The sequence below is a fragment of the Nerophis ophidion genome, linkage group LG11 (genome assembly GCF_033978795.1).
Source record: "Nerophis ophidion isolate RoL-2023_Sa linkage group LG11, RoL_Noph_v1.0, whole genome shotgun sequence".
Classification (NCBI taxonomy): Eukaryota; Metazoa; Chordata; class Actinopteri; order Syngnathiformes; family Syngnathidae; genus Nerophis; species Nerophis ophidion.
Window position 1 is genome coordinate 61,761,198 of NC_084621.1, and position 144,179 is coordinate 61,905,376.

At 41.2% G+C, this 144,179-nt stretch overlaps 5 protein-coding genes and 3 long non-coding RNA genes across 8 annotated transcripts in view; 3 read left to right on the forward strand and 5 right to left on the reverse strand.

The window, feature by feature from the left end:
- Window positions 1-7,434, reverse strand: part of tent5aa (terminal nucleotidyltransferase 5Aa) — a 7,600-nt gene extending 166 nt beyond the window's left edge. The window contains exons 1-2 of the mRNA XM_061916412.1: window positions 6,491-7,434; window positions 1-6,161 (exon numbers count right to left, since the gene is read on the reverse strand). The exon at window positions 1-6,161 is cut by the window's left edge and continues 166 nt beyond it. Coding sequence (XP_061772396.1) covers window positions 5,382-6,161; window positions 6,491-6,916 — 1,206 coding nt within the window. The 5' untranslated portion in view covers window positions 6,917-7,434 and the 3' untranslated portion in view covers window positions 1-5,381. The remainder of the gene's footprint in view (window positions 6,162-6,490) is intronic.
- Window positions 7,435-16,577: 9,143 nt separating this feature from the next.
- Window positions 16,578-25,207, reverse strand: LOC133562328 (uncharacterized). The gene is made up of 3 exons (XR_009808881.1): window positions 20,819-25,207; window positions 20,533-20,736; window positions 16,578-20,365 (listed from the first exon to the last, which is right to left on the reverse strand). It is a non-coding gene; the product is annotated as an uncharacterized LOC133562328 (long non-coding RNA).
- A 1,596-nt stretch (window positions 25,208-26,803) lies between these two features.
- Window positions 26,804-55,346, reverse strand: ibtk (inhibitor of Bruton agammaglobulinemia tyrosine kinase). Its single transcript, XM_061916413.1, has 28 exons — window positions 55,190-55,346; window positions 52,536-53,346; window positions 52,282-52,378; window positions 52,039-52,163; window positions 49,228-49,338; window positions 48,882-49,052; window positions 48,417-48,534; window positions 46,997-47,177; window positions 46,343-46,466; window positions 45,644-45,821; window positions 43,196-43,349; window positions 42,536-42,914; window positions 42,146-42,396; window positions 41,978-42,064; window positions 41,809-41,891; window positions 41,660-41,697; window positions 41,468-41,564; window positions 41,282-41,383; window positions 37,761-37,878; window positions 37,530-37,590; window positions 36,308-36,435; window positions 36,018-36,130; window positions 35,625-35,874; window positions 33,356-33,454; window positions 33,086-33,244; window positions 31,584-31,784; window positions 28,007-28,148; window positions 26,804-27,638 (listed from the first exon to the last, which is right to left on the reverse strand). The coding sequence occupies exons 2-28, from the start codon at window positions 52,857-52,859 to the stop codon at window positions 27,513-27,515; spliced, it is 4,017 nt and encodes a 1,338-aa protein (XP_061772397.1). The 5' UTR covers window positions 52,860-53,346; window positions 55,190-55,346; the 3' UTR covers window positions 26,804-27,512.
- A 6,650-nt stretch (window positions 55,347-61,996) lies between these two features.
- LOC133562330 (uncharacterized) lies at window positions 61,997-64,023 on the forward strand. The gene is made up of 2 exons (XR_009808882.1): window positions 61,997-62,327; window positions 63,631-64,023. It is a non-coding gene; the product is annotated as an uncharacterized LOC133562330 (long non-coding RNA).
- Window positions 62,322-64,023, forward strand: tpbgb (trophoblast glycoprotein b). Its single transcript, XM_061916415.1, has one exon. The coding sequence runs from the start codon at window positions 62,372-62,374 to the stop codon at window positions 63,512-63,514; it is 1,143 nt and encodes a 380-aa protein (XP_061772399.1). The 5' UTR covers window positions 62,322-62,371; the 3' UTR covers window positions 63,515-64,023.
- Window positions 64,024-110,631: 46,608 nt separating this feature from the next.
- LOC133561480 (uncharacterized) lies at window positions 110,632-114,043 on the reverse strand. Its single transcript, XM_061914768.1, has 7 exons — window positions 113,709-114,043; window positions 113,530-113,615; window positions 113,187-113,314; window positions 112,321-112,559; window positions 112,055-112,202; window positions 111,657-111,766; window positions 110,632-111,381 (listed from the first exon to the last, which is right to left on the reverse strand). The coding sequence occupies exons 1-7, from the start codon at window positions 113,889-113,891 to the stop codon at window positions 111,070-111,072; spliced, it is 1,206 nt and encodes a 401-aa protein (XP_061770752.1). The 5' UTR covers window positions 113,892-114,043; the 3' UTR covers window positions 110,632-111,069.
- A 156-nt stretch (window positions 114,044-114,199) lies between these two features.
- Window positions 114,200-115,161, reverse strand: LOC133561456 (uncharacterized). The gene is made up of 3 exons (XR_009808705.1): window positions 115,100-115,161; window positions 114,903-115,001; window positions 114,200-114,354 (listed from the first exon to the last, which is right to left on the reverse strand). It is a non-coding gene; the product is annotated as an uncharacterized LOC133561456 (long non-coding RNA).
- Window positions 115,162-115,277: 116 nt separating this feature from the next.
- LOC133561481 (uncharacterized) lies at window positions 115,278-119,955 on the forward strand. Its single transcript, XM_061914769.1, has 4 exons — window positions 115,278-115,675; window positions 116,035-116,136; window positions 116,291-116,692; window positions 119,827-119,955. The coding sequence occupies exons 1-4, from the start codon at window positions 115,352-115,354 to the stop codon at window positions 119,953-119,955; spliced, it is 957 nt and encodes a 318-aa protein (XP_061770753.1). The 5' UTR covers window positions 115,278-115,351.
- Window positions 119,956-144,179: the final 24,224 nt, after the last annotated feature.

The following is a 144,179-nucleotide window of genomic DNA, read 5'->3' on the forward strand; positions in this document are numbered from 1 at the left end:
AAATACATAACACTCATAAAAATAGACATATAAGACAGGGATCTTCATTTTTCTTTTCCCTGTGTGTTTTGTAAAAGACTGCACCATGAGGAACATGAAGTGTAGGACACAATCCACCATCTCTAATTGATAGGCACAATCACTAACAGACTTCCGCAAAAAAAACAACAACAACAACAAAAAAAAAAAGCAATACGACGCCCGCACAATCCAACGGTTTCCATCAACAAAGACAATCACGGAGAAGAAGTATGTGGGCTAAAAAAAAAAAAGGAAATATTGCAGTTTAGGCTTGGTTCTGCTCTTCAATAGTCGTGACTCACTTTGTTTACATACCAGCAGGAGAGGCTGCAGCATGAAGTGGAATTGGCAAAGCTGAAGCATGTATTCATATATGTACAAAGAATGGAGCTTTTTCCAACAAGTCACAGCAACGACTGTTTTTAGATGATCTAAAAAAAAAAATTTTTTAAAAAGAGAAAAAAAAACAAGTCCTTAAGATGTGAAATCCGAATCAAGCTTGGTAGCCCTGGAGAGATCAACCCCATCACCAGCTGCACCTATCTCTCCCATTTCCTTCCTTCTGCCTCTTTTTACTTATTTTTATTTTTATTTAGTTTTTTAATGTCTGCTTCTGTCTGTTTCTTGCACCTCTAAGTACATGAAAGAACACACGGTAGATGTTTCACCGCCACAAATATCCGGCCAATCAACATAAAGGCTACCCAAAAAAAAAAAAAAAAACTTTTGGTGTTCTCAGAGAGGCAAGCCTAAACTAGGAGCTCTTGAGCAGCGGCTGAGGAATTCCCGGTCAGGGTGCTACAGCAAATAAGTCTCGTCATCTTGAGGTGTCACGGCAAATATTCTTCAAGCGGGAAACGTAGAAGAGCGCGCACACTCGTCGTCTACCATCCCCGATTACTACAGTATGGTGTTTGGAGTGTGGATTTGCATACTGACATGTGGGAACCATACCAACGTGCATGCATTCATCCATTTTCTACCGCTTGTCCCTTTCTTGGGGGGCGGGGGGGTGCTGGAGCCTATCTCCGCTGCATTCAAGCAGAAGGCAAAGTACACCCTGGACAAGTCGCTACCTCATCGCAGGGCCAACACAGATAGACAGACAATATTCACACTCACATTCACACTCTAGGGTCAATTTAATCCATCCATCCATGCATTTTCTACCGCTTGTCCCTTTCGGGGGAGCAAGGGAGTGCTGGGGCCTATCACAGCTGCATTTGGACGGTATAGGCAGGGTACACCCTGGACAAGTCACCACCTCAACACAGGGCCAACACAGTTAGACAGACAATATTCACACTCACATTCACACACTAGGGTCATTTTAGTCCATCCATCCATGCATTTTCTACCACTTGTCCCTTTCGGGGGAGCTGGGGGGTGCTGGGGCCTATCTCAGCTGCATTCGGGCGGTATAGGCGGGGTACAACCTGGACAAGTCACCACCTCATCGCAGGGCCGACACAGATAGACAGACAATATTCACACTCACATTCACACATTAGGGCCAATTTAGTCCATCCATCCATGCATTTTCTACCGCTTGTCCCTTTTGGGGGAGTGGGGGGTGCTGGAGCTTATCTCCACTGCATTCGAGCGGAAGGCAGCGTACACCCTGGATAAGTCGCCACCTCATCACAGGGCCAACACAGATAGACAGACATTATTCACACTCACATCACACACTAGGGTCAATTTAGTCCATCCATCCATGCATTTTCTACCGCTTGTCCCTTTCGGAGGAGCGGGTGGGGGGGTAGCGGGTGGGGGGGTGGGAGATTGCTGAGGCCTATCTCAGCAGCATTTGGGCAGCATACGCGGGGTACACCCTGGACAAGTCTCCACCTCATCGTAGGGCCGACACGGATAGACAGACAATATTCACACTCACATTCACACATTAGGGCCAATTTAGTCCATCCATCCATGCATTTTCAACCGCTTGTCCCTTTCGGGGGAGCAGGGGAGTGCTGGGGCCTATCACAGCTGCATTTGGACGGTATAGGCAGGGTACACCCTGGACAAGTCACCACCTCAACACAGGGCCAACACAGATAGACAGACAATATTCACACTCACATTCACACACTAGGTTCAATTTAGTCCATCCATCCATGCATTTTCTACCGCTTGTCCCTTTCGGGGGAGCAGGGGAGTGCTGGGGCCTATCACAGCTGCATTTGGACGGTATAGGCAGGGTACACCCTGGACAAGTCACCACCTCAACACAGGGCCAACACAGATAGACAGACAATATTCACACTCACATTCACACACTAGGGTCAATTTAGTCCATCCATCCATGCATTTTCTACCGCTTGTCCCTTTTGGGGGAGTGGGGGTGCTGGAGCCTATCTCCGCTGCATTCGAGCGGAAGGCAGCGTACACCCTGGACAAGTCGCCACCTCATCACAGGGCCAACACAGATAGACAGACAGTATTCACACTCATATTCACACACTAGGGCCAATTTAGTCCATCCATCCATGCATTTTCTACCGCTTGTCCCTTTCGGGGACACGGGGGGGTGCTGGAGCCTATCTCCGCTGCATTCAAGCAGAAGGCAGTGTACACCCTGGACAAGTCGCCACCTCATCGTAGGGCCAACACAGATAGACAGACAATATTCACACTCACATTCACACACTAGGGCCAAATTAGTCCATCCATCCATGCATTTTCTACCGCTCGTCCCTTTTGGGGGAGCGGGTGCTGGAGCCTATCTCAGCTGCATTTGGGCAGCATAGGCGGGGTACAACCTGGACAAGTCGCCACCTCATCGTAGGGCCAACACAGATAGACAGACAATATTCACACTCATATTCACACACTAGGGCCAAATTAGTCCATCCATCCATGCATTTTCTACCGCTTGTCCCTTTCCGGGGAGCAGGGGAGTGTTGGGGCCTATCTCAGCTGCATTCGGGCGGTATAGACGGGGTTCACCCTGGACAAGTCACCACCTCAACACAGGGCCAACACAGATAGACAGACAGTATTCACACTCATATTCACACACTAGGGCCAATTTAGTCCATCCATCCATGCATTTTCTACCGCGTGTCCCTTTCGGGGACACGGGGGGGTGCTGGAGCCTATCTCCGCTGCATTCAAGCAGAAGGCAGTGTACACCCTGGACAAGTCGCCACCTCATCGTAGGGCCAACACAGATAGACAGACAATATTCACACTCACATTCACACACTAGGGCCAAATTAGTCCATCCATCCATGCATTTTCTACCGCTCGTCCCTTTTGGGGGAGCGGGTGCTGGAGCCTATCTCAGCTGCATTTGGGCAGCATAGGCGGGGTACAACCTGGACAAGTCGCCACCTCATCGTAGGGCCAACACAGATAGACAGACAATATTCACACTCACATTCACACACTCGGGCCAATTTAGTCCATCCATCCATGCATTTTCTACCGCTTGTCCCTTTCCGGGGAGCAGGGGAGTGTTGGGGCCTATCACAGCTGCATTCGGGCGGTATAGGCAGGGTACACCCTGGACAAGTCGCCACCTCATCGCAGGGCCAACACAGATAGACAGACAATATTCACACTCACATTCACACACTAGGGTCAATTTAGTCCATCCATCCATGCATTTCCTACCGCTTGTCCCTTTTGGGGTAGTGGGGGGTGCTGGAGCCTATCTCCACTGCATTCGAGCGGAAGGCAGCGTACACCCTGGACAAGTCGCCACCTCATCGTAGGGCCAACACAGATAGACAGACAATATTCACACTCACATTCACACACTCGGGCCAATTTAGTCCATCCATCCATGCATTTTCTACCGCTTGTCCCTTTCGGGGGAGCGGGGGAGTGTTGGGGCCTATCACAGCTGCATTCGGGCGGTATAGGGTGGGTACACCCTGGACAAGTCGCCACCTCATCGCAGGGCCAACACAGATAGACAGACAATATTCACACTCACATTCACACAATAGAGCCAATTCAATCCATCCATCCATGCATTTTCTACCGCTTGTCCCTTTCGTGGGAGCGGGGGGGTTCTGGAGCCTATCTCAGCTGCATTTGGGCGGTATAGGCGGGGCACACCCTGGACAAGTCGCCACCTCAACAAAGGGCAAACACAGATAGACAGACAATATTCACACTCACATTTACACACTTGGGCCAAATTAGTCCATCCATCCATGCATTTACTACCGCTTGTCCCTTTCGGGGGAGCGGGGGAGTGCTGGGGCCTATCACAGCAGCATTTGGGCGGCATAGGCGGGGTACAACCTGGACAAGTCGCCACCTCAACACAGATAGACAAACAACATTCACAGACTAGGGACCATTTAGTGTTGCCAATCAACCTATCCCCAGGTGCATGTCTTTGGAGGTGGGAGGAAGCCGGAGTACCCGGAGGGAACCAACGCAGTCCCGGGTCGAACATGCAAACTCCACACAGTTCCTCGAACCCAGGACCTTTGTATGTGTGAGGCACACGCACTAACCCCTGTTCCTAATCTGCTCAGTGGCCTTGTGGTTAGAATGTCCACCCTGAGATCATACCAAAGACTCTAAAAACGGGATTCCATTACCTTCCTGCTTGGCACTCAGCATCAAGGGTTGGAATTGGGGGTTAAATCACCAAGAATGATTCCCGGGCGCTGCCAATGCTGCTGCTCACTGCTCCCCTCACCTGCCAGGGGGCGAACAAGGGGATAGGTCGAACGCAGAGGACCAATTTCACTACACCTAGTGTGTGTGTGACAATCATTGGTACTTTAACTTAACTTTTACACCATGCAGACATACCAACGTGCAGACAAATCCAAACATTTTCTACCCCTTGCCCCCTCCTGCATTTATGTTTTTGTCAGTTCCACAAAAAAACGTCTGCAAAATACACCAACCCGTGCACCATCGCTCTCAGACGCACTGTAAAGAAAAGTGGTGCCAATTCACATGAAAAGTGACCCCTATGGCCTGCTCAGTCTGAAGGGTAATAGGCACTTAAACACACACATAGATAGTATAGAGCTTTGCACTTAATTCCCCCCTTAAAAATAGGGTTTTATTGTAAATAATCTAAAATCTTTGGTCTGTAACAACCATGTGTATACCCAAAATGCAAAAGTAGATGCGAGTTCAGAGTGCCCGTGCACTAATGGGCTCCTGATTGCCGGGGGCCGTCGCACAAGTCCCACACGTGCGCTTCGAAGGCCCTTTTGAGAATTTTTTTTTTTTCTTTTTATTCACATTGAATGATGTGCTTGAACCGCATGCCTTCATACTCGGCGTATGAACACAAACCCAAGCTCGGATGCTAAAAAACATTTGTGGAAAAATGCCGAGTTCTTCCCCCTTCTGCCCGCCCCGGGCTCCGTGCTGGCTCAGTTACAGGGCAGCCAGGTGGAGTAGGCCGGCTGCTGGCAGGCGAACATGGGCTGCACCTGCGCTATGTAGTAGTTGCTGAAGTTGCCGTCCGCCACGTAGGGCGCGGGCTGGTAGTAACACGTGACGTTGGCCACGTTGGGGATGACGTTCTGCTCGGCCAGGACCCGCACGGCCAGCATGGCTATGAGCCCCAAGGTCTGCCGCCGCTCGTGTCCCATGAGGCACACCGTGCTCTCGTTGACCACGCCGTGGAGCGTCATCAGGTAGTCGTACTTGCGGTCCTCCAGGCCCACGAAGTGGTTTTGAAGGTAGGACTCCAGCTTGCGCTGCTGCTCGCCGATGTCGGGGAAGTCGATGAAGAAGCGCGAGCACATGTAACGCTGGAGCGACTTCATCTCCGACTCCGAGGCGGCCTGGAAGCCCCGCACCAGCAGGTGGCAGTACTTGAGGAGGCCGCCGCCGCGGATCTCCTCCGGGTTGCGGGTGCAGATGACCTTGTGGCGCAGGTGGTCCAGGGCCTGGGCGAAGTCGCCGAACACGCTCTCGCCCATGATGGTGGGGTGAAACGTGGCGGTCATGGCGTTCTCCGAGCACTCGTAGAAGAGCAGCAGGGAGTCCAGCTTGATCTGGAAGGAGTCCACGCTGAACTCGAACTGACGGCGCAGCGAGTCCACAAACTTCAGCTCCACGTTCTTGCCCCGGTTGTTGGAGAGGGAGATGAGGCTCCAGCGGTCCGAGTCATTGCACACCTTCACCATCTTCTGCACGTAGGCTTCCTGCAGGGGTGGGGGTGGAATGGAGACAGGTTATTTGAACGCACCCGTCCTGACCCCTCGTAATTAAAAGCAAAGAATGTGCTGGGATACGAGATCTAGCAGGCTGAGCTCGGGTTACCTTCATAATTGGTTTACCCCAATCCTCTTAGGCACTTTTTACTACCACCAAAGTAATCTAATTGCACATTAAGCTCGCTCGCAATGACCGTTAACCCAAATACAATTAAATCTTACCACCCTTCAATTCAACATTTAAAATTAATAAGTGTGTGAACCAAAGACGTCCATAGAAATCATAGAAATGTGCAAAAAAAAAACCTGAATCCTACCTTTAAAGTCAATGGAGTAATCTTCTCTTTATTTACGCAGTCAGGTAAAAAGTCCAAGAGACAGTCCAGAACAATGTCCTTCACTATCTGGAAGTCGCTTTCTCCTTTCATGTCCGCGCAGAATATGAGGTCGAGGTCTTTGAAGCCCAGTCCGCTGTCTCCGTGCAGGATGTGGCTGGCCGCGGACCCGTTTAACCGGACGTCCCGGACGCGGATCTGCCTCTCTTCCATCCTGCTGCGCACCACTTTGACAATCTGCCGGGGTTGCATCTGCAGCGTGGGGAAGTTCCCCCGTCCGTGGATGGGGATGGTGTCCGTCAGTATGGCGTCCAGGCGCTGCACTTGCTCCCAGCTTAGGACGCTGACGCTGCCGCCTTCCGAAGCGGGAAGACGGCTGCCGTTTGAGCCGCTGCCGCCCTCGGACATGGTGACGCTGCGAAAAGCCGTGTAGGAAACGGATAGGAAACGGGATCGGGTTGCGTATTTACGCACGAAGTCAGGTCCGTGGAGTGGCTGGAAGCGCGTCGATTGTCTGCATTTTTACAACAAAAACGGCCCGGGTGGGTGTTAAACACGGATAGTCGTTCGCGGGTCCGCAAGTTGCGCGCTTGGAGTGAAGAAGACGATCCACGGACGTGGAGTCAGTGCGCATCACACGCGTTGAAGGTGCGTTATGGTCCAGCAGCTGCTTGGCTTTTCCGGCTCCATCGCTCAAAGGCACGCCTATGATTTGATCAATTTGCATGAATAGAAGCTGCGTCCTCCCACCCCGCCGCATCAGCGCCGTGCAGGGAGAAAGTGTGTGCGTCCTCCAAAAGGGACAGCCTTTTTACGCATTGGATGGTTTCTTCTCCCGCTGCCAACGAATGTTCCGCTTAAAGCGACATGTGCGCGGATGAGGTCCAATTGTCGCTCCTGGAGTTCATTTAACGCCAGATACTCCCCTGCTGGTGGGGAGGTGAACTGCTGCTACCCGCACAATCCAACTGTCGACCACGTCGATACCAAGGGTGGTGTCCGTATCGGATCGATATCAGCATGATGAAATTGATAATTTTTCCAGTTCCATTCAATTTTTGTTTTTTTTACCTTCTAATCCAGGGGTCGGGAACCTTTTTGGCTGAGAGAGCCCAATCCAATATCCATCCAATATCTACCGCTTATTCCCTTTTGGGGTCGCTGGCGCCTATCTCAGCTACAATCGGGCAGAAGGCGGGGTACACCCTGGACAAGTCGCCACCTCATCGCAGGGCCAACACAGATAGACAGACAACATTCACACTCACATTCACACACTAGGGACCATTTAGTGTTGCCAATCAACCTATCCCCAGGTGCATGTTTTTGGAAGTGGGAGGAAGCCAGAGTACCCGGAGGGAACCCACGCATTCACGGGGAAAACATGCAAACTCCACACAGAAAGATCCCGAGCCTGGATTTGAACCCAGGACTGCAGGAACTTTGTATTGTGAGGCAGACGCACTAACCCCTCTGCCACCGTGAAGCCCGGCTGAGAGAGCCATGAAAGCCAAATATTTAAAAATGTATTTCCGTGAGAGCCATATCATATTTTTTAACACTGAATACAACTAAATGCGTGCATTTTTAAGTAAGACTAACATTTTAGAGTATAATAAGTCTCTTATTCTTTTTAATAACATTGTTATTCTGAAGCTAACCAATAATAAATAAAATGTCATGTCTGTTGATCATGTTTTTGTTTGGCCATGTGCTGTTTGTCCTTTGGACTCTTGAGTTCCTGTTTTTTTCCACTCCCTTGTCTGGTTTCCTTCGTTATTCATTTTGTCCACCGGTCTCTGGTGGACAAAATGCTCGCTCACCTGCTTCCCGAGCACTAATCGGAGGCAGTATTTAAGCTCGTATTTGCCAGTCAGTCGCCCTGTGCTGACTTGTTTCATGCCTTGCCATAGTTTTGTGCTTCATGCCATGCCAAGTAAGTTTTGTTTGATTTATGTTCTTAGTCTGTGATTACCAGCGAAATTATTCATAATTATCGCGTTAAGCAATGTCAGCTAAGATTTATCTGAGAGCCAGATGCAGTCATCAAAAGAGCGACATCTGGCTCTAGAGCCATAGGTTCCCTACCCCTGTTCTAATCCATGGGTGTCAAACTCTGGCCCGTGGGCCAAATTTGGCCCGCCGTGTAATTTCACTTAGCCCAGGGGTCGGGAACCTTTTTGGCTGAAAGAGCTATGAAAGACAAATATTAAAAAATGTATTTCCGTGACAGCCATATCATATTTTTTAACACTGAATACAACTAAATGCGTGCATTTTTAAGTAAGACCAACATTTTAGACTATAATAAGTCTCTTATTCTTTTTGATAACATTGTTATTCTGAAGCTAACCAATAATAAATAAAATGTCATGTCTGTTGATCATGTTTTTGTTTGGCCATGTGCTGTTTGTCCTTTGGACTCTTTAAGTTCCTGTTTTTTTGTCTGGTTTCCTTGGTTACTCATTTTGTCCACTGGTCTCTGGTGGACAAAATGCTCGCTCACCTGCTTCCCGAGCACTAATCAGAGGCAGTATTTAAGCTCGTCTTTGCCAGTCAGTCGCCCTGTGCTGACTTGTTTCATGCCTTGCCATAGTTTTGTGCTTCATGCCATGCCAAGGAAGTTTTGTTTGATTTATGTTCTTAGTCTGTTTATGTGTTAGCTTTTTTCTTTAGCCCAAGTTGTGCCTCCACTGTGAGCGATTTTTGTTTGTATACTTTTTTAGTTAAAATTAAATCATGTTTTTACCTAAATGCCATGTCCCGAGTAGTCCGTCTGCCTTCCTGGGAGAACGACCCTGCAGCAAGCTGTAACCCCCCCCCTATCGTGACATAAAATACTTCTTACCATTAGTGCGACTTCTTGAGCAGGTGCGGTAGAAAACGGATGGATGGATATAAATGCATGAGAATGTTTTATATTTTGCATGTTATTTTTAGCACTGTGATTACCAGCGAAATTATTCATAATTATCGCGTTAAGCAATGTCAGCTAAGATTTATCTGAGAGCCGGATGCAGTCATCAAAAGAGCCACATCTGGCTCTAGAGCCATAGGTTCCCTACCCCTGTTCTAATCCATGGGTGTCAAACTCTGGCCCGCGGGCCAAATTTGGCCCGCCGTGTAATTTCACTTAGCCCAGGGGTCGGGAACCTTTTTGGCTGAAAGAGCCATGAAAGACAAATATTTAAAAATGTATTTCCGTGAGAGCCATATCATATTTTTTATCAGTGAATACAACTAAATGCGTACATTTTTTTAAGTAAGACCAACATTTTTAGAGTACAATAAGTCTCTAATTCTTTTTAATAACATTGTTATTTCTAGAACAGGTGCGGTAGGAAACAGATGGATGGATTAAAATGCATGAGAATGTTTTATATTTCGAACGTTATTTTTAACATCGTGATTACCAGCGGAATTATTCATTACTCATCGTGTTAAGCAATGTCAGATAAGATTTATCTGAGAGCCAGATGCAGTCATCAAAAGAGCCACATCTGGCTCTAGAGCCATAGGTTCCCTACCCCTGACTTAGCCCTTGAGGCAATATCAAATTAACATTAGAGCTGGCCCGGCGCTGTAACACCGCATTCACAGCTAACTCTCTTACTTGCCAACCCTCTCGATTTTCCCGGGAGACTCCCGAAGTTCAGTCCCCCTCCCGAAATTCATCCCGGACAACAATATTTTGGGTGGGCTTTAAAGGCACTGCTTTTGGCGTTCTCTACAACCTGTCTCCACGTCGGCTTTTCCTCTATACAAACAGCGTGCCGGCCCAGTCACATAATATATGCGGCTTATACACACACAAAAGTGAATGCAAGGCATACTTGGTCAACAGCCATACAGGTCACACTGAGGGTGGCCGTATAAATAACTTTAACACTGTTACAACTATGCGCCACACTGTGAACCCACACCAAACAAGAATGACACATTTCGGGAGAACATCCGCACCGTAACACAACATAAACACAACAGAACAAATACCCAGAACGCCTTGCAGCACTAACTCTTCCAAGACGCTACAATATACATCCCCCGCTATCACCAAGCCCCGTCCACCTCAACCCCACCGCCGAAAAGAGGCATTCAATTTTTATTTAAATTTTATTTGATATGCCATTTATATTTTTTTTATTATTATTATTATTTGAAACTCAATTTTGCATGTCACTATAAAGTTATATAAGCCTTGCTTGTTCAATATTCAATGCAAAACTTGTTTGGGTCCCTATTAAAAGGTTAATTCGTTCAACCTCGGCCCGCGGCTTTGTTCGGTTTTAAATTTTGGCCCACTCTGTATTTGAGTTTGACACCCCTGCTCTAATCCAAATAAGGAGAGCAAATATTAATGAAATGTATAAATTATATGATTTCTGTCTGTAATCCCCAGAACAGGTTGGTGTACACTGCATTCTAATATTAACATTGTGAATAAAAACATATTGGGCAGCACGGTGGAAGAGGGGTTGCCTTACAAAAGGGTTCAATCCCAGGCTCGGGATCTTTCTGTGTGGAGTTTGCATGTTCTCTCCGTGACTGCGTGGGTTCCCTCCGGGTACTCCGGCTTCCTCCCACTTCCAAAGACATGCACCTGGGGATAGGTTGATTGGCAACACTAAATTGGCCCTAGTGTGTGAATGTGAGTGTGAATGTTGTCTGTCTATCTGTGTTGGCCCTGCGATGAGGTGGTGACTTGTCCAGGGTGTACCCTGCCTTCCGCCCGATTGTAGCTGAGATAGGCACCAGCGCCCCTCGCGATCCCAAAGGGAATAATCAGTAGAAAATGGATGGATGGATAAAAACATACGCCTTGTGACAACTATTAAGTGTTCCCGTTCTGTAACCATGTACACCGTTTGTTTTTGTCTAATCTGAACGGGTTTGTGCTGAAAACCAAGTTTTGTTGTACTTGTGCAATGACAATAAAGACCTATCTGTATATATTGGACACAGGGGGACTTTGAATAATATAATTTAAAAGGGTGCTGTCAACTATACAGTATTAAAATATTATTAATCACACTTTTGAATTTGGACTGCACTAAATTGGCCCTAGTGTGTGAATGTTGTCTGTCTATCTGTGTTGGCCCTGCGATGAGGTGGCGACTTGTCCAGGGTGTACCCCGCCTTCCGCCCGATTGCATTTAAGAAAGGCACCAGTGCCCCTCGCGATCCCAAAGGGAATAAGCAGTAGAAAATGGATGGATGGATAAAAACATATTGTTGTACCGTATTTCTTTGAATTGCCGCAGGGCATATAGTATGCGCCTGCCTTGAATTACTACCGGGTCAAACCCGCTTCCCAAAAGAATTAGCGCATGCTTAGTATTACCGCCGGGTCAAACTCGTGACGTCACGAGTGACACTTCCCCTGTCATCATTTTTTAAATGGAGGAGGTTGATTTCAATACCGGTAATTTGAAATCGCATAAAGGCAAGAAGATTAAGAGCTATTCAGTAGGATTTAAGGTCCAAGCTTACATCACACTCAAATTTTTACTGCATACCTTTGGTAAGTGCCGGAGTGAGAACAGGTTTTAAAATAATTAGCGCATGCTTACTTTTACCTTTGGTAAGAGGTTTGAAATTAATTAGCGCCCCGGCAGCAATTCAAGGAAATAAGGTATGTGCATATTGGACACAGGAGGACTTTGAATGATATAATTTAAAGAGTGTTGTCAACTATACAGAATTAAAATCATATTTATCCATCCATCCATCTATTTTCTACCGCTTATTCCCTTTTGGGGTTGCGGGGGGCGCTGGCGCCTATCTCAGCTACAATTGGGCGGAAAGCGGGGTACACCCTGGACAAGTCGCCACCTCATCGCAGGGCCAACACAGATAGACAGACAACATTCACACTCACATTCACACACTAGGGCCAATTTAGTGTTGCCAATCAACCTATCCCCAGGTGCATGTCTTTGGAAGTGGGAGGAAGCCGGAGTACCCGGAGGGAACCCACGCATTCACGGGGAGAACATGCAAACTCCACACAGAAAGATCCCGAGCCTGGGGTTGAACCCAGGACTGCAGGACCTTCGTATTGTGAGGCAGACGCACTAACCCCTCTGCCAGCGTGAAGCCCATCATATTTATCACAATTTTGAATTTGGACTAATCAGGATTAGTCACAGTAATTAGAGTAGATTAGTTTATTTCAGGGGGACAATGCACTTTCATAAAACACATGACTACACATGGTTAAAAAAAAGCCAGATTTAGCCATCTGTAGTCCCCTGGCCACGATGTAAAAAAAGTCAGTAATATTACAATTTAAAAGAAAAGAACGAGAGGGATACTGTATGATAAAAAATTAAATACAACATCACAACATGAGGCTTCACGGTGGAAGAGGGGTTAGTGCGTCTGCCTCACAATATGAAGGTCCTGAGTAGTCAGGGTTCAATCCCAAGCTCGGGATCTTTCTGTGTGGAGTTTGCATGTTCTCCCCGGGACTGCGTGGGTTCCCTCCGGCTTCCTCCCACTTCAAAATCATGCACCTGGAGATAGGTTGATTGGCAACTCTAGATGGTCCTAGTGTGTGAATGTGAGTGTGAATGTTGTCTGTCTATCTGTGTTGGCCCTGTGATGGGCTGGCGACTTGTCCAGGGTGTACAATGCCTTCCGTCCAAATGCAGCTGAGCTAGGTTTAACCATCCCCCCTACAGCCCCAAGAGGGACAAGCGGTAAAAAATGGATGGATGGATGGACAACAAAACATTTATCTTAGCACCAAAACAAGCTCATCTTTTAGTGCTGGCAGCTGTAGGCGTTGATAAGACACATTTTTAATTGGTTTGTGGAGGCCTTGTAAGTTGTGAGCAGTTTAACCTCCTCGAGTACTGAGTTCCACACGTTTGCAATCCTTACTGACCAGGGCGACTTACTGACATTGCTTCTGCGCAGAGGAATATAACTGTCACCTCTGACAAGAGCCTCGAGTGACACGTTCACGGCTGTTGATTTGGCTGATGAACTCTGCCAGAAGATCTGGAGCCGATTCATGCAATTCTTTATAGGTCACTTTTAAGTCTGCAAATATGTGAAAACTGCCCCAGTTTAAAATACTCTATAGTAAAATACTCATTGCATGTTTAAAAATACCCCAACTTTTAGACACTAATGTATTATTGTAAGAATGTCAAACAGGAATATTGTTATAATGTTTGACTTGAATGCACCTTGTTAATTTGTTCACAGTTTTTATATATTTTTTAAGTACTTTCTCACTCATCTTTGCACTTACGTATATGACAGAGGTGTCGAACTAATTTTAGTTCGGGGGCCACATGGAGAAAAATCTACAAATGGGCCGGACAGGTAAAATCACGGCACGATAACTTAAAAATACAGACAACTTGAGATTGTTTTTATGGTTTAAAAATAGAACAAGCACATTCTGAAATTGCACACATTTTTAGACTTACATGTTGCGGTTAAAAGTAGTGAGTGAATTATATTTATATAGCGCTTTTTCTCTATTGACTCAAAGCGCTTTACATAGTGAAACCCAATATCTAAGTTGCATTCAAACCAGTGTGGGTGGCACTGGGAGCAGGTGGGTAAAGTGTCTTGCCCAAGGACACAACGGCAGTGACTAGGATGGCGGAAGCGGGAATCGAACCTGCAACCCTCCAGTTGCTGGCACGGCCGCTCTACCAACCGAGCTAAACCGCCCCACTAGTCCGTCTTTATTTCTCAATATTTATATTTTCTGAAAAAATTATTAACTCATTGATGTTCATTTTCAATTTATCAAGATAAAAAAATATGTCAAAATCAAATTAAAATGTGTAATTTATGTAGTTTGATCATTTTACTCGACTGATGTACTAACATCGCGTGGTTTATTTTGTACATATGTAGCATCATCTACAAAGATACAAATAATTGCTATTGCGACATCCTGTGGACACTTTTGGAACAGCGGTTTATTTCATTCAAAAATTTCAGATACATTTTTATACTCAGCAAACTCATCTCGCAGCCTGAATAAAACCTCTTCGCAGGCCTGATCCGGCCATAAGGCCGTTTGTTTGACACCCTTGAGTTAAGACTATGGTTAAGGTAAAGGACCATGCTCGCTCAAATAAATCACGTGATTAATCTGTGTTTATAAATGCAATATTTTTGTGATCAATCGTGAACTTAAATTTCAAACATCCCTAATTAAAAAAAAAAAAATCTTGATTAATCCAAAATATCCCATATTAAATCTGTGATTAATCTGATTTTAAAACAATAGTTTAACAGCTGTTAGTATAAATTTAATTCAACCAACTTCCCCAAACTTGTTTGATTCAAATTATAATCATACTCAACTTATTGAAGGCAAAAATCATTCTAAAATCTTTGAACATTCTCAAGTACTGTAAAAAAGGATCTCCATATACAACACTGGCCCAGTATTTACTTGGCATCAGATCAATGTAAAATATTTCTACTTAACATTAGAGGTCATGGTCGACCAAAATGTGGATACCAAGTGAACAACTGTGTTTATATTATCTACAAAAACATACAATGGTATGATTGATAGGTGAGTTTGCAGTATCACTGAAAGCTACTTAACATACTGGATCACTCCTGATAGAACCAGATCTGGATTCTGAAGCTCAACATAATTCACATCACTATCACACAATTTCCTAATTGTCTTTACACCATATATCAAACCTAACTTTATGACATTTTGCTCATCACTCACTCACTTCTCAGCAAGTAAACCTAAAGATGGTTTGTTTCATAATTGTGGTGGAGGCTCATAGGAGCGTGTTTTTAGTGGCCCAACAATGTATCAAGAACACCCTACGCCTCTAAAGGCATATTAGCCAACCCTACCGGATTTTCCGGAAGATTACCGAAATTCAGCGCCTCTCCCGAGACAAATTTTCTCCCGAAATTCTCCGGAAATTCAGGCGGAGCTGGAGGCCACGCCCCCTCCATCTCCATGCGGACCCAAGTGACGTGTCGACAGCCTGTTTTCACGTCCACTTTCCCACAATATAAACAAAGTGCCTGCCCAAAGACGTTATAACCGTAGAATGATCAAGGGCGAGTTCTTGGTTTCTTATGTGGGTTTATTGTTAGGCAGTCTCATTAACGTCCTACCAGCACGGCAACAACACACAACAACAGCAGTCACGTCTTCGTCTACCGTAAATCAGTTTGTCTGCCGTAAACAGCAATGTTGTGACACTCTTAAACATGACAATACTGCCATCTTCTGTGCATGCATATGTGACAATAACATCTACGGCTTTTAGAGCAGTGGTTCTCAACCTTTTTTCAGAGATTTAACCCCTGTGAACACTTTTTTTTAATTCAAGTACCCCCTAATCAGAGCAAAGCATTTTTTGGTTTAAAAGAAAAAAATATAAAGTAAAATACAGCACTATGTCATCAGTTTCTGATTTATTAAATTGTATAACAGTGCAAAATATTGCTCATTTGTAGTGGTCTATCTTGAACTATTTGGAAAAAAAGATGTAAAAATAACTAACAACTTGTTGAAAAATACAGTGAAGTGAAGTGAATTATATTTGTATAGCGCTTTTTCCTCAAGTGATTCAAAGCGCTTTACATAGTGAAACCCAATATCTAAGTTACAATTAAACCAGTGTGGGTGGCACTGGGAGCAGGTGGGTAAAGTGTCTTGCCCAAGGACACAACGGCATTGACTAGGATGGCGAAAGTGATTCAATTATAAAGATTTCTACACATACTGCGATGAGGTGGCGACTTGTCCAGGGTGTAACTCGCCTTCCGCCCGATTGTATCTGAGATAGGCACCAGCGCCCCCCGCAACCCCAAAGGGAATAAGCGGTAGAAAATAGATGGATGGATAGCTGTAAGTATACTCCTCCCCTCTTAACCACACCCTTAGCTTCAAACCCCCGACTGCGACCCCCATCTCCCGAAATCAGAGGTCTCAAGGTTGGCAAGTATGCCTAAAGTAAATCTGAAAGTGAAGTGTGAAGTGAATTATATTTATATAGCGCTTTTCTCTAGTGACTCAAAGCGGTTTACATAGTGAAACCCAATATCTAAGTTACATTTAAACCAGTGTGGGGGGCACTGGGAGCAGGTGGGTAAAGTGTCTTGCCCAAAGACACAACGGCAGTGACTAGGATGGCGGAAGCGGGAATCGAACCTGCAACCCTCAAGTTGCTGGCACGGCCACTCTACCAACCGAGCTATGCCGCCCCGAAAATTGGTAAACTCTTAAAAATGGTTAATACGCACTGTCACCTATACATAACGTTTTGTTTTTATCCTTTTTTGCAACAGTAAAGTTGATTTTAGTAGACAGACCTCAATGGAAACCCATGAAAAAAACATTGCACACATATTGCAACATCGCCTCCTATTGGCCATGTTGGGCCTAGACACACTGTCTCTGTCATGCAATTAGGTTACCAGCAGGTTTTCTTCCTTACAGACACCTGTGGCCTGTTGTTCCAAGGTGTGCCGCAGCCATGCTGCATTTGGCAGCGTAAAGCTCTGCGTCACTAACAAGCACTCGGCTCTCTAAAGCCTGATTATCCCATTTGCTTAACGCCCAGGCCCAAACAGGAGCTCCGCTGATGCACCGTCACACACGTCCTGCTCTGTGGTTTGTAGAAACCCTGCAGTTTAAGTAGCCAAATAGAAAAATGAGCACAAAGCGTGAGTGTTTACCCCTTACGGACTCATCACCTGTCACCACAATTCTTTGCTTGGTTCTACTCGCACTTTGCTTTCATGTGAGACAGTCAGGAGCATCACAAAAAAATTGATATCGATATTTCACATCTGGGAATGCACACAAAACCATTAATCAGCGATACAAGCGAGCGGAATGCAACTTATTCAATATGTTTTCCAGGTGTGGCGTGATGATGCTTGCTCCAAATCGAAGCCACTCCCGTGATTTCTAAGAGCAGTACATGTCAAATGGAAGTACTCATCCAAATCACAGATTAATACATTTGCTTTAGGTAGGCACCGACTGAAATGTATAAATGTAGTTTTGTCACCAACAGACAGGAAGTATTAGCAGGATATACAACGTTTCCCTATTGGGACATGCTGATGTCTTTCCCTGACATTTGACGGGATTGTAGCCGAAACTACACAGCTGCCGGTAGTATGGAATGTGGACAATATTTCCAAATACGATATGACGGTTTCCGGAGCGCACGGTGGCTTAGTGCTTAGCGTGTTAGCCTCAAAACACAGGTTCCAATGTCTGTTTGAACATCTTTTTTCCAAAGTACTCATACAAAACTCAAAACCAGTGAAGTTGGCGCGTTGTGTCAATGACAAAAACAGTATACATCCATCCATCCATTTTCTACCGTTTATTCCCTTTGGAGTGGCGCTGGTGCCTATCTCAGCTACAATCGGGCGGAAGGCATTGTACACCGTGGACAAGTCTCCACCTCACCGCAGGGCCAACACAGAAAGACAGACAACATTCACACACTCGGGCCAATTTAGTGTTGCCAATTAACCTATCCCCAGGTGCGTGTCTTTGGATGTGGGAGGAAGCCAGAGTACCCGAAAGGAACCAACGCATTCACTCAGAGGACATGCGAACTCCACACAGAAAGATCCCCAGCCCGGGATTGAACTCAGGACTGCTCAGGACTTTTGTATTGTGAGGCAGACGCACTAACCTCTCTTCCACCGGGAAGCCCACACAGAATACAATGATTTGCTAATCCTTTTCAACTTACATTCAATTGAATAGACTGCAAAGACAAGATATTTCATGTTTGAACTGAGAAATATAGTTTTTTTGCAAATAATTATTAACTTTGAATTTAATGGCAGCAAGACGTTGCAAAAAAGTTGGCGCAGGGGGGCATTTTTACCACTATGTTGCATGGGCTTTCCTTTTAACAACACTTTGTAAATGTTTGGGAACTGAGGAGACCAATTTTGGAAGTTTTTTAGGTGGAATTTCTTCCCATTCTTGCTTGATGTACAGCTTAAGTTGTTGAACAATCTCCTGTTATTTTAGGCTTCATTATGAATCACACATTTTCAATGGGAGACAGGTCTGGACTACAGGCATGCCAGTCTAGTCTCTTTCTACGAAGCCACGCTGTTGTAACATGTGCGGAATGCGGCTTGGCATTGTCTTGCTAAAATAAGCCGGGACATCCATAAAAAGACGTTGCTTGGATGACAACATATGTTGCTTCAAAACCTGTATGTACCTTTCAGCATTGATGGTGCCTTCACAGATGTGTAAGTTACCCATACCTTGGGTACTAATACACCCCCATACCATCACAGCTGCTGGCTTTTCAACTTTCCGCCTAAAACAGTCCAGATGGTTCTTTTTCTCTTTGGTCCGGAGTCCAGAGTTTCCAAAAATGTTTTTAAATGTGGACTCTTCAGACCACAGAACACTTTTCCACTTTGCATCAGTCCATCTTATATGAGCTCGGGCCCAGCCAAGCCGGCGGCGTTTGTTGACAAATGGGTTTCGCTTTGCATGGTAGAGTTTTAACTTTCACTTGCAGATGTAGCGACGAACTGTAGTTACTGACAGTGGTTTTATGAAGTGTTCCTGAACTCATGTGGTGATACCCTTTACACACTGATGTCACTTTTTGATGCAGTACCACCTGAAGAACCGAAGGTCCGTAATATCAACCCTAACGTGCGGCGGTTTCTGCGGATTCTCTGAACCTTTTGATGATGAAACCCCTAAATTCCTCGCAATAACTTGAGAAATGTTGTTCTTTAACTGTTGGACAATTTGCTCAGACATTTGTTCACAAAGTGGTGACCCTCGCCCCACCCTTGTTTGTGAATGCCTGAGCATTTCACGGAAGCAGCTTTCATACCCAATCATGGCACCCACCTGTTCCCAATTAGCCGGTTCCAAATAAGTGTTTGATGAGCGTTCCTCAACTTTCTTTTTTTTTTTTTGCCAGTTGTGCCAGCTTTTTTGAAACATGTTGCAGGCTTTATTCTAAATTAGCTAATTATTTACAGAACATAACGTTTCTCAGTTCAGACGTTGAGTGTATTGTCCTTACAGTGCATTCAATTAAATATAGGTTAAAAGGGACTTGCAAATCATTGTATTCTGTTTTTTATTCATGATTTACCCAACGTGCTAACTTCACAGGTTTTGCAGAAAACCCACTAAAGTATGGCTTCCTCCTACATTCTAAAAAACATGCATGTTCGGTTATTTGGAAACTCTGTGTGATTACGTGTCCTGTTTATTTTCACAAGGCCAACAACTATACTGAAAAAAAAAATGAACACAGCACTTGCGTTTGCTCCTATTTTACATGAGTTGAACTGACAGATCTTAAACATTTACTTAATACACAAAATACCTATTCTTATCAAAAAATGTTCATGAATCTGTCATGAGCACTTCTTATTTGCCAAAATAATCCATCCCAACTCACAAGCGTGGCATATCAAGATGCTGTTCAAACAGCATGATTATTGCATAGGTGTGCCTTAGGCCGCCCACAATAAAAAAAAAAGGCACGCTGAAATGTGCAGTTTTGCTTCAAAAGCAGTCAGTATCTGGTGTGACCACCGTTTGCCTCATTCAGTGCAACACATCTCCTTTGCATAGAGTTGATCAGGTTGTTGATTGTGGCCTGTGGAATGTTGGTCCACTCACCTTCAATTGCCATGCAAAGTTGCTGGATATTGTCAGGAACTAAAAAAACGCCGTTGCATACGTCGATCCACAGCATCCAAATAATGCTCAATGGATGACATGTCCGGTGAGTATGCTGGCCATTCAAGAACCGGGATGTTTTCAGCCTCCAGTAATTGTTTACAGATCCTTGCAACATGGGGGTGTGCATTGTCATGCTGCAACAGAAGGTGAAGGTCTTGGGTGAATGGCACAACAATCAATCAATCAATGGGCCTCAGGATCTTGTCACGGTATCTCTGCACATTCAGAATGCCATGAATAAAATACATTTGCATTCGATGTCCTTAACATATGCCTTCCCATAGCATAACCCCAACCTCACCTTGGGGCACTAGATTCACAACGTTGCCATCTGCAAACCACTCTCCCACATGACACCACACACGCTGTCGGCCATTTGCCCGTAACAGTGAAAATTGGGATTCATCCATGAAGAACACGTTTTTTTACAATGCCAGATGCCATCGAATGTGAGCGTTCACCCACTCAAGTCGGTTAAAACAACGTACTGCAGTCCAGTCGAGGCCTTGATGAGGACGACAAGCATGCAGATGAGTTTCGCTGACAGTTTCTCACAGTTTGTGAGGAAATTATTTGGTAATGCAAACCAATTGTTGCGACAGCTGCCCGGGTGGCTGGTCTCAGAAGATCATGGAGGTGCACCTGCTGGATGATCAAGTCCTGGGCTGGTGTGGTTACACCTGGTCTGCAGTTGTGAGACAAGTTGGTTGTACTGCTGAATTTACTGAAACGCATTTGGAGACGGCTTATGGCAGAAAAGTCAATCAAAATGCCTCAACGGGCTGTATAAACCACAACATCTTTGGCTCTGATCCCACATCAGGACAAGAAAGAACTCAACACAGTGGAACCAATGTGTAAACTTGGAAGGGACCGCAGAACTTCTATCTTTAAAAATTAATGGGTCCTTTTTTATTTATATGTACAAATTTATTAATATAAAATTGGCCCGTGCCCTTTGATTTTTTTGGTATACGTCCTAAGTAGAACAAGACTGGACACCTGTGATCTATAAAGTAATTAAAAATAGGTTTACTCATACAGAATCACTACTGATAACTAATCATCTTTGTGAAAAAAAAGAAGTTTGTTTGCTTCCTTTTGACAATGCGTTTGGCAGAAGAACCTATTCTGCTATTTAGATATGGAAGAATGATCCAATGGGCAGCACTAAGACATCTGATTTTTACTGTACTCTTAAGAGATGTGACCCAAAGTAAACATCTAATAACTGCATGTCAAATTTGATCAAAAACACTCAGAAATGGTTGCAAAGCGTCAAGGGCCCTACTAGAGGTGACAACTGTATGAGAAAACATGATTGAATGCATGACTTCAAGACAAAGCTCCACTCATTTATGTCCCTCTAGTCATCTTTCACAAAGATAACAGGAATTCCAGGAGGTTGACTTTAGTTCGTCCTGGCTTTCCATGAGCTCATCTCACTGCTAACTGAAATAATGTCATTCCCTTCCTGCTTTTCAATCAAAAAGCTTCAGGAAAAAAAATGTCTGCATATTAGTCGTGTCAAGAAAATGGTCTGTGTGTGCAAGGGCGTAGGGGAGACTTTGGAGAGAATAAGCTCCAGTAATCAATTCAACACAGAGGACTCCTTTATGTCAGTTGTTTGAGCCCAGTGGGGATGGTGTGTGCTGTGTTTGGTGTCATGTTATTCTTGCAGATTAAAGCTTAAAAGGTTACTGAGAGGATCATGTTTCGCAGTGAGATAAGGAGCATATCAGCCAGTCTGCCTTATTAGAAGGTCTTTAGACGCTCCCGGGCTGCACTTCCATGTACAGTGAAGGAGTTAAATGCTGCTAAAGCACTTAAAAATACTAATAGATGTGACAGACGTGCCTTAAATTTGGTGCATCAGGTTCGAGTCTGCTGTCAGCATGCATTCGCCAAATCCAAATCCAACCTCACCTGGAAATCAACTACTGAAAATGAACAATGACACAGACACACCTTCAATTCAATTCATACAGCAGACTACAATCCTGTCCCAAGAGCTATGACTGGTAACTTAACTCACATATTCACTAAAACTATACATAGATGACATGATATCTATCCAGTTAACCACAGAGCACATACAGACAACCAGGAACACTCAAGATTCAGTGAGCACTGAACCTACACGGTCTGCATGAGTCAGGCAAGTGAACCACTACATGATCTGTGACCTGAAATCAGCATATATTACCAGTAATTACTAATTAGTCAATAAATACAACTTTTATGTCAAAATTGACATGTAGCTACTTACAGATATATATGCACACAGTATAAAGAAGTTATTTGGGCCCCAGAGGTTACCTTGACAGAAGAAACCACCTGCATTGTCGGAAAATAATACCTACTGTATATCTGTACAGTTGTAATCAAAACTACAAATTACATTTGCAAAATGTACAGATTTTCAGTAGGTTACCAATTCAAGTAAATGGTGGGTGCAAGTAGTTTGTTGGTTCATTACAAACTACTGTTAGTTCATAAACTTATTCATTTATAGCTTTAAAAATATAGATTACAACGGGGCTTGAATAATGGGAGTGAAAAAATGCTGTGTTTAAACATAAAATTAATTGTCTAACTCGGTAAAGAAAACATGTTTTTAACGACCTAGCTTGAATTATATACGTACAAATGCAAATCTGCATTAGAAGCTGCCATGGCAGTGCCTAATTAAAACCAACAGACAGCGCATCAGATTTGTTTTCGAAAATATTTTTACAAAATAAAGATTCAAATGTGAACTCAAGTTTTGACATTTTAATTAGCTCAGTCATGTCGGGGAAAAAACAGAGCGACTGAGTCAGACAACCTACCAACACCAGCTCCACACGGTTCTTAGTGCAGAACTGCCAAAACAGAATTCAAACGACATTGGAATATTCTAAAAACTGTTCAAACTTTTATCACCTGAACAAACAACATACAATGTAAGGTTAAAAGAATAAATATTCTATGCCAAGGATTGTAGGAAACTGGAGAACCTGTCGTGTTCGAAGAAGGCTCTGAGACCTAGCATTTCACTAATTTTGTAGAAACAAGCAGTTTTGTAGATGCTGTAAGAGCACTGTACGCCACTGCTTAATTCTCAAACCCTGGAAAGAAGGAACATGTTCCGCACGACTCAGGGATGCGCATCTTTAAAGGCTAGGCACAATATTGGAATAAGTGAAGCATCCCTTCTATTCACCACAAAGCAAGGGTTAGCTGTATTTTCAGTTAACATGCTAACCTCCCTGTAAGAAAGTATTTTTACCGAGTACCTGAGGATTCTGCCCTGAGGCATGACAGACATGTTTTATACTGCTTGCAAATTGGAAGAAAAATGTCAGAAAAGTCAACCACAGTACAAGGCTTTTAAAGGCCTCAACAAAGCTTTTTGACACAGGGAACCGTCAAGCCTTCGGACTAATTCTGGGAAAGCTGCCCGGGAAAGTATATTTGTGCCCTGCAACTGCTGCATGACAACATGTCTACCACAGTACTCAATAGCAGTGGAGATGAAACAGAGCCTTTCAGGGTAGACACTGGAGTCACTACACCAAGACTATACATCGAACTCCAGAAGTGGAAATTATGTTCAAAACCATCAGGCAATGTCTCCACAACAGATTTGGGCCAAAAGGTTGAATCACCACCATATTTACACAATACGACCTCTTGAAAGAAGACCTACAGTGTTGATGAAATCAGTCAAACAACTGGGTCTAACTATCAACATGGAAAAGACTGAAGTACTTCACCAAATAGTAGCACCCAGGAATTGTCCCCTATTACTCGATTGGCATATGTGGACCAATAACCACACACACACACACACACGCTTATTGGGTGCTCAAACCGGCAGTAAGAGGAAGCCAAGTGCATACGTCATTAAACTCCAGAATAAACGTTCACGTTTCACTTAACAGTAAACGCCTGTCTAAACCTTTAATTATCTCTGGCAAGCTGCCAGCAGAATGACGGCCAAGGAGAGGTCGCGTAATCTTAAGCTAACTGGCTCCATGTCCACTAAACACTTTTAGGAGGTCAAGAGGAATCTACCTACATCCGCCTAAGACAAGGAAAATGAACTAAGCAGCCAGAAGAATTGAAGTTGCAAGTCAGGATGTTAACTACAGAGTGTATGAATAACTGCTAAGTTATCTTAAAGCTATGAAAAGGAATGCAACAGCGGTCCTATTCTTGATGATTAGTGTTACCATTTCTAACTGTATTTATAATAAAACCACACTTTGAAAAATGTTTACAGTGGTGCTGCTCATTTTCTGGAGAAGTAGCTCGTACACTAATCGCTAACTAGCTTACATGCAAGATTGAATACAAAGCACATGAAAAAATAGATTCACATCTGAATAGCAATTCTTAATTATTCAGATTATAAATACATTCATAATTTTCAAGAATCTATCTTTAATAATCAATTTTTAAGATGTTTTTTGGCCATCGTCCTGCTTACGTGCTGCACGTATACATCATACATCAGCAGCCAAGGAAAGTTTTGAAAAGGTTTTATATATTCAAAAAATATTGCGAAAATCGGTTGGACTCATATCGCGTATTGAGTCAGAATTGTTAGGGTAGACTAGATTTACGGTAAGTGTTGTGTAAATACTTTTATAGCACAATGAACAATAGTGTGATAATAATTGTGATAATTTTGGTCACAATAACCATGATGGTATAAAAATGTTCCTATCGTTACATTCTAAAAAAGTGGCAATATTAATGTCAGCCTGAAGTTCATTTAAATACATAAGCATTATTCAAAACCTCTATCAAAAGTGATATACGGCAAACAATGATAAAAAGGGAACGGCTCAGTTTGGAAACCTTCGAACTTGCTTTCTCTCAAAAATTACAATGAACAAATCTAAATAAGTGTACTTTAACTTAAGGTGAAGAACACTTACATAACAATGATCACAATTACCAACAGAAAAGTCCAAATAAAAATGGGACTACACAAATTATGTATGATTATCGCCAAGATATTTTGTAATCAAACAACTACAAAAGCATTCAAGCTTTAGACACACATGGTAGATTGATTGATTATTGGAAAAATGTCTCTAAGACTTTAAAGGATCTCTTAAACCATGAATTTTATTGTAATCTCCCAGATGTAATTGGTTCTTCGTTGGCCCACGCAATGTGCAAGTGGCCCTGTTTAGCCCTGTAGCTTCTGCAGAATCCTGGCAACAGCTTTTATTATTTGAGTTAGACTCCCTTTTCCATCCACTCATTTCCATTGTGTCCCCGATTGTATGGCTTTAGCATGAACGATATTTGAATTTGAGGAATTCAAAAGAGCCAGGCTGGATGAAAAATAGTGAGTTGGAGTTCAACCTGACCTTGGCACTATTAAATGCAGCGCAGGTAGGAAGTTATTTCAGCGTGTCTGGAACATCCCTCTCTGCCCCATAAATAATAAAGACGTTATCCCCACAGTTTGGAAGATTGCTATACAACTTTCCCATCTGGCTGGCAGGAAAGATGGCCAAGGGTCTGTCCTCCCCCATATCCCAAAGGACAGATTGTGTGCCCTGTCCTCTGTTAAACTCTCTGATATAAATGTGCACACCCTAACACTATAAAAGGTTAGTTACCTTTGAAGGCTGGACACCTTCTCTACTCCAGTTTATAAATAAATCATTCCAAGTTGGAGTGTGAGAACCACAGCTTTTTTTAACGTAATGCATATCTATTAAGACAGATGTGTCCAAACATCTTCCACTGAAGGGGACATGCAGAAAAGTTTAGGGATGCACTTTGACACATTTTGTCCATTAAAGATACTAAAACCAGTAAATATTTGCAAAGCAAGTTAAAAGAAAACCTTGAAATCTTAGCATTTGTGTTAAAAGTCTATAATATTTAAAAATGTATTATTGCAACAAATGTTCAAAATACGTCGAGTGCCAGTAAAAAGAAATAACGAGCTACAAACCGGGCCTGCGATGAGATGGCGACTTGTCCAGGGTGTACCCCGCCTTCCGCTCGATTGTAGCGGAGATAGGCACCAGCGCCCCCCGTGACCCCAAAGGGAATTGGCGGTAAAAAAATGGATGGATGGAGCTGTACACCGAAAATTAGCCTTACTTTGGACACCGCTGTGTTAATATTTTCAAGAGATAAGAAAACCCATAATCCTTTCTTTTTCTTTAAGTTGGCCACTTATGGAATAAAATTAAAGTCTGTTTGGATCACATTGCCTGCATAACTTGTAAGGCTATGGTAGTGAGATGAAAAGGGGCTCCAGCTAAATAGACCCTAATGAGTGATTAGTATGTCCCTCACGAGCAGTCTCTTTCCGACTACCGATGTGATGCTCTACCTGTAATTATGTCCAATAAACCCCTTAAATTTCCACACTTTGCTTTCGATAGGGTCATCGGAGTCAATTAGAGGCTGAGTTGTGCTAACGATCTGTTGTACATGCGGGGCAGCAAACTTGTCAAGAGGTAGCCAAAGATTCTGCAACAAAAAGGAAAAGGAATGATTAAAGGATGATAAAGATGTCACTGCGCTCTCGTCACACAAGAAGAAATACTGGGTCATTGCACACTTGCAATACTTTATTGCATGCCCTTTTTCATACAATAGCCTCTTTTATAGACAGACAACACTATTATACTAACTTAATGTCATACATGGTTCAACTTAGGTACCTGCATTACCTGGAATGGATCCAGAAAATCCTAAAATAGACAAGAAATACAACTAAAAGGTGCTAAATATTTCAAATATGAGGGGTGAAACCAGCTTCACACATTTAACACTGCTAAGTAATTATGAATCACTGACACACCAAATTATGAACACACCACCACTTTAGATGTCATTGAGACCGTACAATCACTGCAACTCAACTACGTAGCTGAATTAACTACAAAAAGCAATGTGGAAACTGCCACAAGTTGGCACTTTCTCAGGATTATGGAGAACTTTTATTTTTACCTCCATCATCTCCATCCATTTTCTTTGGCAACTTTCCATTGCAATAACAATTATGAAGCTGTCAAGTCATGGAATTGAACTAACAAAAAAAGTTCACAAACAAAAGCACCTCTGCTGATCCACATTTTGCATTAAAGGGGTATATTAACTTAGTAACATACATTAACATTACAATGAGCAGCAATGGAAGAAAATTTGATGTAGCACTGTGCAGAAAAGAAGCATATATTTCTAAAGTGTGAGCGCATGAGGTCGGCAAAACCTGCCAATAATCCTCTCACATCACTGGTATGAAATAGCTAGTAATCAGTGTTTGTTCCACATCGGGGCTGCCACGGGACCAGAGGAGGCCCTCTCCACTGAAATCAGTTCGTCGGGGTTGTCGCGTGCCTCGTAATGGAACAAAAGCTCTTGGATAGCCCGCTCTTCAATCTATGAAGAGAGAAGAAAGGAACGTCAGGAAATAAGAGACATATTTGAGGGTGCTATGTGGCGAGTAAAACCATACACCCGCTGAGGGGGTAAGAAAAAATGACGACACTCATAGCATGATGATAATACATGTTTGATCATGACAAATAAAAAATTATTGGGAAAGGCACTTCAGGAAGGTGTTGAAAGAAAGTTGGAAGTAGAAGAAGTTAAGAAACTCATTCTCATTTCTAACACTGTTCAGAATGAAATGTGATAGAGAAAGAAAATGAGAATATGCATGCTGTATGGCAAGTGTGTGTGTGTTTGAATGTGAGTGCGTGTGTGTGTCAGTCAAAGCACTACGACACATAGACAAGCTGTGTTACCTGGATGAGTGCCAGCGGTTTCTCTCGGCTGCGGATTAGTGCGGCTTCCTGCTGCCGCTCCTCCTCCACAATGGAAGCAAAGGTCACCAGAGAGGGGAGGGGCGGGCTTCCCACTGCTGCTGCTGCGGCCATCACCCATGGCCTGAAGGGAAGACAAGGGTGAGGCGGCGAGAAAGAGACAGAGATAGCCAGCAAGAGGATGCAGGGTCTTGGTAGGAGTGAGATACTACTGACAAACTTCTGTGGGATTGGCTGCCTGTCCACCTGGATTAGATATGCCTTGCATGTCACTGTGGTACCAATGTCTCCTGTACTGTGCGGACAATGATTTAGACAGTGCTTAATTCAACAGTTTTGAATTTAATCATTTCACATTAGAGCTAAGACTGTAATACCACATGACTGTTTGGACTTTGTTCTTTATTTTCCTGTGTTTGGTTTTGGTATCAAATCCTGTTGTGGTGCTCTTGATTTGGTAGTATTTCCTGTTTGGTTTCTCTCTTTTGCAGCACCTTTAGCCTGTGTTGCTTGTCCTGTCAGCACACCTGTTCCTCATTGTACATTGGGGTTGTATTTAGTTCAACTGGGTTCCTTCAATGCTGGTTCATCATCTTCTGTATGCCAAAGTGTACTGTTGTTTTCTGAGTACCTACAAGACCTGTGTAACTTTTCTTCCGCATAGTACCAAATAAAGGGACCTACTGCTTGCACTTCGCCTACATTCTCTTTCTCCCAAGATCACGCCAGCAGCTGACAAATGCGGCACTGTCATAAAGACGCTGCAATACGTATTTTGTTTCATGAACATGACTATTTTGGGGGATTAGTTGTCTGCTTTATTAAAAATAAATGTATTCGTTTTGCTACTGGTTAAAATTATTAGCAGCATACAATAACACAGCCACCCACCACATTAGGTTTTTCACATGCTCAATCCACAGACGTACTAGTCACCCTTTGACTCTTTGTGTACATAATGATGAATAACGAACTTCTAGAGACATGAATGAGATGCTGTCAAGTTCGTTTGACCATTAGGTCATTTTTTTTCTTCATAGCTGCTATGAGATGTGGAAAGACATGTTTTGATTATTCCCCATGATACATATGGTGAAGTACAATACTTTTTGGAATCCAATCATTCTGTCTTCAGAAAAGAGGGAAAAATCAAATTTGGGGATCAGACGGACATGTCGATTAATTCTGACTTTAGGAAGGGAGCAGTATTGCAGAGGTTTGAAATCATTTTATCTGAATACCAGGAGAAACCCTATACACACTTCCTCTTCTGTATGACAGTGTGACATGAAAAAGGCCCTTATCAATTCCGTTTAGAATCACCAGCGTCACTACGGAAACGCACACAGCTATTTAGTTTATCCAGTTAACTCCTTGAAAAATCTACACGGTAAATATATAGAACAAGTATGATAGCAGAGATGCAGGAAGATGAACTTGCCAGATTTGTAGTAATTACGCATACAAAAAAACACTTTCACTGGGTTTCACAGATAAGTATGGTAACCAACTAAAGATTCTCTGTGTGCATGAGCGCCTGTGTAGCTGTGTGAGGTTTTAAAAAGTCAGGACGACTCTGTGTTTAGGGTCAGGTCATTTGAACTGACCAGGTCATTTTGAACGGGTCACCCTACTTACACCACAGTCTATATTAGGAAGAAACCCTTGCTTCAGTCAGTTAGACTGTCGCACTAAACAAAGTGTACTAAAATTGTTGGACCATATTTAAAGACGCTACCAGAATGAAATGCAAATAACATGTTATTATGGTACAGTATTATTAATTATGGTGAAACAGGGACAAGCAGTAGAAAATTGATGGATGGAAACAGTATATTCAAAACAGCATGTCAGATTTGTTTGTGGAGTCTTTTGCAGCAGAACTTGTGCTTTGTAAAACATTTTTTTAGTAAAAACACAGTATTAAACTTATATACAATAGTTATTTGTCCCATATTTTTTTTAATCATCAGGCATTTTAATGCATAAAAGCAGTTAAATGAACAAAAAATATAAATACTACAGTCGTGTTGTCCATTAGATGAGACCATACCAATCACAGCGTGCTGTTCAGTATCATGCTACGGATTGGCTCAGCCTCAGGCAGCATTACCATATATATTAAAGAGTGTAAAGGTGACTTAAGAGTGTTGTTTCATGTCTTTAGGGCTATCAAAATTTTGAAAAATGTATTTAGAAAGTAGTTAAAAGATTTTTCGTACACTAGCTTTGAAAATATTCGATTAGTAATTAGTGATTCCTACTTCGCAAAAATTAATTTATCGCGGTCATGCCTGGAACCAATTAATAGCGATAAACAAAGGATTATTGTGGTATGGTTGAGGAAGTTGATTTTGAAGTTATCATTGGGATATCATGACAGTATGTTACAGCTTTTAATTTGCTTTTTTGAAGTTTAATATGGGATTTTATACTCTAAAAAAATGCATCTGGTAATGTGCTGCATTAATAAAGTTTGAATGTTCAGCAGATCCACGTACGTTACGTCTCTATAACTTGCTGTTTTCAAACACACATAAAATGGAAATGCGGCTGTTAGTCATTCTATTAATTAATCATAAAACAAGCGAAAATGGATGGATGGGTGGGTGTGTTTTGAACTGGTTAGTGTCTCACTGCGTGTTGGATGAATACAGCTTCAACTAACTATGCAAAGACAATTAATTCACAATGTAGTCTTTTATAAATAGTATAAAAGATGGCAGCCTGTTTTTTCTATTTTAAGAACTGTAGCAAAAGCTGAGCAACCATAAAACGTTCCTTTTAGTCAATACATTCCACATGCTAACATGCCTATAACAATATGGGCGTGCTGTGTATTTAGACTTGTTATATTATACACCTTTCTCACAGTAGGCCAAATCTTTTTTTTTTTTTTAATTCTTACAGCTTTTGTTGCAATTACAGGAACATGGTGTGTTGGTTGTAGATTAAAACTTAATCTTTCACTTTACTGGGTTCACTGTGTCCATGGCAGCCACTCAACTGCAGTCACTCTAAGAGAAACAGCTGAGCCTCACATACTTAGCATTAATGAGACACAAAAACACTGCAGGGTTTCCATTTTTCATTGTAATTTATGTTTTGTTTTGTTTTCTGGGAAGAGGGCTGCGCATCCCTTTGAATGTACTCAATTAAAAAGTGTCATTTTTGTATTGTTTTCACCATTACAAATTAGGTAAAATTTTCAGTTTTTTGACATTACTAATGGCCAAAGTGATTTGTCAGGTAAAGGAATTAATGAATTAATTATTAATGTTTTAAGTTAAAAATTATGTAAAATTATAATGACTAATGTTACTTATTTTTAAAATTAATATTCATACGCATTGAATTTTACTGAGGCATATGTATGTTGTGCCCTGTACTGTACCACATGTACTATTGTATAATGAACGCCCGATTGTAGCTGAGATAGGCGCCAGCGCCCCCCGTGACCCCAAAAGGGAATAAGCGGTAGAAAATGGATGGATGGATGAATACACTACAACAGTGCCCCCAAGTGGTAGTAAGAAAAAAATACATGCATTTAACTCACCCTGAAGGTTTTTCCAGTTCGCTGCGCTCATCACATCTAAACGTCACCTTCCTACTGACAGGTATAACACAGACTGGGGACCCTTGAGCACCTAGAACGTTTTGATTTCCAGGCTGCCCTGCTCTGATGAGTTGGCTCTCCTCTTCTTCCAGTAGTGTCCGAAATGAGCATGAGGACGATGGGGACTGGATTGCTGTTGCCCTGATGAGGGAAAAGCTCAGACTTAGCTTTAATAATGTACTAACTGGACACATGTAGAACTAATGTACAAAACATTTGCTTTTTTTGTAATAAAACAGGCTAATACGATAATCAATTACAATGCACAATAACAACACTCTCATGGATAGGCCTGGGCTGATATTCGGTAAGTCAATTAACCGGACGATCAATCGATTGCTTGTCCCTCATTGATTCCCCGTGTGTTCCGGGATGAATTTTAAGGTTATTTTAATGGTTTATAAATGTTTTTATGGTATTTTGCCATCTTATCTGTCAAATTTGGTTTTACCCTACGAACCTTTGAGAACCGTAATATTTCAAATTTTTCCAAAAGTGAGGACACAAAGTCCCAGGATGGCATCTTCCCACTATTATGGCCCCTGTCTATGGAAGGGTTTGCCAAAGGACCTCAGGGCTGCAAAGAATGTTTATGTTTTTAAAAGCAGGCTGAAGCGCCACATTTTTGGTTTGGCTTTTACCTAATAGTTATAAAAAATATTTGAAGTCATTCTTTAATACCTATTAGTTACGCAATATTATATTTAGTTGTACTTATCATATATTTATTGTATTTTTAATCTTCATATGTCTAACTTGTATTTCAAATTTTATCACAACTCATGGTTCTTACTATTTTTAATCTTTTATTATTTTTACTTTCCAGCGTTCCTCAGAGGGAGCTCTTTGTAACAGGGGTTATCGGCCGCGCTGTGGAGGCGCTTTGTGTCAGCGTCCCGGTGGCAGTGGTTTTGTGACCTCCTGGTGCATATGGCTCCTGGAATAGTGTTTACTCACCTAGCCCCTCTGTACTCAGCCATGCGTTCATTTGTTTGTGTGTGTGTGTGTGATGTTAGTTAATCAGGGTATTGTTTTTAAGTCTGTAAAACACTATGTCTTGCATTTCTTTTATGTATAACAAGCCCCTTAAAAATAAAGTGTGACTGATTTGTAGAACAGAGACAGAACCAGTTTTACTGGTTTTGGTTGGTGATTTGTATTTAAGAGCAAAATTTTGCTTGCAGAAATGTATTTATCTTTTCTTATTCGTTGGTTGTATTTATTTTGGCATTGCAAAGTTTAAATTACAATATTAAAATAAATGAGAAATATAAGGGTATAGTTGCATTATTATTATGTATTATAATTACATCAATGGTTAATTTGGTCTCAAAAAAATAATGGCAATAATATCGTTTATCGACAATAACTTGCAGGCCAAAGTATCGTCTAAAAGTGTTCTCGGTTCAGGCCTACTCATGGACAGAACATGATACACTTACCAGGCCTTCCTACTACTGCTTTTGGATGGCGTGACTGTAGGAGTGGGTTTGGATCCTGGAGACTCCACACTGGTCTCCTTACTTGCCAATGCTAACATCTTCCTTTGCTTCTGGGACAGCTTAGTCATAGTAGAAGAATGTTTGCTGAGGGTGCTGATGCTAAAGGCAAGCAGAAAAATACATGCAGAAAGTGAGCACACCAAATAAGATGTGTGATGTAAATTGTTCTTGTAAATGTTCTTATTAGTAAGAATCATAGCATATTTTTACTTGGCAGGACTTTTGGGAACTGCTTTGGTGGTCTGCACAGAATTGGCTTCCATGTCCATGATAGCTCTAAGATCCAAGACAGGGGGTGGATTGGCAGGTCTACAAATTGAAAATACACACAGTTACTTCACAGGCCTGGAACTAAATATATTAACTATGGCAGGACATTTTCTTCAAACCACCTCCTCAAAATAAAGTGGGAGAAAATTAAGGGTTCTTAGTCAAGAGTTTCATGGGTCAACTCACCAACCTACTTTTAAAATCAAGAGCAAAACCTGCATGTGCAATCTATATCTATTTAAATTATTAAAAAACGCATTCCTCCTTTATATATCTGTTGTAGGCAGTACCATATCAAGTACCCCCCTCAATATATTATTTTCAACTAGTGATGTCCCAAACAACCTTTTTGGCCTCTGATCCCGATCTGATTTTGAGTCCTGATCCCATACTTTGACAATAGATCGTTAAACAAAAAATGCTGTATAGCAATCAACTAAAGTAAACACGATAACACATTTTTATAAAGATGATATTATCAAATTTAGAATTTGATAGTACTGTTTTATGTACATCACTTAATGTATTGAAATTGTGGTGCTTCATATGTTTTTTAGCAAAATAAAGTGGCTAATGCGCAATAACTAAGCCATAGCAAAAACTACTATCAATCAATCAATCAATGATTATTTATATAGCCCTAAATCACTAGTGTCTCAAAGGGCTGCACAAACCACAACTACATCCTCCGTAGAGCCCACATAAGGGCAAGGAAAACTCACACCCAGTGGGACGTCGGTGACAATGATGACTATGAGAAACCTTGAAGAGGACTGCATATGTGGGCAACCCCTTAAATCAGTTAGGTTTTCCCTCAAAGCTTTCCTGTATCCAGAGACTTATTCTATGAGATTGTAAACAATAACAAAGACGACCCAAAAATTATTTTGTAATAATAATAACAAAAAGAAAAATATCAATCTAGATACTTTTGTATCGTTTATACACTGATACCATACAAGGTATCGATAGTATCCAAATCTAGATCGATCACCCCTACACTTTACACTGAAGCGTTAGCAGTTAGCTTCTCATGTGTGTGTAGCATGCTTAGCCATTAATTTTCCCCTAGTCCTCTATTGACAATGCTACTTGGAAGAAACTTAGTTTATTTTCCGCCATGGTGGTGAGGATAATGGTCCTTTCCATTAACCTCGGCCGTTGGAAATCAGATGTGAGACTGACATCAGAGCCAAGCTAAGGTAAGAGAGGTCAAAAAATTAATTCACGAAAGCTATTCATGCGCTTGCCATATCTGACTAGAAACAACTTATGGAAAAATATGTGCGTAGAAAATGGATTCATGGAATTCTGCAACCTTCAAACACGATGGATGAAAAAAAAGCAAACAAAAAAGGTATTGCTAGCGATGCAGTACAAAAATAGGTAATTTGCACTACAGTAACATTACCATATACTGCATATATCCAACAATACATTGTATACGGCTGATTTAATCTGACAAAAACTGGTCAGAAGTGCTGATAATGGATATTACAGAGGCTTATATTATTTTTTTAGACCCAGAGTAGCCATTTTTGAAAGCAGAGTTGGAGGTTTTCAGGACTTTCAAAGTAGGAAATCCGACTCGGAACTCCAAAAATTTGACTTCCCAGTACGAATGGAACACACCATTAGTATATTAAAAGCAGCTTTTCATTGTGGATAAACGAGTCAACGACCGACATTCGTTGCAGCTTGCTCTGAAATTCAAGTTGGTGTTCTTGAAAGACATGACCCTACTAAATTTCATGCAACTCGTGCATGTGTGTACATGAGTACAATATATAGTAAAATCTTTAGCCATGTAAACACCTGGACACAACTGCAGTAAAGCTTGGCAGCTGGTCAGAAAAAGAAAGGTGAATTACAACCCGGTCCGATCCCATGATCGTCATCTCTATTTTGAAACAGAGCAAAGGCCAATTTTGTTTCAGCATACTTTAGCTGTGCCCCAGTGCACACAACAATAACTCCTAGTATTTTTGGAATTTTGTTGCAGAAAAACATGAGAAGTAGGCATCAGTGACCTCTGTCCTCACAAACTGTATTTTGGATGAGTGTCAAATATATTACCTAATATTTTCAGGAAAATAGGATGACAAAAGGGGAGACCAGCTTTACAGTTTATTATTAATTGGTTTAATGACTTGATGTCACAATTCTTTGTTCATAAAGAGCATTTTGGAGGACAACAAACACGATTTACCTGTGAAGGAGCTTGGGGATATTTTGTGGACCAGAGCTCGGGGGAGTTGTGAGGCCATTCCTTGAGGTTAAGGTACTGGGTGGGCTGTTCAATCCGACACTAATTTCACCTCTGTCATGAAATACTGGCGATTGCACGTCTCGAGGGCTGCCAAGTCCCATGCAGCTTCCCTCAGAGTCTGATGTGAGCAACTCCTGCAGTGACTCTGTGGAGGTGCCTTTTCCTGTCTTCACCAAGCGTGGGGAAACCACTGAGAATAGAAAGTGCAAGTCAGTTAAATTGTGACATTTTACTGCACATTAAATTAGGACGACAACTTTAAAAAGTAACTGATGCATGTGATATAGGGGGAGTAGAACATTTGAGGTAAGTGTGAGCATTTGCACATTGTACCTGCAGCAGGGGGGCTATGAATAATATCCGACAGAGTGTAGCCTCCTGAGCTGTCAGAGCGTCGCCTTGGTTTCTTTTTCACCTTAGTTTTGGCTTTCTTAAAAAGTACATCCCTATTGGGAGAGGGTTTTGGATAATCAGCAACATACATTAGAATGCCTATCATGTATTCTTTAGTTGTTGTTTTTTTAAGTTTACTGTGGTCTACCCATGGTACCAAACAGATTAGTTTGAAACATAATATATATAGTATTATTTCTGAACAGACATAAATATTCAAACCTGTGTACCTGTTCAATTGATCCAATTTTTCTTTCGGTTTGGGGCTGAATGCTGAATCCAAATCCTTGTCTTCATACATACTGAGATCGGGAGCATTGGGGTATGGCGTGACAAGCCTTCTTTGCATTGCCGGGATCTAAAATTAAAAGAAAATACAAAAAATGCTTGGTACAACTTCTGTAAAGAAATGCAAATCCTCTGAAAGTATATATTTTAATATCCATTAACTTTTTAATGAAGATACAATTAAGAAATTGATTAAAAGATTTTATGGAATAAGAAATGAACATCATACTAGAAATGCAAATGAGTTCGGAAATGGATGATTAACTTAAAAATTTTAGATGAAAGAGACATATCATGGAATGATATTTGGAAAAATGCCAATAAGCCTTTCAGAAGCATTAAAAATAAGTTGAGTCAATTTAAGATCCTGAATAGATTGTATTTTACATCTTCTAAACTGTATAAAATTGGTGCAGTAGATAGCAAGTTATGTATGAAGTGTTGGGCAGCTGATGGAACTCTTGTTCATTTATTAAATGAACCTAAAATATGACTTCTTTTATCTTTGTGGAAAATATTGTCCACGATGTTTTGTCAAAATTCTGAGATGTGATGGAAGTGTAAGCCACTGTGAAAAGTCGAACATTTGTGATAAGTGTGAGCATTTGTACATTGTACAAATTTGTTAAATTTTTCTAGGTTTTTAAAAAAAAATTGTGGCTGTGATGATCATGTAAATGAGGGATTTCTAATCACTGCTGTGTAGGAATTCTTATTGATGTTGATATTATTATTTTTTGTTTCAGTACTTTTGGATTGTTTTGTGTCATATTTGTGTGTCCTCTCAATTGTTCTGTTGATTGATAATCTGAATGTTGCTGGGCCGGGTTTGGTTTCTGAATTGGAATATTATTGTGTATTATTTTATTGGACTGATTGAGAAAAATAAATAAAATTTTAAAAAATGTAAATGCAAGAATAAAGCAACAAAAAGTCAAAAATGACAATACGTAGTAGTTTTCATCTGAGGTGAGAATCCATATATAATTACAGACAACACACACAACATTGCTAAAAATGACCTTACAGAAACAGCTGCATTACTAAGTTTCAAAGAGTAATGTGAGAATGTGAACTCTTAAAACAAAACAAAAGCGCACAAAAAGCATGCAATATATTATACTTTATACAGGACGCTAGCTACAAAGGATCAATGACTCTTACCATTTTTCTGTAGGCCACAGAAAGTTCCATAAGCACTTCATCACTAAGATTGTCCAGTGATCTGAAAGGAACACAGAGAGAGGAGAAGAGAAAGAGCATGCAAACATATACATATTATTACATTTAATTTGTCAACCAACAGTAACTTTCATTAACTCTAAATACTATTTATCAACATCAATTTACAACATATTTTAAAGACAATGCACATGTATCAATCTTGGTTCTCACTTTGACTCTAGAACTGCAGCCATGTTGAGCCCAACGAATTGAAAGCACGAGAGTCTAAGTTGATCTGCGTTGTACATTGTGGCAAACTCCAGCAGCTCTGCCGCATTTTTCAGGGTAACTGGAAAAAAACAAAATAATTAGCTGCCTATTGATTTTTAATGTACAAACCTCAGTTTTCCAAGCACTGCCTTGTATTGAAGTGAAAACGATCATTTTCAGTTACTAACTATACATGTTTAGCAACACTAACTGGTTATCAACTCGCAAAGCAATAAAAAGTGATTTGTGGGGGGGTGTCATGTGACTTCGAGGAACATGCTTTTTTTGCTGTATGGAGGAAACATATGTAGCACTTGGCTTCACTGTAACAACAGTGATAGACGAGGAAAGACGATGTCATGCAGGGGTATAGCTATATCAATTTTATAGATGTCCATCCATCCATCCATTTTCTCGCTTATTCCCCTTGGGGTCGTTGGTGCCTACCTCAGCTACAATCGGAAGGAAGGCAGGGTACACACTGGACAAGTCGCCACCTCATCGCAGGGCCAACACAGATAGACAACATTCACACTCACATTCACACACCAGGGAGAATTTAGTGTTGCCAATCAACCTATCCCCAGATGTATGTCTTTGGAAGTGGGAGGAAGCCGGAGTACCCGGAGGGAACCCACGCAGTCCCGGGGAGGACATGCAAACTCCACACAGAAAGATCTCGAGCCCGGGATTGAACCCAGGACTAATCAGGATCTTCGTATTGTGAGGCAGGCATTTTATTGACAAATTATGCTATTTATAGTCACGATGGAAAGTGGAGAGGCACAAAATACTTCTTCCTCAGGGGCATGTAACGCGGACATGTTTGTTACTGAATACTTTCTACTACGCTTCTGCCTAGGAGACTTTGTATCTGTAAGCAATACGCAACTATAGTTATTTGATACCATACCGGGTTTACCTTTTGTAAATAACTTTACAGAAATACAAGAACAGACCAACCTAGTGTTTTAATTGGAGGACATTTAGCACGTAGCTGGCTGTCGAGCTCTGCACAAGTAAAAGCGCTGCAAGACTGCCAATATTGGTGCACTTATTGGTGATTTTAGATGTGAATCGATATAATCCGATACTTATTTTTGCTAATAGCGGGCCGATGGGGAATACCCTAATATGTAGCGAGAAAATTACTTCTGGCATACATGCCAACCTTGAGACCTCTGAATTCGGGAGATCGTGGGGTGGGGGAAGGGGTATATAGTAGTGTCCCGGAAGAGTTAGTGCTGCAAAGGGTTCTGAGTATTTGTTCTGTTGTGTTTATGTTGTTGTTCTAAGTTTGGTGTGGGTTCACAGTGTGGCGCATATTTGTAACATTCTTAAAGTTGTTTATACGGCCACCCTCAGTGTGACCTATATGGCTGTTGATCAGGTATGCCTTGCAATCACTTGTGTGTGTGTAAAAGCTGCATATATTATGTGACTGGGCTGTGACGCTGTTTGTATGGAGGAAAAGCGTACGTGACGACAGGTTGTAGAGGATGCTAAAGGCACGTCCCCAATATTGTTGTCCGGATGAAAATTGGGAGAAATTCCGGAGAATGGTTGCCCCAGGAGATTTTTGGGAGGGGCTATGAAATTTGGGAGTTTCCCGGGAAAATCGTGAGGGTTGGCAAGTATGACTTCTGGATAGTCTGACATCAAGCATGTCAACAGCAAATGCTGTTGTGGTTCCCTGTCATTCCTTATGTAAAAACACTCACAGACTGCTCAATTTGGTTTGTACAATTTCAGAATATTACAAAAGGAAGCAACAGAAAAAAAAATATTCCTATTTCTAAACATTTTTACATTTAGTTCTGGGGCTGAGGTTGCCGAGGTAGTTAAAAAGCTCCTCGGTGGCAAGGCCTGAGGGGTGGATGAGATCCGCTCGGAGTTCTTTAAGGCTCTGGATGCTGTGGGGCTGTCTTGGTTGACAAGACTCTACAGCATTGCGTGGACATCGGGGGCGGTACCTCTGGATTGGCAGACCGGGGTGCTGGTCCCTCTCTTTAAGAAGGGGTACCGGAGGGTGTGTTCCAACTATCGTGGAATCACACTCCTCAGCCTCCCCGGTAAGGTTTATTCAAGTGTACTGGAGAGGAGGCTACGCCGGAGAGTCGAACCTCGGATTCAGGAGGAACAGTGTGGTTTTCGTCCTGGTCGTGGAACTGTGGACCAGCTCTAAACTCTCGGCAGGGTTCTTGAGGGTGCATGGGAGTTTGCCCAACCAGTCTACATGTGCTTTGTGGACTTGGAGAAGGCATTCGACCGTGTCCCTCGGGAAGTCCTGGAGGAGTGATCAGAGACTATGGGGTATCGGATAGTCTGATAGTGGCGGTCCGTTCCCTGTATGATCAGTGTCAGAGCTTGGTCCGCATTGCCGGCAGTAAGTCGGACACGTTTCCAGTGAGGGTTGGACTCTGCCAAGGCTGCCCTTTGTCACCGATTCTGTTCACAACTTTTATGGACAGGATTTCTAGGCGCAGTCAAGGCGATGAGGGGTTCCGATTTGGTGGCCGTGGGATTAGGGCTCTGCTTTTTGCAGATGATGTGGTCCTGATGGCTTCATCTGGCCGGGATCTTCAGCTCTCACTGGATCGGTTTGCAGCCGAGTGTGAAGCGACCGGAATAAGAATCAGCACCTCCAAGTCAGAGTCCATGGCCCTCTCCCGGAAAAGGGTGGAGTGCCATCTCCGGGTTGGGGAGGAGACCCTGCCTTAAGTGGAGGAGTTAAAGTACTTAGGAGTCTTGTTCACGAGTGGGGGAAGAGTGGATCGTGAGATCGACAGGCGGATCGGTGCGGCGTCTTCAGTAATGCGGACGTTGTACCGATCCGTTGTGGTGAAGAAGGAGCTGAGCCGGAAGGCAAAGCTCTCAATTTACCGGTCGATCTACGTTCCCATCCTCACCTATGGTCATGACCTTTGGGTTGTGACCGAAAGGATAAGATCACGGGTACAAGCGGCCAAAATTAGTTTCCTCCGCCGGGTGGCGGGGCTCTCCCTTAGAGATAGGGTGAGAAGCTCTGTCATCCGGGAGGAACTTAAAATAAAGCCGCTGCTCCTCCACAGCGAGAGGCCAGATGAAGTGGTTCGGGCATCTGGCCAAGATACCACCCGAACGCCTCCGGAGGGAGGTGTTTAGGGCACGTCCAACCGGTAGGAGGCCACGGGGAAGACCCAGGACACGTTGGGAAGACTACGTCTCCCGGCTGGCCTGGGAACGCCTCGGGATTCCCCGGGAAGAGCTAGACAAAGTGGCTGGGGAGAGGGAAGTCTGGGCTTCCCTGATTAGGCTGCTGCCCCCGCGACCCAACCTCTGATAAGCGGAAGAAGATGGATGGATGGATGGATAAACATTTTTGCTTTCAAATTTTAAACTTTTTTGCCCTATTTCACGGCCAACAACGTAAATTTAGTTAGGAGGGAGGCTATTGATGTTAGCAAAAAAAGTATGAAAGGAAAAATTCACAGGTGACATACTGTTCTCTGTGATGACGACCTCGCACATTTCCTTCAATCGTGGAATGAGCAGCTGATCAGCTGCAACAAGTACGTTGCACACAAAGGCCACATCCAAAGAGTCTGTCGTGAAAAAGTAGGACAATAGCAAGTTCTTAACTATAATAATAATTAAATAAAGTAACATAAATCAGCTATTGAAGCTACCTCGAATGGTGGGGGAGTCATCTGTGTAAATATACTCGAGAATGACCTGCAGAATCTCTGCGCTGGTGGGCATCTCAAGTGCAGTACAGGAAGTAGCCTGAGGGAGGCAAAATAGATCAAGTCTAGGACTGAGGACTACAGGATTTTCAGTACATTGACAGGGTAATTGAAAAAAGTTACAAATAAACATACCTCAATCCAGGGGTTGCCAAGCATACTGTGGAAGTACTCTGTACAAATAGACATATAAAAACAGAACATTTTAGTAATTAGTTAAATACAACTTTTTTTAAATGAATAAACACTATTAACTTCTGTTTGTCATTTAGTTGGGCTCCTACCTTGTCTTGCACAGAGGACACTTTTATGACTAGGAAACTCTTTCCCATCTTGTGACTTTAGAGTAACATCACACAGGTAGGAACTGTAATACAAATAAAAATAGGAGGATGTCCTTTTTTACATTTAGAAATGTATTGATTTTGTTACCAATTAACTTGTGTTACCTACCCCTTCTTTTGGTTGAATTTATGTATGTTGCCATTTTTCTTATGTACAACATTGATTTTCCCTCCTTCATATTTGACACCATCCAGTCTGTCAAAACAAAAAACAAAAAAATATAGCAATACAAAAACCTAACTGTTTTGTCCGCTTTAGAGTACATGTCAAACTCACCGTGCAGACAGGCTGCGCAAGCAAAGCTTCTTGGCGACACCCTGTAAAGCTTTGACTGGATCGTACGCTCCCTCATTAGCACCCTTGTCACCTTTGCCTCCTTTCACTTTCTTGCCGGGCTTGTAGCCCTTGCTTGTGGCATTATCACCATCTCCTCTAGCTGCAGGTGGAAGGGAGCGATATACTTCCAGTGCTGAGCGACCCCTAAGGCCCAATTCTTGCAGGCTGCTGATAAGCGTCTCTTCTGAATTCTAGCCAAAAAAAAAGAGTTAATAAGATAACACACACATACAAGTATACAAGAAAATTACATGTTGTAGAAATCAATCAATGGTGAACATAAGTGATAAAGATTGGAAAAATATTAATTCCATGAAGCATTTGCTATACCAGGATTTGTTCAGTCAGGGTTCCTGAGCATCTTGGTCGGGCCCCATGCACCAGTAGCTCACAGGAATCAGTGTAGATGAAGTGCAGGGCATATTCCAGCATGTCAGGTGGAATCTTTTCCAAAATCAGTAGGTCGCAGCCCACTGCATCTTCACTCTTCTTAACTTCAAGGTCTTCGTCAACCCCACAACACTCGGACATGAACAATTTCCGGAAGAACTCTGACCTCATTGACAGGATATATTTGTGAGCCGGAAATGTTCGATCACTCGCCTGGAGGGTCACATCGTGAATGCTATCCATTTCGTCCGCTTCTTCCAGAAGTCTCCGAAAGTGTGTGGTAAAGGAGGATGGAGAAATGCTAGGAATCTCATATAAACTACAACGAAAGAAGCAATTTACAGTGTCAAGATCGCTGCTTTTTAAATGGTTTAACATTTATTTCATCATAGGAACTCCAACATTCAATTTTATCCCAATCAGTAATACATTATAATAGACTATTTCACGTAGGTAGGTGGCAAGGACATGCATTTGTTTGTTTTTTTCTTTGCTAAAAACATAATGGTTCACTTTGATTAGCCCCTCCTCCAACTTTCTGTTGAACTTCTCAAACTTGGGTTGTGTATTTATCACCTTGATGCAAAAAAAACAACGCACCTTGCTTTGGGATCCACCTGGAGCAATCCAAAATTTCGGCCATTGGAGTCCATGGTGATGCTGACAGCTCTATGAATGTATGGGAGCTTTTCCAGACGAATTCGCTGAAATATTGTGCGAACATCGGAATGTCCACAAACCTCCACATTTGTCTCTGTTATAAGAATAAATGTATGTATTGTGAAAAATATCACATCTGCTGGCACTACAATACTGTATGTAGTTCAAGGGAAATTGCACTTTTTTGGAATTTTGCCTATCGTTCACAATCATGAGTGGCAAGAACACACGTTAGTTTTTAAATATTTTTTTTATTTTGAGATGATTAAAAACGCTTGGAAGATGTGGCTAATGGGAGTCACTGTTCTAGCCTTCAAAGCTATCACAACAACATCGAACCCCTCCATCAACGTTTTATATACACATTGCAAGTATATACATAATGTAGTAACAGACACGTTCATAACAATATGTAATATGTACAATATTACGTATTTTGGTCATTTTAAGCACTTATTTCTTCAGTGCATTTATTTCTGTTTTCATAGCAGCGCATTTCAGACTTCCGTCAACAAATGTGTTCCTACTGCCATGATTAGAAAACACGCGATTTACAACCTGATCTTTCTGAAACTGAAAATACGGAGGATGAACTACTCCTTTAAACGTGAAATGTTGGAGCAGACGGAAGCCGAGAGAGTAAGGTCGGCATGGCTTTGACGCTGGAAATGTGGAACTTGGAGCCAAGCTATTGCAACGTAAATGGCATGCGTACCCAAAGTCAATTTGAAAAAACGTCCCCGGCCTGCTAGACAAAACACACAACTGTCTATCAAGTGAGTCACTTTCATATTGATCATGATACATGCAGCACACCAAGCCTATTACTACAACTATAGTAAATATACTATCAAGCTGGCTGTGAAAAAAAACAAAACATGAAATGTGGGCTAATACTTCACAGATACTGTAATATGATTGTTCGTGTTTTTCAGTCAGTACAGATTGATGTCCTACAAACTCAATTGCGATTCAGCTGGTGGCGTAAAATGTAGGTTATCACTTGCCGTAGTTAGCGCATGGCTAATACCGTATCACGCCAATGTGTTAGTATGCTAGAACAGTGGTTCTGAAATGGTGGTACACGTACCCCTGGGGGTACTTGAAAGTATGCCAAGGGGTGAGTGAGATTTTTTTTTAAATATTCTAAGAATAGCTACAATTCAAAAATCCTTTATAAATATATTTATTGAATAATACTTCAACAAAGTATGAATGTAAGTTCATAAACTGTGAAAAGAAATGCAACAATGCAATATTCAGTGTTGACAGCTAGATTTTTTTGTGGACATATTCCATAAATATTGATGTTAAAGATTTATTTTTTTGTGAAGAAATGTTTACAATTAAGTTCATGAATCCAGATGGATCTCTATTACAATCCCCAAGGAGGGCACTTTAAGTTGATGATTACTACTTTGTGTAGAAATATTTATTTATAATTGAATCACTTGTTTATTTTTCAACAAGTTTTTAGTTATTTTTATATATTTTTTTCCAAATAGTTCAAGAAAGACCACTACAAATGAACAATATTTTGCACTGTTATACAATTTAATAAATCAGAAGCTGATTATATAGTGCTGTATTTGACTTCTTTATCTCTGTTTTTCAACCAAAAATGTTTTGCTCTGATTATGGGGTACTTGAATTAAAAAAATGTTCACAGGAGGTGCATCACTGAAAAAAGGTTGAGAACCATTGCGCTAGAAAAACAGAACAGTAAAGTTTGGTTATTATACAGGTTACAGAATGTAAATTAAGTATTGTTGGCGGTTTTTGAATACATTTTTTTAAAGTGATTTAGAAGTAGAAGTGATTTCTTCCATTAGCTGCATCGCTAGCCACCTAGAATGAGACGATATTTCATGTAAGAATGCAAAAAATTAAAAACCTTTTGTCTTGTCTCTCATAGCAATTGTGAATGATTGGCAAAATTGCTAAGAAGTGCAGTTCCCCCTAAATACAGGTACTGTGCATGTAAAACACAAATATGAATATAACCCATATATTTATGTAGAATCAATAAGCGGAATATTTCAAGCCCTTATTTCTTAGAATTCTGTTTATGGCTTACAGGTCCGAAATTTACTTTGTCTCAGAACATTTTAATATTGCATTAGATAATTTAAAAAATTATGTTTTAAACAGAAATTACTGTCTGCTGAAAAGTACATTTATTTCTACGCACACAATACCTTCCTTTTGCCTGAATTACTGCATTAATGTGTGGCATGGTTGTGATCAGCCTATAGCATTGATAAAAAAAATATTGATGCTTTTCTTATTCAAACTTTTTTTTAAATCTTCCCTGTATTAAAATGAGAATATTAAGCAAATGCTACTTGCTCAATAGACTTAGTCTTTATCACCAATACCACCACTTACCTTTTTTCTCTCTGTACTTCTTATATTCTCCAGCCCACACACCACTGAAACCCTCACCCTCCTGAGTCACAAACATCATGCCGTTTTTGCTGAGAGCGATGTCCGACATGAAAACCTGGCGCCCATACGCCCACCGGCACAGTCTCATCGAGCTACCTGAGGAGCGCCAGCAAAACACCTGAAAGTGATGCAAAAATAGAGGACAGACAGAATTTGAGGTGAGTTACTCAATTCATTTCCATCTGTAGGACTCCATATGACTGGTCATGATTGTATAACTGTATAGTATGCACCAAATGTTAGATAACAGCAAAAACTAACCAGTGGTAGAAAGTAATGTTCTACATTCTCTGTACACTACATATTTATGTCCAACATATTTGGCCAAACATGTCATTTCAACTTGTCAAACCTGTAATTAACAGGAGCACTTACTGCTGGATCTATATTTTGCAGCCATTATGATTAGTAGGTAGCAATATGTATATGTCCCCCTTGATATTATGGCCCCTTTATTTTCAAATCACATTTGAAATGTTTGACGTCATAATTATAAGTTCCCCATGAGCCTACATTTTCCAAATTCAGACTACATTTGTGTAAAAAACAATAATATATGATATCCAATAATACCAAGAGGGTTTGCATGTTTATTTCAGTTAATAAGCTATTTTTGCAGGGGTTTTAGGCTGCACTTACCCGACCGGCTTCATCTAAAGCCAAAATGGACACTTTCTCTCCCCCTCCCTCACTTAGAATCTGTGCATTCACACAATGGTCCAGACTGCCACCACTGACAAGGACCTTTTTGATGTTCAGCTGCCTGATTGGGACAAATGACCACGCAATCATCAAGATCTTGAAACATGGACAATTCATATTTCAATACATGTGGTTTTCACGCAAACTCAAAAATGACTCTCGGGTGTGTTATCAAAATAAACAAAGAGCAAAAAGTACGATCTGGCTTATGTATTTTAAAGTAATATCTCTACATCCATTCCATTAATTTTCTACCACTTGTCCCTTTCGGGGTGGCGGGGGGTGCAGTAGCCTATCTCAACTGCATTCATGCGGAAGGCAGCGTACACTCTGGACAAGTCACCACCTCATCACAAGGCCAACACAGATAGACAGACAACATTCACACTCACATTCACACACTAGGGCCAGTTTAGTGTTGCCAATCAACCTATCCCGAGGTGCATGTCTTTGGAGGTGGGAGGAAGCTGGAGAACCCATGCAGTCACAGGGAGAACATGCAAACTCCACACAGAAAGATCAACAAACAAAATGGTGTTTTAATCAAGACCAACCACTGACTATGTTAAGTATATTAATGTGTTTCATTACCTTGAAGCAATCTTTTTACACTGGTATTCAGCCAAGAGGTAGATATCCCCCTTTGATGTCACGATCACAGTCGCTCCATCTCCAGCGGCAGCCATAGCTATGGTAATATCCTTGTGGTGCAGAGCCGATACTTGCCGAGGAGTTGTTACATACTTCTCTCCATTAGGATCCAACAAGTAACCTGAAAACCAAGTTTTTTTACCATGCATAAATACAATCTGAATTATGATGAGAACTCTATCATACTAATATGCTCATTACACAGCATTCTAGATTATGGTGTTTTAACCAGTGATGGGCAGTAGCAAGCTACATGTTACTTAACTACATAGCTTAACTACATTTTCCAGTAGCTTAGCTACTTTTTTTAAAAAGTAGCTTTTCCTGTAGCTTAACTACTTTTAGTTCCATGTCGGGAGGTAGCTAACATCAAAGCTACAAGCTACAAAGAAAGACAATGGATTGCATCGAGGCCGAAAAAAACACTGGAGAAAACACAATGACCTGGATGAAGGAGAACATTCATACGTACAGGGAAAATCCATGATGATTGGTTGGTGTTTGTATAATGAGTGTGAGTCACATTTGGCTAAGGTTATGGCAAAACATTACTAACTGGCCAATCAGAGACAAGATAAGGCGGGTCATGGAAACCAGTTAGAAAAATCATACCAGAAACGCACCCATGTCACATGACAACAAGGGAGTCAGAGAAAAATACTTGAAAATGGCAGAGTGATTCTCTCCCGCAGATTAAACTTTTTTCTTTAGTAATGAAGACTATGTCCAGGAGACACAATAATATGTGGTTGGTCATATTCAGACTAATGTTTGTATTTAGAAAAAACAAGGCCAAAAACCTTAGTTAATAGTTGTTTACTCTATAAACCAAAAATCCTAACTGTTCTCTTTATCTAAGACATCCAACCCAAATTTAGGAACACACATTAAGATGAGTTGAGTTCATGAAAAGTGTTACTGCATATAACCATTACAAACTGTTCCTAAACAACAAACAAGTCATTGTTGTTGTTTTTTGTCAAAATATAGATAAATGCTGTTTTGTTTACTGTAGGTAGACAAAATGAATAACATAAGGGTGGGACAAAGAAAAGACAAAGTAAATAAATACATACAGTGGGCTTCACCCCAATGTATGTTACATGAACATTGATATTATACATGTAGCCTATAGATATAAATACCGTTAAATGTAGCAAGCTACTTTTGCCGTGTAGCTGACTACCGTTCTTCAGAGATAGCTTCCTCTGTAGCTTGGCTACATTTAATCAACAGTAACTTGTAGCTTAGCTTGCTATATTTTCCAAGAATCTTGCCCATCACTGGTTTTAACTGTTTAGAGACAGACAAGTAATTATGAATTAACTAATACAATTAACAGGAACTATACATGTCTTACCAAGTTGCCCTCCATTGAGTCCCACTGTATAAACCGCCTCCCTGGTCCATAGCACTGTGTGGAACCTTCCTGCTGCCACTCCAATAATTGTCCTCCCTTTCAGTGCTTTGGAAAACACCTAGAGCATGTGCAAAACATCCGGACACGTAAGATATCGTAAGGGAAATTTTTGTATAAATGCACTGATGGTATCGTTTACCCCTTTTTATAAAGAACAGTACACATTTTTTTCCATAGTTATGACAATGAAGTAATTTGCTTAGACAAACAAAATTTAGAATATAATTTTACAATCATGAACTGGACATATCCTTGTAAGGGAGTAAATTTACAAAAATCCAATCGGGACCAGATTTTTCACCACTGTTTATGCACCTTTACAGTTAAATGAACATGCATTTAATTGATATCCAAGGCATCAATTAACCACATTGCAAAAGGGTGTCTTCTTCCCATTTTTCCTACCTGTTTAGGAACATGAGCTGAGGCCGGGGGAGGAGACAAGCCGAGTTGGTGGAAAGTGTTAAGGCCAAAAGCATACACATAACCTTCTTCTGTCAACACCACAGTGTGGTCTTTTGCTGCCGCCACCTGAGAACAGTGGTGGGACATCAGACCCTCCACCATCCGAGGAACCTGAAGAATGAGGTAGGAAAAAAAAACACAGTGAAAGAGTTTAAGAGTCTAGTTATTTGCAACAAAACCCACCCTCAACTTTGTTGAAAAGTGAGAGATTTATAAGGCAATTTTAGCAGGCCTTTTTGTCTAAAGATTTTTTTTCTAGATTTACAAAAATCATGCCACATCTCACCAAATAAGTCTGTTCATCTCCATGGCCAAGTCGTCCTCCTTGTCCATGTCCACATGTGAAAACCTGACCTTTTTGAGACAGAAACACTGAATGGAACTTGCATAGCACCACCTAAAAAAAATAAAGACACCTATCAGCTATTGAATTTTACTTTTGCTGCTTGAAGGCTCTAAATAAAATGAAAACACCTTGACTGGACTGCTTAATCAGACTTAAGACTTGATATTAAGAAAATGGATGGATTATAATAATGACCCTTTTGGAAAATGGAAATGTAGCAATCTTTTTTCCATGTTCTTCTGCCAAGGCCTCTTGTCGTGATAGTAAAACACTATGCCAATAAAAAGGCAGTTGCACAAGTGGAAAAGCAAACATCATTACTAATACATGGCTCTCCTCAAACCTTGAATAGAGCGCAGGGATGTTTCCCCAAGTATCACATTAATGTGGACAGTCACACACATGCACACACCATGGTTGGTCATTTAATTAAAACTTATGCCAATGTAGAATTAATATTTAACCCGTGGCACCTGCTGTATTGACTAAAAAGACACAAGTGCCACTGTGTTACTGTGTGGTCATGAAATCAGACCTATCTGCACCCTAATGGACTTTGTAAAATGATGAAGTCCAACAAATACACCACTACATAAAATTGCAACACAAACACCAGCTTTCTGCTCTAAACAGTGCCAAAATAACATGTGTTTAAATGTTCACATCTCTTTGGCCCCAGTCAAGAAAATTGGTCGTGGATTGGTTTTATAGCATGACAATGATACAAAAGGCCATGGAAACAAATAAGTGGCTGAACACGTACATTAAGATCCTCTGCGAACCTTAATCCCACAGAAAATTTGTGGACGGAGCTGAAACTTGAAGTTACCAAGCAGCAGCCTTCAATATTTGGCATGTGACTGAAAGAAGAAGTGGACTTAAAGCCCTACTGAGCTGTGCGCAACTCCTGAAATTCAGTATAAAAAATGCTTTGAGCTAAAGATTTACTATGTTTAGATGCAAACATTAACATATAAACTTTATTTAATGTTTTTTTAATGGATTTTTTAACTTCATTTAATGGGTTTTTTTATGGATTTTTTGATTATACAATGCCTCTCTCTCTTGCTCTGTTTAACTAAAAATATCATAAAAATGATGGATCATTTATGTTTTTGTAAGGGGATAAAAAAAAAAAATCAGCAGGAACTGAAGTATTTCCCCACTGCTGGCTGTGGATTCCACAAGAAGCATGCTCGCAACTTGAAGGAAATTGCTACTTGTTTCTTCATGTCAAGTTGCATAACAAAAGAGAGTGTTTTGCTGGGGTACCAAAGTGGTGTGGCTTACTTGGCAAACCCAAAGGGAATGATGCTACCACCACCATGTTTAGGTAGGTACATTGTTTTAAGTTTTGAAACCCCCCTCCTAACCATGTCTCCTGTCGTTGTGGCTGAATAGCTCAATTTTAGTTAAGTCTGCCAATGGAAAAAATACAAGCTTGTTGGGACAGTTGGAAATGTATTTGCATTATGGACTCACCTCCAACATTAAAAACAACAAAATACACACAACAAAGCCCCCTAGTCAAAAGGGATCAAACAAGACATTGAAACGGCCACCGCATGGGACAATTATAGTTGTGGTGGATCACTGCGCTGCGAAGATGACTTCAGCGGGGTTTCAGTGTGCAGCAGGGGGAGGAAAAAAAATGTGTTGAATGACCTTTTTGGTAGGCTAATGCATGTCACGTTACAGATATGTCTTTCGTTAAATTGGAAATTTATTTGCATTACGGACTCACCTTCAACATTAAGAAAACAACAAAATACACACCACACAGCCCCAAAGTCAAAAGCGATCAAACAAGACATTGAAACAGCCGCCGCATGGGACACATATAGTGGTGGTGGATTACTGTTCTGCAAAGATGACTTCAGCAGGGTTTCAGTGTGCAGCAGGGAGAGGAGAAAAATTGTGTTGAATGACCTTTACGGTAGGCTAATGCATGTCACGTTAGAGATATGTCTTTCGTTAAATTGGAAATTTATTTGCATTATGGATTCACCTTCAACATTGAGAAAACGACAAAATACACACCATACAGCCCCAAAGTCAAAAGCGATCAAACAAGACATTGAAACAGCCGCCGCATGGGACAAATATAGTGGTGGTGGATCCCTGTGCTGCGAAGATGACTTCAGCAGGATTTCAGTGTGCAGCAGGGGGAGTATAAAATAGTCAGGAAGTGTCATGAATACGAAGGATTATGGGTATTTGTTGTGTTGCATTTACGTTGTGTTACTGTGAGGATGTTCTCCCGAAATGTGTTTGTTGTTCTTAATTGGTGTGGCTTCACAACGTGGCGCATATTACTAAGAGTGTTAAAATTGTTTATATCACAACCATTAGTGTACTCTGTGTCACCCAGTATGCCTTGCAGTCGTGTTGCCGCGGAAGCCACACACAACATGATGCTGGACTGACAATCAGATCGTACATGTTTAGGTAGGCGACAAAGCCAATGGCTTCATAGCTCGCCCTAATACTTATCTGGGCGACTGCCGGCAGTCATTCAGGAAAATAATAGCGTCTCAAATTGTCTTCTTCGCTTTATGACACGGGTCTTAAACGGCACTTTGAATTGCAAAGGATACCGATCACAGAACCATACATATGAAATATTTCCGGATGGTTCATAAGATCTATTTTTTCGTCATGTCAACCGCCGGACTCCGCGGATGAGACCGCAAACCGAGCATCTCTAGTGTGGATTAACTTGATGGTGGATGTTGACTACTGTTGTCTTACCTGCTTGATGTAAACACCAGTCCTTGCAAAGGCATCCACTAACTCAGGGTGCTGTCGACTCTCTTGATTACCATGGCCAAGGCTAAAATTAGTATTGTTTCCCCACATATAAACCTCAGTCGGGTCTGTAACGGGAAAGAGAACACGTTCACATAGCAAACAGTTATATTTGAAATTACCAGAACTTTGGAGAGGTTAACAAAATATTGCACAGTTACATTATGTTTACAAAAGGTACAATACCTGTGCTTCTAAATGTAATGTGAGCTGGTCTGTCTTTCATTGTCAAGTCCAAGACAGATAAACCTTCCTTATCCTGAGTGGAGAGGAGTCCACCATGCTGGGAATAAAGCAGGTGAAAAAATTAGAACACACCATTTGTCTTCCAAAGCATTTTGAGCCCATTCGGGGCACCACAAAAGCTAGTATAGTCATGTACCGTATTTATTAAAAAAAAAAACGTTGATCTGGCTAAACGAGAAATGTTTTACATGTACCTTGACCAGGGAAAGGAGGCAGTGAATTTGTCCATAGAAGGCGCTGCGGTGCAGGGCAGTCCAGCCCGATTCCTGATCCTTTACGGTCAAGTCAGCATTCTTACTTTCCAGCAGCCACTCCAGTAAGGCTTTCTTCCCCAGTGAGGCAGCCAGATGCAACGCTGTGCGACCAAATTCGTCCCGCAAAACTGCTGCGTTGTGGCAGTACGAGGATAAGAAAGCCCTCAGCTGCCCCTCAGTGCCACCCGTTATTGCCGCTACTGCCTCATTTGCATGCTGCAGTGAGCGGCATTTTGGGGTGCAGTCTGGCAATGCCAGACTCATCCTGCTGCCTTTCCAAAAGTCAACACACAAGTACACACACTGCCGCAATGTAAACTAAAATAAGGCTTCTCTCTTAAAGAAAAACAAAGGTTGGGACGGTTGTGGAGCGCTAGAATTGTGCCTGTGTTGAGGTTCCACCGCACCCTAGCGACCCCAGAGACTGTAAGACTTGATCAGTCTACCATTTCAAAGAAAATGGTGAATGCAAGCCAAAAAGAAGCTTGCTTCATACAACTGTGTAACAACAAAACTACCTGGTTTTTTTTTGTTTTTTTGTTTTTTACAAAACTGTACAATTCAATATTTGCAAAAAAAAAAAATATTATGTCCTTTATTATTCTAAAGTTAATTTACAAAAGGCAACACCTTTAAGACCTCCCACAATCTTCTCACCAGTCAGTCCAACCATCAACTTGAGGGGAAAGGCATCCTTTCCCCTCAAAACACACACTTGGCTTCTTTAAAACTCCATAATTGAAGTGGAAACCTTGGGGGAAAGTTGAGAAACAAATTGTGTTAGAAACAGAAACGACTACCATTATCTCACTTTAAAATATGTAGTTTCGTAATCATAAAATGTTTATGTGTGCAAATGAGATAATACCTTATAGATGGACAGCAGGAATAATATGTCGAAAACACTTATTGACAATAGTGACTAGGGCTGCGAATCTCAGGGTGTCCCACGATTCGCTTCAATATCGATTCTTGGGGTCGCGATTCGATAATATATCGATTTTTTTCGATTCAACGCGATTCTCGATTCAAAACGATTCTGTATTCATTCAATACTTAGGATTTCAGCACGATCTACCCCAGTCTGCTGACATGTTAGCAGAGTAGTAGATTTTTTTTTTAAAAAGCTTTTAAAATTATAAAGGACAATGTTTTATCAACTGATTGCAATAATGTAAATTGGTTTTAACTATTAAACGAACGAAAAATATGACTTATTTTACATTTGTGAAAACATTGGACACAGTGTGTTGTCAAGTTTATGAGATGCAATGCAAGTGTAAGCCACTGTGACATATTGTTCTTTTTTTTTATAAATGTCTAATGATAACGTAAATGAGGGATTTTTAATCACTGCTATGCTGAAATTATAACTAATATTGATACTGTTGTTGATAATATTCATTTTTGTTTCACTACTTTTGGTTTGTTCTGTGTCGTGTTTGTGTCTCCTCTCAATTGCTCTGTTTATTGCAGTTCTGAGTGTTGCTGGGTCAGGTTTGGTTTTGGAATTGGATTGCATTGTAATGGTATTGCTGTGTATTGGTTTGTTAGATTAATTTAAAAAAAATAATAATAAAATAAAAAGATTTAAAAAGAAAATAGATGTTTTTAGAAATGATAATCAATTCTGAATTGCAAAACGTATTCGAATCTATTTTTTCCCACATCTCCTAAAAGTGTCTGTGCATGTTGTAAGCAGAATACCAATGGCGCGCATTTTGCAAATTTAATGTCGAATCAAATCAAATGTTTATTGGTTTCATCACTATACAGTGTACATCCACGACAGAACTACTGACTAAACTACTACCACAACTTGGTTTACTATTTATAAGATATAATAATGTAGGGTTACCTGGAACTTGAAATAGGCCACCCAGCCTGAATCCACACTTGGTAGTAGTTTAGTCAGTAGTTTAGTCATGGATGTACTATATATAGTGATGAATTCAATAAACATTTGATTTGATTGGATTTGACATTAAATCTGCAAAATGCACGCCGTTGGTATTGTGCTTACAACATGCATAAGGTATATGTAACACAATTATAAGAAGTTCTGCAATAAGCTTACGACTTGTCCAGGGTGTACCCCGCCTTCCGCCCAATTGTAGCTGAGATAGGCACCAGCACCCCCTGCCCAAAGGGAATAAGCGGCAGACAATGGATGGAATTCTAAGCAGTTCATTTTCATTGCAGGTTGCATCGAAGTTTTTAAACAATGCAATTGGAAATAATAAATTGAGGTGCTTTTGTAACTTAATTCAACTTGCAACCAACACCAAGGTGTGATAGTTGAGGACGTAACCCACAACATTGGCTAACATGATAGCAAGCTAGGTAGCTTTGAAAGTTAGATTTAAGTGCGGCTCCAGAAAAGGCTAACGTCAAACGTTTAATACGTGTACTTTTTTGTTGTATGAACTTATTAAATAAAATGCATGAGTAACCGAGTAATGACTCGTGGAAACGCATTCGTAACCTGCGTTCGGATAATAAAGGTGAGTTAGCATTAGCCGACTGTAGCATTAGCTAGGTTGACAAGCCACATCATCGCCAGCATGCATTATCAAAGATAACTCATTTCTTACCGCTCGCTAGATGAACGAAGAACAGGTCATGATATTAATAGCGTCATCAATATTAATCCACTGTGGCATTGTTGCAAAAATATGTTTAAATATGAAGTATGAATTTGACGGGGTTCCTGCCTCCCCGTTAGGTAAAAAATAAAGCACCAAACAACGACACTTTTGATTGGTGGATGCATGTGCATTCAATGCTCCTATTGGTTGATTTGGTTGGGGGGGGTTGACCTCAGTTCAACGTGATGTAATGCTGCATTTTTTTTTTTTTTGTATTTTTTTTTTTAATGTTTATTTATAAATTTAAACATGTACAAACAGTTGATAAACAATAATCAAAATAAATCCAACAACAGTATAAAACATTACAAAACATTTTTGGGGCGGTATACCGGTTGGTAGAGTGGCCGTGCCAGCAACTTGAGGGTTGCAGGTTCGATTCCCGCTTCCGCCATCCTAGTCACTGCCGTTGTGTCCTTGGGCAAGACACTTTACCCACCTGCTCCCAGTGCCACCCACACTGGTTTGAATGTAACTTAGATATTGGGTTTCACTATGTAAAGCGCTTTGAGTCACTGGAGAAAAGCGCTATATAAATATAGTTCACTTCACAATTCCCAATTAAAAAAAAAACAGTACAAAACATCGCCAGGGGGCTGTAAATTCAAAGTAACAAAAATAGAATACAAATATATATATATATATATATATATATATATATATATATATATATATATATATATAATAGGCTCATTCAGAGTCAGTAATTAACTTAAATTTGGAACACAGCAGCATCGTTTTCACAGCTTTTGTGTTGTTGGAGGTAGAGAGCGTTTGAATGTAAAGTTCAACGTCTTTTTTAAAGGCACAAAAGACAGGTCGGGTATTGAGAAACTTACATTTATTAATATAAAACTTAGCCAATAGAATAATGAGGTTGCAAAGGTAGAATTCATTTTCAATTTTTTGTTCATACAGTGTAAAACCAAAAATCACATCTTTAAAACAAAGCACACACTGGTCATGAATATTGGCCAGGATGAAGCGACAGATGCCCTGCCATAGAGATCGAGTGTTTTCACAAGTCCAAGACAAGTGGTTAACAGTCTCTGGATGCATGTTACAAAAGGTGCAGGTAACATCAATGTCTTTCTTGTATCCAACCATCACAGTCTTTACAGGGTAATAAGGATGAATGATTTTAAAATATATCTCTTTGACTTTGTTGGTAAGTAAATACCTGTTAGGAAGGGACCAGGTTTTGACCCAACAGATGTCATTTGCAACATTATTCCAGAGGGTAATTACGTAGGAGACACAATCATTTTGGAATAAGCTGCAGATTTTTCTGTTATTTTTCTGATCATAGGAAATTTTCCCCACAGGAGTGTCAAGTGGATCATTCACTATTTTTACAGCAGAAAGAGGAGGTGTGTAAGCCCTGTACAACATAATAACACCTGTTGGAATGGCATCAAATACAATGGCAAATTGTTTGGGAGTCACAGGTATCTTAAAATGGTCGAGAAATTCTTGATAATTAAAAATTTGACCTTCCTTATTGAAAAGCTGACTTACTAAAATAATGTTATTGTTGAACCAATTGTTGAGGAAAAGAGATTTCCTTTTGTAACATGTATTTCTAATCTAGTGGATGCTTGGTATAATAAAAAATGATGTGTATTGTAAGGTTGTTTTTTTTACCGCTTGTCGCAGAGGGGTGCTGGAGCCTATCCCAACTGCATACACCCTGGACAAGTCCCACCTCATCTCAGGGCCATATCATTTTAGAATTATTTTTTTTTTTTAAATGTCAAAATGTAAAGTTGCATCTTACTTTGAGGACAAACATATTGCCAGGGCTCATCCATCCCTCCATTTTCTACCGTTTGTCCCTTTAGGGGTCGCAGGGGTACCTGGAGCCTATCCCAGCTGCATACACCCTGGATAATTCGCCACCTCATCTCAGGGCCATATATATAATTGCAGAATATATATATTTTTTTAAATGTCAAAATGTAAAGTGGCATCTTACTTTGAGGACAAACATATTGCCAGGGCCTATTCATCCACCAATTTTCTACTGCCTATCCCTCTCGGGGTTGCAGGGGGTGCTGGAGCCTATTCCAGCTGCATACACCCGAGACAAGTTGCCACCTCATCTCAGGGCCATATTATTGCAGAATTCTTTTTTTTTTTTAATGTCAAAATGGAGCCCTCAGCTGTTTTTAACCTTCCTCTTGTGTTAGCTTTCTGTTACCATCTCTTATGATAACGGGTCGGTTTTGACCCATGTTTTAAATCAGCTGTAAAATACACTAAAAACAATGATCTATCATCCAATTTGTTTCTCATCTCTTGGTTACCTCGTTAGGCTTCCTTATCCTTGAAAATGTTGGTTTTAATATTTTTGGTTTGGGCCATTGGGCCTTTTTTTGTCAGTATACACCTCGATTTCAATTTTTAAAAATGGTAAAACGGACCTCAAGAGAATCATATACATAAAAAAAGGTTGTTGTGTTACCTAACTATTACTAAGGGGTATTAGAACACATCTCTTAAATAAATGTGTTTTATTTATTTTTTCATTTTAAGAATTTTAACTATAGTAACATCTATGGTGTTACGGGTCAATTTCGACCCATACATATTTACTTCAAGAAAAAGGCTAAAAAGTATTTTTTTCAGCAACAGAAATCCAACATCAAACAAACAACAACCAATCAAGCAAATGAAATCAAGAGAAATAGATTACTAGTTCCAAAACTAATAAAAAAAACTAAATCAGAGTGGCAAAAAGTGACACTTTTAGTGTCCGTCTTTTGTTTGTTTTTGTACTGGATAACAAGGTAAAATGAGAATCCACTAAAGCTCACATGATTGGGAGAGGAGCTGGCTGTCAGTGTGTTCAGTTTTGGCTCTTATCATTGCTTTATCATCTTATTTTTATAACTGGGTCAAAACCGACCCTAACAACACCAAGGGCATAATTTCTACCAGAGCATTTTATAATTTAGTGAAAAAAATTAAAATGTTTAATTTTGTTGACAAAGAGGTTCCTGACAAAGTCAAAAAGCTTTGATGCAAAAAACTAAATGTATGTGGTGTTTTTATGCATTTAAAAACTAAAACGGGTCGGTGCCGACCCTAACACAAGACGAAGGTTAAGGACTGCCTGCAAAAAACTAAGTTACATCTCTTGGACTCAAGTGTTGTTAAGATTCTGCTGCAAAAATGTGAATTTCTCACAAGTTTTTTGAAGTAAACCCATGGTCCACCAGTTGAATAGCCCAAATCATGAAAAGGAGAGGACCTGAAGTGGAACCTTAAGGAACATCACAATTATAACTAAATAATTTGAACAAATGACTACTGCATGCATCTGAGGTAAACAAGTTACATCAACACCTTACTTACATAAATTACTCGGTTGGTAGAGTGGCCGTGCCAGCAATTTGAGGGTTGCAGGTTCGATTCCCGCTTCCGCCAACCTAGTCACTGCCGTTGTGTCCTTGGGCAAGACACTTTACCCACGTGCTCCCAGTGCCACCCACACTGGTTTAAATGTAACTTAGATATTAGGTGTCACTATGTAAAGCGCTTTGAGTCATTAGAGAAAAGCGCTATATAAATATAATTCACTTCACTTCACTTTGCAGGGAACAAAAAATGTATTTGCCAAAAAGGAGAGGACTTAAAGGGGTGCTTTGAGGAACGCCTCAGTTATGTAAATCACCAGTTTGGGCCCCAGTTTTTTTTGTTTGCTAGCAAGGTTAACATAGCAATGCAAGGATCTGCTATTGTGTTTACAGTGGTCCAAGTACAACAGGAGAACTCGGGTGTTTTTAGGAAGTTGCTGCAAGTTTTTAACTGAACTATGGTGTCATTCCTGGACCATATTTGGCCCTTGGACCCACAGTTGAGTAACATTGCCCTATTAAAAAAAAAGCAATCTTTCAAATAGGCCTCCATTTATTAATTTGTCAACTAGCAAGTTAATAAGCCCTGCACTAAATAATTCAATAACATATGGTTTTAAAACCCTGTCTATGGTAATGATTTATATGGTTTGCACATGTTTAACAAGTTATATCGAGGATTATCACGTCTTTTTCTTGCACAATACAACATGTACGGAAAGCAGGAGAAAGAAGCACAGCTCATTTACCCTTTCTCCTTTTATTACTAAATGCAAAAATAAATAATAGAGTAAACAGATGACAGAAATATTATTGAATATAAGTACAGGAATATGCGGTGACATATTAAATAATCTGTATCTGAAATTTTATGTTTGCTGTTTTTTTTTTTATGTAAACAATAGAAGGATATGCTATCCTGTATATATGTTTGAGTGGTACTAAGAGTTGTAGATAATTGCTTGTAGCCTTCATCCAGGTTCCATGGACATACTCAGATGATTGTTATGTTGACCCTGCAGGCTAAGAATAGGAGAGCAGGGGGTCTTCTAATTGGGACATATTGATGAGCACACCCTTACATCATCAAAACGAAAATGCAAACTCCTTTGTCGGTTATGGTGTTAAAAGTATACATCCCAATTTTACTGATAACTCTAGTGACTCAAATTTGCAGATTTACCCCAGATTTTCGTATTGACAAAAGATATTTAGGTCAGCATCAAAATGCCATTTATTTTTTAATGTTATGAAACTCTTATTTAAAAAACAAACAAAAAAAAAACAGGTTGTTGATTGATGTCAATATCAGCAATCATTGGTAGCAATAAGAACTATTAGAGGGGGGCCAAGCAATCGACACAGGGGTGATAGACATTACACATTAGACACATTTTATTGATCCACAAGGGAAAATGTCCCATACAGTAGCTCGGTAACATAGTGTGGAAAGGATAAGGATGGAAAGGATAATGCACACAAGCGCACAAAAACAGGGTGAAAACAAAAGGTATAAAGTAGACTAAAAATGTACAATATAAAATATAACATATATGTAATATTTACATATTATATATACAGTACATAATATATACTGACAAATTATATTTTTATACAATACATACAATATATAACAAATCCCAATTACCATGTACAATATTACAGTATATGTAACACCAAAAAAAAAAAAGGACCGAATAAAATAGAGAGTAGATCCAGCAGAAAATTTACATGATTAAAAAAAAAGAGAGGTCGCTAACATAGATACTAGTTTGATGATGTTTCTATATCTCTGACTGTTTTCTTTTATGTTTACTTTTCAAAAATGTGTGTGTGGTTTGGTTGGCAGAGGGGTTAGTGCGTCTGCCTCACAATACGAAGGTCCTGCAGTCCTGGGTTCAATCCCAGGCTCGGGATCTTTCTGTGTGGATTTTGCATGTTCTCCCCGTGACTGCGTGGGTTCCCTCCGGGTACTCCGGCTTCCTCCCACTTCCAAAGACATGCACCTGGGGATAGGTTGATTGGAAACACTAAATTGGGCCTGGTGTGTGAATGTGAGTGTGAATGTTGTCTGTCTATCTGTGTTGGCCCTGCAATGAGGTGGTGACTTGTCCAAGGTGTACACTGCCTTCCGCCCGATTGTAGCTGGGATAGGCGCCAGCGCCCCCCGCGACCCCGAAAGGGAATAAGCGGTAGAAAATGGATGGATGGATTATGCATTAATAAGTACTTAATAATGACTAGTTAAGAGCCGATATGTTATTAATTTGCATGTTAATTAGTAACTAATTATTGGTGAATATGTTCCCCATACTAAAGTGTTACCATGTTTTTTTTTTTACTGGTGCACAAAATGAACCGTGCATGAACATCACCTTGTTCAAAGAAAAAAACAAACACAGTGCATAAACTCACAACAAATTACACACCTGCAGATCAGTGTGACTTCTGCTTTTGCCGTATCCGTAATAGGCCGATAGGGAGAAGTTTTTATTTACACGGTGAATCGGGTGTGTTTTGACCTCCGCCGAACCCCTGAGGCCGACTCACCGAACCCCTAGGGTTCGATCGAACCCAGGTTAAGAACCACTGCCTTAGTATCAAATTAAGAACGAAACATATTATATTAATATTAACAGCTCTAATAATGATGTTATCATATAGTAGTTTTTGTATAGACACTGGCTGAATGACTGAAGTTACATAGGTATTATATTATTATTTTAAATGTCTCAATTGGGTATGCTAAATTATTCCTGACTTTGTAGTAACAGAACTCCTTCAGAGGTCTCAAACCCTACTAGGCTACTAGTCAGCACTATTATAACTTAAAGGGGATTTTTACAGTTACATTAAATGATTTGGATGAATATTTTTTATAGTCAAATTAGTCTTAAAAAGCCATACCAATGTCATAGTTCATGATACCATGGACAAAACTATGAGAACATATATAAAAAAGGAGTTAAATGGAGGAGTCTTGCTCTCCCCCTTTAGAGGTGTATAATGGTATGGTCCAGGCTGAGTAGTGCTGCTTTGTTTAGACGTCGCGTTGCCAGACGTACGATTGTACAATAATATTACCCTCGGTTTGATGCATAAGCAATCATTTCGAAAAAATATAATTTAACAGCTCTAATACATTGATGGTAGCAAAGAATGTATTACACCCTGTACTGTTTTGGAATATTTAACTTGACTCGTTGAAGCCAGGTGAGGGCACTGTTCTGCCAGTTAAGATTATTACATTAGTTTATTCAAACTAGTACTTTACTATATACTGTTTTTAGTATTTTTTTTTACTGTAGCAAATATTCCTGAGACACTTTAAACTCAGTTATATAGGACCAGTTTCCGTCAAATACGATCATTTGATCGATATCGTGTCTTTACCCATTTGGCAACCACGTTGGTTCCCTCTACTCGCTTTCCCAGCAGGTTGCCGAGCTGCGGACTTCCAAACGACACTTGGCTGTGACGAGGTGATAGTGTCGTACGCGTCGTTACTTTTGTCGAGTTTGATTTGGAATGTGTTTTTCGTAGTGTTTTGTAGCACGTTAACGTTCAGAGGGACGGGGGGTTAAAAAAAAAACAACAACACGGAAAATAAGTTTGTGTGTATTGCCACCTAAGCTTTCCCGCCCTTATGGAGGAAAGGAAGACTTCAGTGAAGATGGTTTGGGGATAGATTTATGGCGTTCGACTTGGACCTGGAACGGATTAAGGTGAGAAAAAAATTGACAAGGGGGCAACTTTAAGGCACAGGCAGATGGTAAAAGCCATTAAGAGCGCATCGCGCTTGTGTCAAGGTGAAGGAATGAATGCACAGATGTCTTCTGGGATCATGCACTTACTTTTCCTGTTGGCTGTCATCTTGTCCTGCCAAGGCTGTCCAGAAAAATGCACTTGCTCCTTTCAAACGGTTCAATGCCAAAACCAGGACTTGGACGTGATTCCACATCCCATACCTGTCAATACCACATTTCTGTGGATCACTGGAAACAACATTTCCAACATCAACCAGGACTCTTTTCCCGCTCGCTTGGAATTACTAACAGATCTTTACCTCAACGGCAATGACCTGGAGGCCGTGGAGGAAATGGTGTTTCAGAACTTGCCAAACCTGGAGCGCCTGGACCTGAGCAATAATAAAATCCAAACTTTCAGTGAAAACGCGTTTCCGGGTGAGACTAAATTACAAGTTTTGAACCTTAGTAGATCTTTTCACAATCGTTCCTCTGTGAGCGAGGTCCTGAGCATCATACAGAGCGGGAACCTCCTCCAGCTCACCGTCTTGGACCTGTCCGACAACGACGTTGTGCTTCTTCCAGAAGGTACCTTCACAGGCCTGTCGAATTTAATCAACCTCAACCTGCGGAACAGCTCCGTCATCTCCATCTCGAGTGGGATCCTGAAGGTGCCCCCGCTGCGTGACCTCGACCTGAGGGACAACAGTCTCAGGAATCTTCCCGGCAACACGCTGACTGAGCTCAACTTCAAGTCAGACCTTCACGTTCGCTTAGCGGGGAACCCATGGCGCTGCGATTGTTTAATCGAGGACATGCTGGTGTGGCTGAAGAACTCTACACAAGTCACCGACACAAAGAGCCTGACATGTGCGGACCCCGTGCGACTGAGCCGCCGGCCGCTGGTGCAGGTGCAGACATCCCAGCTTAAGTGTTCGGGCAACATGGAGGGCGTGCTGGAGACCTCGTACGTCTTCCTGGGCTTGGTGCTGGCACTGATTGGCGTCATATTCCTGCTGGTGCTCTACTTGAACCGGAAAGGCATCAAGCGGTGGATGTACAACATCAGGGATGCTTGTAGGGACCACATGGAGGGATATCATTACAGGTATGAGATCAACTCTGACCCACGTTTGGCCAACCTGAGCATTAATTCAGACGTGTGAGCGAGGACACAGTACTATGCGGAACATTGATATGACTTTACACTATGAAAAGTTGCATGACAGTCTTCCTGCCCTCCTGGTTCCCAATTAACCCTTTCATCACCTCTCCTTCTCAGCTGCATGTGGTGTACCTGGTGAATTTGCTCCCATGTGCATGATCATTGCATGGACAATCAATCATTATGACTGCTTGAAAAGAGTGCGATGCTCCACTGTTACCCAAAGGACAAAAATATGGAGAGCATTGACTTTTATGAAAGACATGAGAAGAATATCTGGGTAATAATAATCCACGTACTGCTGATGAATGCATTCTTCTACTTAAGCCTCTGCTGAACAGAAATGCTGTATAGCCTGTATGTGATTTTTTTTAATAAGTGAACTTGTGATAAGTACCCCGATTTATTTGTATGATTATAGTGCACATTGCATACTTTTTGGATTTATTAGACGGGTCTGTTTCCTTGTGAATATGTTCCGCTAAATAAAAAGCATCTGAATTGCTTGTATCTGCCTTAACTGAGAGTCGTTTATCAAAGGACTGAGTCACGGTCATAAAAAACTTTACCAAAAAAAGTCTGGTTTTGAATACATGTACCATTACACCATGGGGCATACCACCAAATTCTGGGCCCGGGACCCACCCTAAACCGAACGTCACCGCCACATGTTTAGTATTGCTTGAATTTGGTTGAAACCAGCTTTTTAAAACTGATAATAAGACCTTAATTGGGTTTTTGACTTTAAAAGTTGGGATCAACATGTCTGGAACATATCTAAATAAATCCCCCAAAACTATTAGTTTTAGTTTAAAGAAATATCAAAAAAAAATGCCAACAAATGTAATATATAGTGGCCAGAATATGAATTTGAATAATCATTTAATCTATCATTATTAAGTTAAATATGATTATAAATCTGTCAAGTTTCTCTTTATGTCAGAGTGTAAAGTATACATCAGTGGTTTTAAACCAATCAGAATAATACATCATCATTATTGGTGCATCTCATGGGGGTTAAACCCCCCTGTTTTTAAAAACTAGTGACGCCTCTGTGTGTAACTTCAATCAAGGGTTCTTGAATGCACCACAGTTTTGTGCAATGAGATGCAAAAGTGAAACTATGCTGTCACAGCTAAATTCCTTGTATCTTTTTTACCTTTCTTCAATCCTTGTTCCAGAATGGTGCGTGATAATGTGTCAATGTGAACTTTGATGATGTTTATGTTGAGTGAAGACTTTGAAGTTAGGTTTGCCGGCGCTCGCAATTCAGGTGAAACAAACCATTTAACGTTTTAGATTAGTGGGTGTAGGTATAGTCTTAGACATTCTTAATTTGATTCAAGCAACCTTATTATTATTCAGTAATAAGGTTATCTTATCTTAATATTTAATCTTGATATAAATGACAAAAAACAGTTCTACATGCATAGTTTACCATGACTATTTGTTTTTAAAAACATGGTTCATTTGATCGGGAACATTAGCTAGCCATAGTAACTTTATGGGGTCAGGAGGCACTTTTTATAAGAGCTTCATTGCAAAAATTTACATAGTTACAAGTTTGAGGGTTACACATAATACAATATGCAATGGCGGTTTTAGATATAGGCTACCTGTGCAATTCCCCCGTGCAACATTGCAAGGATGGCGGCGGAAATAAAAATATATATATATATATTTGTGTGCAACACTCATCAGAAGGGGGATCTCGCCCAGGGTGCCCATTTAAGCTAGAACAATCACTAACCGTGATGACTAACAATGTCTCATCCCAACATCTAAAAGTGGTATTATCATAAAATATGCATTGATTGTTTTTATTTTGTTACATACTGCAGTGGGCGACTTGATGAATCAAGCTGTATTTGGGCGGCATTTACTCTTCATTGCAGTGTAAATGTTACATACATAGCATTAACAGGACATCATACAACACTATTCCACTATTTATTGTCCTATCGGTTTAAAAAAAATATTGCACTAATAGGCTTTATTAAGGATTGTTGTTGTATTAACAAGGAAATAGTGTGTGCTGCATAAAAATATGTTTGTTCACAGGATGCTGAGTTGGGCACCTAGTATACGTACATTTTGTTCTGGAAATAAAGTAAGAATAAGAAAGTCAAACAGAGGACATGAGTTGAGCGATTCGCAGTCGGAGAAAAAAAAAAAACGCGGCCAACATTTATCTCCTGTCCAATTTGCTTTCCTGGTGTGAATCTGATAAAAATCCAAGTCTCCACTGTGAATCTCCCCAAAAATAATTTCTTTGAGCTGCAGCCAGTGGGCAGGTTTCAAACCCAGAAGCGTTCTCGCATTCAGCTGTATGAATTTCAATATACTCCGGTGGTCGATCCCGCTGCATAATAACAAAAAAGATCTAAACGGTTTCATGGCACATGCAAATGAAGGCAAACTGCTCCCAACATTCTCGCGAGGCACAGAGAGGTATTATGGAAATGAGCTCATGCAGCTTTGCTGTTTTTTTGTTTTTTTTAAACCAGAAAAAGTCTGTATCCTTTCATTTGGTATTCCCACTATTGCCAGAAATGATACTTCTAATGAGATACAGTGCACCGACTGAGAGTTTTTAGATAAAAGCTGTTTCTCGGACCTGTGTGGAGTTGGCCCCTCTGTTGAAACAGTCTCATTTGCTTGTGCTGATTCGTGCAGTTGAAATGGTTGTTTGTGCTGTTTTCGTTTCCGAGTTCCATCCCATCCATTTTCTACCGTGTGTCCCTTTCGGGGTCGTAGGGGGTGCTGGTGCTCTCAGCTGCATTCGAGTGGAAGGCAGCGTACACCCTGAACAAGTCGCCACCTCCTCGCAGTGGATCCTACAGTATTTAACTTGCCTGTTGGGATCTGTTTTGGTATTCAGAATCCCCATATGTCCCGAAAATTTGAATTCAACCATGGAGGCAAGGTGGATATATTAATAAAACAACCTTGCATTTATTAAAATGTGTTATTTTAGGATTTGTTTTTGTTTCAGATCTGTTTGACGGGTTACTTTTAAGGGGTCATAATATATTTTTATTTCTACATTTAAAACACTTCCTTGTGATCAGTAGAAGCATTTAAGTCTCACCTTAAAACTCATTTGTATACTCTAGCCTTTAAATAGACTCCCTTTTTAGACCAGTTGATCTGCCATTTCTTTTCTTTTTCTTCTATGTCCCACTCTTCCTTGTGGAGGGGGTCCGGTCCGATCCGGTGGCCATGTACTGCTTGCCTGTGTATTGGCTGGTGACATATCTGCGCTGCTGATCCGCCTCCACTTGGGATGGTTTCCTGCTGGCTCCGCTGTGAACGGGACTCTCGCTGCTGTGTTGGATCCGCTTTGGACTGGACTCTCGCGACTGTGCTGGATCCATTATGGATTGAACTTTCACAGTATCATGTTAGACCCGCTCGACTTCCATTGCTTTCCTCCTCTCCAAGGTTCTCATAGTCATCATTGTCACCGACGTCCCACTGGGTCATTATTGTCACCGATGTCCCACTGGGTGTGAGTTTTCCTTGCCCTTATGTGGGCCTACCGAGGATGCCGTTGTGGTTTGTGCAGCCCTTTCAGGCACTAGTGATTTAGGGCTATATAAGTAAACATTGATTGATTGATTGTGGTGTACAAAACATGTAACGGTGGTTCTTTGGTTGTTTCACTTGTATTAGTTTGCGCTACATGGCTGGTTTGAAGATTATTTTATAGGTCAATAAAAAGTCACCCTGCTCTCCAAATTAAGTCCAAATCAAGCCGAAATAGTCCCGTTTGTTAGTGCTTGTTTGTGGCTAATTGCTATGCTTCACTGCAAGTTGCAAGCAAAAATCTGAGTTACATGGGAAGGAACGAAGTGAAAGAAGGGAATCGTTAACAAACATTTTGAGTGTATCATTGCTAGTCTGCACCACACGGAAGCAAAATAAGTCGATAAGCCAAGGATATTAAAATAATATCCAAACGGCAGACATTTATCCCCACCTCCAAAGACATGCACCTGGGGATAGGTTGATTGGCAACACTAAATTGGCCCTAGTGTGTGAATGTGAGTGTGAATGTTGTCTGTCTGTCTGTGTTGGCCCTGCGATGAGGTGGCGACTTGTCCAGGGTGTACCCCGCCTTCCGCCCGATTGTAGCTGAGATAGGCGCCAGCGCCCCCCGCGACCCCAAAAGGGAATAAGCGGTAGAAAATAGATGGATGGATGGACATTTATCCATTAAAATATTGAAAAGCTGCTGCTGGGGTGTTTGACTCAAACTCAGCGAGGAGGGGATATATTTATAGTCAATTTCAAGGTAAATAATGTACATTATTACTAAATTATTTCATAAAACTGCAGTAGTTGTCTGTAGTACATTCAACTGTATTATTTGTACACAATGATTATCATATCAAAGTTAGTATGTCTTTTAAAAAGGCATGTTGCATGTTTAAATGTTGGTGTTTTGTGTGGGCCAAGCACCGATTAAATCGATGTCAATTCATTTGAAAGGACGACGTTGATTTGAGATACAAGTGTTTTGAGTTAAGCTTGCAAGTTGAGGTACGACTGTACTTTTCCTGTCAATACTCGTCCACAGACCCCCCTCACTCTCGTCTGTCAGGCTTGTATCATTGCTGCTGCTTACCAGCTCTCTGCACTGTCAATTTGTTATTGCACCTTCTCTTCCCGGAAACCTCTCGGGAGACATTTGTTTAAGAAACAGCAGAGAGAGTCGGTCTTGGGGGGTTGTGCCTGGCGCCGACTCACCGAACAGCTGCGACTCTAAAGGTAAATTACATCCGTCTCAAAGTTGAGTAAGAACTATTTGCAATAATTTTTTTGCTGGTTATTTTGAAACAGATGTCCTCCCTTCACACTCAATTCCCCATAGTGAGGCCTCCCTGGCGCTGTGTCCCAGGAGCAACGTACGTACATACAGGTGATTACAATGTTTCCACAGAGACCCACAGTAAGTAGTCCTCCACACACTCTCAATATTGAGCTGGGATTTTCCCCCCCACAAACCTCACCACGCCTCAAGCAATGCTTGGCAGCGCATTGTAATTGCAGTGGGGGGGTAAATATGGAGGTGGAAGAATAAAACAGACGAGCGCTGTCTGCTGCATAATCCCAGTCGACGCTGACACGGGTCCACTAAGTGGCCCTTTTGTGCTTGTTAACTGCAGTCTCCGAGCACCTTCCACATTGAAATAGCCAGTCATTGACTTGTGATGTCAGTGCCGGTCCTGGGCAAGTCCCTGGCCTCTGTCAGCTGTCAGAATGGCTGCCTTACGCTCATTTCCAGACCTTAACTGATGCTTGTTTTTGCCACTAAGTATAGGATTTGTTGCAGAGCTGCAGCCTGGGGATCAATGAAGTCAACATGGTATTGCCAATTTGATTAAGGCTGCAATAGAAGGCTAGCATATGTGTAATATTTATTTGTTTGAATTCAGAGTCTTTTAGTGTTCTGAGTATTAATTCTGACTCTTTGAACAGCTTTTGAAGTCATTTCATGTATCAGTGCTTCCAGTTTAGTACTGTGTGCATTAGGGATGAACGATATGGCCTAAAATCTACTTTGTGATACATATTGTAGCCTATATATACACACATATATGTGTGTGTGTGTGTGTGTGTGTGTGAGTGTGTGTGTGTGTGAGTGTGTGTGTGTGTGTGTGTGTGTGTGTTTGTGTGTGTGTGTGTGTGTGTGTGTGTGTGTGTGTGTGTGTGTGTGTGTGTGTGTGTGTGTATATATATATTAGGGGTGTGGGAAAAAATCGATTCGAATACGTTGTGCGATTCAGAATCGATTGTCATTTTTAAAAAATCGATTAAACATTTTTTTTTTTTTATCAATCCAACAAACCACTACACAGCAATACCATAACAATGCAATCCAATTCCAAAACCAAACCTGACCCAGCAACACTCAGAACTGCAATAAACAGAGCAATTGAGAGAAGACACAAACACGACACAGAACAAACCAAAAGTAGTGAAACAAAAATGAATATTATCAACAACAGTATCAATATTAGTTATAATTTCCGCAAAGCAGTGATTAAAATCCCTCATTGACATCATCATTAGACATTTATAAAAATGATAAAAAAGAACAATAGTGTCACAGTGGCTTACACTTGCATCGCATCTCATAAGCTGGACAACACACTGTGTCCAATATTTTCACAAAGATAAAATAAGTCATATTTTTGGTTCGTTTAATAGTTAAAACAAATTTACATTATTGCAATCAGTTGATAAAACATTGTCCTTTACAATTATAAAAGCTTTTTTTTTTAAATCTACTACTCTGCTTGCATGTCAGCAGACTGGGGTAGATCCTGCTGAAATCCTATGTATTGAATGAATACAGAATCGTTTTGAATCGGAAAAATATCATTTTTTGAATTGAGAATCGAATCGAATCAAAAATCTATACATTATCGAATCGTGACCCCAAGAATCGATATTGAATCGAATTGTGGGACACCCAAAGATCCACAGCCCTAATATATATATATATATATATATATGTATGTGTGTGTGTGTGTGTATATGTGTATACACATATAAACATATTTACTGTATGTGTTTATATATATACATATATATATATTAGGGTGTGTGAGTGTGAATGTTGTCGGTCTGTGCCAACTTGACCAGGGTGTACCCCACCTTCCACCCGATTGTAGCTGAGATAGGCACCAGCGCCCCCCAAGACCCCAAAGTGAATAAGCGGTAGGAAATGGATGGATGGAGGGTGTAACGGTACAGGTATTTTATCGAACCGTTTCGGTACGGGGTTTCTGGTTCGGTGCAGAGGTGTTCCGAACGACTTCCCACACGGACATATTAAGTAGTGTCCTGCACGTTGTGTAAACAATACTCAAAATGCCGGACATGTGAGGCATTTAAGATACTCCGCCCTGACAGCTCCGCAAAAGAGGACATGTCTGGTGAAAAGAGGACGTATGGTCAGTCTATGACCTACCATGCTAGCAACGACCGGGCTTGTTCCTGACCACACGTCCTCCTCTCACCGGACCTAAAAACCCCCACCCGCGGGGCCGCCGGGGTGGAGCCCCCCAAACACCCCAAATGTCCGGCACCTCGAGTTACGGTTGCGTTTTTTTTCAATGTACGTTCAGTGTTAAGAAAGTTAAAAACAAAACAAATTGCGCGCGCAGCAGAATTCGTGAGGGAAGGGGAGAGACAGAGAGAGCGCATGCTTCTGCTTTTCATCCATAGATTTTTCAGATTTAATTTTTGTGTCAAAAGTGTGCCCTGGAGGCCATTTGCAGCCCACAGCTAATGTTTTAAAGGCCCACGGCACATTCTAAAAATATTATTAAATTAAACAAACACATAACAAAAGTGAAATAAAAAAGCTTAAAGGTTAAATCTAATTTAGAAAAACTTGCCATGTAGACTAATAAAACAAAATTGTTTTTTTTTCTTTCAAACTGTCATTGCTCAAAACATAAACATATGTAGAGTATACGGTATGTAGTATATGTAGAATATATGTATATCATTTATATATTATATATATAATGTATTATATATATATATATATATATATATATATATATATATATATATATATATATATATATATATTATTTATTATTATTCTTGTCTATTGTGAGCAACCTGTGGTGCTGAATTTCCCCCAGGGATCAATAAAGTACTTTCTATTCCATTCTATTATATAATATTCTATAGTATTGAATCAAAATCAATGTTATTATGATTTATTGACCTATCCAAGGTTCTCATTTCTTCACTTCAAATATTCCACTAAGAAAAATATTTTTGGTGGAAGATTTTGCAAATTTGGTAAATAAATAACCAAAAAATTTATATTTTGTTGTTTTCTTACTGTACCAAAAATGAACTGAACCGTGACCTCCAAACCGAGGTACGTATCGAACCCAAACGTTTGTGTACCGTAACACCCCTAATATATATATATATATATATATATATATATATATGTATGCATGCAAATTAATGCGTTAATTACGAGTTAACTCATCAATCTATTAATGCCGACAATTATTTTACCGCACATTTGCGTATGTTGTTTACATGCTTTTATTTTGTTAACGCCTTTTCTTAACAAGATGGCGTCGCCCGGATTGGCTTCGGCGTCGAGGGGCTCTTGGTAAAGATGGAACATTTGGCAAAAATATCGGACAATTCTGCAAATTTCATGGCTGGCTTGCAGCGTGGTCACTCCGGGATCACTTACGACCGCCAGACAATTCTGGATGTGGATAGATCGGACCGTTTTGGACTGAATGACGCGTGCTTGCTAGACCGGCTAGCTAGCATGGGAATACTTTGCCGGCTACATCCAGCGGCCTGTGAAGCAGCAGACTATATGTGTTGTCTTTCTATTTATGAATAATGCAGACGAGGAGTGTTAGCTGAGTTCTTAACGTTTGCTTTCGGAGCGTGCATATCACAACGTACAAGATGCCGTCATCTATACCTGGCTACCGCGCATGTTCGTCACTCCTGTTGCATGCTGGGTAGGGTAGTTCTTTTTTTCCCTGGCTCATAACATCACAATATAGTACCATGTATATGCGTTCAGTTTATCAAAGCACCAAGCAAACAATCGGAAAATTCCCATCATATCAATTCCTAGATATGGTCATAATTATTTTAAGTGCACTACGCAGAATAAACACATTATTAATATTGCTAGTAAGGATAATTTGATCAAAAATTCCCTAAAACAGCCCACTACCTATCATATAGGTTTTTTTAAACATAAGATCCCTCATAAAAAAAATGTTTCTGCTGTTACCTCAGAAATTGCCTGTTCAGATGTTATGATTGTGGCTCAGAGATTTGTATGTAGATTATATTTATTTTCCATAACAAACAGGATAACTTAAATACCCTGGCAGTGGCAATAAGCTTAAATGTTTGTATTTACATTTTTTGAGTTGATTTTCATAAAATATGGTATTTAACTGCTACTGTTTAACAAGGACTGATTTAAATTGTGTTTGCACAACAAATGTTTTGGCGCTTTTGTTCATGTGGGAGAATATTCCACTAAAGGTGCACAACACACTACTTTTGAATTCATTATTGGGCTTTACATATACAATGCAGTTAATCGCGATTAATCTGAGAAATAGTGCGATTAACTTCGATTAAAATGTTTAATCGTTGCCCAGCCAGGTTTTCATGCACTTGTAAAGAACATAATGTCATGGCTGTCTTGAGTTTCCAATAATTTCTACAACTCTTATTTTTTTGTGATAGAGTAGTTTGAGCACATACTTGTTGTTCACAAAAAAAAAAGTTTGGTTCTTTTATGAATTTATTATAGGTCTCCTAAACATGTGACCAAATCTGCTGGGTCAAAAGTAAACATACAGCCATGTTGATATTTGGTTACATGTCCTTTGGCAAGTTTCACAGCAATAAGGCGCTTTTGGTAGCTATCCACAAGCTTCTGGTTTAATTTTTGACCACTCCTCTTCACAAAATTGGTGCAGTTCAGCTAAATTTGTTGGTTTTCTGAAATGGACTTGTTTCTTCAGCTTTGGGAAGGCCATTCGAAAACCTTAATTCTAGCCTGATTTAGTCATTCCTATACCACTTTTGACGTGTGTTTGGGGTCGCAGCAAATCAGGCCCAGATCATAATACTACCACCACCATGCTTGACGGTAGGGTAGGATGGGTGTTCCTGGGATTGAAGGCCTCACCTTTCCTCCTCCAACCATATGGATGGGTATTGTGGCCAAGAAGAAACAAGTCCATGTCAGAAAACCAACAACATTTAGTTGAACTGCGCCAATTTTGTCAAGAGGAGTAGTCAAAAATTCAACCAAAAGCTTGCCAGAAGCTTGTGGATGGCTACCAAAAGCACCTTATTGCAGTGAAACTTACCAAGGGATATGCAACCAAATATCAACATTGGTGTATGTATACTTTTGACCCAGCAGATTTGGTCACATTTTCAGTAGACCCATAATAAAAATTCATAGGAGAACCAAACTTCATGAATGTTTTTTGTGACAAACAAGTATGTGCTCCAATCACTCTATCGCAAAAAAATAAGAGTTGTAGAAATGATTGGAAACTCAACACAGCCATGACATTATGTTCTTCACAAGTGTAGGTAAACTTTTGATCGCGGACAATTTGACAGATTTAAAACCATATTCAAGGGAATAGTGGCAGGTTATATGAATATTTAAAATCTCATTATGGCCACTTCATATTAAATTTATTGGCACCAAAAAATTATGTAAAAAAAAAAAATAATGAAGGGGGTTTATCTACACACATTGTAGTAGCAATCATATCTTTAAAAAGTCCAAAAGTTATTTAAGGTGTTTACATGTTTTAAAAATCTGGTTACAACCAAATCCATGAAAAATTATTTTTTAGTGCATGTAAACATACGGGCAGCACGGTGGGGAGGGGTTAGTGCGTCTGCCTCACAATACAAAAGTCATGAGTTCAATCTTCGATCTTTCTGTGAGGAGTTTGCATGTTCTCCCCGTGACTGCGTGGGTTCCCTCCGGGTACTCCGGCTTCCTCCCACCTCCAAAGACACGCACCTGGGGATAGGCTGATTGGCAACACTAAATTGGCCCTAATGTCTGAACGGGAGTGTGAATGTTGTCTGTCTATCTGTGTTGGCCCTGCGATGAGGTGGCGACTTGTCCAGGGTGTACCCCGCCTTCTGCCAAATTGAAGCTGAGATCAGGGTTGCGGGGGGCGCTGGAGCCATAGGGAATAAGCGGTAGGAAATGGATGGATGGATGTGAACATACCAAGTGTGTGTGTATAGGGGCTGCGATGTTGGGTCTAGGCTGGGATGGGGGGGTCCTCTAGGAGGCTTGTGTATGGGGGCCCTACGCCCCTGCCCCTGGATCGCAAATGAAGACAATCACACCATATTATTCTTACTAGAAATATTTATTCATACACATATTTTGTGATACAACTGTTCTGCATCAAATATAAAACACATAGTGGAAACATCTCCTCTCTGAGCTGCCACCTTTTCGTGATAGAGGAGTTTGCGTGTCCCAATGATCCTAGGAGCTATGAAGTCCGGGGGCTTCTATGCCCTCTGTTAGGGTCTCCCAAAACAAACAGGTCCTATGTGAGGGATCAGACATGACCGAAGTTATGACCGAAAGGACAAGATCACGGGTACAGGCGGCTGAAATGAGTTTCCTCCGCCGGTTTGCGGGGATCTCCCTTAGAGATAGGGTGAGAAGCTCTGCCATCCGGGAGGAACTCAAAGTAAAGCCGCTGCTCCTCTACGTTCAGGCATCTGGTCAGGATGCCACCCGAACACCTCCCTAGGGAGGTGTTGAGAGTACATTCGACAGGTAGGAGGCCAAGGGGAAGACCCAGGACACAATGGGAAGACTATGTCTCCCGGCTGGCCTGGTAACGCCTCGGGATCCCCCGGGAAGAGCTAGACGAAGTGGCTGCGGAGAGGGAAGTTTGGGCTTCCCTGCTTAGGCTGCTGCCCCCGCGACCCGACCTCGGATAAGCGGAAGAAGTTGGATGGATGGATGGATTGATAGTGGAAACATGATGAATAATCTCAAATAACAGGGTTGTAAAATCAAGGTACAAAATGAAGTTTTCCCACATACAAGTAAGAGATACCTTAATGAAACTACGTTGCATGAGACTGACCTAATTCTATGTTGTGAATAAATCACCTGACATTCTAAACCAGGGGGGTCAAACGTACGGCCCGCGGGCCGGATCAGGCCCCCCGGACAGCTTTTATCCGGCCCGCGTGATGGGTTTGCCAAGTATTAAAATGTGCCGCTTTTTTTTTTTTTTATGAAAGAAACTGCTGTTCTAAACGTTTCCACTTGATGTCACAACAGCAATTCTGTTAGGACTAGAAAGAGGTACAAAGTAAAGCTTTGTTGCAGCTCCTCGTCCTCGACCCAAATTAAACTTAAAACCTGCCGTTTTATGTCTCCCATACTCCCCCATAATGTGTCTGTCAGAAACGAGAAAAAGTAACCCTTTCGAATAGTTTTTACCTCCGTTTCTGGACATAACAAAGGACGTATTTGATACCGAGAAGAGTTTACATGTTGTGTTTTTTGTTCGAAGACAGAAAGACTGTGACTTAAAGTTTAATCCTGGCTTTGTAGATACACTGAGACCAAGTCTAAACTCAGTGTTTTATTGAAACTGCACCAACTTTCTCAGACTTTTCAACAAAACTTGAAGGGGTTTTGTCCAGAGGATTATTTGTGATTTGTGCGTTTTCAGAATGTGTTTGTTCTATTTTTGGCCAAAGTAAAACAAAGAAAACAACCTGGAGTTTTCTTTATTTTTAAGTTATCATGCCATGATTTTAACATTCTGGCCCACTTGGGGAAAGATTTCCCTCCATGCGGCCCCTGAGCTAAAATGAGTTTGACACCCCTGTTCTAAACCATAATGACCCATGAAACCCCCTTAACCTACAAAACTGCACACTCAGACACGGTGCCCTTCTGACAACCGTATTTGTTCAGCAGCCACTTTTATTTAATACGGCAGTGCACTATTGTTGTGTTGAGAGACAGACAGGCAGGTTATCAGATTGCCGGGGAGCCATAATTACATTCACTACACAGCACCGGTCTGCAACTGGCAACTTGCCCTGCTGGCTCGTGACCTTTCCTTTGTTTTATAAGATCTGATTTAAAAGGCCGTCATAAGACAAAAACAAAAAACCGGAGTTATGATGCAAATATTTCCAGTTCCCTGAATCACCCTGATTCGGCATTAATGCCTTTTTAAGGAAATACTGCACACTTTGTCTGGGTTTTGTTTGTCATCGCTGACCGCGGTTACTTTTTTTATCACCCCCTCAGCTTCCCACCTCCACATGAGATGCCTCGTTTTGTCTAATGTGGATTTATGATGCCGTGCATTAGATGCTTCGGAAGCCTGTCTCCCGTTGAGCCATGTTGGACGTAATGAAGATTGATCCGAGGTGACAGTGCTGCAGCCTCTCGGAGCGGACGCAGCCATGCAGCGTTTGCCACATGTGCTTGAGGGAGTCACTCGAGGAAAAGGAGGCGAAAAAAAACCCCACATAATTGTGAGTGAGGCTTTATGTGAAACTGTACCGAGAGAGAACAACATTTATGAAAGACAGCGCTTCAGAATTTACTTTTTTTTTTTTTTTAAACCAGACGTTGGGTATAGCTGAAGATCCAAAATGTTAATAATATGCAGACCTTTTCTGAGTGACCTTTATTTCTGTAAACTGAGAAAAACATTTAAAATTTCAATATGACGTCTTTTATATAAGCGCGTTCGGCTCACATGTCCTCGTCATATATTCTTTCCGCGGGAATGACCCTTCACGTACGAGGCGAGGTCAGAAAGGTTCCAAAACTGAGCTCATAAAAGATCCAAACAAATAGTTAAATTTTGTACTTACTAAATTTCCTAGCTTCCTTGAAATCTTGGAGGGATTCTTCCGGGATCTACAGCAGCTCTTACAGATAAACACTGTGCTCCAAATTATTATGCAAATTGGATTTAAGGGTCAAAAACATATATTTTTTTGTTTTTCCATTAAACTCATGGGCCCTGCGATGAGGTGGCGACTTGTCCAGGGTGTACAGTGCCTTCCGCCCGATTGTAGCTGAGATAGGCGCCAGCGACCCCAAGGGAATAAGCGGTAGAAATGGATGGATGGCATTTAACTCATGGATGGTATTGTGTCTCAAAGCTCTCTAAATCCATCCATTCATCCATTTCCTACCGCTTTTTCCCTTTTGGGCTCGCGGGGGGCGCTGGCGCCTATCTCAGCTACAATCGGGCGGAAGGCGGGGTACACCCTGGACAAGTCGCCACCTCATCGCAGGGCCAACACAGACAGACAGACAACATTCACACTCAAATTCAAACACTAGGACCAATTTAGTGTTGCCAATCAACCTATCCCCAGGTGCATGTCTTTGGAAGTGGGAGGAAGCCGGAGTACCACCGTGAAGCCGCTCTGTAAATCATTGACATCAATCTCAGACACCTGTGCTAAATAATCTCCCAGGTGAGCCCAATCAAAAGAAAACTGCTTAAAAGTGATGTTCCACATTATTAAGCAGGCCACAGGTTTCAAGCGATACAGGGAAGAAAAACGCTCTCTCTGCTGCAGAAAAGCATGAGATAGTACACTACCTTGCTCAGGGTATGAAAAACATTGGATATTTCCAAAAAACTTCTGTGCGGTCATCGAACTGTAAAGAAACGTGTTGCTAATTCAGAGCACAGGTGGGTTCGTGCAGATAAAGTCAAAATACTCTTACTGTATTTCCTTGAATTGCCGCCGGGTATATAGTATGCGCCTGCCTAGAATTACTCCCGGGTCAAACTCGTTTCGCAAAATAATTAAGAGTATGCTTCACATTACCGCCGGGTCAGGATTAACGCCGGGTCAAACTCGTTTCGCAAAATATTATATTTATTAGCGCATGTCTAGAATTTCCGCCGGGTCAAATTTGTTTGGCAAAATAATTAGCATATGCTTAAAATTCACGTCACTTCCCCTGTCATCATTTTCGAAATGGAGGAGGCTGATTTCTATAATTCGAAATTGCATAAAGGGAAGAAGATTAAAAGCTATTCCGTAGGATTTAAGGTCCAAGCTATTGAATATGCTAAAAAGAACAGTAAGCAGCTATGTTTTATTAATATACCGTAGATGTGTGAGTCAAATATGAGTCATTAAATGACTCCTGCCTCCTGGTGGTAGAGGGCGCTAGTGATCCTTCTTGCGACTATTCGGCTGCAGAAGAAGTGACAACAAGCAGCAAGAGTGAGCAGCCATCATCTTTTTTTCCCCTATCTTTTTTTTACATATCTCAAATAAAACTGTTTTCTAAACTGGACTTTCAATCAAAGCAGGAGGTAATCAAGGAAGATCTCCATCGAGACAGAGAGACTTAAAACTGAAGAAAGATAAGGAAGACTTGTATAAACAAGTTATCGATGCTTTTGATCAGAAGGAGCTGCCCATGGACTTCATTTATAAGTAAAGGTAAGACCATAATAATGTTTTTTTTAATTAAATGTTCTTTTCATGATGGTATCCTTACATCACACTCAAATGTATAAGCCTTTGGTAAACGCCGGAGTGAGAAGAGGTTTTAAAATAATTAGCATCCCGGTGGCAATTCAAGGAAATTGTTGTTTCAGCATACTTGAAAGGTATGCTGAAAGGCCATTGCAAAGCAGCCAAAAGGTATTACTAAGGTGTAGGATCCTCTAGAACAGACCTGGGCAAATTAGGGCCCGGGGGCCGCATGCGGCCCGTTGAGTTTTTCAATCTGGCCGGACGGACATTCCCAAATAATTGTTTTAGATGTTTAAGATGGAACGTGTAGATGCCATTATGATGTGCGGTGATGTTTTCTAATGACCGGAGGTCTTCAACTATACTAAGTCTTTCAATGCTTGGAATCTGCATGATATACTAACTACTATGGTCATCTAATTAGTTACTATGGTCATCTAATTAGTTACTTTGGTCACTATGAGATACCTCAGATTGTAGGTGGGGTTTTTTTCACTATGTTTGTTGCATTTTGGTTGATTGTAAAATATGTTGTCAATACTCAGTGTTTTATCATTCATAGTTAAAAATATTGTAAATACCACATTCTTTATTTTCATGTACATTCTGGGTGTCTTATTCGGTAAAAAAAAAATTCTAATTCCTTTCCGTTCTTTTAGGCGGTCTGTCATAACGTTTTTAGCTTTCAAACATTATTGTGAGGTTTTGTATTAGTGTTCTTAAAAATAAATGTACCGGCCACCCAGACACACTTTTTCATCTAAATCTGGCCCCCCGAGTAAAATAATTGCCCAGGCCTGCTCTAGAAGTTTGCAAGTGAGCTTAAAGCTAATATCCGGCCACCCCTAAACAATGCTCACAAGCAGAAACGGTTGCAGTGGGCTCAGAAATACATGAAGACTAATTTTCAAACAGTTTTGTTTAGCGATGAGTTCCGTGCAACCTGGCCAAGATGGCTGGAGCAACGGTGAATGTCCACAATGTCCCAACAAGGCTGAGAAGGCAGCAAGGTGTGGTGGTGTCATGTTTTGGGCTGGAATCATGGAGAAAGAGCTGGAAGGTCCCTTTTGGGTCCCCGAGAGTGTGGAAATGACCTCTGCAAAGTATGTACAGTTTCTGACTGACCACTTTCTACCATGGTACAAAAAGAAAAATCGTACCTTCCGACAAAAAAATCATGATCATGCATGACGATGCCCCATCTCATGCTGCAAAGAACACCACTGAGTCCCTGACTGCTACCGAAAAAAGAGGAGAGAAACTGATGGTGTGGCCACCATCCTTTCCTGACCTCAACCCTATTGAGAACCTCTGGATCATCATCAAGCAAAAGATCTATGAGGGCGGGAGACAGTTCATATCCAAGCAATAGCTCTGGGACGCTATTCTAACATCCTGCAAATAAATTAAAGCTGAAACTGTACAACAACTTACTAATCCAATGGATGCAAGGGTGATATGAGGCAAGGGGTCCTATATTAACATGTAACTCAGCCTGTTTGATCAAAAGTTATTCAAATCAAAAATATTTAAATTGATATGGTCTTATAATGCTACAAATTCACCCTGTGACCATATTGAGGTCTTTACAGCCTCTAAAATGTCTTCAAACGCTGTTGTGCTTAATAATATAGAACAGTGGAGTTTGAGTTATTTATTGCATTTATTTATTATAAAAAATACTGTTATCATTTCGAGATGTGTTCAATGAAATTTGAATTATACTCTTACGGCTGATGACGTGAAAATTATACTGACTGACATTTGCATCAATTATTTATGAAAATTTGAGTAAAATCTACTTTGCATAATAATTTGGAAGACAGTGTACAAACTGAGAATATAATACAATTTATCTTGTTCATTATTAAATATGTAGATTATGCAGAACATTGGCAGTTTATACACTGGGGCAAAAAAGTATTTAGTCAGCCACCGATTGTGCAAGTTCTCCCACTTAAAAAAAGGACAGAGGTCTGTAATTTTCATCATAGGTACACTTCAACTGTGAGACAGAATGTGAAAAAAAATCCAGGAATTCACATTGTAGGAATTTTAAATAATTTATTTGTAAATTATGGTGGAAAATAAGTATTTGGTCAACCATTCAACGCTCTCATTGATGGAAGGAGGTTTTGGCTCAAAATCACATGATACATGGCCCCATTAATTATTTCCTTAACACGGATCAATCGTCCTGTCCCACTAGCAGAAAAACAGCCCCAAAACATGATGTTTCCACCCCCATGCTTCACAGTAGGTATGGTGTTCTTGGGATGCAACTCAGTATTCTTCTTCCTCCAAACACGACGAGTTGAGTTTATACCAAAATGGATACATGGATGATACAGCAGAGGATTGGGAGAATGTCATGTGGTCAGATGAAACCAAAATAGAACGTTTTGGTATAAACTCAACACGTCGTGTTTGGAGGAAGAAGAATACTGAGTTGCATCCCAAGAACACCGTTCCTACTGTGAAGCATGGGGGTGGAAACATCATGCTTTGGGGCTGTTTTTCTGCTAAGGGGACAGGACGGTTGATCCGTGTTAAGGAAAGAATGAATGGGGCCATGTATCGTGAGATTTTGAGCCAAAACCTCCTTCCACCATTGAGAGCTTTGAATGGTTGATCAAATACTTATTTTCCACCATAATTTACAAATAAATTCTTTAAAATTCTTACAATGTGAATTTCTGGATTTTTTTTTCACCTTCTGTCTCTCACAGTTGAAGTGTACCTATGATGAAAATTACAGACCTCTGTCATCATTTTAAGTGAGAGAACTTGCACAATCGGTGGCTGACTAAATACTTTTTTGCCCCACTGTATATACAAATGTAAAAATGTGGTCCTTTTTTGTGAGACTTGACAATATGATCTGTTTATACTGTTGCTTTATAAAAACATAGCAAAAAAATGTTCCCTTAGGAAATACATGTAAAGAAACCCATTTAATCCAAAAATGACCAAACAAACCACATTTTAAGAATAACTACAAAATTAGGAATTCAGAAGCATAGAAGGGGCGTGGCTTGAAAGGGGCGTGGTTTGAAGGTGTGGCAGACTCTCGCTGTCTGCGGGTTCCATGGACCACCAAATAGGGACATCGTTGAGCAGGGTTGTGACTTTGTTTGTTTTTTTAAATAAAAACCTCAGTCCAGGTCGCTTTTCAGCTCCTCTTCTCCGCTCGCTCGTCTTCTGCCTCTGGTTCTCTTCCTCTCTCGCTCCGCGTCAGCTTCCCTCTGGCTCCCTCGAGTCTCTCAGACATTCACAGCTGTCGGCCTTTTAAGCAGTAAGAGAGGATGACTAAATTGTCCCCATGTGCACGATCCACGCACCTGATCTTGATCCTGGTGTCGCTCCCGGCGTGCCCCGCCTTGCCGCTCGCTCGCCGTCCCCGCCTCCTCGTCGCCATCTTGGGCCGGGCTCCGGCGTGCCCTGCCTCTCTGTCGGACTGCCGGCTCTGCCTCTCCACAGAAGGTATTAGATGTTTTATTCAATAATTTTTTTTAGTACGCAATAACAAAATTAAAAGAAAGAAATAGATGACTTTATTTCAGTTTTTAAAGATCGCGTTAAGATTTATTTCTATTATATACAGTACAGGCCAAAAGTTTTGACACACATTCAATGCATTTTCTTTTTACATTGTAGATTGTTACTGAAGGCATCAAAACTATGAATGAACACATGGAGTTAGGTAATTAACAAACAAAGTGGAAATAACTGAAGTTTTATATTCTAGTTTTTTCAAAATAGCCACCTTTTGCTCTGATTACTTTTTTGAACACTCTTGGCATTCTCTCGATGAGCTTCAAGAGGTAGTCACCTGAAATGGTTTTCACTTCATAGGTGTGCTAGGACCTGTGAAGGAGGATCGGGTTAACAGGTTTAATTAAACGTTTGATGAGTGTGTGGGAGGTGTATGCTACTCTAAGTGTGTGGTGCTAGACGATGTGTAGAATTTAATAATGTAAATGTTACCAGGGGTTGTTGTAAGTGCGTGTTGGATGAATCCTTCGTCAGTCCAGAGGGGCGAGGCAACGAGGTAGTCCGTGGGCAGGCAAGTGGTTGGGGGCTGGAGAGAAGGGAGGAGGTCCATGTCCAAACAGTGGTCGAGGATTGAGGGAGGCAATCCAGAATCCAAGAGGGAAGTCGAGATACATAACTTGATCACGGGGAACAGGAAGGACACTGTGGAGAACACAAAGCACATGAGACACGGGACAAAGAGGTAACAGGGAGAGAGCAAGTACACGGGAGGGGAAGCCAGAGACGGGATGCTTTCTGCAAAGAGTGAACTACAATCCGGTGTTGGTTCCATTGGTCCGCTTGTTTTTATGGTGCTTCTTTTGATTTGGCCCACGTGCGCTGATTGCAGATTACCTGCAGCGTCACCGTTGCGAGGGCGTGAAGCGCCCATTGCGAGCATGGGCGTGTCCCCGGCGTGCTGCCCACAGAGGTGCTGGCAGTACAAGCTGCCAATGAAAGGCGGGTTCGGGCCCGTGCCGTGACGGATTTTGAAAAATGACAGTATATTTCAGTTTAAAGGGGAACTAAACTCTTTTTGGGAATTTTGCCTATGAAAGACATAATGACAGGTGGATGAAAAAAAAAAAAACTGACATTCTAACTTGTGAAAAAATGTAAATAAAAGTCCACAAGCTGACGATGACAGGCAGGTTCGGGCCCCTGGCGTGACAGACCTTGAAAGATGATAGTATGTTTCAGTTAAAAGGGAACTTCACTTTTGGGGGGGGATTGTGCCTATATAACAATCATTATGAAAGACATATTGACAGATGGATTTAAAAAAAACATGACATTCTGACTTGTAAAAAAACATAAATAAAAATCCACTTACAGCGGAGCCAATGGGAGCTCCACTATTTTGCCCATAAAATCCAATAAATAACTATCCCAAAAGTGCCAACAATACTCTATATAATATTGTGACTTGTATATTAACCAAGTATTAGTGATATTGTTATTATAAGTGCAAACGCAGACAAACTATTTATAGCGGCGCTGTGATCACTACTGTGTGTCCCTACGTTTACATCCTCGAGTGGTCTGCTGCTTCCTTGCTCCGCATAATTTTATTCTAGATCATAAATCATGCATCCCACCTGGATAGAAGAAGTCTGAGTAGGTATTCGGACAAATTGGTACACTTTGACAGCCATTTAGGACCCGAAACTGGCGATGACCCCCTTTCTTAATGAGGATAATGAGTCATTCTTCATCTAAATAAGTATATACGAACACCCTAACTGTCCGCATCCCAATGACAGCAGACGTTGCCCAGTAAGTGATGTTTTATTATGTTTCTTGGCTCTTACGAAGTCTGCAGTGAGTAATAATCAGTGATGAGGAAAAAAAAAGCAACAATTGTGATGCGTTTTAAATGAATGCGCTGCATATGCTTAAATGAAATGTTCTAAATGTGCCTGTTACTACGTTACATTACATTATACTTACATCATGTATATAAAATGTTCAATCCCGGGCTTTGATTGATTGATTGATTGATACTTTTATTAGTAGATTGCACAGTACAGTACATATTCCGTACAATTGACCACTAAATGGTAACACCCGAATAAGTTTTTCAACTTGTTTAAGTCGGGGTTCACGTTAATCAATTCATGGTACAAATATATACTATCAGCATAATACAGTCATCACACAAGTTGATCATCATAGTATGTACATTGAATTATTTACATTATTTACAATCCGGGGGGTGGGATGAGGAGCTTTGGTTGATATCAGAACTTCAGTCATCAACAATTGCATCAACAGAGAAATGTGGACATTGAAACAGTGTAGGTCTTATTTAGTAGGATATGTACAGCCAGCAGAGAACATAGTGAGTTCAGATAGCATAAGAACAAGTATATACATTAGAAGTACATTTGAGTTGTTTATAATCCGGGGAGATGGGATGTGAATGGAGGAGGGTATTAGTAAAGTCTTGAAGTTGCCTGGAGGTGTTGTTTTAGAGCGGTTTTGAAGGAATATAGAGATGCACTTACTTTTATACCTGTTGGGAGTGCATTCCACATTGATGTGGCATAGAAAGAGAATGAGTTAAGACCTTTTTGTTACATCGGAATCTGGGTTTAACGTGGTTTGTGGAGCTCCCCCTGGTGTTGTGGTTATGGCGGTCATTTACGTTAAGGAAGTAGTTTGACATGTACTTCGGTATCAAGGAGGTGTAGCGGATTTTATAGACTAGGCTCAGTGCAAGTTGTTTTACTCTGTCCTCCACCCTGAGTCAGCCCACTTTGGAGAAGTGGGTTGGATTGAGGTGTGATCTGGGGTGGAGGTTTAAAAGTAACCGGACTAGCTTATCCTGGGATGTTTGGAGTCTAGATTTGAGGGTTTTGGAGGTGCTTGGGTACCAGGAGGTGCAAGCGTAATCGAAGAAGGCTCTGGGTCTTTTTGTATGAAGTTTGCACGTTCTCCCCATGACTGCGTGGGTTTCCTCTGGGCACTCAGGCTTCCTTCCTCCCACTTCCAAAGACATGCACCTGGGGATAGGTTGATTGGCAACAATAAATTGGCCCTAGTGTGTGAATGTGAGTGTGAATGTTGTCTGTCTATCTGTGTTGGCCCTGCGATGAGGTGGAGACTTGTCCAGAGTGTACACCGCCTTTCACCCGAATGCAGCTGAAATGGGCTCTAGCACCCTGAAAGGGACAAGCGGTACAAAATGGATGGATTTATATAAAACCTCAATGGAGGTGTTTGGATGTTTTTATTAAGGCCGTTTTTGGGTGGAATTACGCGGCTCATATGTTTCGTTGTAAGCAAAGAAACAAAAAAACATCCATGTCTTTCATAATGATTGTGAACGACAGGCAGAATAAAAAAAAAAAAAGTGTAGTTCCCCTTTGAGGTCACACGATTTTATACATTTGTGATTTCCCAAAACGTATTAAAAGCTAGTCTTCACTCAACATTCCGATGCGTTAACCACGAAGCAGCACGGCGAACTATTAGCCACGCTTGCATGGATTTTTGTGTTCATTTCCCAGCAGTCAATAGTATGTGATCAATGGGCCAGCCTCTAATGTATTTTCTGTACGTCTGCAGTAAACCTGAAAACCCAGCCTGCATGCTTCTTGTAATGCAACATGAGGGACACGATCCCCAAAGCATTTTAAAACTACTTAAGACTGATTAGTTGTGTCAACAAGCGCATCTTCGCCGCCTCTTTTGCCATCAAGGGCTCTCGCGCGTGTGCTCTTACAGTAAATTAGCTGCAAAGTCCAATGTTTGTCTTTTTTAATGATTTTACTGCCGGGCCGTGAAGATTATTAAAGGTTTCAACACAACTCAGTGGTCACCATATATAAAAGGCATGTACAACTATTATTTTCATCACGTATTTGCATGTTTTTTATTCAAACTTAGAATCAGACTTCCTTTATTAACATTCAAATTTGAACTTTACAGTAAAGATGGGAACAAAATGTTGTTGCAATAGCTCCTGGTAGTGCAAGATAAAAGAGCAATAAGGTGCAGAGTGTTTGCATTTACAAAATGAGGTGCAGATATAAATAAATAGATTAATTTACTTTTGCATATGCATCCACGTTTACGGATGTATGTTATATTTTCTTTATATTCCAGCGAGTTAACCCGTTTTTGGGGGGAATAGAGTGCATTATTATGATGCATTCAAGAGTTTTATGGCCTGAGGGAAGAAGCTGTTACAGAACCTGGAGGTTCTGCTATGGAGGCTGCGGAACCTCTCCAGTGTCCAGCAGTAAAAACAGTCTTTAGTTGGCATGTTTGGGAGGAGTCTCAACAGATTTTCTAAGCCCTGGTCAGGCAGCGGCTTTTTCATACTGGTCCATGATTACTTAAAAACTGATATGGTTAAAATGATGAACAAAAAATGAATATAAAATAATTGCCATTTATGGACTTCCTGTTGCGCAATAAGAGTGGTTTTTGTGACCTCAAGATGTCGAGACAGATGTCGATGTGCAGGCAAGAAAAGTCTGTAATCTTTAAAAAGGACGTGACATAAAGTCGTAGCATGGCATGAACGCATAAACATGAAGAAGATAAATTAATCCGTGCAAATAAGAAATTATCCAGCACCCACTAAGGGGGCAATAGGCTGTCATATATCTGATGAGCGGTCAGAAGCAGGTGAATGTCCTGATTGCCAATCAGAGCGCCGTGCCAGCAGCTTGAGGGTTCCTGGTTTTGATGCCTACTTCCGCCATCCTAGCAACTGCCATTGTGTCCTTGGGCAAGACACCTTACCCACCTGCTCCCAATGCCACCCACATTGGTTTAAATGTAATTTAGATAATGGGTTTCACTATGTAAAGTGCTTTGAGTCACGAGAGAAAAGCGCTATATAAAAATGATTTACTTCACTCAATGAGTCATCCAAGCAAAGAATGACATAAAATGGAGGAAAGGAGCTCTGTCAACAGAAACGTGCGTAATAAGTTCCGTTCTCTTCCGTAGACACCTTAGGCTGTTTCGTCATGCTCTTTCAGCATTTACCCAAGTTGTTTTTTTTTGGCAGGTTCTGACTCAGCCTTTCTCCCCTCGAAGATGCTCCTGATTTTCGGGATTCCATTTGGCTTGAGGCTTTTGCAATTTTTTCAATCCAAACCTTCAATAAAGCCCTTCTTTATCTAAGTCAGAATCAATAAAATGATTGGGTCAAATTACACTCCTCATATACCAATCATTTGAAAATGTATGCAGGCTGACCCCTTCTTTAGTTGTATTGCTACAACCTGCAGCAATGCACCTGGCAGCCATATTTGATCATTCCTTCAAATTTTGTATACAACTTTCATGATTCGGGATGAAGATGCTCCCAAAATACATACAACACAATATAAAAGTGCCTCGAGTCTTCCATAGCAGGCTGATGCAGGTCCGCCTACATTTTAGAACCAAAATTGGGCGTTCCAAAATGTTTTTCAAACTCTTGACAAGCCTAAAATCACTACGGTGTCTATTTTGGGGGGGAATTGTACCTGTAGTCATCATTTTATGTCCAGAACGATAAAATAAGTGCTCAAGTTGTCAACATTAGAAGGACCTTTTAAGGCAGACCGAGGCATATTATCAATCAATCAATCAATGTTTTACTTATATAGCCCTAAATCACTAGTGTCTCAAAGGGCTGCACAAACCACAACACAAACCACTACGACATCCTCGGTAGGCCCACATAAGGGCAAGGAAAACTCACACCCAGTGGGACGTCTAGCCTTTAAATAGACTCCCTTTTTAGACCAGTTGATCTGCCGTTTCTTTTCTTTTTCTTCTATGTCCCACTCTCCCTTGTGGAGGGGGTCCGGTCCGATCCGGTGGCCATGTACTGCTCGCCTGTGTATCGGCTGGGGACATCTCTGCGCTGCTGATCCGCCTCCGCTTGGGATGGTTTCCTGCTGGCTCCGCTGTGAACGGGACTCTCGCTGCTGTGTTGGATCCGCTTAGGACTGGACTCTCGCGACTGTGTTGGATCCATTGTGGATTGAACTTTCACAGTATCATGTTAGACCCGCTCGACATCCATTGCTTTCCTCCTCTCTAAGGTTCTCATAGTCATCATTGTCACCGACGTCCCACTGGGTCATTATTGTCACCGATGTCCCACTGGGTGTGAGTTTTCCTTGCCCTTATGTGGGCCTACCGAGGATGTCGTAGTGGTTTGTGTTGTGGTTTGTGCAGCCCTTTGAGACACTAGTGATTTAGGGCTATATAAGTAAACATTGATTGATTGATTGATTGACGTCGGTGACAATGATGACTATGAGAACCTTGGAGAGGACTAAAGCAATGGATGTCAAGCGGGTCTAACATGATACTGTGAAAGTTCAATCCATAATGGATCCAACACAGCCGCGGGAATTAGGGCCCAGGGGCCGCATGCAGCCTGTTAAGTTTTTCAATCTGGCCCGTCGGACATTCCCAAATAATGTTTTAGATCTTTAGGATGGAAACTGTAGCTGCTATTATGTAATATCGCAAAAATTCGCTCCATTCTGTCGACTAAAAACGCTGAGATCATTATCCATGCGTTTGTTACGTCTCGCCTCGACTACTGTTACGTATTATTTTCGGGTCTCCCCATGTCTAGCATTACAAGATTACAGTTGGTACAAAATGCGGCTGCTAGACTTTTGACAAGAACAAGAAAGGTTGATCACATTACGCCTGTACTGGCTCACCTGCACTGGCTTCCTGTGCACTTAAGATGTGACTTTAAGGTTTTACTACTTACGTATAAAATACTACACGGTCTAGCTCCATCCTATCTTGCCGATTGTATTGTACCATATGTCCCGGCAAGAAATCTGCGTTCAAAGGACTCCGACTTATTAGTGATTCCCAGAGCCCAAAAAAGGTCTGCGGGCTATAGAGTGTTTTCATTTCGGGCTCCAGTACTCTGGAATGCCCTCCCGGTAACAGTTCGAGATGCCACCTCTGTAGAAACATTTAAGTTTCACCTTAAAACTCATTTGTATACTATAGCCTTTAAATAGACTCCCTTTTTAGACCAGTTGATCTGCCATTTCTTTTCTTTTTCTCCTATGTCCCACTCTCCCTTGTGGAGGTGGTCCGGTCCAATGACCATGGATGACGTACTGGCTGTCCAGAGTCGGGACCCAGGATGGACCGCTCGTCCAGAGTCGGGACTTAGGATGGACCGATTGCCTGTGTATCGGCTTGGGACATCTCTGCACTGCTGATCCGCCTCCGCTTGGGATGGTTTCCTGCTGGCTCCGCTGTGGACGGGACTCTCGCTGCTGTGTTGGATCCGCTTTGGACTGGACTCTCACGGCTGTGTTGAACTTTCACAGTATCATGTTAGACCCGCTCGACATCCATTGCTTTCGTCCTCTCCAAGGTTCTCATAGTCATCATTGTCACCGACGTCCCACTGGGTGTGAGTTTTCCTTGCCCTTATGTGGGCCTACCGAGGATGTCGTAGTGGTTTGTGTTGTGGTTTTTGCAGCCCTTTGAGACACTAGGGATTTAGGGCTATATAAGTAAACATTGATTGATTGATTGATATTATAATGTGCAGTGATGTTTTAAAATTTCCGTAAGTCTTGAACTATAAAAAGTATTTCAATGGATGGAATCTGCGCTTTTGCATGATTTATTAGTTACTACGGTAATCTAATTAGTTACTATGGTAATGTAAGTCACAGCAGCTCAGACGAGGCACCAAGCAGTGTGGGGTAGGAAGCGTTTCCACAGAGTGTTTCCAAAGCGAGCCTGAAAATGTGGGTGTCAGGGACAGAGGCAGAAGGAGATTTTTACAGCAAAGTTCTAAAACTTAGTGATATATCAGATACATCAGCTCGTACGTGTTTTTTTTTGTTATTTTACCTTTCGTGTTCATATTTCGCTGTGTTTGTTGCATTATTGTTGCGTTTCGCTTGTAAAATATGTCGATAGAGAGGGGATGTAAGGTTCATATGTTGTCAATATTCAGCGTTTTATTGTTTATAGTTAATATTGTAAATCCCACATTCTTTATTCCTTCCATCCGTTGCCTACCGTTTGTCCCTTTCGGGGTCGCTGGAGCCTATCTCAGCTACATTCGGGCGGTAGGCAGCGTACACCCTGGACAAGTTGCTACCTCATCGCAGACAACATTCACACTCACATTCACACACTAGGGCCAATTTGGTGTTGCCAATCAACCTATCCCCAGGTGCATGTCTTTGGAAATATAAAGTAAAATTTGCTGTTTTGGTGCCAAGCACTGATTCATCTAAATGTAACTAATTCAGATTGGCAACGTTGATTTGAGATACAAGTGTTTTGAGATAAAATCTCTGTCACGGAACCAATTAAGCTCCAATGTTGAGATATTACTGTATTATTTATTCTACTAGATCTTACTAATGTATTAGCAATGTCTAATTAGGTGTCTTGTAAGTACATACGTTTCCACAATCCCCATTATTGTGATTATATTTTAGGCACTATGCTAATAAAATTTGCTGTTTTGGTGCCAAGAACTGATTCATCTAAATGTAACTAATTCAGATTGGCAACGTTGATTTGAGATACAAGTGTTTTGAGATAAAATCTCTGTCACAGAACCAATTAAGCTCCAATGTTGAGATATTACTGTATTATTTATTCTACTAGATCTTACTAATGTATTAGCAATGTCTAATTAAGTGTCTTCCCAAAGCCCAAAAAAAGTCTGCGGGCTGTAGAGCTTTTTCATTTCGGGCTCCAGTACTCTGGAATGCCCTCCCGGTAACAGTTCGAGATGCCACCTCAGTAGAAGCATTTAAGTCTCACCTTAAAACTCATTTGTATGCTCTAGCCTTTAAATAGACTCCCTTTTCAGACCAGTTGATCTGCCGTTTCTTTTCTTTTTCTTCTATGTCCCACTCTCCTTTGTGTAGGGAGTCCGGTCCGATCCGGTGGCCATGTACTGCTCGCCTATGTATCGGCTGGGGACATCTCTGCGCTGCTGATCAGCCTCCTCTTGGGATGGTTTCCTGCTGGCTCCGCTGTGAACGGGACTCTCGCTGCTGTGTTGGATCCACTTTGGACTGGACTCTCGCGACTGTGTTGGATCCATTATGGATTGATCTTTCACAGTATCATGTTCTCATAGTCATCATTGTCACCGATGTCCCACTGGGTCATTATTGTCACCGATGTCCCACTGGGTCATTATTGTCACCGATGTCCCACTGGGTGTGAGTTTTCCTTGCCCTTATGTGGGCCTACCGAGGATGTCGTAGAGGTTTGTGCAGCCCTTTGAGACACTAGTGATTTAGGGCTATATAAGTAAACATTGATTGATTGATTGATTGATAATAATTTTCATATAAATTCTGGTTGTCTCATTCAGTGAAAAAAATTAAAATTCCATTTTGTTTTTTTAAGGCTGTCTGTCATAACGTTTTTAGCATTCAATCAGACTTTACTGTCAGGTTTTGTATTAGTATTCCTAAAAAAATAGATATACCGGCCCCAGACACATTTTTCTCTCTAAATTTATCCCGTGAGTCAAAGTAATTGCCCAGGCCTGCTTTAAGTCTACTGTATTTATCCATCGCACAATTCAATTGTACAGTGCATGCACCATACCATTTGCTACGTAGAAAAACAAAAATTTTTTAAATCTGAAGAATACACATTGGGAACATTTAATCGACAATGAAAATGACATTGCACATGCATGGAAGGAAAAAGGAAAAATTGCAGTTACAAGATTAAGATCTAGTTTGTTTTCAGTTGTTAGAAACCTGATAACACCTTCTATCCTTAGCTCATGGAAACAATGTCTCTCCGCCTCATAGCACCCTCTGCATCCCTATCAACAAATCCCCATGAGTCACCCAATTAACACCTGAACACTGATTTTGCCATTAATCATCTTTAGAATTATTGTTAAAAACCATCGTCAATACAGAAGCTGAAAGTAATTATGCGACCTGAAATTAAGCATTTGTCATAGTTTGCCAAAGCTATAGATTTGTAAATGATTATGTAGGCCTTTTGACAACACACTAAAGTCGGTAATTGTTATTCATTCATTCACATTAGGCTGCAGAAACGCATTTATTAAAAAGGGTTAATAAGTAGAAAAGTTTGTATCCTGAAGAAAATTTCTCTATAAGAAACAATGTAACCATTAATAAAAAAAAAATCCATATTTAAGTAAAAATGTGTACACTTTGAACACAACATAAAGCGCTGTATCAAACAAACATAAAAAGGGGGATAATAGATCAACTTTCTATTTAATAATAACACGTGTTGTTACTAACGTCAGAGACTAGATGCTTGGCAACAAACTAACAATGTGTCATGTCGTTGTGATCATGTTTTGTTTGGTTTTGTTCTGTTAGGTTTTGGACTCTCTGCACTTTGTTTCCATGACAACCCATTAGTTTTCACCTGTCCTCATGCCAAGCACCTGATTCATTTGGACTCACGCACGTGTCGTTAATCACGTCACCACTATTTAAGCCTGTAGTTGCCAGGCAGTCAGCCTGGCGACATCACGTTAATGCTTTGCACTCTTGACACTCTTGAGTATTCTGTCCAGGTCATAAATCATGATGCTCTTTTCTTGCTACGTAAGTTTTTTATTTATTTATTCAAGCCACAATTTAGTTTTTAAGTTCATGTTTTCATGTCCATAGTTTACGTTATAGTACTAGTTTTTGTTTTCTTAGCCATGTTTTGTACTTCCGCTGTGAACGCCTTTTTGTTTTCACTTTTTGATGGATTAATTAAAAGATGTCGTGTGAGGTTCAGTCGCTTTGCACCACGGGAAAACAAAACGCACCAAAGTCCACGTCATGACACAATGGATGCTAAAAGCAAATTTAACCACATCAACAATGTTACATATAATCTTATCTCCGGGAAAACAAACTCCAGGTTCATTTGTGCTTTTTATTTGATGTTGTGCTTGTCTTTGTTTTGTACTCAATACATAATAAATAGATAGCAGCACATTACTATAATGTCCTTTCATTTAAAATGGATACGCCTCACGCAGTAAATGTAGGTTGCAGACCTTCATTTATGATGGATACTGTGCTCCCTTTGAGGATTAATCCAATGACACAAATACTAAAAATGCATATGATTAGGTAATATGGAGAGGAAAGTAATATATAATATATGTCTGCTAGCTCTATTGGTGACTCTTCTGCAACATTTATCTTCACTCACTCACTCAGTACGCATTTTATTTGGTTAACCTGCCCAGCAAAATAGGTTTATAACCTTTTGAAAATATGATAAGTAATACCAAATATTCATAGTTTTTTGTTTTTTTAAATCATATTTGTAAAACATCGATTGTTTGCATCACACACTGCAAAAAGTCAGTGTTCAAACACAAGAAAAAAGAATACAAAAATGAGGGGTATTTTATCTGAACTAAGCAAAATTATCTGCCAATAGAACAAGAAAATTTGGCTTGTCAAGACTTTCCAAAATGAGTAAAATTAACTAACCTCAATGAACCCAAAAATACCTTTGAATAAGTATATTCTCACTAATAACATGTGTACTACTATATGACTGCGTACTTTCTATTGTTTCATTGAAAATAAAAGAGCAAAGTCCAATTGGCTCTCATTTGTTTTAATATGAGATACATCCATCCATCCATCCATCTTCTTCCGCTTATCCGAGGTCGGGTCGCGGGGGCAACAGCCTAAGCAGGGAAACCCAGACTTCCCTCTCCACAGCCACTTCGTCTAGCTCTTCCCGGGGGATCCCGAGGCGTTCCCAGGCCAGCCGGGAGACATAGTCTTCCCAACGTGTCCTGGGTCTTCCCCGTGGCCTCCTACCGGTTGGACGTGCCCTAAACACCTCCCTAGGGAGGCGTTCGGGTGGCATCCTGACCAGATGCCCGAACCACCTCGTCTGGCTCCTCTCGATGTGAAGGAGCAGCAGCTTTACTTTGAGTTCCTCCCGGATGGCAGAGCTTCTCACCCTATCTCTAAGGGAGAGCCCCGCCACCCGGCGGAGGAAACTCATTTCGGCCGCTTGTACCCGTGATCTTATCCTTTCGGTCATGACCCAAAGCTCATGACCATAGGTGAGGATGGGAACGTAGATCGACCGGTAAATTGAGAGCTTTGCCTTCCGGCTCAGCTCCTTCTTCACCACAACGGATCGGTACAACGTCCGCATTACTGAAGACGCCGCACCGATCTACTCTTCCCCCACTCGTGAACAAGACTCCTAGGTACTTGAACTCCTCCACTTGGGGCAGGGTCTCCTCCCCAACCCGGAGATGGCATTCCACCCTTTTCCGGGCGAGAACCATGGACTCGGACTTGGAGGTGCTGATTCTCATTCCGGTCGCTTCACACTCGGCTGCGAACCGATCCAGTGAGAGCTGAAGATCCCGGTCAGATGAAGCCATCAGGACCACATCATCTGCAAAAAGCAGAGACCTAATCCTGTGGTCACTAAACCGGAACCCTTCAACGCCTTGACTGCGCCTAGAAATTCTGTCCATAAAAGTTATGAACAGAATCGGTGAGAAAGGACAGCCTTGGCGGAGTCCAACCCTCACTGGAAATGTGTCCGACTTACTGCCAGCAATGCGGACCAAGCTCCGAGACCGATCGTACAGGGAACGGACCGCCACAATAAGACAGTCCGGTACCCCATACTCTCTGAGCACTCCCCACAGGACTTCCTGAGGGACACGGTCGAATGCCTTCTCCAAGTCCACAAAGCACATGTAGACTGGTTGGGCAAACTCCCATGCACCCTCAAGAACTCTGCGGAGAGTATAGAGCTGGTCCACAGCTCCACGACCAGGACGAAAACCACACTGCTCCTCCTGAATCCGAGGTTCGACTATCCGGCGTAGCCTCCTCTCCAGTACACCTGAATAAACCTTACCGGGAAGGCTGAGGAGTGTGATCCCACGATAGTTGGAACACCCCCCTCTGTTGCCAAGAATATGAGATACAATCTTATCAAAGTCATGTTTTTGTTTTCATGCTTGAAACAAGAAATTATTATTTAAAAAAAAAAACAAGTTTTATACTTGTGTTTATGACAGCTTTGCAACAGTTGATATTCTAGTTTCAAGCATGTTTTACTAAATATAGGTCATCAAATCTCAGCAACAAGCTGTAATGTCTTACTGAGATAATTTATGACCAAAACACTTAAAACAAGTAAAAGACTAACATAAAATCTGCTTAGTGAAAATAATTATCTTATCAGACAGAAAATAAGCAAATATCACCCATATTTGAGATATTTAATCTTACTTTGATTTCAGTTTTTGCAGTGTACACTATAAACTAGAATTTCTCCTTGCAAAGCACCCTTAAAGGCTTGTGCATAATTCTGAGTATTGGGACTCAATTTAATTAATTTGAAATATTTAAATTTGAATTGTATTGGCTCCATCCAGCAGAATGTTGAATTGGAATTGCAGGAAGTGGAGTTCAATGCAATTAAAGTCCCATTGAAGGTAGAAAAGCGCTATACAAGTACAACCCATTTATCATTTATTTATTTATTTAAGAGCTTTTAGTTTTCGGTGATTTTGGTGGACCAAAGCGGTAGTGTTTTGCCTTAAGGAAGACCACATCTCCCATGAGGACCAGAGCATAGCGTCGTAAATCGTCAGAAACTACTGTCACGTACATACAAACTGACACGATAATATTACGGCTTATTAGTGATTCCTAAAGCCCAAAAAAAGTCTGCGGGGGATATAGAGCGTTTTCCGTTCGGGCTCCAGTACTCTGGAATGCCCTCCCGGTAACAGTTCGAGATGCTACCTCAGTAGAAGCATTTAAGTCTCACCTTAAAACTCTTTTGTATACTCTAGCCTTTAAATAGACCTCCTTTTTAGACCAGTTGATCTGCCGCTTCTTTTCTTTTTCTCCTCTGTCCCCCCCTCCCTTGTGGAGGGGGTCCGGTCCGATGACCATGGATGAAGTACTGGCTGTCCAGAGTGGAGACCCAGGATGGACCGCTCGTCGGGACCCAGGATGGACCGCTCGCCTGTGTATCGGTTGGGGACATCTCTACGATGCTGATCCCTCTCCGCTTGGGATGGTTTCCTGTGGACGGGACTCTCGCTGCTGTCTTGGATCCGCTTTGAACTGAACTCTCACGGCTGTGTTGGAGCCACTATGGATTGAACTTTCACAGTATCATGTTAGACACGCTTGACATTCATTGCTTTCGGTCCCTTAGAGGGAGGGGGTTGCCCACATTTGAGGTCCTCTCCAAGGTTTCTCATAGTCATCATTGTCACTGGCGTCCCACTGGATGTGAATTCTCCCTGCCCACTGGGTGTGAGTTTTCCTTGCCCTTTTGTGGGTTCTTCCGAGGATGTCGTAGTCGTAGTGGTTTGTACAGTCCTTTGAGACATTTGTGATTTAGGGCTATATAAATAAACATTGATTGATTGATAATATCACAATGATTCAGTATGACTGGTCTGTCCACGGCTTCACGGTGGCAGAGGGGTCAGTGCGTCTGCCTCACAATACGAAGGTCCTGCAGTCCTGGGTTCAAATCCAGGCTCGGGATCTTTCTGTGTGGAGTTTGCATGTTCTCCCCGTGAATGCGTGGGTTCCCTCTGGGTACTCCGGCTTCCTCCCACCTCCAAAGACGTGCACCTGGGGATAGGTTGATTGGCAACACTAAATTGGCCCTAGTGTGTGAATGTGAGTGTGAATGTTGTCTGTCTATCTGTGTTGGCCCTGTGATGAGGTGGCGACTTGTCCAGGGTGTACCCCGCCTTCCGCCCGACTAGCTGAGATAGGCGCCAGCGCCCCCCGCGACCCCAAAAGGGAATAAGCGGTAGAAAATGGATGGATGGATGGTCTGTCCACAGTATGAACCTACCAGTGATGTGCAGTCATAGAAAAAAAAAATTATATTGTTATATGTATCCAGTGATTGTTCTATAAAGTTATTTTCCATTTAACTTAACCAGTTTTAAACTATTTTTAATTCAAAATCGCTTAATTTTCACATTTGCCGTTCAAATACTGCCAGCTGAGACTCCCCGTCACCATGGATTGTGCAATGACCCAGCTAACTGCTGGCCTGCTGTGCAGTGAGACCGTATTACTGTATGAATTATATTATACATTTCCATAGTTTAGTTAGCTGAGGTATATAATGTACAGTGTATTTTGTCAACAACTGTATGTGTGTAACGTATTTCTTGCCGCACAATGTGAGGCACCTGTTCTCCGGCCTCCTGGTGGTAGAGGGCGCTAGTGATCCCAGAGATCATTCTTGCACTACTCGGCTAGGCCTGGGGACATCTGAAGCCGGTATGTTTTAAAGTTGTCATTTGCCTGCATATCGTAAAAACACCCGTCCAACATTTTACAACTAATTGTAAACTTATAGGTGCCGACCATCAAGGCCGAGTTGCGACGAAAGAGTGTGTCGATGTTGAGATATTAAGCCGAGTTGGTAAGTGCATTTGTTTGCTAATAGTAGCTACTAGCCCAGGGGTCGGGAACCTTTTTGCCTAAGAGAGCCATGAAAGCCTTATATTTCAAAACGTATTTCCGTGAGAGCCATATAATATTTTTTAACACTGAATACAACTAAATGCGTGCATTTTTAAAACCAACATTTTTATAGTATGATAAGTCTCTTATTATTTTTAATAACATTGTTATTCTAAAGCGAACCAATAATAAATATAATACTTCTTACCATTAATGCAACATCTTGAACAGGTGCGATGGAAAACGGATGGTTGGATTAAAATGCATGAGAATTTTTCTATATTTTGAACGTTATTTATAACACTGTGATTACCAGCGGAATTATTCATTACTTATCGTGTTAAGCAATGTCAGATAAGATTTATCTGAGAGCCAGATGCAGTCATCCAAAGAGCCACATCTGGCTCTAGAGCCATAGATTCCCTACCCCTGTACTAGCCGTACCCATGTATTTTCAATGAGCGGTTAGCATCGGGTTTTAATCCCGTTTCCTCCAATGTTTCTGATCCGATTAAATTTATATTTATGTCAAGTCTTTATTTTGGGTACTTAAATATGGTGACTGAGTATTGTGGCTTTTTAAGGCCATCTGCATTTTTTTTTATGCTACAGTAAAGACAATGAATGAACACGGCCGCTGGAGCGCGGTTACACCTGTCATAGTGACAACACTGCGTACTGTCGTGTTTGTTATTTTGTACATATATGTGATTATTTAATATTGTTAATGTTAGCAGTATTATCACTAATAATGATAATAATAATTGTAATTTATTTATACTATACTATACTAGCCAAAGTACCTGCTACATTGAGTTAAAGTGCCAATCATTGTCACACACACACTAGGTGTTGTGAAATTTGTCCTATGCATTTGACCCATCCCCTTGTTCACCTCCTGGGAGGTGAGGGGAGCAGTGAGCAGCGGCGGCCGGGATTCATTTTGGGTGATTTAACCCCCAATTCCAAACCTTGATGCTGAGTGCCAAGCAGGGAAGAATGCTGGTACGAGCTTTTAAACATAACCCATTAACCGCTGCCAATCAAATGGTGAATAAAAAACTCTATAGCATGGGTGTCAAACTCTGGCCCGCGGGCCAAAAGTGGCCCGCCAAGTAATTTCATTTGGCCCTTGAGGCAATATCAAATTAACATTAGAGCTGGCTCCCCGATATTAAACAGCGGCGGTACCGCTATAACACTGCATTCACAGCTAATACTCTTACTTGCCAACCCCTCTGATTTTCAGTGCCCCTCCCGAAAATCCCTCGTGGCAACCATTCTTCTGAATCCCTCCCCATCTCCACCCGGAGACAGCAATATTAGGGGCGTGTCTTAAAGGTACTGCCCTTAGCGTCCTCTATAGCCTGTCATCAAGTCAGTTTTTCCTCCATACAAACAGCGCGATTTGCAGTCACATAATATATGCGGCTTCTGCACACACATGAGCGAATGCAAGGCATACTTGGTCAACAGCCATACAGGTCACACTGAGGGTGGCCGTATAAACAACTTTAACACTGTTACAAATATGCTCCACACAAACATGAATGACAAACACATTTCGGAAGAACATCCGCACCGTAACAACAGAAAAAATACCCAGAACCCCTTGCAGCACTAACTCTTCCGGGACGCTAAAATGTACCCCCCCTCTACCACCAAATTATTATTATTATTATTTGAAACTCAATTTTGCACGCCATATAAAGTTATATAAACCTTGCTTGTTCAATATTCAATGCAAAACTTGTTTAGGTTATTATTAAAAGGTTAATTTGTTCAACCTTGGCCAGCGACTTTGTTTAGTTTTAAATTTTGGCCCACTCTGTTTTTGAGTTCGACACCCCTGCTCTATAGGGTTCATATGTTTATAAATCTGACTGTGATGAAGTCAGTGCCTCACCAGCCATGAACCTCACCGCACGTCACTGGAACCTACATATGTTAACGTTATATTTGCGATTTGCAGTTATTGCATAGTTTTTTTCTTTATGCAGTACTTGTGGTAGCCATTTTTGTGTTATTTATATTTCTGTAGTCCTGCATATATTATTAAGTTAAATTAATGATTTGTTGCTCGATGAATGCTTGGGCCTACTGCGCTACTGCACTTTGGTGTTGGGCATTGTGGTGGTGTTTGATGAACACTTGGGCCTACTGTGCTACTGTACTAATTTTTCTCATTATGGTTGTGGTAGCCATTTTCGTGTTGTTTATATTTCTCTAGAACTGCATATATTATTAAGTAAAATTAGAATTTTTTTTTTAGATTGCCATGAAAATATGTTTTTATATATGGTTTAGTCGTTATTGTTAAGTTAGTGAATTAGACCGCGTCATTTACAGCATCTGTGACGAAAGCATATAAGGGTGCACAGGTGAAACTGATTGGACAAATGTCGGGTTGAGAGACTGGTAGTGACCACTTCTTACGCAACTCTTGAGCCTTAGTTTTGTTTATAGCTTTAAATGCAGTTAAATTTGTTTTTGTTAACCTTGGATGGACTGTTGGAAAGAACACCCTTTTGCAAGTAAAGCTATTTTTTGAGAGACTTAAGTTGGAGTCGGAAGTGCGTTATAAAATGCACCACCCGCCCTGGCCCACCTTTGGTTTAGAACCTGGGAAAGTTTGGAAAGGCCAATACAGTACTTTTGAGTTTGTTGCGTGGCTGGGCGTGTCAGTGTGGAACTGCCAGGTCTACTGCACCAACGAAGGAAAAGTGAACATACAAACCGCTAGGTGGCAGCAGGCGGTGACAGTAAAAACTATTCAAAAGGGTTAAGTTCACTTTTCTCGTGTTTGACAGAGACATTTTGGGACAAAATGACGATGTGTTCAAAGCAGAAGATGTAAAATGGCAAGTTTTAAGTTTCATGTGTTTGAGGAGGAGGAGCCACAATCCCCCTTTACTGCAGTTTGCTTGCCTATAAGAATTGCAATTGTGACATCCAGTGGACACATTTAGAAGAGCAGTTTTTTTGTTCAAGAAAAGCAGCTCATTTTTATACTTGGCAAACTCACCGGATAAGATCTGACCCTCGGGCTGTACATTCGACACCCCTGATCTAGACCAGTGGTTCTCAAATGGGGGTACGCGTACCCCTGGGGGTACTTGAAGGTATGCCAAGGGGTACTTGATATTTTTCTAAAATATTCTAAAAATAGCAACAATTCAAAAATCCTTTATAAATATATTTATTGAATAATACTTCAACAAAATATGAATGTAAGTTCATAAACTGTGAAAAGAAATGCAACAATGCAACATTCAGTGTTGACAGCTAGATTTTTTGTGGACATGTTTCATAATCAATCAATCAATCAATGTTTATTTATATAGCCCCAAATCACAAATGTCTCAAAGGACTGCACAAATCATTACGACTACAACATCCTCGGAAGAACCCACAAAAGGGCAAGGAAAACTCACACCCAGTGGGCAGGGAGAATTCACATCCAGTGGGACGCCAGTGACAATGCTGACTATGAGAAACCTTGGAGAGGACCTCAGATGTGGGCAACCCCCCCTCTCTAGGGGACCGAAAGCAATGGATGTCGAGCGGGTCTAACATGATACTGTGAAAGTTCAATCCATAGTGGCTCCAACACAGCCGCGAGAGTTCAGTTCAAGCGGATCCAAGACAGCAGCGAGAGTCCCGTCCACAGGAAACCATCTCAAGCGGATCAGCAGCGTAGAGACGTCCCCAACCGATACAGGCGAGCGGTCCATCCTGGGTCCCGACGAGCGGTCCATCCTGGGTCTCGACTCTGGACAGCCAGTACTTCATCCATGGTCATCGGACCGGGAGGGGGGGACATAGGAGAAAGAAAAGAAGCGGCAGATCTACTGGTCTAAAAAGGAGGTCTATTTAAAGGCTAGAGTATACAGATGAGTTTTAAGGTGAGACTTAAATGCTTCTACTGAGGAAGCATCTCGAACTGTTACCGGGAGGGCATTCCAGAGTACTGGAGCCCGAACGGAAAACGCTCTATAGCCCGCAGACTTTTTTTGGGCTCTAGGAATCACTAATAAGCCGTAGTCTTTTGAACGCAGATTTCTTGCCGGGACATACGGTACAATACAATCGGCAAGATAGGCTGGAGCTAGACCGTGTAGTATTTTATACGTAAGTAGTAAAACCTAAAGTCACATCTTAAGTGCACAGGAAGCCAGTGCAGGTGAGCCAGTACAGGCGTAATATGATCAAACTTTCTTGTTCTTGTCAAAAGTCTAGCAGGCGCATTTTGTACCAACTGTAATCTTTTAATGCTAGACATGGGGAGACCCGAAAATAATACGTTACAGTAATCGAGACGAGACGTAACAAATGCATGGATAATGATCTCGGCGTCTTTAGTGGACAAAATGGAGCGAATTTTAGCGATATTACGGAGATGAAAGAAGGCCGTTTTAGTAACGCTTTTAATGTGTGACTCTAAGGAGAGAGTTGGGTCGAAGATAATACCCAGATTTTTAACAGAGTCACCTTGTTTTATTATTTGGTTGTCAAATGTTAAAGTTGTATCATTAAATAGAGGTCGGTGTCTAGCAGGACCGATAATCAGCATTTCCGTTTTTTTGGTATTAAGTTGCAAAAAGTTAGCGGACATCCATTGTTTAATTTCATTAAGACACGCTTCCAACTGACTACAGTCCGGCGTGTTGGTCAGCTTTAGGGGCATGTAGAGTTGGGTGTCATCAGCATAACAGTGAAAGCTAATACCGTATTTGCGTATGACGTCACCCAGCGGCAGCATGTAGATGCTGAAGAGTACAGGGCCAAGGACCGAACCCTGGGGAACTCCACACGTTACCTTAACATAGTCCGAGGTCACATTGTTATGGGAGACACACTGCATCCTATCAGTAAGATAAGAGTTAAACCATGACAGGGCTGAGTCTGACATACCAATTCGTGTTTTGATACGCTCTAATAAAATATTATGATCGACGGTATCGAAAGCAGCGCAAAGATCGAGGAGCATCAACATAGATGACGCATCAGAGTCCATCGTTCGCAATATTGATGTTAAATATTTCTTTTTTTGTGTGAAGAAATCTTTAGAATTAAGTTCATGAATCCAGATGGATCTCTATTACAATCCCCAAAAAGGGCACTTTAAGTTGATGATTACTTCTATGTGTAGAAATCTTTATTTAGAATTGAATCACTAGTTATTTTTATATCTTTTTTTTCAAATAGTTCAAGAAAGACCACTACAAATGAACAATATTTTGCACTGTTATACAATTTAATGAATCAGAAACTGATGACATAGTGCTGTATTTTACTTCTTTATCTCTTTTTTCCAACCAAAATGCTTTGCTCTGATTAGGGGGTACTTGACTTAAAAAAAATGTTCACAGGGGGTACATCACTGAAAAAAGGTTGAGAACCACTGATATAGACCAAAAGGAAGTGTGTTAAATGCAGAATAGAAGTACCATAGGTCCTCTGTAAAGTTGTTCCAAGTCACCATTCAGTGAGGGATGAACTTTCCCAATGTTAATAATGTATTTAATATACATGATGTCACACGGTCAGCAGGTAGTACAATTAAATGCTTGGCACCACAAAGTAGATTAGTACTCAGTGTCGCAGTGATTAATGGTCTCCGTGACACAGAAGCAGAGTTCAGAGTCAGCTGGAAGGAGCTTGACTTTAACAAGGTCGTGTGATACATCAGTGTACTTTTTTGTCGTCTTCTTGAAATTACAATGCTCAGCAGGCCTTGAAGAAACCGTGTTACAATGTCCACAGTGGGCATGGCCGTCGCTGTTCTGTCATTAATCTGCAAGAGGTGATCATCTCCTCCTCTTACAGGCTGTGCTCACAGAGGAAACATAAATCACATGAGGGCTAAAAGCTGATATTCTCACTTTTTGGTGTAACTATACAGTAAATATTTTGGTTACATCCATCCATCCATCCATTTCTACCGCTTATTCCCTTTCGGGGTCGCGGGGGGCGCTGGCGCCTATCTCAGCTACAATCGGGCGGAAGGCGGGGTACACCCTGGACAAGTCGCCGCCTCATCGCAGGGCCAACACAGATAGACAGACAACATTCACACTCACATTCACACACTAGGGCCAATTAAGTGTTGCCAATCAACCTATTCCCAGGTGCATGTCTTTGGAAGTGGGAGGAAGCCGGAGTACCCGGAGGGAACCCACGCATTCACGGGGAGAACATGCAAACTCCACACAGAAAGATCCTCAGCCTGGATTTGAACCCAGGACTGCAGGACCTTCGTATTGTGAGGCAGACGCACTAACCCCTCTGCCACCGTGAAGCCCCTATTTTGGTTACATTCCAACACAATTTCAACAGTCATGCACGCCTATGTAAAACACATCCCTAAGAGAGAGAGAGAGAATCAATAGTATGGAAGTCTTTTCCTCCCGGGTTATTTGGGCCACCAGTCACCGACATCACCACCCCTCTTCAGGGTCAACAATAATGTTTATTTTACAATAAACGCCAGATTGTGCAAAGTCTTTATGTGCTTTCCAGCAATTGTCTTTCCTCGATTGAGCACATGAATGGTTTCCCTAAGAGTGGTCTGTCTTGCTCTCACTACCCTCGTGCTTCGCCAACCGCCATCAACAACCCCTCCTCTCCCTCCCGACGGCTGCCTTTAACAGAGCGATAGGTGATTAGACAAACACTCTCAGCTGTGTCATCTACGCACCTGTCGCTAATCTCGAAGCCGGTTCCGCTACACCCCGCTTCGCTGCAGGTCCACAGGCCACACCCACCACAAATAGTCTTTCTGACTTTGTGGGGGCGGAATGGCCGTGCGCAACCCGAGGGTCCCTGGTTCAATCCCCACCTAGTACCAACCTCGTCACGTCCGTTGTATCCTGAGCAAGACACTTCACCCTTGCTCCTGATGGGTGCTGGTTAGCGCCTTGCATGGCAGCTCCCTCCATCAGTGTGTGAATGTGTGTTTGAATGGGTAAATGTGGAAGTAGTGTTAAGCGCTTTGAGTACCTTGAAGGTAGAAAAGCGCTATACGAGTACAACCCATTTATTTATCATTTATCCATGCATGGTTTATCATACCAACCAGTCAAACAGCTAATTCAGGGGTCGGCAACCCATAATGTTGAAAGAACCATATTAAAATACAAAAACAACTCTGTCTGGAGTCGAAAAAATGAAAAGCCGTATATAAGTCTTATAATGCAAGCAACACATGATATAAGTGTCTAAATTAGCTATATTAGCCTTCTATCAAAATGACTATGTGTAGCAGGCTGAAGCAAATCGCCGTTGACAGAAATGTTGAAATGTAGTATTCATTCTACACATTTTTACATTAGAAATGTGAAACTGTAGCAAGAAACACATCAATAATGAATAAAGCAAAACATGTTCTGGACCAAAAATCACTTTATATTCTCTACTGCTCACTAGTATTACCATATCTGAGTTACTGTGTAGAAATATGGGGAAATAACTACAAAAGTACACTTCATTCATTAACGGTTTTACAAGAAAGATCAGTTAGAATAATACATAATGTTGGATAAAGAGAACATACAAGTCCTTTATTTATTGATTCAAAAATCCTGAAATTCCACGACAAAGTGAATTTGCAAACAGCTAAAATTATACACAAAGCAAACTATAACCTGCTACCCAAGAATATACAACAATTCTTCTCAAAAAAGAGGAGAAATATAATCTTAGAGAAAAATTTAATTTAAAACATGTGTACGCACGTACAACACTTAAGACCTTCGATATATCTGTATGTGGTATTAAATTATGGAATCGATTAATCAAAAAATGTACAAATATGATCCACTTCAAGAAACTCTTCAAACTTAAAGTGTTTACAAAGTAGAAAGAAGAAGAACCATGATAAACATTCTGAATGTATTTCATCCATCCATTCTTTCATTCTCAAAATAATCTTACTTATCTCAACATATGAAATATAACTTATTTCACCAATTATTATTTATTTATTTATTTTTATTGTTATTACTTATAGAGTATATTGTGAATAAATTGAGAACAGGAAGTGATCAAAAGTTTTAGCAACTGTTATGTAAAAGAAAATGGGTGGGATTAAATAAGCTCTGCTTCTTCCTACTTCTTTTCAAACATGCTCAAAAGAGAAACTGGAAATTGTGATGTATCATGCTGTATGCTTCCATGTTCGAAATAAATGTTGCGATCCGCTGCTCGGATCTCTACATATTGTTGTTTGATGCTTTTGTGTCACTCTCCGTCGTTCCACCCGCTTAGTTCCTGTTTAGTCTGTTCCCATGGTTTCTTATTAGTTTCAGCTGCTACTCTCGGCTCCTGCACACCTGTCTTTACTAATCACCACCCTTCATAAGCCAGCCTTTTCTGTTCACTCATTGTCGGATCTTAGTTTGTTCTCATGCAACTGCTGATGACTTGTCTCTCATTCTCTATCTCGCTAGTTCTCACGCTAAGCTTTATTTTATTCCTAGCTTTCATGCTAGTTGTTTTGTTTTTCCCCTTTTTGTGCCTTTGTGCCAAGTCTTTGTGTTTCGGTTAGCTTTCCCTAGCTTTCCATGCTAGCGCTTTTATTTGCCTTTTCTATTTACACCAGTGTTTTTGTTCCAGCCTGTTTTGAGTTTAGTAAATCCCTTAGTCCTTACCTTTTGCTGTATTCTTACTGACGCATTGACGGAGGACCGAATCCGGCAACAATATGCCACACAAGTCTCACATCAAACTCAACTCAACTCAACTCACCATTAGTAAATCAGAGGCTACTCAGAAGGTGAGATAACTCCTGGAAATTACTGGCTTTTAATGGCCAAAGGTAAATATGTGTGTGTCCAAGTTAAGGGAAGGGCAGGTTGTCTTCTTTTAATAGATTTATTACAATCTTTGGCAAGGTAGGTAATGTTTGCTGTGGTCTGGAACAACATGGCACACAAAAATCTATTAGAAATGCAGTCAAAATTCCATACAGATAATGTGTCACGAGGCATGCAAAACTAAATTATCTACAACGAGGATAAGAGTAAAGGATATTAAAAGATCTGAAGTACACCAATAAGTGAGGAATGCAATATGTACATACAGCTAGCATAAATAGCATGTTAGCATTGATTGGCTTCTCTAATGCACTACAAAGACAAGATATTTAATGTTCAAACTCATACTTTTTTTTTTTTTTTTTTTTTTTTGCATAGCTCGGTTGGTAGAGTGGCCGTGCCAGCAACTTGGGGGTTGCAGGTTCGATCCCCGCTTGCACCATCCTAGTCACTGCCGTTGTGTCCTTGGGCAAGACACTTTACCCACCTGCTCCCAGTGCCACCCACACTGGTTTAAATGTAACTTAGATATTGGGTTTCACTATGTAAAGCGCTTTGAGTCACTAGAGAAAAGCGCTATATAAATATAGATCACTTCACTTCACTTCACTTGCAGTCTTGCACTGACCAAATATGCCTGATTAGCACTCCATAAGAAGTCAATAATACAGTATCAAAAAAGCGCACTTTTGTGCATTCACGCACAGTGTAAAACGTTTGGTGGCAAAATGAGACAAAGAAGGAGTGGCATAAAACACGTTTTTCTGTGGCATCGTCGGAGAAAGAGAGTATGGGGTACCGGACTGTCTTATTGTGGCGGTCCGCTCCCTGTATGATCAGTGCCAGAGCTTGGTCCGCATTGCTGGCAGTAAGTCGGACACGTTTCCATTGAGGGTTGGACTCCGCCAAGGCTGTCCTTTGTCACCGATTCTGTTCATAACTTTTATGGACAGAATTTCTAGGCGCAGTCAAGGCGTTGAGGGGTTCCGGTTTGGTGGCCACGGGATTAGGTCTCTGCTTTTTGCAGTTGATGTGGTCCTGATGGCTTCATCTAGCCGGGATCTTCAGCTCTCACTGGATCGGGTCGCAGCCGAGTGTGAAGCGACCGGAATGAGAATCAGCACCTCCAAGTCCGAGTCCATGGTTCTCGCCCGGAAAAGGGTGGAGTGCCATCTCCGGGTTGGAGAGGAGACTCTGCCCCAAGCGGAGGAGTTCAAGTACCCAGGATTCTTGTTCACGAGTGGGGGAAGAGTGGATCGTGAGATCGACAGGCGGATCGGTGCGGCGTCTTCAGTAATGCGGACGTTGTACCGATCCGTTGTGGTGAAGAAGGAGCTGAGCCGGAAGGCAAGGCTCTCAATTTACCGGTCGATCTACGTTCCCATCCTCACCTATGGTCATGAGCTTTGGGTCATGACCGAAAGGATAAGATCACGGGTACAAGCGTCCGAAATGAGTTTCCTGCGCCGTGTGGCGGGGCTCTCCCTTAGAGATAGGGTGAGAAGCTCTGCCATCCGGGAGGAACTCAAAGTAAAGCCGCTGCTCCTCCACATCGAGAGGAGCCTGATGAGGTGGCTCGGGCATTTGGTCATGATGCCATCCGAACGCCTCCCGAGGGAGATGTTTAGGGCACGTCCAACCGGTAGGAGGCCACGGGGAAGACCCAGGACACGTTGGGAAGACTATGTCTCCCGGCTGGCCTGGGAACGCCTCGGGATCCCCCGGGAAGAGCTAGACGAAGTGGCTGGGGAGAGGGAAGTCTGGGCTTCCCTGCTTAGGCTGTTGCCCCCGCGACCTGACCTCGGATAAGCGGAAGATGATGGATGGATGGATGTCCTCCAACAGAAACAATATTACAACAAATAATATAATTTTCACCTCATTTTTTTCCATTTCCATACATTTTGGAAAAAACTCCACGAAGCCACTAAAAACAAAATTTCAACAGTTCTGTCAATGAAGATTTGCTTCAGCCTGCGACACATAGACATTTTGATAGTAGGCTATTATAGCTAATTTAGACACTTACATCATGTGTTGTCTTCATTATAAGACTTATATACGGCTCATAATTTTTTGCGCTCCAGACGGATTCGTTTTTTGTATTTTTGGTCCAATATGGATCTTTCAACATTTTTGGTTGCCGACCCCTGTACTAGTCTGATGTTTCCAGTGTAATATTCCAGACTGTGGTGTGCTCGGGGTTGCAGCGCCTTCAAGGAGGACACGTTTATAGCTAATAGGTAGGCAGGTTCTGTGATTGGCATGGAGCTGAACTCCCTGGTGACAGTTACAGAGAGAAAATCTCTGAACAAAACGCTGGCCATCATTTACTGGCCTTCATCAGTGTGCAGAGAAGTCTGTTCAGTGACAAGCTGCTCTTTCCCAAGAAAAAACAGACTACTTTGTCCCTAAAAACCATATAACTCTTCACAAGGAGGTTGGGACAATAGAAAAATATTTTATTCATACACTTTTTGTCTATTACCTGTCTGCACCGTGTGCTGTGTTGCTATTGCCACCGTCCTGTTTACGGTGTTGCTGCTAATGCAACCCTAACCTCCCTGAGGGTGCACAGCCAGGGCATTGATAAAGTTCTAATTTAATCACAATATGTTAGTCGCAAACTTAAAAAAAGCCTCACTAATACAATATAATTGGATTAACCCAGGGGTCGGGAACCTTTTTGGCTGAGAGAGCCAAAAAGCCAAATATTTTAAAATACATTTCCGTAAGGGCCATATAATATTTTTTTTAACAATGAACACAACTAAACACATGCATTTTTAAGTAAGACCAACATTTCTAGAGTACAATAGGTCTCTTATTCTTTGTAATAACATTATTATTCTGAAGCTAACTGTGGAGGGGGCGTGGCCTGCGGGCCTGCAGCGACAGGTGCGTCGAGGGCCCACCTGGGCCTTGTTATCTAATCACCTGTCGCTCTGTTATAAGCAGCAGCCAGGAGGAGGGACTGGGTTGGGGCTGGAAATACAATTTCTGGAAAGCAACTGAGAGACTTATTGAAAAATAAAATAATATTGTAACCCTTAAACAGGCTCTCATGTCGGTGCTTGGGGGTCTGAAGAACCCCCAGGAGGGCAAGCCCCACACTAACCAATAATAAATAAATGACTTATTATCATTAACGCAACTTCTTGAACAGGTGCGGTAGAAAACGGATGGATGGATTAAAAATGTATGAGAATGTTTTATATTTTGAACATTATTTTTAACACTGTGATTACAAGTGGAATTATTCATTACTTATCGTGTTAAGCAACATCAGTTCAGATTTATCAGAGAGCCAGATGCAGTCATCAAAAGAGCCACATATGGCTCTAGAGCCATAGTTTCCATACCCCTGGATTAACCTTTTGAAGGAGTTTCCTGTAAGTCAACCTGTTCCATTGCTACTGTTGCTAAAAGGTTGCAAAAGTCCAAATATGCATGATTGAGAGTTGTTTTCAATTTTCCTTTCATCACATTCCAAATCTTCTTTGCTACATATACAATTAATGAAATCGGGACAGAAGTTATAGATCTGCTGCCAAACTAGACCAAACCCCGAAGCCCAAACCCATCAATCTGCAGGATCCACTCTCAGATTCCATCCAGCCATTAAATTAGATATAGAAAAATGTGAATGTGAAATTTGATCTGTCCCATAGCTCATCCAAAAAAAGAACTAATCCAAGATATGCCCCTGTGCCAATTTCTGTGTAGAACAGCTTGGCAGTTTTTCATTGTCGCCCTGCTAGGACAGACAAATTAAAGCACACACTCTGGCAGGAAAAAACACCTCCTTGGCAGCTGTAAAGTCAAGCTACACTGGAAAAAATGCTGATCTAAAAATGAGTAAAAAAAACAATGAAACAAGACATTTTTGCTTGAATTGAGCAAAAAAATCTGCCAATGGAACAAGTGAAAATTGTCTCAACAAGATTTCTTGAAATAAGACAGAATTTCTAAGACTGACATGGCTAAAAAGGTCTTAAAATAAGTTTTAATAACTCATTTTTAGTTATATTTTACTTGTATAGTAAGATTTTTCTGTCTCATAATAAGGTTGTGATGCTTGAAAGTGGTATTTTTCTCCTGAAAGCCAGCATGTATTTTGGTACTATTCTTTTCATTTCAAGTGTATTTCACTTATTTTAAGTCTGATATTTGAGAAATTGTTCTAGATTTAAGAATGTCTTGTACTTGAAGTGAGATTAGAAAGAGGCATTTTGAGACAATATATCTTGAAGTTAGCATAACAGACTACAATTAGGGGTTTTTGAGTCATAATTATTAGCAATATTGTTCTCAATTTAAGACATTATCAGCTCAAAATAAGGCAAGTAAATGAGAATTAGTCTCGCATTCAACGTTTATTCGTCAATAAATGTTTGCACTGGCATGCTTTTTGTGGGGGGAGCTCTTTACGGCTCACTGTATGCACAACAGTATATCACAAAAAATATTTTCAAAACACATAAAATATACAAATCACACAAACACTTGCTCAGCCCATAACATTTGCCAAGTGCTTAACATTGAAAAGGTCTCACAAACTTAACATATGACCAACTTGTCCACCATTGTATGTGGATAGCAGCCTCGGGGAAGAAGTGGGTGCTATTTTGCATACCACAAGCCTACTGGCCAATAAAAGCCTTCCACTCAGCCATGCTTTTTTTGTACGATGATGTGAGATCACTCTCATGAATGTTGTCCAGTAGGACCTCTGTTTGTATGAGTGACATCAGAGTTGCGACACACTTTGGGTATGTAAGATGTAGGGTGCAATAGTATGCCATCAGGTATACAGCACCCTCGGTGACCTTGTCCTTGGGAAAGGTAGTTATCGGCACATTTCCTACCGCTAGAAGGCAGTTGGACGAACTAACAATCAGGACCGGGCATGTGAGAGGGCGCTTCCTCAAGTAGGAATTGGGGTCTTCTTTTTCCTAAAACACATAAGACATCCTTCCGTCACGATAATAGTTATACATCTCTGGAACCTTGGCTTTAAGGCAAAGAGGTTGGTTGCAATCAAATAAATAATAAAGGTTACAGCATACAGAAAGCTATATCTTAACTTTTAAACCATACCAAATGCAAAAGAAAAGAAAGAAAAATCATATAAATAGGAAACTCATTTGGAGCAGGCAGAGGATACACCTTCAGTTTTAACTTTTATATAATGCAGTCAAAATGGTCCAGTATATTTTGCACTGCTCACCTCAAGGACATGCACCAGAGCCTGACTTAGATCTCTGACTTTCTTCGGCAGACCAGACATGGAGGGGAACAGTGATGGCAGCACACGCAGAATTTCGACAGCTTGTTGCACTGTTGAAAAAGAGATTCAGTATTTAAATATGAACAAAATGCACAATTATTGAGGAAAATGTCCCCATCTTTGGCTTGCCCCTAACTAAAAAGGATAACATCAACCTAATACTACTATATTAGTGAGACTGTTTACACAGTTCAGGGCAGAATTGAGAATTGAGTTGGGATAGGATTGAGGAGGTTGGAGAAAATAGATTACAAAAAGGACTAGAAATGAGTGCATGAACTTGATAATTAACAAGCCCGAAGCTTCATCCTCACTAAGTAAAAAACATAATTTTTTACCTTTGTCTATTCCCATTGGTGGTTTCAGCATGTTTTTGGACACACCAAAAAACTGCACCTTCTGGCAGAAGTCATGCCATCTTTCCTTTAATTCACTGATGAAGTTGCAGTTTCTCATGTCCAAAATGCGTCGAAGCTCGTCCATCACCTATAAAATATTGTATCAAAACTGACATGAATAAATCGCTCTCGAGGTGGGAATCCAAATCTAACACAGTGAGTGTGTAGTACTGTGTATTGACTATGCACAGTCAATAATGACTTACATGTCCAATGTCCTTAAAACAGGGATAAGCTTCGAGAATCTTTTCAGGTCTGTCCTCCTCACGAATGGTATCCGAGTCAATGAATAATCTTCTGGCTGCAAATTCCAAATCCAGAAGATGAGAAACATCCTGGTAGTTTGGATTTTTTCTTTCAAACAAAGCCTGTAGGGCCTTGTAGTGCTTGGCCAAGGTTGCTTGACTGGCCGCATCTGGACTGGCACTATGAGCAGGCTTGTTAGCTGTAAGGCACAAAGTGATATACTGTCATTAAGATGTTTTCAAATTACAAATGAATATCATCCATTAATATTGTACACCTTGTAAATCTTTTACATTCAGCCCTGATCATTATGTTATAATCATTCATATATCAGTATTTCAACCATTTACAGAATGTATATACAAAATTCCATTATTTATTGGCTAATATAATCAATCACATTGAACTTCATGCAAGTACGGTCTACTATAACAAGTCACCACACACAGTGAAGGGGGAGACATACAGATATACTCACATTCAGGACTGGAGGGAAGACGGGTCACTTCTTCAAGCAGCAATTGGGGGTTTGTCTCTCCTAAAACAAATAACATCATCAAATAACATAACAAATAACATCATGCTGTCAGACTAATTGAATTTAAGAATAGGTTCACTCTTCTGGAACCAAATTCAACAATGAAATGTATTATTTGGATCAAAATATTAAGTAGTGAAGCAGCTGAATGTTACTTATGGAGGGTCATAAAAAGGTTTCCACTAGACTCAGCCTTCATTTTGTTTTGATGCAGAGCATATAAGCCAATACACTGTTGACTGGCACTTGGCACATACTGTATAATTGTCTCAATCCTAAGAGAATCACCTCTTTCTTTATTGCTGGGGTCTGACCTGCTACTACCCTCCGTGGAGAGATCCAGAATCACTGTTGAGTCGTTTGAATCAATTTCATCAGTGTCATCTGGGTGTTCAAGATGATGCCTCTTTGTAGAGCTGCAAAGATTAGCCAATTAGTTGATTACATTTTAACTGTTGTTTTAAAATTAAAGTCAACATGTTCCATAATAAGTTGTAAGACCTGAGGATGTCACTTGAGCTTTGAGAAAAAGTTTAACAATTTCAAGGCATTATTCAGAAATAATCAAATAATTAAGACAAGGACGAGTAGACTCATCCTCAATAGAAGTAATTATTAGTTACAGTCTTACCTCTTTGAATGACTCCCATCTTTTTTGCGTTTTTGGGGAGATCTCACATTTTGCAGTCGTTTGTACAGCTGTGTAAACACAGTGACCTGGACAAGACACAATTAAAACGTTCATCAAATTGCTACATTAAGTGGCCAGGCGGAGTCTCTTTGGTCATCAATTCAATGTGTGTCACATACCCATGTATTCTTCAGGCCTTTATCCTGCAGCATTGGGTAATATTGTACTATTCTTTTTGCCATTGCTGTAATTTCTGGTTTTGATGGGTATCTGTCTGATCCTTCATCCCCTCTTGCCCTCAGAATTGCCATCATACTGGTCATGGTGTTTCGGATGAGTCTGCATCTGAGTTCCTTTGACATATGGCAGGTGCTTTCTAAGCCCGTTTTAGACAACTCGAAGTACTGTTTTCGGACTTGCTCAAGTTCAGTGTCGGTGTGCAACACATATTCCGGGAATGATAACTTCACAACTTTTTCAGGGGTTGTGTACTTTGCAGGCTTTGCTTTTAAAGGAGTCAATGTTTTTGGCATCGGTGAATCATTGATCGAGGAATTTCCAGAGTGTTCTTGGAGAGTTTGCTGCAACATGAAAGATAATGTGGAAGTGGAAAATGCACAATTTAATTGTGTTACGATGAACAGCAATGCAGAAAGTAATTGGTGATTATTTTAAGTCATATGACTAAGAAACTGACATCCTCTGACACATCATGACACAAACTCCACACTGCTTTTCTCCGAAAAAAGTTCTCCGGGCCTGGAAAAAGATCCCGCAAGTCTTCTCGAGACAAGGTGCTCAGCATTTCCTCGCTGATGTTTGCAGCTACATTGGAAAACACATATTAAAATGAATCAGTGCCCCGAAATATGTACATATATAACAATATGTTGAATCTAAAAAAAAAAATCTAATAAATCGGCATAATTTTACGTTATGCTTTTTAATCTTAAGTCGGTCGACTAATCATACTAAAGAATCCTAACTGTGCATTTTACCTTAAAAGCTTGTAGACATATGTTTAAAAGTAATACTTTTTTTTCAACTTTACTATTGATTTACAAAATACAGTAATAGTAACAGTGCAACAAGCAATATGATGAGCTTCACATTAATAACAATTAGATAACAGATAGATGTAACAACAAAATAAATACATTTATAATTAAGAGATAGAGATAAAAAATAATAATGATAATTTTAAAAAAAGAAATTAAAAAAGTAAGATACACCAGGGGACATGGGCAATGAAAATTAAAGTGTATCAAATATATTAAAGTGGGAGCATAGATTTATAGTTTTGATGGCTTTTTTGTTATTAGCAGAGGATATTGACTTGAAATACAACTCCATGTTTAAAAGAAATACATTACCTCTTAAAACTGATGCGGTGACATCATCCAGTCCCTCCATGCTAATGGTTAAGCTAGCTGGTTCGCTTAACTAAGTTTAACTTGCGCACAAGAAGTTCTCTGTAACACAAAATACAGTCATACATAAGAGTTAAAAGGCGACATATATGGCGACGTAAACTCGAATTGACAATACAGGACATAGCGTCGTTACTTACTTGAGGAGACACTCATCCAATTAAGTGTTGCTGGTTCCAACGGTTCAAATTAGTGGACGTCGATACAGCGTAAATGGCGCGCAGGTAAAGTGACGCACATAGCCGTAAATCCATGGTTGACCTCGGTTGACCTGCTGCAAAGTGGTGCCGGCGGGAGTTACCATAGCAACGACTGGATTACGGCCGTCAGAATTGCCGCAGCAGCGCATCCTTAGCTTTCTATCGTCTTTTCGAATCCTCTTTTTGTCCAACATGATTTGGCGTTGTTTCTTGTGTTACATATTTGTGGCGCTGACTCTAAAACAGTTGTTGAGTCACATTAATACCATGCACAGTCGCAGCCCGGACTTTCGCGTAGTGTGTGGGATTGATGGCTGCTCGAGTGAGTACCGGGTGTATAACTCCTTCTACTATCACGTAAAGCGTATGCACGCGCACCATCTTCTCCAAGTTCAAGAAACCGAGGAGGTCGGATCGTCTGGCCAGCGTTTACCAGAGGCACAGGAGAGGACAGCCACAACCAACCGGACTGATGATAATAATCCTGCAGTCGAGGTTGATGGGACACATGGAACAGTAAGTCCGTATTTTTTCATTAGCCAAAGACAGAGCACTCGTGGCTACAAGTGTTTATTTTTGTGCAAATAGTTATTTGCGCTATGATAATAATAAGAATAATAATGAACATCTAATAGTTATTCTGTTTACACATTTTACAGTTGCCAATATTAGAAAAACAATCAAATATTTTGGTAAGATAATTTTGTTTTATATGAATCAGAAATTTGTGATATATTTTTCAGTCACCACGCTTAATTGAAACGTGTATAGAACTAAGGACAAATACAGTTATCAAATTACTGGATATAATTTTTACACATTTTCAAGGTCAACATTTTCCCTTTCATAATATGATTCTTGTTAATCTGTTTCAGCATGAATTGCAAGAACCTGCCCAGGGTTGCATGAAGGCTAACCTTTCTAAACATGCAACTGCATTTCTTCTCCAGGCCAGAGAAACCCAGAGACTGACACAGGTACTGTAATGTATGCATTTGTGTCTTAAAAATGCATGTGCCAGACATTATGTAGGGTTGAGCTCTGCAGGTTTTTTTGTGTGAAGTCTGTAGTGTAGTATTTTTTGTTTGTTTACTTTTTGTTATTTATTTAATGCTTTTTCCACCTCCCTAGAGAGCTGTTAACCAGATGGTGAGTGGAGTCCAGCAATATCAAACAGCATTATTGGAGAACCTGAGTCATCAAATGAAGAGCATCTTTGGGAGTCATTCTGGAGACCTGGATCAACTAAAGAGTCATGCAATGAGCGTATTTGACCAGTTTGTTGACCCTTTTCGCCAGATTGCTACAACACATTTGCAGGACAAGACCATCAAAGAACTGTTACATCCAGTTGAACCAGAAATTGTTACTGCAAAACAAACAGTGTCTTATGTGAAGCGTGGAGATTCCAGAGTTCTTGCCATAAAAAAACATTGTTTTTACTACATACCATTAGTTAAAAGTTTGGAGCAGCTGCTTTCACATCCTAAAATTCTTGAAATGATCAATGAGGGGCCAGAGTCCTGCAAAGATGTTTTTTTTAATGATTTCATTTATGGGGACATTTTTAAGTCACACCCTCTGTTTTTGAAAGTTCCCACAGCATTGCAGTTAATTTTATATACAGATGAAATTGAGCTTTGCAATCCTCTTGGTTCTCGTGCAAACAAAAACAAATTGTTATTGATTTATTACACTTTAGGTAACATCAACGCTAAATACACAGATCAAGACTCGCTGCCATTCGTCTGCTTGCCATGGTAAAATCTAAAGATCTTTCCTGTATTGATAAAATACTTGAGAGGATTAACCATGATTTGATCGAGCTGTATAATGGTGTTCGGGTTGATACTTCAAATGGCGAGAGGACAATTTATGGGACACTTTTGTCTGTGTGCGGAGACACTCTTGCTCAACATGAAGTGGCTGGATTTAAGGAAGGAGTTGGGTTTGCCTACAGTAAATGTAGGCACTGTGAATGCAACTTCGAAGATATGCAAAATAAATTTAATGAAGATTTGTTTGTGAAAAGGACAATGGCAAGACATAACAGGCAATGCAGTGACATTGAAAAAGCAAGTACTGATTTCCTAAGAGAACATCTAAAAACAACATTTGGTATAAACAGGAGAAGTAAATTAACAGAATTTCCCCACTTTGATATCACTAATCAAACACCACAGGACATCATGCATGTTATTCTCGAAGGTGTTGCCCCATATGAAATCAAATGTGTTTTGAAGCATCTTGTACTTTCCGGACATATGGATTTAGACACATTTAATAGTGGAATTATTGGTTTCCCTTACTCTCCTGTAGATATGAGGGACAAGCCTTGTCCCATATCTGTTACTACACTTTCATCAAATGACAATAAACTTAAACAATCAGCGGGGCAAATGCTGGTTCTGTTAAAGATTCTGCCATTTCTCATTGACACAACTGGAGAAAATGCTCACACACAATTGCTACTTAAGTTGTTGGAGATAGTTAAAATTCTGTTTTCACCTATTATTGCACTCGCAACTCTTCCTAGGCTGAAGCTTTTAATTGAGCAGCATTTAAGACATTTCAAACAGCTGTTTCCAGATTTAAATATTATACCTAAACAACATTACCTGCTGCATCTTCCCTCCCAGATTAAAGCACTTGGTCCTACTGTTAGGCATATGTGTATGCGTTTTGAGTCAAAGCATTGCTTTTTCAAGCAGTGGGCTATAAAAAGTAGTTTTAAGAATATTTGTAAATCTCTTGTGAAACACAACCAACTGTATGAATGTAGTCAGAATGTGCATGACAAACATCCTATTTTTTGTAATGACATTGAAATAGACCCAACATCTGAGGTGAAAAATGTTCACTACGTAGAAGGAAAGATCAAACAATTCTTAGGAATAGAGCAAGTTGAACATGTAGTGTGTGCCCAGTGGATTGCTCAATATGGAAATAAGCATACATGTGGAAAATCTTTGGTTATTTCTAATGTTTTCAATAATACCCCAGAGTTTGCAGTTGTGAAAAACATCTTAATTGGAAATGAATCAGTGTTTTGTTTTGAATGTCAACCTCTCTCTACAATTGGTTGGAATGAACAGTATTTATCCTATGAGGTAGAGATTCCTCACCTTGCACAAGCCAATATTTTTTGGAATTCTGAAAACTGTGTGGATTTTACACCATACTATTATGTTAACTTTAATAATGCCATATTCATTCCAGTGAAGTATGATCTCACCGACATCATGGCATGTCACTCTTAATATGCAATCCATCAACTGTTGCCATAATGCATGATGCTGCAATTGTGACGCTTTTGACCTGCAAATTCAATAAAGCTGTGTTGTCTCAATTCAAGTTAGGTCTCTTTCTTGAAACAAGATTATTCATCATACAACCTACATCTTGTGAGCATAAAAACATCATGACATGTTGAAAAAGCTTATTTCATCTAAAATATTTCTCAAAACAAGATCATTTCAAGATCTTCTCACCTAACAAGATATTCAAGATGCACTGTCTTGAAACAAGGTCCTCCATCTTGGTGTAACTCTAGTTATAAGTGATATTGTCTGAAATTAAGTTCATTGACACAATTTGACTAGAAATAAGACAAATATTCTTGGCAAGATTTCGAGTTTTTCCAGTGTATAACTTCAACCAACAAGGTCTCTCGTACATTGGAGGAAACCGGATCAGCATTTGGTCTTCGTGATCATCTAAAGCAGGGGTCTCAAACACGCGGCCCGCCCCTAAATATGAAAATTTAATTTTGGTGCAGCCCGCGAGTTTTATATGAATGGCGCTTTACATCATCATACTTGTATACCCTCGTTTTTTTCGGGATACTCCAAATTTTGAGTGCACCCCGAATTTCAATATTAAGGGGGCACTGTGGAGGCACTGCCTTTAGCGTCCTCTACAATCTGGACAAAGAGCGTGCCAGCCCAACCACTTGTTGTATTTGGCTTTTATAGACGTCGGGAGCGACTGAAAGACATATTTGATCAACAGCCACAGAGGTCACACTGAGGGTGGCCGTATAAACAACTTTAACACTGCTACAAATATGTGAACCCACACGCAAACAAGAATGACAAACACATTTTGGGAGAACATCCTCACAGTAACAAAACATAAACACAACAGAACTAATACGGGGCGGCATAGCTCGGTTGGTAGAGTGGCCGTGCCAGCAACTTGAGGGTTGCAGGTTCGATTCCCGCTTGTGCCATCCTAGTCACTGCCGTTGTGTCCTTGGGCAAGACACTTTACCCACCTGCTCCCAGTGCCACCCACACTGGTTTAAATGTAACTTAGATATTGGGTGTCACTATGTAAAGCGCTTTGAGTCACTTGAGAAAAGCGCTATAGAAATATAATTCACTTCACAATACCCAGAATCCCATGTAGCCCAAACTCTTCCGGGCTACAATATACACCCCCCCGCCCACCTATTGTAGCCCGCAAGAGTCAGGGCTACATGGGATTATGGGTATTTTCTGTTGTTTTTATATTGTGTTACGGTGGGGATGTTCTCCCAAAATGTGTTTGTCAATATTGTGTGGTGTGGGTTTACCGTGTGGCGCATATTTGTAACAGTTATAAAGTTGTTTATACGGCCACCCTCAGTGTGACCTGTATGGCTGTTAATCAAATATGTCTTGCAGTCACTTCCATGGGTCTGCAGTAGCCTCATACAACATGTGACTGGGCCGGCACACTCTTCGGTGGAAAATCGGACGAGACGACAGGTTGGAGAGGATTCTAGTGGTAGTGCCATCACGGCACGCCCTTGATGTTGTTATCCGAGTGAAAACCGGGAGAATTATTGCCCCGGGAGACCGTCGGGAGGGGCATTGATATTCGAGTGTGTGTATACATATATATATATATATATATACACACATATCCGTTGTGTCCTGAGCAACACACTTCACCCTTGCTCCTGATGGGTGCTGGTTAGCGCCTTGCAAGGCAGCTCCCTCCATCAGTGTGTGAATGTGTGTGTGAATGGGTAAATGTGGAAGTAGTGTCAAAGCGCTTTGAGTACCTTAAAGGTAGAAAAGCACTATACAAGTACAACCCATTTATCATATATATAAACACACATATTTTTATTTTTTATTTTATTATTATTATTTTTTTTTTCCAAGATGGCGCTGCTGTAGTGGCTGCTGTTGGCAGGAGCTCTGTGCTTTTGTGTCATCCTTTTGTGTTTCCCTCTTGTTTTCATGTGTTGTTATATTTTCTTGCCTTTTGGTCCGGGACCCTTTGGGACTGTGTGACAAGGGGTGGCACTTTCGTGACCTTTGTGGTGCTGTTTTTGTGGACTTCTGGATCTGCCTCCCGGGAGCCTTTTGGCCATGGAGACCAGCTGCTGGGTGTCTGCCACACCGGAGTCGGTTTGGAGGCTTCGCGGTGTCTTGGCTGGGTGAGCAGGTGTCGGACACCTCAGTCACCTTGGACGTATCCTCGCTCATCCATGCGGACTGGACACTGGCCGGGAGTGCAGTCGGCTGTCTTGGTTGCTTTGTTGGGTCTGCTCCTGTCTCTGGCCATGTATCCTCCACCCCAGCGGACGATGGCGTGGAACACCGCAGAGACCACCACATTGTATATGTTTCTTTTACTTTTTATTCATAGCTGTATGTAGACGTGTCTGGTTGTATCTGCTGCTTTAATGTCTTTAATGTCCTCTGTGTTCTTTGATGTTTAATGTTTCCCTCTTACACACATGTAAGAGGGATGTGTGCTATGGCTATGAGTAGTTTTTTTCCCTTGGCCTCAGTCTGCACCCCCTCTCCAAGGCCCAGGCTAAGACCGATTTTTCCCTGTATCTCATCTGTTTTGTAAGGCGCGCTAGAAGCCGGCAGACCCGTCAGCGATCCTGTTCTGTCTCCCTGTAATGTTTGTCTAATCTTGAATGGGATTGTGCTGAACATTTTTATTTTCCTGAAGGAACTCTCCTGACGGAATAAATAAAGTACTATCTAATCTAATCTAATATGTATACACATATAGGTATACATATGTGTATACATATATATGGATATATCAATATATAATATATATGTACATTCATATGTATATGTAAGCTGTGAAAATCTGCTGTACAGTATGTGTGATTGGGTCCTATTTTTGGGAACACTAACACAAAACCTCACAATAATGTCTGATTGAACGCTAAAAACGTTATGACAGACCGCATTAAAAAACGGAAAGGAATATTAAATTTTTTTACTGAATGAGACACCCAAAATGTACATGGAAAAAAAGAATGTGGGATTTACATTATTAACTATGAACGATAAAACACTAAATATTGACACAAATTTAATGTCACACCCCCTCTCGATCGACACATTTTACAATCAAGCGAAACGCAACAAAAATGCAACACCAACATCTTTGTGGTTAACCTCTTTACAGGAGCCTAAAACAAGCATTCTGGACACTTAAAAAAGTACACCTACACTTCAAATATCAAGTATCAAGTCTTTATTATTTCTTTATTCCCTCTAACGAATACTGGGAAACAGGTTGAAAGAACGATTTCTGCTGATAAACCGCAAATTCCTGCAATGCTCTGGGGTGTAGAAAAGGATTAACCTATCTGGGTTTCTCAGAAATCCTTTCAACAATATGGGGACAAAAGTAAGCGGAAAACCGGATCCGACAACTTGTTCTGTGTTCAAAGGATCTCTGAGCTTAGCGCTTTAATGAGAGGCTGATGTGTCAATTCTGCAACCAGTTTCGACATGTGAAGATAGTTATTTTACTAGTTCTCAGAATAATTAAAACTTCCTTGACTTTTCTCCCGTGATATAAAATAAAGAGTCCATTAGTTTGGTTTGGACTGTGTGAGGAGATATTTTTAGACAATTCAACATTTTTGATGGCCTCAAGTGGTCTCCTGATATTCTAATTTGGCAATGCAGACAGAACTAACCACAATCCATCCATCCATCCATCCATCCATTTTCTACCGCTTGTTCTGTTCGGGGTTGCGGGGGGTCACTGGAGCTGTTGAATAAAATTGATAACAGGAAAGTTTGGGAAAGTGTTGCTTGTGCTTTACATTAAAGCGTACTGTTTGCAACTTGCTCACAGTCACATTTTTCAAAGCAAAAACTATAAAAAGTAAAAAGTTATTGTTAAAGGACCAATGATTGTCTCACACACACACACACACACACACACACACACGCACACACACACACACACACACACACACACACACTAGGTGTGGCAAAATTATTCTCTGCATTTGACCCATCAACCTTGATCACCCCATGGGAGTGAGGGGAGCAGTGAGCAGCAGCGTTGGCCGCGTCCGGTAATAAAGTTTTGGTAATCTTACAAATATGCACCACACTGTGAACCCACACCAAACAAGAATAACAAACACATTTCGGGAGAACATCTGCACCGTAACACAACATAAACACAACAGAACAGCTACCCAAAAACCCTTGCAGCACTAACTCTTCCGGGACGCTACAATATGCCCCCCGCCCCAAGCAATAATTAATGTTTTACTCATGCACTTTCTCTTGCTCCTTCAAGGCTTGAATGCTTGATTAATTTGTTAATGTTATTTTACTTGCAAATGTATTATTAGCCTGTGGGAAAAGTGTATTTGATATTTACCTTAATGGGCTGTAAATAGAAAAGAGGCATTCAATATTTTATTTGATATGCCATTGATATTTTTTAATGATTATTATTTAAAACTCAATATTACATGTCACTATAATGTTATATAAGCCTTGCTTGTTTAATATTCAATGCAAAACTTGTTTGGGTCCCTATTAAAAGGTTAATTTGTTCAACCTTGGCCTGTGGCTTTGTTCAGTTTCGAAATTTTGGCCCACCCTGTATTTGAGTTTGACACCCCTGCTCTAACCACTAGGCCAGTGGTTCTCAACCTTTTTTCAGTGATATACCCCCAGTGAACATTTTTTTAAAATTCAGGTCCCCCTTAATCAGAGCAAAGCATTTTTGGTTGAAAAAAAGAGATAAAGAAGTCAAATACAGCACTATGTCATCAGTTTCTGATTTATTAAATTGCATAGCAGTGCCAAACATTGCTCATTTGTATTGGTCTTTCTTGAACTATTTGGAAAAAAAACGTATATAAATAACAGTGGGAGCAGTGGGAGCGACGACGGCGCAAAAGACAGCTGCCTTATTGAAAAATAAAAGAGTCAAACCTGCTAAAAGCGATGTCCTTCCTGGGTGGTCAGTGGAACCCGAGCGGCGACAGGGAAAGTCGTCCACTATATATATATACATATATAATTAAACCCTAACCCTCTAATTAAAACGAATGATAAATAAAGTTGTTTAAAACCAAAAAAGTGTGAAATATAGCCAAATTACCCTTACATGTTTCAGATAAAACTTCACAATTCATTAGCGAAGGACTCTCACATCCTATTTTCATCAGAAGTGATCGGTAATGACGCCGGGGCGGTTGCAGGCTGACTATGGCCAAGGGGCCACGATACTGTGATGTTACAAACAGCAGGGGAAAAAAAGGACAACAGATAGCATACGCACACACACACACACACACACACACACACATCCATGTTGCTGCTGGCCAGTTAGCCACTGCTTTAGTAGGACTTCACTGATGATGTTTATGCGCACCCTATATGTGATGCAGCATCCCGATAAACAATAAACAGCGCGAGCTCCTCTCTCCTGCGGCACTTTACTCTGTGATGATGGAGCTCTTGGAATGATAAAAGTGATCATGGATAACAAGCGGAGGCAGGAAGAGATGAAAGGGAAAAGGATGCCACAATAAAATCCTCAACTTGAGACCCTGACAGTCCTGAGAGGCATCATTTAGTGGTCTAAAAAAACAGCAGAGCTGCTTAGGCCCACAGACAAAAGCTACAATCACGCCTGATTTAAGCTGCCACTCCACAAATGCTTCACTGCGTTCCACCCAAATTATGTCAAACCTTTCCATTAGAAATAATTTGCGATAGATAGCAGCTAAAAGATTGTGATAAAAGCGAACCAATTTTATACTTTATTATATAAGTCAGGGGGTGATGAACCCCAAAATAATTTACAACCAACTAAGTTTTATTTATCGTCTCGATTACTGTAACGTATTATTTTCGGGTCTCCCCATGTCTAGCATTAAAAGATTACAGTTGGTACAAAATGCGGCTGCTAGACTTTTGACAAGAACAAGAAAGTTTGATCACATTACGCCTGTACTGGCTCACCTGCACTGGCTTCCTGTGCACTTAAGATGTGACTTTAAGGTTTTACTACTTACGTATAAAATACTACACGGTCTAGCTCCAGCCTATCTTGCCGATTGTATTGTACCATATGTCCCGGCAAGAAATCTGCGTTCAAAAGACTCCGGCTTATTAGTGATTCCTAGAGCCCAAAAAAAGTCTGCGGGCTATAGAGCGTTTTCCGTTCGGGCTCCAGTACTCTGGAATGCCCTCCCGGTAACAGTTCGAGATGCTACCTCAGTAGAAGCATTTAAGTCTCACCTTAAAACTCATCTGTATACTCTAGCCTTTAAATAGACCTCCTTTTTAGATCAGTTGATCTGCCGCTTCTTTTCTTTCTCCTATGTCCCCCCTCCCTTGTGGAGGGGGTCCGGTCCGATGACCATGGATGAAGTACTGGCTGTCCAGAGTCGAGACCCAGGATGGACCGCTCGTCGGGACCCAGGATGGACCGCTCGCCTGTATCGGTTGGGGACGTCTCTACGCTGCTGATCCGCTTGAGATGGTTTCCTGTGGACGGGACTCTCGCTGCTGTCTTGGATCCGCTTTGAACTGAACTCTCGCGGCTGTGTTGGAGCCACTATGGATTGAACTTTCACAGTATCATGTTAGACCCGCTCGACATCCATTGCTTTCGGTCCCTTACAGAGGGGGGGTTGCCCACATCTGAGGTCCTCTCCAAGGTTTCTCATAGTCAGCATTGTCACTGGCGTCCCACTGGATGCGAATTCTCCCTGCCCACTGGGTGTGAGCTTTCCTTGCCCTTTTGTGGGTTCTTCCGAGGATGTTGTAGTCGTAATGATTTGTGCAGTCCTTTGAGACATTTGTGATTTGGGGCTATATAAATAAACATTGATTGATTGATTGATCTGCCTGTGAAGCACCCATTATTTAGAGAAGTCTTTAGAGGATTCTGCCAGGAGAATATGTTTTCAAGTGTGTTGGCAATGTGCACATGCTGTTAATTGTGGAAGACACTATGTGCTAACAGTGACAGTCAGGAACGTAATAACGAAACCAGGCAGCAATTAAAGTAGGAGAACAACTCTCTTACCTTGTTGTATTATTTATTCTCTCTAAATGACATTATACCGTGACCGTGATACATTGCCCAAATAAGGTACTTACTGCACATGTAGCCTGCAGCAAATTAAAGGGGAACATTATCACCAGACCTATGTAAGCGTCAATATATACCTTGATGTTGCAGAAAAAAGACCATATGTTTTTTTAACCGATTTCCGAACTCTAAAAGGGTGAATTTGGCGATTGAAACGCCTTTCAATTGTTCGCTGTCGGAGCGATGACCTTTCACCCGTGACCTCACAACATGAAGCAATCCGCCATTTTCTCAAACACATTACACACACCAAGTCAAATCAGCTCTGTTATTTTCCGTTTTTTCGCTTGTTTTCCATACCTTGGAGACATCATGCCTCGTCGGTGTGTTGTCGGAGGGTGTAACAACACGATTGGGCGGCATAGCTCGGTTGGTAGAGTGGCTGTGCCAGCAACTTGAGGGTTGCAGGTTCGATTCCCGCTTGTGCCATCCTAGTTACTGCCGTTGTGTCCTTTGGCAAGACACTTTACCCACCTGCTCCCAGTGCCACCCACACTGGTTTAAATGTAACTTAGATATTGGGTGTCACTATGTAAAGCGCTTTGAGTCACTTGAGAAAAGCGCTATATAAATATAATTCACTTCACTTCACTTCATCAGGGACGGATTCAAGTTGCACCATTGGCCAAAAGATGCAAAAGTCCCTTGTTTGTTCTGCACACTGATGTCTTGTTTTGGGTTTTTTTGTCTTGTGGTTTTAATTTGAAAAGTAACTCTCCTCTCGTTTCAGGTCACTTGCACTTCCTTTTGTGTCATCAGTCTGACGTCATCCCTGTTCTCTGATTGTTTCCAGCTGTTCCCTATTACCCTCATGTGTTTATAAGCTCACTCCTTCCTTTGTTCTGTGCCAGATTGTCTCATTTATTCGTGCTCTCTAGCGTCCATGTCTTTGTCCATGCCTTGCCTTGTCTTGTGCTTATGTCCCTTGATCCTGAACCCCTTTATGAATATTTTGAGTTTTCCTTTCTTCCTCCTCAGCAGAGTGATTTTGATTATTTAGTTATTCAGCCGCAGTGGTAAGTTTCAGTTAAAAGTTTTTCATTCATTCCTCAACTTTTTGAGTGACTATTTTTGTTAAATACTTTATTAGATTAGGTAGTGTAGAAATTTTCATAGATGTTGTTTTGGTCCTCCTGTTGGAGCGTTTTTTGTTAAACACTGTTTATAGTTTGTCTTTACTTTTGTGTTTTCCTCCGTTCAGAATGATTTTCGGTTGTTCCTTCTTTTTCTGGAACCTTTTCGGCGAGTAGTTTATTTTTGTGATAATAGATAACGTTTTTTCTTGACTTGGGAGGTAAAAGGAAATTGTCAAAATAAAAGCCTGTCTAAAGTCCCAACTCTGCATCTGAGTCCAATCCTTTTATCAAAGCGTGACACACTGTACCGACAACAGCTATGCTACGGCATAGATGGCAAGAATGTGTGGATATCCTGCGACACTCAAAGCAGATGCATTTCCAACAATAAAGTCAACGAAATCACAAATGTGAGTTTTGCTGTATGTGGAGTGTATTCATTCATTCATTCATTCATTCATTCATTCATTCATTTCATTCATTTATCCATTCATGTTAACTAGATGAGTGAGATGTGGTGACAAACTGCTCAGCACAAACTTGTTGTATTGTTGTATTATTCTTTTATTTTTCCATATTTATCGTATTGTGTTGAAATTTGGGTAAATGTTTATAAAACAAACATATACCCAATAATAAAACTTCAAAAACAGGTCATTAGAATAATACACAAAGCGTGCTACTATGAACATACCAATCCATTATTTATAAGTTCAAATGTGTTAAAATTTTCAGACATTGTGTTTTTAAAAACAATGGAAATTATGTTTCGAGTGAAGAACAACAGCCTTCCAGCTTGTTTTCTTAGGCTATTTAATTTAAGAGGAGAAAACTATAATTTACGGGGGTTATTGATTTTTGAAATAGGTAAATCGAGAACGAATATAAAATACAAATGTATTACAGTTTTAGGAGTTAAATGGTGGAACAAGCTCAGTGATGAGCTGAAGACATGCACTTCTTTAGTAAGGTTTAAGAAAACCTTGAAAGGTAAAATAATTGAAAATTATAAAATATAGTATAATAACTTTCATCCCATTGATTTTTTTTTTTTTAACGTTGTTGTTTCAGGCAATCTAATTTTCAGTGAAGGTATAGGATAGGCAAATATAAGCTTTGGCTTCAGTCTATTCCTTTTTCTGTCATTCTTTTTCTTCTCTTTTGTGTGTAAATGTGTATGATTGTTTACATATAACCTGTACTGTAAAACTGATCATACAAAATGGTTGATTGATTTGATTGATTTTATGACCAAAATAAACTTATTTCATTCATTCATTCATTGAGTGTGCTAATCAGACATATTTGGTCACGGCATGACTGCAAGCTAATCGATGCTAATACGCTATTTAGGCTAGCTGTATGTACATATTGCATCATTATGCCTCACTTGTAGCTATATTTGCATCCAGCCTTTCCCTCCACCCACATTTAATGCCAAACAAACACATACCAATCGTTGGTTGGAAGGTGATCGCCGAATTCGTCCGCGCTTCCTCTCGTGCCGCTGTCTGTCGTGATATGGCTCGAAAGCTTCTGTTTCTTCTTTAATTTCATTTTCTGTACCTGCCTCCGTACTCCAACCATCCGTTTCAATACATGCGTAATCTGTTGAATCGCTTACGGTGCTGAAATCCGAGTCTGAATCCGAGCTACTATGCTATACCTTTCTGTGCTATCCGCCATGTATTTTTTTTTTTGCTGGCTTCACGCAGTGACGTCACAGGACAATAGACGGGTGGATATAGCGATGGTGTAAATCAGGCACTTTGAAGCCGTGTTTCGGGATATTGCGTGATGGGTAAAATTTTGAGAAAAACTTGGAAAATAAAATAAGCCACTGGGAACTGATTTTTATTGGTTTTAACCCTTCAGAAATTGTGATAATGTTCCCCTTTAAGATGAATCCTTTCTTAGCTTTATCAAAGAAGCCATTGCATATCAGACAATACATTGGCGGCTACATCATGATTGTTGAGGGTTGCAGTGCAACAGTAGCGTAACAAGCTTTTTTAATAATGCATATATCAATATATTATTTGACATATAAATGATAATCTATCTATCTTCTTTCGCTTATCCGAGGTCGAGCCTAAGCAGAAAAGCCCAGACTTCCCTCTCAAAAGTCACTTTGTTCAGCTCCTGCCGAGGGATCCCGCGGCGTTTCCACGGCCAGCCGGGAGACATATTCTTCCCAACGTGTCCTGGGTTTTCCCCGTGGTATCCTACCGGTCGGACGTGCCCTATACACCTCCCGAGGGAGGCGTTTGGGTGATGTCCTGGCCAGATGCACGAACCACCTCATCTGGCTCCTCTCGATGTGGAGAAGCAGCGGCTTTATTTTGAGCTCCTCCCGGATGACAGAGCCTCTCACCCTATCTCTAAGGGAGAGCCCCGCTTCCTTGCGGAGGAAACTAATTTCGGCTGTTTTTACCCGTGATCTTGTTCTTTCAGTCATAACCCAAAACTCATGACTATAGGTGAGGATGAGAACGTAGATCGACCTGTAAATTGAGAGCTTTGCCTTCCGATGCATTGGATACAGCATTACTGAAGACGCTTCACTGATCCGCCTGTCGATCTCACCATCCATGCTTCCCTCACTCGTGAACAAGACTGCGAGGTACTTGAACTCTTCCATTTGGGGCTGGGTCTTCTCCCCAACCCGGAGATGGCACTCCACCCTTTTACGGGCAAGAACCATGGACTCCGACTTGGAGGTGCTGATTCTCATCCGAGTCACTTCACACTCGGCTGAAAACCAATCTAGCTGAAGATCCTGGCCAGATGAAGCCATCAGGACCACAACATCTGCAAAAGGCAGGGACCTAATCCCACAGCCACCAAACCGGATCCCCTCAATGCCCTGACTGTGCCTAGAAATTCTTTCCATAAAAACAGAAACGGTGACAAAGGGGAGCCTTGGCGGAGTCTAACCGTCACTGGAAACGGGTACGACTTACTGCCGGCAATGCGGACCAAGCTCTGAAACTAATCATACAGGGAGGGGACCGCCACAATCAGACAGTCCGATACCCCATACTCTCTGAGCACTCCCCACAGGACTTCCTGAGGTACACGGTCAAATGCCTTCTCAAAGTCCACAAAGCACATGTAGACCGGTTGGGCAAACTTCCATGCACAATCAAGAACCCTGCCGAGAGTTTAGAGCTGGTCCACAGCTCCACGACCAGGACGAAAACCACACTGTTCCTCCTGAATCGAGGTTCGACTATCCAGCGTAGCCTCCTCTGCAGTACACCTGAATAGACCTTACCGGTAGGACAACAGTAGAGTAGAGCAGTAGAGCTTTGTAATAATACACACATCAATATATTATTTGACATATGGTGTCCTCCCTGAGATTGGTAGGGCGTGAGTTCAAATCCCGGCCGAATCATACCAAAGACTATAAAAATGGGACCCATTACCTCCCTGCTTGGCACTCAGCATTAAGGGTTGGAATTGGGGGTTGAATCACCATAAATGATTCCCGGGCGCGGCACCGCTGCTGCCCACTGCTCCCCTCACCTCCCAGGTTGGTGATCAAGGGTGATGGGTCGAATGCAGAGAATAATTTCGCCACATCTACTATGTGTGTGACAAACATTGGTACTTTAACTGTAACTTTTAACTTTGATATAACAATTCAAAAATAGCTCATGCGGTAACATATTGCATCATTTCCAGTTGCATTATTTTCTTAAACGTATTATTATTTTACTTTTTAATTTACTCTTACTTTCTGGTTCCTCTCTGTTGTAACATGGTTAGATCTACACTCCTGTTAAAATATAGTAAGCACTTATTCTTCTGTTGTTTGGATTATTCACATTAGTTTTGGGTGACACTACAAATTTGGGTGTAGTGGTATTTAAAATGTTCAAGATCAAGGGATGATTACATTTTTGATCACAACTATAATCAGACAAAATCACAGGATGGCGGTGTAACAATACCAATTCGATATTTAAACCATTTAAATAACTATTGGCCAAAAATTATCTTGTGTCCGGAGACTTATTTCCTTAGTTTGTAAACGATAACAAAAACATATTTTTTGACAGTAAAGAATATCAATCTAACCACTGTAGTATCAAACTTATACTGATACTATTCTTGGTATCGTTACTGTCGATATTTGGATCAATCCGCCCATCTTACATTCAAGAGCTTTAGTATAGCAGTTAGTGGTGAGCATATATACTCTTACAATGCGTAATGTAGCATCTTTAGCCCCATTTATCCTCTAAAGATATGCAAACACAACAGCACTGGAAGGAACATTATATGAAATGAAGAGAATATGAATACTTTTAAATATTTAGGGAAAGTAAATTAAAACAATACTTTTATCTTTAATTATAATCATTATTTCTGGTTTTGTCAGGCCAGCAGAGAAGGACTTGCTGGCCCGGATGGCACACCAGTGGGTAACTTAAGGTGCCCGCTCCGTCGGGCTGGGTGAACCCCCCCACCCCATGTTTTGTTTGTACACTACCAGCTCGAAAGTGTATTTAGTTTTAATAACACACATGATGTGCTGCGTGTATCATGATCGATATCAAAGTGACTCCCTCGATGTAGAGTTGTGCGTATGGTCAAGCTGGCTGGGGACATTTTATTTTGGGTAAGCACTCTATTTATGTCAAAATAGCCTGGCTCCAAGTTCCACATTTACAGCGTCAAAGTCACGCTGATCTCACACTCTTTCGGCTTCCATCTGCTCCAACGTTTCACCCTTTTGTTCGTGAAGTCCGAACAATGCGTTACTTTTAAATTTATTTTTTGCTCATAATATTAATTAACCATGTCAGTTTTGAAGGACGACAAAAACCTGCATTAAGTGGTCAAAATATTAGTTTTACATGCCTTTATCCACACTGTCTATGCGGTAATACGGGCTCCAGCTCTGTAGATGACGTCACACCAAAAGGGGCCGGCATATCGATTACTCAAAACCTAATTGATATTATGGAAAATGGCAGGCAGGTTAATGTTTAGGAGCAACAAAAATATAAAGGGAACTTGTGAGTGAAATTTCTGTCATCTGGACGCTGTGGGTCCTTTAATGTTAAATAACCGTAAGGTCCGGGTCCATTGTAGGGGCGGTGCTCAGTTGTAATACACTTTTCCACCACTTCTGGCAGTATTGACAATATCAAACAAAAAGAAGAAGTCAGAAGCAAAAGTTTTTAAGCGCACAATTATGACTAAACAGGTGAAGCTATATTTTTATTTGCACCAAAATATTTTAGTCAGTTTAGTCAAGAAACAAAGTCATTATTTATTTTTTTATTTTTATTTTAGCATGACACCACTGTATGTAAATTATTTCTGCCAGTTATTTAGTGCTCTCTTATGCAGTATGTTTGGTTAGTACTTATTTTTCTAATCAGCCAGGCCAAAGCCTAATATTTGTTAAATAAATTCTAATATTTGTGATTAACACATCGGTTGGTAGAGTGGCCGTGCCAGCAACTTGAGGGTTCCAGGTTTGATTCCTATTTCCGCCATCCTAGTCCCTGCCGTTGTGTCCTTGAGCAAGACACTTTACCCACCTGCTCCCAGTGCCACCCACACTGGTTTAAATGTAACTTAGTTATTGGGGTTTCACTATGTAAAGCGCTTTGATTCACTAGAGAAAAACGCTATTTAAATATAATTCACTTCATTTCACATTGTTCCATACCATATGACAAGGTTGTATACCCTAAGTTGGTTGGATATGTTTATTGAATATGATTCAAATCAAGAGTAAAATAATTATTCAGTGTTATTATTTGAGTGGGCCCCGGCCGCTTTGTAGTGGAAAAGTTGGGCCCCAGGGTCAAAAAGGTTAAAACGCCCTGCTTTAATGCGTATACCATTCATTTCATACATTACACCATGGGTGTCAAACTCTGGCCCGCGGGCCAAATTTGGCCCGCCATTTAATTTCCTTTGGCCCTTGAGGCAATATCAAATTAACATTAGAGCTGGCCCTCCGGTAACACCACATTCACCGCTAATACTCATACTTGCCAACCCTCCCAATTTTCCCGGGAGACTACCGAAGTTTAGTGCCCTTCCCGAAAATCTCCCTGGACAACAATATTGGGAGCGTGCCTTGAAGGCACTGTCCTCTACAACATGCCGTCACGTCCTCTTTTCCTCCATATAAACAGCGTGATGGCCAAGTCACATAATATATGCGGCTTTCACACACACATACTTGGTCAACAGCCATACAGGTCACACTGAGGGTGGCCGTATAAACAACTTTAACATTGTTACAAATATGCGCCACACTGTGAACCCACACCAAACAAGAATGACAAAACATATTTCGGGAGAACACCCGCACCGTAACACAACATAAACACAACAGAACAAATACCCAGAACCCCTTGCAGCACTAACTCTACCGGAACGCTACAATATACACCCCCCGCTACCACCAAACCCCGCCCACGTCATTTTTATTTTATTTTCGAATTTATTAGCCTGTGGAAAAAGTTAATGTTGATATTTACCTCAGAAAGTTCCAAATACAAAAGAGGCAATCATTTTTTTTAAATTAAATTTTATTTAATATACCACTGATGTTTTTTTGTTTGTTTTTTGAAAGTTGATTTTGCACTATTACGTTATATAAGCTGTGCCTGTTGCATGGGAGGAAGCCCGAGTACCCGGAGGGAACCCATCCAGTCAAGGGGAGAACATGCAAACTCCACACAGAAAGATCCCGGGTCCGGGATTGAACCCAGGATTACTCAGGACCTTCGTATTGTGAGGCAGATGCACTAACCCCTGCCCTATTTAAGCCTTGCTTGTTCAATATTCATTGCAAAACTTGTATGGGTCCCTATTAAAAGGTTAATTTGTTCAACCTTGGCCCACGGCTTTGTTCAGTTTTAAATTTTGGCCCCCTCTGTATTTGAGTGTGACACCCCTGCATTACACAATATTTCCAAATGGTTGGGACCTGCTCGTCGTGACAATCACTGTTCAACAAGATTTTAAATCGGGCTCACATAACTTATGACATAATTGAAGTAAAGAAAACAAAGGAATAAGAAAGGGACTTTTTTTTTGCAGAATACCATCTGGGGAGAACAAGGAAGATAAGGCAATTTGACAAAGTTGATGAGAGAATCCTTTCTAACTTGTCAAAACGTCCTCCTCTGCACCTGTCGTCTCTGTGGGACAGCCAGAGTCTTTGTTCTCAAAACCCTCCGCTGAATAAAAGCTTCTGTCTCCCGGAATGAGCTGCCTGCGAGATCTTGGTGCATAGAGAGCTATAATTTAAGAGCAGCTCTGGAAGATGAGACTCTCTCACCTCAAAACGCTAATGCCCCCGAGACTCGTAATGTGCGGGGTCCTGGAACCATTCAGAAAAACGGGATAGTGCCTCATCACCATGAATTCCTTGTGAAGATAGGTTCACTGAAATATATTGGAAAGGACAAAAGGGCTCCCTTTGGCAAGAGGCACTGGTTAACACCAAGTGGCACACATGCAGAAAGGAAAGAATCCTGCATGGCCAGTGGGTACATGTCCAAGCCTATTATTATTGTGTTTAGTTTTTCCTCTTTATTATGCAAGGAATGTGTTGCCATGGGGTGCTAGAGGTCAGGTGTACACAACAAAAACTTCTTATCCACAGCTTCTGAAGAAACAAAAGGACTGAAATACATAAATGTATTCCTTTGTCACGAATCTGCAGTTTTAGTAGGCGGTAACAATATTCAGTGTGGCAAAAAAGTATTTAGTCAGCCACCGGTTGTGCAAGTTCTCCCACTTAAAATGATGACAGAGATCTGTAATTTTCATCATAGGTGCACTTCAACTGTGAGTGACAGAATATGAAAAAAAAATTCAGGAATTTTTAAAGAATTTATTTGTAAATTATGGTGGAAAATAAGTATTTGGTCAACCATTCAAAGCTCTCACTGATGGAAGGAGGTTTTGGCTCAAAATTTCACGATACATGGCCCCATTCATTCTTTCCTTAACACGGATCAATCGTCCGGTCCCCTTACCAGAAAATCAGCCTCAAAGCATGATGTTTCCACCCCCATGCTTCACAGTAGGTGTGGTGTTCGTGGGATGCAAGTCAGTATTCTTTTTCCTCCAAACACCACCAGTTGAGTTTATACCAAAATGGATACATGGATGATACAGCTGAGGATTTGGAGAATGTCATGTGGTCAGATGAAACCAAAATAGAACTTTTTGGTATAAACTCAACTCGTCGTTTATTATGGCAGTCCGGTCTCTGTACGATCAGTGCCAGAGCTTGGTACGCATTGCTGGCAGTAAGTCGGACACGTTTCCAGTGAGGGTTGGACTCCGCCAAGGTTGCCCTTTGTCACCGATTCTGTTCATAACTTTTATGGACAGAATTTCTAGGCGCAGTCAAGGCATTGAGGGGTTCCGGTTTGGTGGCCGCGGGATTAGGTCTCTGCTTTTTGCAGACGATGTGGTCCTGATGGCTTCATCTGGCCGGGATCTTCAGCTCTCACTGGATTGGTTCGCAGCCGAGTGTGAAGCGACTGGAATGAGAATCAGCACCTCCAAATCCGAGTCCATGGTTCTCTCCCGGAAAAGGGTGGAGTGCCATCTCCGGGTTGGGGAGGAGACCCTGCCCCAAGTGGAGGAGTTCAAGTACCTAGGAGTCTTGTTCACGAGTGAGGGAAGAGTGGATCGTGAGATCGACAGGCGGATCGGTGCGGCGTCTTCAGTAATGCGGACGTTGTATCGATCTGTTGTGGTGAAGAAGGAGCTGAGCCGGAAGGCAAAGCTCTCAATTTACCGGTCGATCTACGTTCCCATCCTCACCTATGGTCATGAGCTTTGGGTCATGACCAAAAGGATAAGATCACGGGTACAAGCGGCCGAAATGAGTTTCCTCCGCCGTGTGGCGGGGCTCTCACTTAGAGATAGGGTGAGAAGCTCTGTCATCCGGGAGGAACTTAAAGTAAAGCCGCTGCTCCTCCACATCGAGAGGAGCCAGATGAGGTGGTTAGGACATCTGGTCAGGATGCCACCCGAACGCCTCCCTAGGGAGGTGTTTAGGGCACGTCCAACCGGTAGGAGGCCACGGGGAAGACCCAGGACACGTTGGGAAGACTATGTCTCCCGGCTGGCCTGGGAACGCCTCGGGATCCCCCGGGAAGAGCTAGACGAAGTGGCTGGGGAGAGGGAAGTCTGGGCTTCCCTGCTTAGGCTGCTTCCCCCGCGACCCGACCTCGGATAAGCGGAAAAATATGGATGGATGGATGGATCAACTCGTCGTGTTTGTAGGAAGAAGAATACTGAGTTGCATCCCAAGAACACCACACCTACTGTGAAACATGGGGGTGGAAACATCATGCTTTGGGGCTGTTTTTCTGCTAAGGGGACAGGATGATTGATCCGTGTTAAGGAAAGAATGAATGAAGCCATGTATCGTGAGATTTTGAGCCAAAACCTCCTTCCATCAGTGAGAGCTTTGAATGGTTGACCAAATACTTATTTTCCACCATAAATCACAAATAAAATCTTTAAAACTCCTACAATGTGAATTCCTGTATTTTTTTTTCACATTCTGTCTCTCACAGTTGAAATGTACCTATGATGAAAATTACAGACCTCAGTCATCATTTTAAGTGGGAGAACTTGCACAATCGGTGGCTGACTAAATACTTTTTTGCCCCACTGTAGTTCTAGCCTCTCTTCTTTTTTCTGTAGTTTTTTTATACAAACCCCAAAACCAGTGAAGCTGGCACGTTGTGTAAATCGTAAATAAAAACAGAATACAATGAATTGCAAATCCTTTTCAACCGATATTCAATTGAATAGACTGCAAAGACAAGATACTTAACCTTCGAACTGATCAAGTTTGTTATTTTTTGGCAAATATTAGCTCATTTGGAATTTGATGCCTGCAACATGTTTCAAAAAAGCTGGCACCAATGGCAAAAAAGACAGAGACAGTTGACGAATGCTCGTCAAACACTTATTTGGAACATCCAACAGGTGAACAGGCAAATTGGGAACAGGTGGGTGCCATGATTGGGTATAAAAGCAGCTTACATGAAATGTTCAGTCATTCACACACAAGGATGGGGCGAGAGTCACCACTTTGTGAACAGATGGGTGAGCAAATTGTCCAACAGTTTAAGAACAACATTTCTCAATGAGCTATTGCAAGGAATTTAGGGATTTCACTATCTAAATGATAAATTATAAATGGGTTATAGTTGTATAGCGCTTTTCTACCTTTTTAAGGTACTCAAAGCGCTTTGAAGCATTTAAGTCTCACCTTAAAACTCATCTGTATACTCTAGCCTTTAAATAGACCTCCTTTTTAGACCAGTTGATCTGCCGCTTCTTTTCTTTCTCCTATGTCCCCCCCTCCCCTGTGGAGGGGGTCCGGTCCGATGACCATGGATGAAGTACTGGCTGTCCAGAGTCGAGACCCAGGATGGACCGCTCGTCGGGACCCAGGATGGACCGCTCGCCTGTATCGGTTGGGGACATCTCTACGCTGCTGATCCGCTTGAGATGGTTTCCTGTGGACGGGACTCTCGCTGCTGTCTTGGATCCGCTTGAACTGAACTCTCGCGGCTGTGTTGGATCCACTATGGATTGAACTTTCACAGTATCATGTTAGACCCGCTCGACATCCATTGCTTTCGGTCCCCTAGAGGGGGGGGGGGGGGTGCCCACATCTGAGGTCCTCTCCAAGGTTTCTCATAGTCAGCATTGTCACTGGCGTCCCACTGGATGTGAATTCTCCCTGCCCACTGGGTGTGAGTTTTCCTTGCTCTTTTGTGGGTTCTTCCGAGGATGTTGTAGTCGTAATGATTTGTGCAGTCCTTTGAGACATTTGTGATTTGGGGCTATATAAATAAACATTGATTGATTGATTGATTTGACTGTTGCGATCCGCTACACAGATCGTTTGTTGTTTTGATTTTTGTGTGCTTGTTATTTCTGGACTCTGCCGATTCCCTTGTTTTGAGCACTTCCTTCTTTGTATTGGTCACCATGGCGACTTCGTTGGCTTCACCTGCACTTACTTTCTGACGCACACCTGTTTTTGATTATTGTTTTAGTATTTAAGCCCACAGTCCTCCTCAGTTCGTTCTTGGCTCAAGGTTTGCTACACGCAACAAGTCACATATGGTTTTCTCTGCTTTGTGTATTCTGTGCTAAGTTAGGCCTTAGCTTCTGTGCGCTCGACACGCGCTTCTGTGGACACTTTGGATTCTATGCTAAGTGTTAGCTTAGCTTACCGTTTCTTTTGCTTGTTTTGCACCAGTGTTCTTTTATTCTTTGTATATTAAATCACGTCTTACCTGCTATCCTGCCTGTCTGGTCCCGCTGCATCCTGAGGTGACGTCTCATCACAATGCGTTTCGAACGTGACATTGACACTATTTCCACATTCACACACACACATCTACATGTGTGTGTGTGAATATATACATCTACGGTCTGTGATATCATCAAAAGGGTCAGGGAATCCGTCATTTGTTTTTTGATTTGCATTTAAGAATTTGAAATAGAATGAATGGAATGTACACGGACCTAGTTCTGTCATGTTTGTCAAACAATATTTATTGTCTAAAAATGTGTTGTTTTTTTTTTGTTAAAGTTGTGGTGTTTTGGGAGGTTCAACCATTGACTAATGTTGCTTTGAGATACAAGTGGACGGCGTGGCGCAGTGGGAGAGTGGCCGTGCGCAATCCGAGGGTCCCTGGTTCAATTCCCACCTAGTACCAACCTCGTCACTTCCGTTGTGTCCTGAGCAAGACACTTCACCCTTGCTCCTGATGGGTGCTGGTTGGTGCCTTGCATGGCAGCTCCCTCCATCAGTGTGTGAATGGGTAAATGTGGAAGTAGTGTCAAAGCGCTTTGAGTACCTTGAAGGTAGAAAAGCGCTATACAAGTACAACCCATTTATTTATTTATCATTTAAGTGTTGAGTCACCAGCTGGGTCGTGGAACTAATCGCGCTCGTAAACTGAGGTATCCACTCACTTTCAAATCTCTAACGATACATACAATCTCTAACATTACATGAACCGAGATCAAGAAAGACCAGGACTTAGGTTTACTCTATTGTTGAGGATACATTTCGACTTCCCCCCCCATGTCTGAGTCAGAAACAAGGCCGGTCAAATTACCAAATGATCCATGATTCCATTCTCCACTCAAACAGTCACGGCTGAACAGAAGTGAAAGTGCAGTGAAAACACCCAGGAGGAATTCAGAGGCGATGGCGAGTCTGTGCAGATTGGACCATCTGTCTTTTCTGTTGAATGCTGACAGATTGGCTTGCCTTGATCACCGCCTTTCTATCACTTCCTGCTCCCAACTTTATCCATCCCTCAATCAGATCCCCCCAAGCAGCAGGTCAGCAGTTTGCGTCACTCCCATTTTAGTTACGCAAGGCTGACCTTTGACAAAATATACACTAGTACTTCAATTTAGGCCCGTCTGTTGGCCCCCTTTATGGGCCACTTTAATTTGAATTAATGTGTGTTTAGACATACACTATATTTCCTAAAGTATTTTGCCACCTGCCTTGACTCACTTATGAACGTGCAGTGCCATCCCATTCCTAACCCATAGGGTTCAATATGATTTTGGTCCACATTTCGCAGCTATTACAGCTCCAACTCTTCTGGGAAGGCTGTCCACAAGGTTGCGGAGTGTGTTTATGGGAATTTTTGACCATTCTTCCAAAAGCACATTAGTGAGGTTACACACTGATGTTGGTCGAGAAGGCCTGGCTCTCAGTCTTTATTCTAATTCATCCCAAAGGTGTTCTATCGGGTTCAGGTCAGGACTCTGTGCAGGCCAGTCAAGTTCATCCACACCAGACTCTGTCAACCATGTCTTTTTGGACTTTACTTTGTGCACTGGTACACAGTCATAGACAGTACTAGATGGATAGTACTTTATTGAGTCCTTCAGGAGAGTTCCCTCAGGAAACTGGAAGAGGAAGAGGCCCGCTCCAAACTGTTACCACAAGGTTGGAAGAATGGAATTGTCCAACATATTTTGGTATTCTGGAGCATTCAAAGTTCCTTCCACTGGAACTAAGGGGCCAAGCCCAACTCCTGAAAAATAACCCCACACCATAATTCCTTCTCCACTAAATTTCACGTTTGGCATAACGCAATCCGAAATGTACCGTTTTTATGGCAACCTTCAGCCCCAAAATAGACTTAGACTTAGACAAACTTTAATGATCCACAAGGTAAATTGTTCAACACAGCAGCTCATTTACAATGATGGAGAGTGTAAGGATGGAAAGGACAATGCAGGTATAAATAGACTATATATATATATATATATATATATATATATATATATATATATATATATATATATATATATATATATATATATATATACATATATATATATATATCAAATATATCTTGATTGGATTATCCAGAGACTAGTGCTCGATACCGTGGTAGAGCGCAATATGTAGGTGTGGGAAAAATCACAAGACTACTTCATCTCTACAGAACTGTTTCATGAGGGGTTCCCTCAATCATCAGGAGATTTTAATGGAAGCATTCACATACAATGGTTTATATAGGGCACAGAGTGGGTGGGTACAGGCAGGCGTAGGGTGTGGTGATTGGCTCATGTGTTACCTAGGAGGTGTTTCCGTCTGTGGCGGCATGTTGAAATGATTTCACTGCGCTTGTTGAGGGATGACAGATCTGGATGATATATAATAAACAGTTTCTCTTTTAAGCATAGGTTGCATCTTTTATTACCACTGTTGTAAGGTGTGCTGGATGCAAGAATTTGCCATGTTATTGAATATTCAACATTATTCTCTTTGAGGTTCCAAATGTGTTTGCTGAGTTCTGTAGAATTCTGCAAAGTCTGGTTTCTAAAGGAGGCCTTGTGATTATTCCATCTGGTTTTAAACGCTCCTTCCGTTAATCCTACGTACGTGTCGGATGTGTTAATGTCCTTGCGTGTTACCTTTGCTTGGTAAACGACTGATTTTTGTAAGCACCCCCCGTTGAGAGGGCAATCAGGTTTCTTGCGAAAGTTACATTCTTTATTGGTTTCAGAGTTGTTTAGTCTGGGGGTAGGCACCCTACGCCTGCCTGTACCCACCCACTCTGTGCCCTATATAAACCATTGTATGTGAATGCTTCCATTAAAATCTCCTGATGATTGAAACAGTTGAAACATGAAACAGTTCTGTAGAGATGAAGTAGTCTTGTGATTTTTCCCACACCTACATATATCAAATATATATAAACCAAATATATAGGACCGAGGAAATTTCACGACTGGATTTGTTGCGCAGGTGCAACAGAGCTCCTGAGAGCGGCCCAGTTTTTCACAAATCTTTTTAGAAACAGTTTCCATGCCTAAGTGCTTGATTTTATACACCTGTGACCAGGCCAAGTGATTAGGACAGCTGATTCTAATCATTCTGATGTGTGGCCAGATACTTTTGGCAATAGAGTGTAAATGGCAGGTATATTTAATCATGAATAATCGATATAAAGCTACAGTAACCCTTTGATTCATTGTTTGACATGGCATTCGACTGAATATCTAACACCACAGAGGTATTTACAGCTACTTTAATGTTCTATCATACATTCCTTCTAAAGAGTGAGGGAAAGTCTTCTCCAGATTTTAATGCAGCAGCTGATTCAAGTTGCAGCTCTTGCAAAACTTCCTTGCATTACGTCCGTCAGCTGTCAGCTCAAAATGCCTCCAGGCTGTCAGACAAGAAGATTTCCACTCGGTTTCTGTCTCACTGACATTCTGCAGCGCTACAGAAACATCGCACTTTCAGATCTGAGTTATGTGCCGTAGCTCCCGAAGCGCTGGGAGGCTATAGAGCAGGTTTAACTCTTGTGCTCATGGTTAAGTCAGACTGACAACTAGCTTCCACGCTTCTCCAATGTAAAAATGCTGAATCTGTTTAAATAGGTACCTGTTTTTCCCAGCCATTCACAGAGAATCATGGGATTTGGAAGACTAGGAAGGATTTGAGCAATGCATCCTTGGACAAACTGAAAAAAAGTGACAGCATTAGAAAGAGATTTTGAATTGTGTGGTGTTAAAAGGCCCTCAAAAGCCTATACCTTCAGAATATCCGTATGAGGGAAAAAAATTATGGAAGGGGTTTACCAAAGAAATCAAAGAATGTACTGATATGATCCACTTCAAGAAACTCTTCAAAATTAAAGTGCTTTCAAAGTACAAAGAAGATGAACCATGATGAACATTCTGAATGTATTTCGTCCATCCATTTTCTAGATAATCTTATGTATCTCACCAAATGAAATACAACTTACTACACTAATTTATTTTTTTATTTTATTTTGAATATTATTAGTTATGGAGTATGGAGTATGGTGAGATGAGTGTTTTTGTAGCTTTATTATAGCTCGGTATAGCTCGTTTGGTAGAGCGGCCGTGCCAGCAACTTGATGGTTCCAGGTTCGTTTCCCGCTTTGGCCATCCTAGTCACTGCCGTTGTGTCCTTGGGCAAGACACTTTACCCACCTGCTCCCAGTGCCACCCACACTGGTTTAAATGGAACTTCGATATTGGGTTTCACTATGTAAAGCGCTTTGAGTCACTAGAGAAAAGCGCTATATAAATATAATTCACATATTGAGAATAAATTGAGAAAAGGAAGTGAAGAAAAATTTTAGCAACTGCTATGTAAAAGAAAAGGGGGAGAACTAAATAAGCTCTGCTTCTTCCTACTTCTTTTCCGAAAATGTTGAATAAACAAACTGTAAATTGTAATGTATCTAGGGGTGTAACGGTACACAAATATTTCGGTTCGGTACGTACCTCGGTTCAGAAGTCGCGGTTTGGTTCATTTTCGGTACAGTAAGAAAACAACAAATATAAATTTTTTGGTTATTTATCTACCAAATTTGCAAAATCTTCCACCAAAAATATTTTTCTTAGTGGAATATTTGCTGTGAAGTAATTGGAACCTTGGATAGGTCGATAATTCATAAAAACAATGATTTTGATTTAATATTTTGTTTTGAGCAATGACAGTTTGAAAGAAAAAAAACAGCTCTGTTTTATCAGTCAACGTTGCAACTTTTTCTAAATTACATTTAGCCTTTAAGCTTTTTTTTATTTCACTTTTGTTTATGTTTTTGTTTATTTTAATAGTATTTTTAGAATGTGCCGAGGGCCTTAAAAATGGCTTCCGGGGCGCACTTTTGACACCCCTGCTATAGAAAATAAAAAACAAAATCTGATTTAATTTTATGTAACACAGCAATAATTTTTGCCATCTTTGTCTTAAGTATGTTTATGTACAGTTTCCAATTGAATTTATTATCTATATAGATTCCCAAAATGTTATTGAATACTCCCTTTCTACCTCCATATCATTAATTCTTATATGACGCTGTATGTTATTTCTCCTATTTCCAAAAATTATATATTTTGTTTTATTTAGGTTAATTGATAGTTTATTGGCATCAAACCATTCATTGCTTTTGTATGTGGAGTTCAACACCTGCACGGTAATAAAAGACACACACACACACACCTCTTTGGGACGGCGTGGCGCAGTGGGAGAGTGGCCGTGCGCAACCCGAGGGTCACTGGTTCAAATCCCACCTAGAACCAACCTCGTCACGTCCGTTGTGTCCTGAGCAAGACACTTCACCCTTGCTCCTGATGGGTGCTGGTTGGCGCCTTGCATGGCAGCTCCCTCCATCAGTGTGTGAATGGGTGTGTGAATGGGTAAATGTGGAAGTAGTGTCAAAGCGCTTTGAGTACCTTGAAGGTAGAAAAGCGCTGTACAAGTACAACCCATTTATCATTTATTTATAAATCTATGGGTAAAAAGCAGAGCCTGGCGACGCATGCGCGTTTATCATAACTATGTCGCTCTGTCTGTCTCTGCTGTTCCCTCACGAATGCTGCTGCGTGCACAATTTGTATTGTTTTTAACCCCTTCTTAACCCTGAACGTACATTGAAAATACACGCAACCCTAACTTAAAATGCCGGACATTTGAGGCATTTAAGAAACTCCACCCGGACAGCCCGGCAAAAGAGGACATGTCCTGGTGAAAAGAGGAGGTATGGTCAATCTGTCGTAGCCCGGTCGCTGTTAACATGCCGTGTGTTGTTTACACAATGTGCAGTACACTACTTAATATGTTTGTGTGGATATTGTTATAGCAAAATTACTTGTACTCGTTTTAATTGATGATGTTCTTTGAACGGGTCGCCAAAAGTTGTTTATTGGGCTCAGGAATGTGACACTTAGCAAGAAATCTATTATCTGATCAAGCTCTGTCTCCTGTGTCGTTGATGTAACATGTGGACTATAGTGGACCTGGGCAAGTGTTTTTTCCTCTTCCTGACCCCCAACAGAGCTAAATTGGTCCCCTTTCCTGAGTGATCACCCTCCTCTGGGCAAACGACACCCTCTCCTTCTTCACAGGACTTTGGGTATTCATTCCACTGGTGTACTGTATGTAAATGAGCATGGAGGGTGGGACTTCTGAGAATGTATAATTGTCATGTCAAATTCTAAAGGAG

Excerpts from the sequence above, each read along its gene's own strand:
- LOC133561480 (XM_061914768.1), bottom strand. The coding sequence starts at position 113,891 with ATGTCAAAGGAACTCAGATGCAGACTCATCCGAAACACCATGACCAGT. Across the intron at positions 113,616-113,708 it reads AAGGCCTGAAGAATACATGG|GTCACTGTGTTTACACAGCT; the intron begins GTATGTGACACA and ends TGTCTTGTCCAG. Across the intron at positions 112,203-112,320 it reads GTTTTAAGGACATTGGACAT|GTGATGGACGAGCTTCGACG; the intron begins GTAAGTCATTAT and ends AATATTTTATAG.
- ibtk (XM_061916413.1), bottom strand. The coding sequence starts at position 52,859 with ATGAGTCTGGCATTGCCAGACTGCACCCCAAAATGCCGCTCACTGCAG. Across the intron at positions 46,467-46,996 it reads TGTAAAAAGATTGCTTCAAG|GCAGCTGAACATCAAAAAGG; the intron begins GTAATGAAACAC and ends TGTCCCAATCAG. Across the intron at positions 33,245-33,355 it reads GTTCCCAAAAGTCCTGCCAA|CATCAGCACCCTCAGCAAAC; the intron begins GTAAAAATATGC and ends GCTTGCCTTTAG.
- tpbgb (XM_061916415.1), top strand. The coding sequence starts at position 62,372 with ATGGTAAAAGCCATTAAGAGCGCATCGCGCTTGTGTCAAGGTGAAGGA.
- LOC133561481 (XM_061914769.1), top strand. The coding sequence starts at position 115,352 with ATGATTTGGCGTTGTTTCTTGTGTTACATATTTGTGGCGCTGACTCTA. Across the intron at positions 115,676-116,034 it reads TTGATGGGACACATGGAACA|CATGAATTGCAAGAACCTGC; the intron begins GTAAGTCCGTAT and ends AATCTGTTTCAG. Across the intron at positions 116,137-116,290 it reads AAACCCAGAGACTGACACAG|AGAGCTGTTAACCAGATGGT; the intron begins GTACTGTAATGT and ends CCACCTCCCTAG.